The following is a 136,116-nucleotide window of genomic DNA, read 5'->3' on the forward strand; positions in this document are numbered from 1 at the left end:
AGGGATTTGATCAACCCTGGTTGGGTTGCCGAGGCAAGACTCGAACACCCCCTCACTAGGGCTGGGTTGTATATCAAATATTTACCCTATATTCGATTTGATGTGTAAACATTGTTAGCTTTGAAATGATTTCTACCTGGCCTATAAAGTTTTGTTAAGATAGTGCTAGTTTGCAAACAACAACAAAGAACTCAAACTGTGTGTTTCTCAAAACCGGCAGCATAACATGACTGTCACTTCAGTAGGAAGAGAAAGACAATTACATTTATTCATTATGGAGAACCCCATGTAGTACAATTGGCCTGTGATAAGTGTGACCAGAAATCAATGGCAATAATCCAATATGGTTGCCATTTTCTTTTCTATTACTTATTGCTATTGCCATTTTAGTATTTTGTTTATATTAATCTGATCTTGTTTTGTGAAAGGACTTTGACTAGCATCTTTGCATGAAATGTGGTAAACAAATAAAGTTATTTTTTTATGTGCAGGGTCGCAATATGATGTTATTGATATTAATAATGAGCATCTCGGGCACGCATGCATGCTCTGGCGAGGAGGGCTGTCCAGCATTACCATACGGTTCTACCACCAAGGACTTCTGCTACTCAACCCGAATTCCTAGCACAGTGCTCCAGGGCCTGCCCTTTGAAGGGGTGCCTACTGTCCTTGCCCTTAACTTATTGTGCTTCTTGGTGAGTCTCTCTTTCATTTATTTGTAGTGGTTGAGGACCACTACAAATGACCACCAACCTTCTTTTTGTCAGCTATACAACTTTGACTGAATTATGCTTGAAGGGAGGTGCTTCCAGGAATGTATTTATATGTTCTTTTAATATTGAACACCTTAAAAGAGGGTTATGTAATACTTGTTCATCAATTGTCAGGTTTGTCTCCTGAATGAAGGGATCTTAAAGCTTATTTGACAACCATTGTTTATTCTGTCTCTTCCAGGGAATACTGATAATATTTTCCATCTTGCGAAGATCAGCATGGGACTACGGGCGTCTTGCACTGGTAACTAATGCAGGAGACAGGTAAGCCTATATCTGTAAAAGCAAGGGCCAGGGCTTTCTGACTAAGCAGTTAAAGTGTCATGGAGAGCAGCCAAAATGCTACTTATTTTTTAGTGTAACGTCATGCAACCAGAACTCGGCTAGCACATTTGGCATACATAACAAGGCCTGTTAATATACAACAGATACCTTGCAATAATAATTCACTATCCATACTCTATAGTCTTTTATTTATCGCTGGCTGATGCATGTGATGCTTAATTACATTTAAATATATATTTATATTCAAAATGACAAATGGAGTGAAGTTCATATGTAAATGTATGTGTATATATATGCTTCAGATGTATTGCAAAACAGTGTCTATGCAAGAGATGGGAAAACATGTGTGGTGCTGACTGCCCTGGGAAAAAAAACATTACTTCTGAGGAAGTGGCTGTAGGAAAATGGACTAAGTGATGACTAAGTGTAAATAATGAAGTCTGGAGAAAATGGGAAAAGTCTGGAAGAAATGTGATAAGGAGGAGCCTCATTTTAATGCCCACAATAGGACCAGTGAGGAAATGGATTATAAGCAGTTGCTCGATTGAGACTCTTGGTACCAGCTGGGTTTACTTGTACTCTGCTTTTAGATTGCATTAAACCTACCTCATATTGAATATTTGTTTGCATTACCTCGTGGAATCATTAAACAGTGTGATATGGGACCGAGCTACATCTGACCCAGGGGAAGGTTTCTCTATCACAACTAGTCTTAGGTTGACTGTGGAGGAGGCCAGGAAGATACTTAATGCAAATGAGGCCTGGGTTATCAACATCCAAGTGGACAGAAACAACTTATGGTTTCTCTAAACTAAAATCCATATTGGCCAGGATGAGTTCACCTAAGCCAACTAGGATTGTTTTGTCTTTCTCTTTTTATCAGGGGAATGGATCAGCACGAAAGTCAGGTGGATCAACGAGAATAGTATGTTGTCTCTATTGTCTATTGTTATCTGTTCCTTCTCTCTTTTCCCCTTTTTGAAGTTACTCTAACTCATAACTTGTTCATTCTGCCTAGGCTGCTGTGGGTTTTCTCCTGTTTCTCATGCTCGATGGTGTAGTGTTTGTTTTGCTCCACCTCCAGGCGTTTAACAGTGCCAGGCTCCTTATTATTCTCCCTTTCCTTCTCTTCTTATCACTCTTGTATTTGTTATTAGTGTTCTTGTAAAGCACAGACGTCTTCTGTCTCAAATGAATCTTTTCTGTTTATTTCAGGATGAGCGTTTTCACATGTGTGTTGCATGTTACATAACATTTTCTATACTATAATTCCCAGTGTCCTAGGATGTAAGTTCTTCGTGACCTATTAAACATTATGCACCTGCTATGAATTTTCTTTTTCTGCATACAGCGTGGCCTCTCCCATGAAGTCAGAGCCATCTGAGCGGACTGAACGTCCCGCCTCAGTCTCCAGCACAGTGGACATTGACCAGATAGACAATGTAAGTCGACCATGAAATGGTGTCTTTTAATTTTTACAAATTTGATTATCTTCCATGTGAAAATTGGTCAAATGCTATCGGTACCCTGTTGTCTTCTGTTTTAGGGCTTCTGCTCATGGCTAAATGCTGTGTTCTGCATCAAGTGAGTCAGTTGTCCTACAATATTAGATTCGAATGAGAATTTGAGATGGTTAAAATTATCAAATGAAAGTATTCTGTGTGTGGGCATATGCTGATTGGTTGTTGATTTTGATTGATTTGTTGTCTCTTTAGCGATGCAGATTTCAAGGAGAAGTGTGGCGCGGATGCCGTTCATTACTTGTCTTTTCAGCGTCACGTCATTGGCCTGCTGGTTGTGGTGGGCATCCTCTCTGTGGGGATCATCTTACCTATTAACTTCTCGGGCGACCTACTTGGTGAGTGTATTGAAATTTACCAAACAAGTGTTTTGAAAATAATGATTTTGCCCCTTTTCTTCTCAATTTCATTCTTTCAGCTTTCTTATCAAACTAGCTGACAGTAAACTTTTTTCTTGGCTGCTGTTTTTGAGGCAATAAGGGCCCATGTATTAACTTTGCAATTGTATACATAATTTCAAATTTTCTGTACAAAAAGGTATTGAACATAATTGACAATCTGAGGTATTTAAATGTAGATTTTATTGTGCTTTGTTTCCTCCTGTGTCTTTTGATAAATGATCTCCTACACTTAGTGATAAGTAATAGAATGTACAGATACAGCTCCCATGAATTAAAATGTATTCTATAATTTTTGTTTGCTGTCTAACACAAGTCTGGTTTTATTCATGTGTCTGTCTTGTGTGTTGTGTTTTTCCTGGAGAAGACAATGCCTATAGTTTTGGGCGAACCACTATAGCAAACCTTACTGCTAAGTAAGTAACAATTATACCATCACTGTATTTCTTCCTTCATATTGAGTCTTCACTAACTGTCAGAATTCTCCTTTCTAGTAATTCTCTACTATGGCTCCACACCACCTTTGCATTCCTCTACCTGTTACTGACGGTGTACAGCATGAGACGACACACTTCCAAGATGCACTACAAGGAGGATGACCTGGTAAGGGGCATGGTTTCAGCAGATTTCATACACACCCTAAACTGAATTTGCATAATACTGTATGTCAGAATGTTGTTAATAATTATTGCCCTCGTTCATCTTCATGCAGGTTAAACGTACTGTATTTATCAATGGAATCTCCAAATATGCAGAAGAGTCAGACATAAAGCAACACTTTGAGTAAGTACTGATACAACTTTCTCTGTGATTTCCTCTACACTTGATACACCAAAATGCTACATATGGAGTTATGGCCTCATGGAAAGGGCCTATTTGTCTTAAGCTGTATGAGAACCATGGCTCTTCCTGTTAAAAGAAGCTGTCTTGACCCTTATGGCTGGGATCAAACAACGACAAGCCTATATCTGTAATTGTCCTTAACAGAAGCCAGATGAGCAGGGTTGGTGGGGTTTTGAATCGTGAGCCAAACTGTATTTCTCTCCCTCCCTGGTTTTCCTTTGTAGGCAGGCATATGAAAACTGCATTGTACTGGAAGCTCGTATCTGTTTCAATGTGGCCAAGCTGATGCACCTGAACTCTGAAAGGTAACTGTAACTGTTCATCAGTTCATTGCATTTCTATTCTCAAAATTGTTCCTTGAGTGTAACATAGTTTTGTATTTTGTACATGTAGGAAGAAGGCAGAGCGCAGCAAGAAATATTTCATTGACCTGCACAAGAAGGACAACATTGACACCATGATCAACCCAAAGCCATGTGGACGCATTTGCTGTTGTGTCATCAATGGCTTAGAACAGGTCAGACCTCATATTATAATCTAAATTCAATCTAAATTCAAGACAAAAATAATTTCCATGTTCTATGTAATAACACAAATCATCAAATCAACCTTGGCAAATTGCTAGATATGTTAGCTTCATGCAGAAAATGTTCTTACAAGTTGCGAAAAGTTGGTGTTTGTTTATATAGAAAGTGTTATTTATGAGCCTGTGGCAATTAGTATAAATGTATTTCAGTTCTGACTTACTTTTGATATTCCACACAGCAATCGGCAGTGAGCTATTACACGAAGGTGGCGGCGGAACTAAAGGCTGAATATAGGAAGGAGAGAGAGAAGGTTGACAACAAACGATTAGGAATGGCTTTTGTCACCTTCCAGAATGAGACCATGACTTCTATGTAAGTACAATATGAACATGTATGTTTCACAACCCATCAATTCAAATTTCCTTTTTTTCCCATTGAACACAGTATCAAATGACGTAACAATGAGTAATGCGGTTATACATTTTTGCAAATTGTTTTATAAACCTAGAAAATAAAATAATGATAATAAGTAATAGCACACATGAAGAGGAAACCCAGCCACCCCAACTCACCCCATCTTGGCTAAATCACATATACTGTATGCTCTCCCCTCTCACTCACTTTCTTCAACAGCAAAGAAAGAATAGTTACAATATCAGTTCATCAAAACTTACCACTCATGCAGAAGGGTTCTGTGTTTACCATTAAGCCCTGAAGAAATTGAAGCCCTGCAGGTCTTTTAAGGAATTGTCACAATAAAACAAGACATGCATGATTATGGTATTAGTTTATATTTGAAGAAGCCAAGAAAATGTACTTTTTTTTAAATGTTGTTATGCAATATTGTGTCATGCCAATGCTGTTGGTGCTGACACATTGTTAATGTCTGTCCTGTGCTGTGCTTGATGATTTGTTTCCTCCTAGTATCATGAAAGACTTTAATGCTTGCAAGTGTGAGGGCTATTCTTGTCGTCTGGGTCCTAAGAGTTCTAGTCTCAGTCCACACCTCCAAACACACAACTGGTCAGTCAGCTATGCTCCTGATCCACAAAATGTTTACTGGTAAGAACATGTTGGAGTCCAAACAATGGGTTATGGTGCTGAAGGTTTTGGTTATAAATTATTATGTTTTATTTTCATAAATGCATCAGGTAAAGAGAGCAGTTACATTAGCCTATAGCTTTTATCTTTACAGATGCACTGTGGGAACTCTACAGCTCAGTGTGAAGAAGTCTCAGTATCAGTTCACAAACCAGCTGTGTCCATGAGTCTCACCGCTGCATAACCTTTTTTCCACAGGGAGCATCTGTCAGTGGGAGGAGTCTCCTGGTGGCTCCGCTACTTCATCATCAACTGTGTTCTCTTCCTCCTCCTCTTCTTCCTCACCACCCCGGCCATCATCATCTCCACCATTGACAAGTTCAATGTTACCAAATCAGCGGAGAATCTTAATGTAAGTGCTGTTCAGACAGCTTTAAGGAGACAGTTGATGATCATTAACACACATCTGTCTCTCATCTCCTTTTCTTCTCCCACAGAATCCAATCTTCACTCAGTTCTTCCCCACCCTCCTGATGTGGTTTTTCTCTGTACTGCTTCCAGTCATTGTATACTTCTCTGCCTTTTTTGAATCACACTGGACACGGTATGTCGTACACTTTCTGCTGTTAGCAGTTGAATATGTTGTGTTGAGTCGTGTTCTCTCTCTCTTCCAGTTGAGTTTTCATGACTGTATTTCAGAGAGTTTGTCTTTTTATTTAAGAATTTATTTTTGTTGGTTCTACAGGTCAGTAGAAAGCAGGACTACAATGCATAAATGTTACACTTTCTTAATCTTCATGGTCTTGTTGCTGCCCTCCTTCGGACTCGCCAGGTATCGCATTTTCGTTCACAACTTGTAACTGTGCAGTGAAACTATAATATGTAGGCCTAAAACTTGTTGCTTTTGCCTTTCTTTGGTTGACATAATTGTGTTATATTGTTGCAGTTTGGATCTGTTTTTCCGCTGGCTTTTTGACAAAAGGTTCTTGGCTGATGCGATAGTGAGATTTGAGTAAGTTTCACAAAGATTGCTTTGTTAATCACAATGCCACAACTGAGCATAACTGTTGTTTGTTTTCTACTTCATGTATGCCGTATCTCCACTATAACTGAAAATACAGTCATATGACACCTTGGACAAGTAAAGAGAGCCAGGAGAATAGTTTTATTTATTTATTTTACATAATGATAAATATAATAATGATAATTAAGTGCACATGCAGATATATCTATATAAATTACAAGGCAGAAGGTGCTAAATGTTTTGTCAACCTCAAAAAGAAAAAATATTCTCTTGGAGTTATGAGATCTATAAATGTAAGTTATGTTGTGTAGCTTCTTTTTGGTAATCTAAACCAGTATAAATAAACAGAAAATAAGTAATTGTTTGGGAATATGTCAACTGGGTTCATGTTTAAAGTCTGGACTTCAATCTATGATATTTTTCTTGGTTCTTTAGGTGTGTGTTCCTTCCTGACAATGGGGCTTTCTTCGTGAATTATGTCATTAATTCTGCATTCATCGGTAGTGCCATGGAGCTGTTGAGGGTTCCTGAACTTTTCGTGTACACAATGCGCCTTTTTCTTGCTCGCTCTGCAGCCGATCGTAGGAACGTCAAAGCGGTTAGTCTGACTTCTCCTTGCTAAGAATAAATTATTTCTGAGCCTGTATGTATAAGTGTTTGACTCCTTAGCTCCTTACCTTAAAACGTGTATGACCTCAGAAGAATCTTGTGCTTATGAGCAGGCATTCAAAAAACATGTCATTTGAAACTTGTAGAATCACAACGTTAATGGATATCTATTGGCTTAACTTGTTCCACCCTAATGAGTGCAAGAAACCTCTTAAGCACTGTTTGTATTTACCAAATAAATTGTGTCTCCCTAGCACCAAGCCTTTGAGTTCCCATTTGGGGAAGGTTACGCCTGGATGATGTGTGTCTTCACTGTGGTCATGACCTACAGCATCACCTGCCCAGTCATTGTTCCTTTTGGTGAGTCCCATCATTTACATCATGCTAATCAACAAGCTCACGGGAATGAGTCCATTGACTGTCTTCTCCCCTGAGCAGGACTGACGTATATGCTGCTGAAACACGCAGCAGACAGGTGTAACATTTACTATGCCTACCTTCCAACAAAACTGGACAAGAAGATCCATTCTGGAGCTGTCAACCAGGTGGTGGCTGCTCCAATTCTCTGCATCTTCTGGCTGCTGTTCTTCTCAACTGTTCGCTCGGGTAAGAAGAGGGCTCTATCTACTGGCTTGTGTCCTATGACATTCCCAATATTGTTTAGCTTTGGCACCTTGGTCTTCAGTGTGGTAAAGTCCCAACATTTTCTTCTTTGCAGTTTTTTCAGCAGCAACGTCCGTGTTCGCTTTCGTAGTTCTGATCATCACAATCCTCATCTGCATCTCTCACGTCTGCTTTGGATATTTTAAATATCTGAGTGCTCACAATTACAAGGTAATACACTTGTCAGTCACTTTTTGCCCATTTTTCATGTTGTCTAATTTCATCATTCATCTGCTTCTGTCCCAGATCAACCCCCAGGATACGAATGTGGTGGAGAATGGGCAAGTTGTAGGTACCTCAGTAACCAACAAGTCAGTAGTGAGTATCTGAATGTGCTTATTTTATGACAGTCATAGAAAATATGTAACATGTATATGAAATGAATGTTTGCGAGGACTTCAGATCAATCTGGATATCTGATTCTTATGTGCTATTCTGCTCATTCTCCTTTCCAGCAGTATATTGCTCAGGTACTTCTCAACCAACAATCTGAGGAGGCAGTCAGTTCAGTCTGTGGCGAGGAAAATGGCCAGGGGTCCTTGCAGCATGCGGAAATACATAGCCTGAATGAGGACACTCAGGCTGGTGAGCACAGCCTCGATGTCAATGAAGTGCAGCCCTGATACTTCCTGGAAAAGAACTAACTTTAACTTAACTGAAGGCAGCAGTTCTACAAAAGCATCTCAACCTCCACTGAGGGACTTTACACTGGGACACATCAAATCCAAACATTCTGTGTAACTTCAGATGTACTCGAATGGAAATGAAAGGACGGCTACATCGACACATGGAACACAACACCTTTGGATGGACAGCCATGGAAGAGGGCTTGTTGTGGCAAATTGGTGCACTGCCCGGAGCAGAGCAAACAGTTTTAGGTTGTAGCCACATGGTTTTTTCACTGTAGTGAGACTTGGTTTATGTTTCAGATTCCCTCCTTTAGCCTAGAGAGACGATTCAGAGCTGTCTCCACGTGGAGCCTGGATGTTGCCATCCTGAAGCAAACATACTTTTTTGGGAGCATTTCGGTACAAACTTTCCTTGGCATACATAGCGAAAGCATTGAACTGGGGCCTTGATTGTGGAAGATGCCTTGACAAAATCAAAACATCCAAATCAGGCTTAAACTGTGTCATGGTTCTGGTAATCAATACTTTATTAAAGCTGGCCTGCAAAGACGAGCCTATAGGAACAAGATGGAACCTTTTCTTTATGTTTGTATGTGTGCATACAAGTGTGACCCGAAGTTCTTTTATCTACCTTTGTTGAACGCACTTATTGGAAGTCGCTTTGGATAAAAGCGTCTGCTAAATGACCGTAATGTAATGTAATGTAATGTAATGTAATGCATCACTGTACTGAGACATTCATGTTAAATGCACTGTGAATAAAGCTGGACCTAATCTGACTTCAAATACAGAGAGGAAACATGAAGCATGCAAATGAAACACAAAGCAGAATACAAAAATAATCGCCTTTTTCAGGAAACACAAAACACTGAACCATTTGTTGAATATATGATATTTACTAACAATTTTTATCAGGGGTAGAATGGCATGATCTGTTTAACTGAGGATGTAGGCAATTTTACCAGAGGTGGCCAGCATCATGAGGAGATGATTTAGGCAAAACATTTTGGAAAAAAAATGACTTAGGCAATTATTTTAAGAGGGTGACGATATTATTTTGTTACAAGTTATAGGAAAGTGTGTTGGATCTGAAATACCAACTCAAATCCTAAAACACTGTTTTTAAACCTGCGGCCACGTTTTATTTGTCCCAAAAATTTACAGTATTCCCAATTCTAATTCCAAGATGTTCAAAATTCAATTTCACCAGGTACAGTTCACATTCCAGTCCACCGGGGGGCGGTAATACACGCATTAGCTGTTTACTAACCACAATAATCACGAATAGGGAGAAGAAGAAACACGGAAGAAAACAAGGAAGTTTCCTTTAGTGCGTCCTGAATGTATCAGCTATAGATGTATGTTAAGTGTACTAACTGAATACATAATGTGTAATGAAGAACTCGGGTACACGACCGATTTGCGTTAGTTATGAAGTTTGCCGAGACTGAAAGTAATACGTTTGGACAGCGTCTCGTTAGCTTTAGCATACACAGAATGCCTGCCATCGTCATTCTCAACCATGATCTTTGATGATTGTTATCTATAAATATTCAGTATTGTCGCTTGATTAGTGAATTGATGGTATGGGAACAAGTGTATGTTTAAGTCGTTTTAGTCGTTGGGCCACCACAAAGCGCCAGAGGAGCTGAATGGTGCACTGATGGCGGGTATGTCTGCTATCAAAACAAACGCAGTAACGTTGTTTCGTCCCACTAGAAGAATCTTTATCAAGCTGCGCTGAAGCTGTTCTTGCAGCTCCAACTGTAAGCACTAGTGTAGCGACGTCCCCTTTTAGCAGCTACTTTTATCTTGCACGTAAACAGAGAGACAGAGGGTGACGTCAATTCAAGTCCCATGCCAGATTTGGAAGTAGGAATGTCACAATCCCATGGTGTTTCTCCGAACGCAGCTCATCCACTGACCAAAGATGAAGAGAGCCGGAGGCAATGAGGAAGAGACTCCCAAACAGAATGGAGTTGCTGGCCGAAGAAGAGGAGGAGGAGGAGGAGGAGGAGGAGAACCCTCAGACAGAGACGATTCCGTTCCGGCCGGCTTCATTAATGCTGACATGGACGATGACAACAATGACCCGGGCGTCAGGAGAGAGATCCGAAGCAGATACAGAGACCTCATCAACTCAGTACAACGTGAGTAAGGCAGACAAATCCACGTAAAACTGGTAGCTGATGCTGAACAGTGTGTGATGCATTTCCTCGTTGTGTTTTCCAGAGAATCGAGAAGAAATTTTGAGTCCCTCCAACAACAAACTTACAGAGGTTTTGGAAGAGGCCAATAAGCTGTTTAAAGATGGTATATTTCGAAAGGATCCCTCTCTTATTGTCTTGTAATGAATTGTTTCATATCTTTTATCACTCCGCCTTACATTTTGGTCTTCCTCCTTCTGATGATGTTGTGTTCCTTGGCAGTGCGTCAGGCGAGGGAAGCCGCCCTTGATGCCCAGCTCCTGGTTGTGGCCACAGACCTGGGTAAGGAGAAGGCCAGCCAGCTCTTCTCTGAGAACTCTTTCGACACCTTTGTATTTGCTGAACGTCTTGTGAGTATATTGTGTTTTAACTGTATTTTACTCCTCTATACACAAATGCTATTTATTATTTTGACTGCCAAGGGATTCATAAAAGTGCACAGAAGAGAGACAGCTTCATTCTTCCATCAGTGATCTTCTTGTGATGGCTTGCTTCTCTTAACAGTTGTCCTTCATGGGCCTGAACCGACTGGAAGGAGGGCAGGAAGTGCAGCAGAATGCAGGCGTAACTGGTGGCTACCTGCCTGAGGATGCCTGGGACAGATTAGCCAGTCGAGCAGAGAGCTGCTTCAAGACAGCTCCCACCTTCCACTACATGTGAGTGGGAAGTACCGGCTATAGGAGATGGAGTGGCTGTGTTTTGCTGAGGCGGTGGAGTTACTGCTGATTGTATATAGTGTGTGAGAGAGGGAGAGAGTAGCTCACAAATGCAAACTGAGGGTTTTCTACTTATTTTGCTGAAACAAAGAGAATCATTCTATTCATATTTTCATGAAAGAAGAGAATGATGTCTTGCTCCTAGATGTCATAGATGGTACCCTTCAGTACACACCGTGGCTTACACACAAACATATATACACACACTCACATGTACTCGTCACAAAAGCAAAGAATACATCAGTCAATGTATGGATTCACTGTAAGCCTGGTTGTTGCAATGCAGCTGGAGGATATGACAGTGAAAAAGTAAATGTATGCAACATACAGCGTTTAATCATTGTTCTTATTTTACAAATGTGGTAAGGGGGGTAAAAAAATTGGAACATGTGTCTTTTTACACATTATTGACAAGATAGTAATCAAATTCTCCAATCCAGTATTGTTGCACTTTCCTGGATTTATTTTCCATCCTACTATGTTTTCTCTCTGGGGTTGTGATTTCTGTCTCACTCTTTTTCTGTTCCTGCTCTCCTCAGGATGGGCTTGTTCCATGCAGAGCCTCCTCCTCCAAAGCAACGGATAGAGCGCCAAAGGAAGGCACCCAACAAGGAGGTCAAAAGGATCATGCCCACTCAGGTAGACAATCTTATACACACACACACACACACACTTCTCTGCATGCATGTAAATATGCCTTTGCAGCCAGGAATGACTATAATAAGCTATGTTGAGTTTGGGGCAAATTATTAGGAAACATATCTGACACCTATCTTGAACAGTATTTCAATGCTGTTTGATTTGATGTTGAACAAATTGTTACTGCTCTGCAAATGAATGTTGTCTTGACAGCTGAAGAAAATGGAGGAGTCCCATCAAGAGGCGACGGAGAAGGAGGTGGAGAGGATACTGGGATACCTCAAGGGCTACCGCGACGATGAACGTCAGTTTATATTAAACACGAATAATGTTGATATTTCAGCGATGATGTGCAGATTTCACAAACCTCCTGTCTGTTTCCATCACAGCAACATCACCAATATCCTATTATGAGTTTGTTATTGACCCCAGCTCCTTCTCTCGGACGGTAGAGAACATCTTCCACACATCTTTTCTGGTCAGGGTGAGTTAAAGTGGCTGTTACGTTGAACTGCCATCGCCTTCTAACCCAGCTGAAGCAGGGGTGGGGAACCTTTTCTTACATGTGACATGATATGAGCCTTTAGATCAGATGATATGAGCCTTTAGATCAGATGATATGAGCCTTTGGATCAATTGGGGGACCAAGGTTCCCCACCCCTGATCTAAGGTTCCCCACCCCAGATCTAAAGGCTCACATCATGTCACATGTAAGAAATGAAGGCACTGTCATTGGCTATCCACAGCAAAGATGCCTTTTTTCTGCTACTGCCTTTTCATGTGCAAACGTTGTGAGTTTGCTGTGTCTACCTGTTTCATTAAAGGTAAAAATGGTACAAAATGGCAACAACAACAAACTACAAGGCCCCTCATAGAGCGCATACATCCACCAAGGCCATCTAGTCCTCCCAATTATGTTGTTATCTTGCATGCATACAGATCTCAATGATGAAATTTAGCAGGTTATTGACGAAACCATGGAAAAAAGTGTGATTACAGTGCCACCATCAGGCCAACTGGTGCAACACTTTGATGGACACTTTGATTGGATCATGTCAAACCTAGTTTCATTTCAAATTCCACTTAATTATGTTGACCAAAGGTAAACAAGCAGACAGATAGACACGTCCTTGGACAGTCCAGTTCATGTATTGATTGAACCTGTCTGCCCCCTTAGAGGTAGGACATAGTCCACAGATTTAACACAGTGAACCAGCTTCATTCAAACGCCTTCTGTCTCCAATAGGGCAACTGTGTAGCATCGTGTGTGTAGTACAGAGCGTCTTTGTTAACCTGCTGCATGTCCATCATGTGTTTTGTCTCAGGATGGTTTGGCGCGAATGTATCTGGATGACGACAAGCTACCTTGTATCGGTGAGAAGATGCGTCATTCTATCATTCTTTTTTTTCCTATTTGTTTTTATTGAAGCAAACATTTTACATGACATTGCGCATACAATTGTAGGATATTTTGGAGATGTTTTTTTATACAGAAAGAGGGAAGAGAAGAGAGAGAAAGAAGGAAGGTTGTATTACTAATGCTATTGTTGTTAAACTTTATATGTAGACCCTCAAGTAGAATACAAGTAGATTGAAATTGCAATGATCTCATAGGGATACAGTGTTCACAGGATGATGTCAAACAGCAATGTAGGCTAGTACAAATCGCATCATAGGCTGTGGTAAAGAGAAGGAGAGCCAGGAAAACCCATCCCGACCCAGCATCCATACAACCTTGCATCCATGCAACCCCGTCCTGGCCTGCCTGGGATGTAAAATCTAAAAAAAAGGAAATGTTTGGTGTTCTGGTAATCAGTCACTGGTCTGGCCTAGCCTGTAAATCTGTGAAGTAGGAGAGAAACGGTTGCACACTTATCAGTGTGGCCCCTCATAGTGTACTTGATTTTCTCGAGTCTAAGAAAATACATTGTATCCTTCAGCCATTGCGAAAATAGAGGGAGGGGTGAGGGATTTCCAATGCAGAAGCAGGCGGCGTCTCGTGAACATGACCATTTCCTTTTCTGAGGTGTTAAAATAGCGCGAGTCAGATGGGGTGCCGAAGATGGCAATGTGTGGGGCGGGTTGAACTTGTAGTTCTGCATTTTTTGCGAGAAATGTAACTAATTGAACAGTATGATTGTGTGTTTTAGCGCCGGTGGGGGATGTGGACATGGAAACTGGAGGATCAAACAGTCGCAATCAGTGTGTCATCTCCATCAGCCCGAAAAGCTGGAGGGTGAGAAAGTCTGGGCTTGGAAGGGTTAGAATGAGAATAAGTATTGTGGAGATTAAATAAATATTTCAGTTACGACTTTAGCTGCCATCTAACACTTGAGAAATATTAGGCTCTACGCATACAGAAAGATTGTGTATAGAATATTTTCCATAAACTAATATTTCTTGTCACTGCTCATAATTATAGAATACTATAGAAATGCATATTCGCAAATCACTTTTATTCACAGTTCCAGTGTTTTAATTGTCTTTCTGTTCTTGGTCCCTCAGGAGCTCATAGAGGTCTTCGACATCAGACAGGCAATGATTCATCCTGCAGGCACACAACCTGTGTGATGCACCACAAAGCACACGGTTAACCATTCATGTGGTACACGCGTGTTACTGTTTTTACCGATTCAAATATTGCGTTGCGTTGAAATTTAAATGACTTTTTACTGTTTTCAGATGTTTGAGTAATAAATTTGAAAGAAATTGCAAGCTGATCGAAGTTTTCATTTAAACTCGCCAGTATGAAATTGATTTTCAACTCTTCTGCATGGCCAAAACAGGAAGATGAAATAATATTTGAGATAATAGATGCGGATATTATAAAATACTGCTGTTGTCAACTAATTCTACTGTTGACTTACTTATGAGCTCCAGATTTTGTTCCTAATCCAAACATTTGTTCATGAAATAGGTTGCAGCAGTAAAACTATGCTGACATTGACACTAAATCTGTACCTGCTATCTTCAGCATTTCTGGAGATTATTGAGTTTGACCCACAGTTGAATACACATAAAGGAAGCACTGGACTCCACAGCTGTACTACATGGCAGAATACTGTTTGTGCCTGATGCTAACTTTACCACAAGGTTGATTAAATTAAATTAGAGATTCGGATGGACAGATGAGAGCAATGGTTGCGATGCCCTACTTTTTAAAGTGCCGTGAGAATATTATCTATCTGAATTTAGCGTTATATTAATAAAGGTTGTGGTGCACAAACCTTCAAATAGACAGAAATACCACCATTTTGCCTACTGGATGATGGTGATGGATTGAGGATAAGTGGACATGTCTTCCAGATTTCCATTGCGTCGGCTCGAGTATGCACGGAGAGGAAACGAAGGATAAAAAATATCTCACTTTATTTGTTCAGTTTTTTGCTGTGATTTCTCCACCTGATCCATTCTGACTGAGTGAACTCTGCAGTGATCAGAATTGTTTGGATGAGCACTTGTATAATCGCAGTCATCGGCAGAAAAGCTCCCAGTCTCCGGCTCTTTTAAAGAGACAGGCACTCCTCTCAGCCTCTGCTTCCACTCCACCCCCCCTCCCACCTCCCCTGAGTGTTTTTTCCCTCCAAATCAGTGCTGCCACTGCTTCAGTCTGTACTGTGCAGCGTCAGCCGCTTGTTATGCTGCAAAGAGAAGCTCACCATTTTCACAATCATCAGTTTCGATTCATTATGCAATGTAGATTTTACATAACAATGGCTTGAAAATGTATGTCACAGGCACACCCAGGGCAGTGCGGAGTATTTATTAGCCACTCAGGCAGACACACACAGGCAAACGCACACTCACTGTGTAGCTCCAGCAAAGATCTGCCTGCCTTGGCAATGCTGTGTCTGCCTGGGAACGATGCAGTTCTGCAGAAAGGTGCTCTGCCAACCATGTAGTGCCAGAGTCACTTCACCAGAAGAGGACATGGAATACAAGATGGGGAGCTGCATCGGAATTTCACACAGACAGGTAATGACAGCATGCAGAATATGATGCTTGACAGCATTGATGAGGTACAGTACAAGAAAAAATGGAATTCATTGATTTTGCTGGTTGAGAGCAGAGATTGTACTGAGATCTGAGAGAGCATGAATGTGTATGGTACTCTAATGTTGGAGGAGGGGTGATGTCAGCAGGGAAAAGGAGCTGTTAGGATGAGGAGGGAGGAGCTGAAATAAAAGCAAGAGGGTGATGCTGGTTGTAGTGGAGAGAGAAAATGGAGATAGTGTGACAGATCCTGGATAGATTCAAGACGATGCATGACAGTGGATGTGCGGAAAGCTCCGCAAAATCAAGAAACAGGCATGTGAGGAGCATGCTGTGTTTTCAGGGACAGAGCTGATCAAATCAGTGGTATTTATAGACATGGAAATCAGCCCAGCCTGCCAGCCCCACAGATTGGGAACCCTGCTTGAAGTCAGTCTGTGATAAAGGCAGATAAATGACAAACACTAGGTTTCTAATCAAGTTGATGTCAGTAAATTCTGTTCACCATAACATGATGACATTATTGTAGTTAGCTTTATGTTGCAGGTTCTGTGTATGTACTGTTCGTGTGAATAGGATCAGTGTGTTTCCACGGTTACAAGAAGTAGGTTAAACTGGTTCACTTTATAAACCAACCTTTATTTAATTCTCAAAGGCCTCATTTACAGTATATCTGAGTTGCATGCACACAAACACAAACAACAAAATCAGTAATGGCAATAAAAGTACACATCAAAAATAAATGATTAGAAATAACAGCACATATACAAGTCAGATAGGCTTCCAGTTCAAGCTCTGCGCCCCCCCCCCCCCCCCCCCCCCCCTAGTGTGCAAGTGTGCCGGCAACGGGCCGCCCGGGAACGGCACGGACATCACGTTTTTGCTTTTAGATTATTTCCGGCCACCGGGACCACTGTCGAAAGCACCAGTGGGTCTGGTGCTCTGGTTATAGGGGGCGCGGCACGGACAACACAATTTTGCTTTTAGATTATTTCCGGCCACCGGGACCACTGTCGAAAGCACCAGTGGGTCTGGTGCTCTGGTTATAGGGGGCGCGGCACGGACAACACAATTTTGCTTTTAGATTATTTCCGGCCACCGGGACCACCGTCCGAAACAACCAGTGTGTTCAGGGGGGTTACAGGGGGCTCCTGACAAAGAAAAACGTGTGGTCAGCGATTTTCACTGGCATTGGCACCAGCAAGTGTTTCTATCGCGCCCGAAAAGTTGGGGGGGGGGGGGCGCGAAAAACTTATGATCTATAAAAGGGGGGCGCGAAAGAAAAAGTTTGAGAACCACTGCCCTATGACCATCCTCCACTCTGCATCTCAGTACTCTCCCTCATTATTCTGTCCCTCCCCTGACACAGTATACAGTATACAGTATATACTCGGTTATCGTGCGCCCTCTGCAGGTCAGGCCTAGACACGACATCTGCATGAGTGAAATATGCTCAGATTACTGTCAAATCAAGAAACAGACATATACCATAAATGAGATTACAGACAATTGTAGGTATGTTCATTTAAACGCAAAGTTATAAGCTAATTGTTACTTTTGGGTCAGCTACTGCGTGTTTGTTTACAGTGTTGCTTTAGTAGTCGTGTCCCATGCAGCTGAATGCTGGGCCTCCTGAACTCTGTCATAACAAGCTCCCCTGCTCTGAATACACACATGGCTTCCACAGCTCCAGTTTGGTCCCCTCCCTCCCCTCCCCTCCCCTCCCCTCAGCCCTTGCTGCACCTCTCCTTCTCCTGTCCTGTATCTACCTCACTACCTACAGCATATGACCCCTTTTAGCCCCCCCAACCCGATTCCCTCCCACTCTGCAAAAATAGCAACAGAGAGACAGGGGCTCCTTACAAGAGAGGACAGACACAAACATTGGCCTTGAGATTGGAGTGTTTGTGAGAAACTTTGTGAGAACATTTCTTGTTTGCAGTGGTGAGTAATTATTTTATTCCTACTATATTTGTGTGGTTTATCAGGTTTATAATTCCTTAAGGGAGATAAGCGTCTAACATTTTATTGAGTTATATGTTAATATTTGTTTATTTAGGAAGGAAGGTACCTCACCTTCACACTTCTAGCTGTGAGAGCCTCTTGTTTGTTTGGTAAGTCGTTTTTTTCTCATGGAAAAGGAGATCTGACCGATGATCTGTTCATCATAATTTCATAATAACCTCATATCTCAATAGGTTTCAATGCAAGGATATTAACTCAAATGCCCCTTTTCTATCCAGATAAATGTGATCAAAGCAGAATTGGTAAAGTTCTATACTTGTGCTGGTAGAGGGGTCAGACAAAGGGCAAGCGTCCTCCTACAGTGTTTACGTCTGAGCTAAGACACATGGTGCTCATTCAATCCGAAAGCTTAAGAGACTGCTCGGTGTTGTGTGACAGGCTTGTGATGAAGTGACAAGAGACCTGGCATCATTCTCATCACCCCGTTGCTTTCTGAGCTGTCAAAACACCCTGAAACAACCCGGCCAGTTGAAGTGCACATGCATCCACACCACAGAGGCTGAAATTACACCCCCTTCACACAAATAGCGTGCAGGCGGGTACAGGGGGAGCGCTGCCACACCACAGAATAGGACATTTTCACATGGCATCATTACGGATATTATCACTGTATCTTTGAAATTTGGATGAATGAGTCACACTCCTCAATCAGAATATGTGTGTATTTATTCAGAGATAAATAATGCACATGACAAATCATGCATAATGCTGGAATAATGGCTGACAGCTGAGGACAAAGCAGATCTCTATTTTTGAAGTCGTTCATATTCAGGTCAGTGCTTTCTGACTGAACACAGAAACATTGTACATGCTACAAGGACACACACACAAGTCTACTGTTCAGAATGATGCTAATTTATAATTGATAATGTGATAGAATAGAATTTATTGGGGAACAGCATGTGAAAACAAGCTTTTCTTGCTGTTGAGGATAATGGGCAAATTTAGGGAAACTGACCTCTATGACATCACAAGGGTTACTTCCTGTTTGTTCTACAATATGTGTTGATACTAGATTAAAACCTTGACCTAGACCCTGTTCATGACTTAATTAAACACACTCAACATCTTGGTAGGACTTTATTATTCAAACATACTGTTTTTAGCACCATTCAAATTAACCCTTGTGATGTCATCCTGTCAGTTTCCCTAACAAACGCCTGTACACCAATCTGTTGTTTACCACACAAGGCTTAAATCATCAGTCATATGCCAGTCTGCTGTTCAGTCACAAGCACAGCTAAGTGCTTAAAATCCAGTACATGTAGTTTGCAGTATGACAATCCTTTCCTGAGGCTGGTGGTTGGTCTTATCCCAGGAACCGATGCCAGTTGGTTGATGTCATGTAGATGAGAAGAAATCATATGACCGTGTCCTGCTGGTCAGGATATATTAATAGAACTATAAAGATGTGATAGATGCTGTGAGGGTTTTAAGCCTGTGTCAGAACCTGCAATTTAGTCTCAGGGAGGTCTTGCATAAGTTTCTTAATCTCAAAAGCAACAGCCAAACACAAAACATTCGCTCCACCTCGTACCAAAGACCTCTAATCCTGCGTAGTTGGAATCCGAATGACTACCGAGGGGCCGGAGCTCCTGTGTGCACTGGCCGTGGGATTTCTTCACTCTGATGGTACTTCTGTGCTGGTGTTTTTCAGCCAGCTGATGTGAGAAGGCTGCTGGTTTGGGCACCGTCGCCCCCGCAGCCACTAAGCCATGGGGAACGAGAACAGCACGGCCGAGGCTTTGGTAAGGGTGACTTTGCTGGCATTGGATGGCTGGCATCGCTACTTGCCACCTGCTCCCATGCTGCTCCATACTATCAACACTTCAGTGCAGAAAGGACTAACAAACTAACGCTTCCTTGCACGATAACTAACTGAAATCCTGACCTCAGTAATAATACAGTATAAAGGCATTGTATACATTTCCATGCTTAACAGAAATCGTGCTTTTGGGTACATTTTGAAGATATGGTTTTCTAAATATTTGTTTGTGGTTGCATGTTTCCAAATTTTTTTAATCAATGTTCCAGTTAATAATTTGAAAAGGTTAGTGCACTTTAGAGCGTTAAATTGTGTTCTTCTGAGGAAAAAAAAGAGAAAACAGGAGAAAACATTTCCACGGAAAACGAGCACAACTGTGGAATTCAGGATTATTTTAATAGGATTAACGTTAACATAGTTTTTGTCTCGTGATCTATAGAATCTGCAAACCTAGACGTCATTGCCTCTGGTTATGGAAAGACACCTTACATTGTTACATTTGATTCATAAAACAATTGTGATTGATTTTGAGTGGCTGTGCATGAGTCTGTTGTCACATACTCACATAGTGTGTGTAGCATTAATGCGGCAGATGTGTTAAACTCTTCCATTCCCTTTTACAGCCAGAAGAGGGCCCTGCAGAAAATGTTGTTGTTTTTCCACCTCAGGATTATGAGAATGATTCCTTGGAGGTACAAAATGTATGTGTGCGTGAGTGTGTGAGTGTTTATAATGTGTGTTTTGGGACTCGTTTTACAAAGTACTATGTACACCCACAGTACTTTATCCCTGCTTATTATCGATGCTGTGAGACTCAACATTACACCCAGTTGAGTTACAAAGTATCCCTAGTGAGCTGCACCATTTGATGCTATTCCAACATCCAAACGTTGTGTATCTCTGTAAGTCATATTAGAAAAGGATGTGCTGCTGGAGCTCATTTGTTTTTTCATAGCTTTTAGTGCTTTTTTCTATCTATTATCTGGTCTTATTGTATGTATTTATATTTTCTATTAGATAGGATCTATTCAAACTGGCCATGATGGAAAATTCCACATTCAAACACTGAAAGGATTTTCATGTGTGTTTCTAGAAGAATGTGTGTTTATATAGGATTGGAGAATTGAAGTATTGTGGGTGTAATGTTCTTGTGTGCTGGTGTGGATGACTAACATTAGCATCACTTTGCTTTGTGTACAATGACCAAAGATATTGATAAAGATGCCCACATGTAGCCAAAGCTTCTCCCTGTGTAACCTTATCCTCTCTCGGGGGGGGTGCAAGCCGACCCTTGGCCTAATTCCCAGCATTCACCTGCAGAGGCACTGTCAGTCAGTGCAACTGGCTGTGCACAGAAGGGAGAGAGGAGGAGGGAGGAGGGAGCAGAGGTGGAAAGGGAAGGATGAAAGAGAAGAGGAGGGGATAGAGTGGAAGGAGTTTATGGCAGAGGGGGTGGAGAATACTGAGCACTTCCCTGTAGCCAGCCCAGTCAAGTCACTCAGTGTTTAATGTGCATGCCGTGTCTCTGCCTTCACCTTGCCACACACACGCACCCACACACTACAGCTGCCTGAGGAGACTCATGGAAATTTAACAGGGGAGCGACAGCAACAGAGGAGAGGAGAGGACGGGACCTGATAGAGAGGGGTGGGAGGAGGAGGAGGAGGAGGAGGAGGAAGTTAGCTGAGTCAGAGTGTCAGCAGCATGTGTTGCAGCATGTCCGTGGCGTCGTCCGGGCACTTCAAAACACACAGAGCCCCGCAGAGGCCCAGTGCACGATCAGGAAGGTAGAGGGGAAACAGAGGAGCTGCGCTGCACTGTAGAGTAACCTTCAGCACAGGGGAGCACACTGCTGGGTGAGTGCTACTACACACAGATGAATGGCACGCTGAAAGGTGTGTAAGCAAAGGAGTGGAGGGCAAAGTTTTAAAGTTTGCTTAGCACATGGGATGGGCAGTGAAGTGTTGCAGTGACTGTTGGATCGAGATCAAGCTCATCTTTACTTTCTGTTGCTCCTGTGGGTCAATCAACAACACACATTGCTTCATCTATCAACAAGGGCTCTGCTTCCAACTCATGAACCTGCTCATGCTTTGTTGTCTTTTGACCTTGTTTGTGGTCACTTTGTATTTTCAGATTTCAGGTTGGGTTTCATGTTATGTTATTTCATGTGCTGGTTGTCTGACATGTAAAACAGCTGCAGCAGGCCCACTGTGACATTACCTGTTCTCGAGGACAAATGTGACAGGAAACAGGAAATTCAGACACGTGAACACACACAACCTTCTTAAATGATCAAACTGTATCCAGCTGTGCATGCATGACAGTTCAAAAGATTATGCAGAAAATGAAACAACTGGGGAATCGTCAACATGCTGAGTACCTGTCTTACTTGGAAGTGTGTCTCTTTCTGGGCTGAGACTCTTCCAGATGTTTTGTTCATCATGTGTCCTCATGTACAACCCTGGCTATTGAGAGAGAGAGATGTTGAGCATGACAGAAATCCTTTAAAAAGCCAAATTTGAGTTAATACAGGTTCCATAATCTGGAAAATAACATTCATACTGTACATGTGAAGAGGGAAATGAGAAACGTTTCACTGACATGATGGTTACACACAGAGGAGGCTCTTTGTGGTGGCAACACAGGTGAAGCCAGTGTGCCAACACACACAGCTTCACATAGTAACGCATCTTCACCAGCGACATGCAGTTAATTCACCACTACTACACTAGTTTGATATATTTCCTGAAGTGTAGAAGATTATAGAGTGTAATAACTGAGAGATTAATAGGTTTTTTAGAACTATAATAAATCAGAGCTACTTTAATTGTTTATTTGTAAGCTTCTCTAGGTGTGACAATGCCACTTTGTGTTCCACCTGCGTATTTAGCCACTATTTCATAGTATGATGATTTTGTTTGTGGATCTGATTGATCATAAATATGAAGCTAATATTATCATTATATATCTGCTTTTATCACAGATAATCACAGAAATATCATGCTTGATACACTGTATATGTAACACTAAATTGTCTTCATTCAAGTGTAATTTGTGTTACATTAACATGTTAGACCAAAATTTAAACCCTAACTGTGGTGTTGTTTAGTGATATCTTACAGACGGCTATTTCACTGTTTTTTAATGGAAACAGTTGCTTTCATGACTTCATGAAAGATGACACAAAGGCCCCACAAGTGCAGTAATGTAATGCAGTTATCTGTGGCTGTAAATCCAAAACGGTCAGCTAAAAGGGACTAAAAGTTCCTTAAGCATATATCTAAAATGTGTGATAAAGAAAGGCTTTAATCACTACTGTCTTTTTCTCCTGACACTCTCTTGTGGTTGTGTGTAGTCGTGCTCATTTGTACTCCTGCTTCTTAAATAATAAATGAACAGATTGAATTCTGAATCTCAGCTGGTCTTAACTGGACAGCATTATCAAAGCAACACAATAGCCTGCTGTGCTCACACTGCTCACTGGCGTGAACTCTCAGGATGTGCAGGTCACACATACAGGTCATGTTTACGTATTCTTACACCAGTGTCCAGCCTCAAGCAGGTTATATTTTTATCCATGCATGATGATTTGTTTTTCTTTGGCTGATTTGAACAAAACATGACCCAGATACAGAAAAAAACAGACTAATGGATATATGTTTGGACAGGGAACACATTCATGTAATTGCTTTGTTGTTCCACAGGCTGAAAGCAACATTGAGCGTTTGAAGCACAAGGACAACAAAGAGCTGCTGCCTGAACCATCCACCAGCCAGCAGAGTTTGCAGTCTCCAGTGCTCCCAGACATCGCAGTCCTCACTGGAGTGGAGGAGAGCAGAAGTTCAGAGCAAGATGACAAGGAGGAGCTTGAGTTTCCCCATGACCTCCTGCCCAATTTAGACTTCAGCAGTGAGCTCAACATCTGGGAGTCCTCTCTGGGGTAAGCCCATTAGACTGATCAGTCTCTGTCTCTCTCTCTGTCTTTCACACACACACACAAATGACTAATAGGTCGTAGTAATCACAGTTCTGCTGGTTATGTTGAGATAAAGTAGTGACGTAAGGTTACAGGAAGAACAGAAGTGATGTTTGGTGTGTGATTGCCATTACAGTTCTGCTGAAATGGGAATCAAATGACTCTGGTTGTTTACATTCCTTGTCTTCTTTGTGGGAAAACAGTGAAAATTCAACAGTGGAGAAAGTGAAACCCGTAAGAAACTTTTTTTTTTAAATGGGATTCGCAGGAAGTCACTCTAGGGTCCCAACATGAAAAATACAATATTTGTGAAAGCTGCATAGCAAATCATACGTCACAGTGTACATCTATACTGCTAAGGAAAGGAATGCCCTGAAAACGTTTAGAAAGGGTGTGTCTTTGATGCCGTTAAAGGTTAAGCCATTAGTGGTGATGTGTTCAGGTTTGTCCGGATTTAATACAACCACCTTGTGGGTGTGTTAGAAATATCCTGCTGACACTGAACCTTGAGCTGTTTCCATCTGTGACAGCTAACATGCAAATAAATCACTTCCCCATTGTTTGGAGAACTTGTGGATAGGACACACACACACACACACACACACACACACACACACACACACACACACACACACACACACACACACACACACTGAGCTGAGTGGGAAAATAAACTACAATAACAATGAAGAGGGAGAAGTATACAAATATAAAAGAACCATGAATATGATAAATATCTAAGAAACACTACTAACAACATACTGTAGTTACTAGACGTAGATGCTCATATTGATCAAGTTATTCTGATCCAGTTGACGAAGCCAATTACTTTTCTGTAAACACCACAACTCTTTATTATGATTTCTGTAGTTTTAATATCAGCACACTTAATTTCAATGTAATCTTGATCAAACCTGAGACTAGAGATACAAACCATGAATTGATTATTGCTTCATTTATACAATAGAATTTTTGCCAACCATAAAGAAGGATGAATTCATTTATATATGTGTTTGTGTGTGTATGCTGTGTACCGGCAGCATTCAGTCTAGCTCAGGTAAGCCGAAGTATGAGCATGAGTACCCCCTGCTGGCTGGCCTGCAGCATCACATGGAAATCAGTGGACCACCAATGGTTCTGAATACAAGGTACTGCATTCATAATGATGGCTGTGTGCGAGGCAATGTGCACTGTGAGGCTGTGATCATAAGAGTGGACAGCCTGATAAAAGAATAACGCTTAGGAGCATGGAGTGGACAAAACAATACTATGACAGAATGTTGTTCATTTTAAGTACTGTCTTGTTTGATATGTGTTGAGGTGTGTTTATATGCTTGGCTGCAGTCTGAGCTATGTTCTGCCTGGAATCATGTGTCGCTTTTGTCTGAGTGCTGAGGTTAATTGCACCCTTATTGAAGCACTTAAAGGTGTGACTCATTGCACTTAATGTGAACGTGTGCAATAAAGCATTACAAATCAGGGCCTTCAACAACAAATCAGGAAGGAATTTGTGCATCTTTTCTAGTAGTAAGTGTTTTTGGGGTAATGAATTTAAGAAATAAATACAGAAAATAGAATAGAAGACAAATCCCAAAAGATTAAGTACCTCCTTACCAAACAGATGCTCCTGTCAGGGCATACAGAGACCTTAAAAATGCAAAACTGCAAGACGCCCCTTGTCCTCCATTACGCCTCTGGCTAGTGTGGCAGGTAAGAGCTCGCTCCACAGCCACAAATTCTCCTGCCAGCTGCTGTTCAGTTAGCCTATTCTGCTGCTCGTCCCTGTAAAAAGGGGTGCAGAGTGAATCAGGTGTACTAGCCTGTGATGTGGGAGGGAAGATTGGCTCTGTTGTCAAGGAAACGACAGAGACAGAGAGTCTGAAACAACCGTTAGAATGGTTATGATCAAATCAGTAGCTGGACATGAAAAATGATTGCGGGCACAGGGCAGATGCAAGCTGATAAAATGATAAAATAAGAGTTCATCTTTCAGGTTTTATTCAATGTAATGATGTAATGATGGGTGGAACTACACTCACATTCAGGCTTGGCGATTCTGATTTGTGTTGTTGTTATTGCTGGCTAATAGGTTTGCAGTGACTCAGCTGTTGAATGGGACAAAGCTAGTCTAACACAACAATGCTACATCATTTACACTCCGATGTTATGGCAGTACACACCCTGAATACATATGGAAGCTAAGTGATTTGGTGCCTGATTCACAAGGTGCTATTTAAATGATCAAGCATTAATATGTGAGGTGTAAAAAAAATAATAATAATAAATAATAAGGAACTATTCCTTTTAATAAGGATAAGCACTTACTTGTTGTTGTTTTCTTTTCAAATATTTCATTTGTTTATTAGCAGCAAAACAGCAGAACTGATTTTGATGAAACTTGGTGAAAGGGTGGGGCATGAATCAAATGAATACCTATGAATACCAAGGCAGGGTGTTTTAGAAATATGTATAGGTTGGGTTTCCAGGAATAGGTTTCTTTGAAAGTAGTACACCAATTTCAATGAAAATATCAGGCATATACATCACATGATAAACTAATAGTAGTTCTGGACTTGATCTGGATTCCTTTTTTTTTTTAAGAATTAAAATTAAAATTGAGCTTTTTCAGCATTGATACTGTAAATGTAAAGTGCGATGATGTGTTGTAGGGATAGGGTAGGGTTGTTACTTGCGTTACCCAAAAGTGTACTATTCATGGTGATCGTAATGAAAAGTCTGGATTTCTACACCTGCTAGATCTGTTCTGTTCTGCTAGATAAAGCTTCTTACCACATGATCACGCTTGGCTAAACCTTAAAACTTAACCTCTTAAGAATTAAGCTTTATTAATGGGTATCATTGCCCAGCATAACAGGCATCGCTATTTCAGCTGTGGTACTTGCAGAGGGCAGTGATTGTCTAAGATCTAATATAAGAGATTGCTTAAATAAAACACATGTTTTGGTGTGAAGGAACAGACTTGCATGTTCATTAACTGCCATATGGAAACAGCTGGTAATCTATATAATGTAAGGAATGGAGCTCTCAGCACAGCTACACTCCTGAGTGCAGCTGTGTGTGTGCAGACTGGGGTGTGCTTATTGTGGAGTGCAGTGTGTAAGCATGGACGTGGGTCTGTGGCATCGTGGAATGAACAGCTGTGTGCCTGCCAGTACACACTCTAAAATCTGTCACACTGCCCTCGTCTCAGGCATCACGACGGTGACCCAGATCTCACAGATGTCCAGCCTGCGTCTCGGCCAACTGTCACGCCCTTGCCCTCAACCCCTCCCCCATCTTCTCTCATAGACCAGGAGCTCCAAGAAGCTTTCCAGGAATGTGAAGAGCAAATGGCCTCGCTGGGCATGCGTTGTCCCACTGAGCTCCCCGACACCAAGCCTGACACTGCAGAGAGGAAACCTGGAGAAGTGATGGTTAATAAGTCCAATGAGTCATCAGCACTGCCTCCAATCGTAGTCCAGCCAGGACATAGCAACTGGGGCCATGGAAACAAGAGTAAACATGGAAACTGTGAGGCAGCAAACACCCAGAAGGATACAGTTATGTTTAGTTTCAGGAATTACATACTGGGTATTCAGAATAGTCTTGAGGAGGATGAAAGCCTCCGTAAAACAACACCTCCGAGCAGGCATGAATGTTCAGAGATTAAGCTGGAAAAGGAGGAGGATGAGCAGAAGCAAATCAAATTAGAGGCAGCGACCAATGAAGATCCATTTAAAGAAACCCCAAATGATCCTGTGTTCCCTCAGCAGACGGAGAACATGAGAGAGGAGCATATTGATTCTAATGTGATCATCAAGGAAATTGGTACTTTAAAATGCAACGCAGGGATGGTAGAGAAAGCTCCACAGGAAGCACAAACAGAGATGGCAGACATAAAGGAAGAAAAAGAAAAGGAGCTTAATAAACTGAAACAATTGGATTTCAAACATACTGAAGCAGGGATACAGACACAAGAAGACTGTCACAATGAGGAAGGTCAGAAATCAAAAACAGGTTCAACAGGTATTCATTCAGCAAGTGACAAAGACCCAGGGAGGGAGAAAGAGGAAAAGAAGAAAAGCAGACAGAGGAAAAAGAAAAAGAAGGAGAAGAATGCAGGGATAAAAGCAGAGGCAAAAGCAGCGATACAACCTGAGAATGATACACAGGCTGTGTCACTGGCAAATGAAGGTGCGGGCAGTGAAGCGGATTTAAAGGCAAAAGCAGAAGCGGTTTCACCCGGCAACGCCCAGACTGTGATGTGTGGGGAACAGCTTGATAATGGCTTGGATTACGAGCAACAGCTGAGTCCCAAGGGAGAGCCCAGCACCGGTCCTCACAACAGGCTGGATCATCTTACCAACCTGGCCTGTTTACTTGCATCCAACCAGGCTCCATTACATGAGCTCCAACGGTCAGATAACCACAACGTCACAGACGTCACACGTGGTATGAATCACTGCTCGGATGAAAGCCTGCAGCGGATGCAGCCTGCAACTGGAGGAGTCATTACTGACCCGAATGTGATCATGACATATGTCCCAACCACAGTTATCAATCCAGTCAATATCGGCACCTGTGCATCTGCTGTGGCTGCAGAAGCACGCGATGCTGTGGTTAACTCAGAAGCACAGATACACACACTGGAGCACCAGTACCCAGCGAGTGTGGGAGAGCATTGCGTGGAGAGTGCCCTCAAACCGGATTTAATGGGAATAGCTGCGTTGCCACTGACAACACCCACGATGCCAGCAGTGATACAAGTGAGGGAATACAAGGGAGAGGGAGAAAGCGTGGGGGGTGATTCACTGGTGAGAGTAGCTACTTTAGCAGTCACAGAGAGCCAGAAATCAGTTGAAGACAAAGCTCTGGGAGGAATAGAAAAGTGCCTAAGCGACGCAGGAGGAGAGAGAGAGGGAGTCCTGGACAGCCTCCCTCAGCGCTCATTAATCTGTTCACTGGGAAAATGGTCTCCTCCGCTCCCAGCCAAAGACACACGGGCTGCATCTGAGAAAAGCCGCAGCAGCAAAATGCCTCATAACTCATTTGAGAGCGAAATGAGGGGACAGGGAGAGGCGGACGCTCGCAACGCAGACACAGAGACTCTCTCCCCAGCTGTGGAAAGAGAGGGAGAAAAGGAACCACTTCGTTTAGAGGCTTATATCAATACTTCTTCCGCCGAGCTACACACTTGTCCTGACTGCCAAAATCCCAGTGCTGTGTGTGGACCGGAGAGAGGAGGCGAGGGAGGCGGAGGCGAGGAGGTGGGAGAGAAAGGAGGGTTCGCTACAGAGAGCAGTTCACTCAGCCAGCCAGAAGGCTTTGCTACTGGGGTGTCATCAGGCGAGACTGAGACGTGTCCGCCCACCGATGCTGCCGAGTCACAGCTGAAGTCACAGGGTGGGATTGAGGCGATTGCTACCATCACTGAGAGCATCTGCACTGAGCAGGACCGTCTCCCTCAGCCTCGCCAGGAGAAGCATGGCGCAGCAATTTCACCTCTCCCCTCTCAACAAAGCTCCAGCGATACAATCGGAGGGTTAATGATCGATCTGAAGCAACATCTCATTTCTGAGGAAGAATCCATCACAGAGGCAGAGGACAGAAACTGCGGAGAAGTCTTCCTCTCATTCATACCACCTCAGCTTGTGACTTCTTTACAACAAAGCCAAGTGGAGGGTGCAGGCAACAATCAACAGGTCCAACCTGAAAGTAGCACTGCAGAAGCCAGGACAGCCACGAGTGCAGCGGAGTTCAAGACCCAGAGCAATAGTCACAGCCCTACAATGTCTGGAGTAAGAGTTTGTGCGTTTGAAAAAAGAGGTGGCAACAACAGAGTTCACTTTGAGGACTCTGTGAAACAAGAAAGCACCCCCTCTGTGGCTCTCAGGAACAGGTCAGTGTCACCTATGGACTGTGCCTCGTTGCCTCCATTGACGATTCATGAGAGTTTGTATCATCCTGTTGTGGAGGCGAGTTACATCCTCCCAGACTTCCTCAACTCCAAGAAGCCAGAAATCCTCGCAAAGCCGGCTCCGTCTAAGGATGAAGCAGCAAAGAGAGCAGCAGACTTCCTGAAGCCGCAGAAAGACGTCCAGTTGGAGAGAGGAGATATGGGGATGAAAGAGGCGAAGGAGACCGTAGCAGGAGGTCAGTCGGGTAATGCAAAGTCAGAGACGAACACTGCGGATGTGCAACCAGTGTCCGAGGAAACATCAAAGGAAAACACTGAACAACTGCCCCTGTGTACCAGAGAGAAGAATCACGCTGTTAACAAGGAATGCTTTGACATTTTACAAACAGTGACAAAATGTGAGGGAAGTGTCGTCTCTGACTATGATAAACAAACGAACAAAGAGGCACCAGCAACGGTGACAAAGCAGAAAGATGTGGAAAAGGAACAGGACGTCGTAACAGTGTGTTTGACAGATGAACAGGAGACAAAAAAGCCGTCGGAAGAGTCTGAAAGTTTAATCACGACTGATGAGCCTCAGGAGTCACATTTGATAAGCGATGTTAAGGTGGAGCCGGTGACTGTCGAGAAAAAAGAAGGTAACCAAAACTCTCTCTCCTCATCTTCCATGCTGCCAGCTGATAAGCTTTCCTGCGAGCGTTTAAGTGATGACTCCGTTCTAATGCGTGTTGAGCCGCTCTGTAGTGACGCTGTGAGCGGCACACCCTCTCTTCAGACAAAAGCCAGCGACTCCTCTGATGAACGTCCTCCCAGCCAGTTAGATCAATTGCCTGCTACTTGCCTAGTTAACACAGAGGTCCTGGGATGTGTCGAGCAATGTGAGGGTACATCATTCTCCACTGATCCATTACAGAATGAATCTGTGATTTTAGATGTAACAGCTTCTGACCAATCGATAGCTGTTAGCAAGCAATTTGTCAATAACTCTACAATCGTGATAAAGCCTCCTGGCCCAATGTTGAGTCACTTAGAGTTGATTAATGACTGTGACATCACTCTTCCTGCGCTTCCTACACAGTCAGATGGCCACAGTCCCCAGAGTGAAAGCACTGCATATTCTGAAAAGCTGGACGGTGACAAGAACAAGGAAATAACACAAACGTCTTCAACACAGGATCTGCAGCACAAAAATGTCTGTGTCAAAGAGAATGAAACTTTGCTGGAAGATAGACAACATTCTGGAGAGTTGATGACTGAACCAAATAATCTGGCACCTGTTCAAGATTCTCTATCCAACCTCAAAATCACATCCCAACAAGATGAAAATCTGCCTTCCCTGACTCAGCTTCCTCAAACGCAATTGTCAGAGAGTGACTCTGATAATGTGAATCCCCAATTCTGCATTGAACCACAATCTATTGGCATCGAAGCTGTTACTTGTGAAGCATCCATTAATGATGACCACATAAATGTCACCCCCCTGCTCAGCTCTGACCAGCCCCCCAGTAAGGCTTGCAATGAGATTAAACAAGACATCATAAAAGAAAAAGGCAAATCGGACGATTGGACTTCAAAACCTTTGAAAGAGGAAAAGAAACAAGTAGAACCAACAATGCAAGATCTGAAGGGAACACAGGAAATCAAGCAGCGGACAGGAAATGCAGGCACAAAGCAACAAGGGAGTAATAGATCAGGTAAAGAGGCTGTAAAGGAAACACGAGACCTGCAGCTACCACTTAAAGATAAAATGCAAAAGACTGAATCAGGAACAAGGGATATAAAGAACAAGACAAAAAGGAAAAGCGGTGTTAAATCTAAAAAGGGGAAGGAGAAGGTTGCCGTGTTGCATGCTGATGTACAGTCGAACAGTGACTCTCAGCCTGCCTTAGACCCGAGTTTGCACCAAACTCCAACAGTGACACTGGAACACTGCACTGACCTGGGCACAGCACCAGACTGGAGTGCAGCTGCCGGCCAATCACAGCCCACAGCAGTTCCAAACAGTTTCGCTCAGCAACAAGAGCAACAGCAACAGCGGCATCCAGTCGCAGAGGAATTATCAGGTGGTTGTCTCGAGTGGCAAGAGGGGGAAGAAAAGAGTTACAAAGAGATCAGTCAGACCAAAGAAGTGTTTGGAGGGGATGGCTCCACTGAGAGGTTGTGTCAGTCAGGAGGCAGGGAGGATATGACCGATGATACCAGCAGTGGCAATGAACGAGTGATGAGTGTGGAGAAAAGCAAGGAAGAAGAGAAGAAGGTTAATGTGCCATCTCATCTCGCCAGTGATGTAAATGAGACAGGAGCTGCTTTGAAAAATGGCACAGAGATAATCATAGCCTGCTGTCCTGTAGGTGAGAAAAAGGAGGCGATGGATGAGAATAACAGCAGTGTGTTGGGGGAGGGGAGGACAGATGCAGATTTAATGTCGGACGTGAAGTTCATAAGTAAGCCGGATGGTAAAGGTCGACAAATAAGTCTGTCAGCTGCTTGTCAAGACAAACATGGCAACCCAGAGGCCTCCGGGAACACGGATGCGTCAGTGGATTTCTCATTACACAAGCACGAGACTTTACCTTTGGGATCCACTGTGTCATCACCTTTCACAGGCACAGATAGTCACATCATCCATACAAATGTTAAATGTAGTGAAAACCAGGCAGAAGACAATCCTGCAGAAATATTCAAAGCTCCCAAAGACTCAGATGCTTTCAAAGAGGAATTCAGCTCACCCACGATGGCGAAAAGCACAAGTTCTGAAACTGAGAGGTGTGAAATTGAGGATACAGTGCTCAAGTCTCTTGAGCTGCAAATATCTAATAAAACCACAGCCACACAAAACAGCTCAGCAGTACAGAGAGCCATAAAAGGCCCTGATGTAGAGGTCACAAAGGAAGATAAAGCAGCCCATGATGGAAAGAAAGCTAGCAGCCAGGAAAAAGCACCAGACGAGATAAAGGCGATAAACAATGAGCCAAAGGAAAACAAGGGGCTCATAAATCCAACAACTGGGGGTGCTGAGGTCAGAGGATCAGGATCAATTCAAGTTTCAGACCTCCAAGGAGACGGAACGTCCCACAGCAGCACTGAGATAGCTGTGTGTCACACACAAAGCGATATCACTGATGACATTTTGACTCCTGATGTCCTCACGGTTCCACCCACTGATTTGTCCTCCTCGGAGCCTATGGCAGTAAACTCTCTCCATGCTGCTTCCCACTGTGACCCCCAAGAGGTGAAAGCAGCTGAAAGAGCCCCAGCCTGCATGTCAGACAGAACACAGAGCCAAAGTCCAGGAGAAACACAGCAAAAGAGTCACACAGATTGGATAAAAGCTCTTAGAGATGCTGCTTCAGTAGCTCAGACTGAACAGGAGAGCACAGTGGAGACCTCTGATACATTTACATCTTCAAGGTAATGATAAGAGCATGTGTGAACAGCTGTTTTCATTTTCAGTTTTATTTTTTTTTAATAAAATGAAGGCTTTAAGAGCTGAATATTACATGGATTCACATTCAAGCCCTCATGGGGAGAGAAGCATGTTAATGGCAAATTATTCCCATGTCTCTACATGTGTTGTACCCCATGTGTTACACAAAGTAGCATGTTAGCGTGCTGTCACATATCATCTGTTCAAGTATGTCACAGTGAGGAAGGCACATGGTGGCTATTTGTCATTGCAATATTACATTACATATACATTTCAACAAGTGAGAGTGTCATCAGCCACAGCAAATACAGCCTGTGAATTATGAATTAGAGGTTTAAAATCTGTTGTTATATTCATATTTTGATGGTTTTAAATGTGCCTGTTAAGTCTCTTTGCTGGGTGTTTAGTATTCATAGCTTTTTGCAGTTTTTCCTTTCATTCTAGCAGTAACTTGCTGTGCAGGAGTTGTGTGATAATGAATATGCATGAGGTAAGCACAGAGCTGGACTTTGTAGTGGCTCAAACTGGGGTCAGATGACTTGGCCTGTTGAAGTCTAATGGGAGTAATGCAGCCCATTATGTCCAAAGGATGACATCAGCCGTGACATCGTCTCTGCTCTTCAGAGCAAGAATGAGTCTTTTTCTCTCAACATGCTGCTCATCACAGTGCAACAACAGTAACAAGACACACATGCATTAAGTATTTCTGCACACGCACTCTAACCCACTCCCCTGTACACAAACAAACACACCCATGTGTCACTCATTCCTTGTGTATGTTCTGTAACTAAACAACAAACACCCAACCCCCTCTCTCTCTTGTATTGTTTTCCCAGACCCCTCCCATCTCTGGAGTCTCCTCAACAAGAGTTTGTTACTCCAACTGAGGAGGTAGCTGCTCCGCTCAGCCACCTGGAAAACCCTCCATTGGAGCCGGCAGCCGAGAACAAAACAGAGATCTCAGCTGGAGACCTTGCGGATAAGCCAGTGGATCTTCCAGAAGACACAAAGAAGACAGTAGAGCTCCCAGAAACGACCAAGGATGAGCAGGAACCCCCAAAACCAAAAGAGGAATCGCATGAGCTTTTAGAACTAAAAAAGAAGGCAGATGCACCTCCAGAACCAACCAAAAATGAGCTTTCACAACCAACAGAAGCAACAGTAGAGAACCAAAACCAAGAACCAGAGAAGAGCAGTAAGCAGCCAGAGGGGCCAGTGGAAACACCCATCAGGAGCCCACCAGACGAGCCACTCAGGGAGCCAGAGGAGGAAACTCCAGTGAAGGATACAGTCCAGGATCCTCCTGCGGAGCAAGAGGACAGCTGGTGAGTGTCTATGTAAACATACGGTGTGAGACTAAAGTGTGGTCAGAGTGTTAGGATAGTGAACTTAGTTAATTCTATGTTGGGTCATTTTTATTTTGAACATTTAAACTAATTATTCCATGATCCAAACAAGCCAAACCTTTACTCATATATGTAATTGTAAGAAATTGGCCTTTTGTAGTTCCTGTAGTTTGTAGTTAAATAAATACTTTGTGCTCTGTTGACTTTTAGGAGTGAAAGGTAAACTAGAAAAGCATTTGCAATTTTTAGAGAAGTATTATCTTAGCCAACACAGATGAAATATGCCTGCATAATACATAACCGACTGACATCTTATGTTTATAGCCATTCAGTATTAGGAATAACTGGTTTTGTTATAAGATGAAGAGGAAAGGTGAATTTTGTGGTCGCCTGTTTTTCACAACAGGTGGCACAGTGGCTTAGTAGTTGCTCTCATGTACAACGTCCTGTTTTCAAATCCAGCTGGGGTCTTTTTGTGGATATATTAAATTAGATATTTTGAATTTTGTGCTCGTGGAAATTGGATTTTTGCATTTTGACTGGTTATGTGAAAATGCAGAAAATGCAATATTATGTTTTTGTTGACTGAATGTATTAAAACAGTTGTTTTTCATTTTCATTTTTGTTTCATAGTTGGAAATTAAATGAATGATAGGTACAAGGACCGTCTGTGTGTGTCAGTGCTGTGACAGAGAGGTTTGGCTATGGAGAGTGGATTCATGTCTATACACTGACTGATAAGATGAACATTGACCCAACAGAGGAAGTGTTTTGTTATCTTGTTTGCAATGGGATAAATCTTACAGGCCTGTGTGTTTGACAGCTCAACACATACGCCTGCCTGTCACACATTTCAAGTGGATTTCCATACATTCTGAGTCTCCTTGGTGGCTTTGTTTGGCCTTCAGACACCTTGAGGGGGTCTGGAAGTTGTTGATGCCTGTGATGGTTTCATAGCGTCTGACTGGACGAATGGAAGGAGCCTCTAGATTTTTCGCGGTTGATGTCATGGCAGTGAACCCTTTATGTTTAAAACGTCTGACTAGGTTAGATACACACAGTAAACCAGGGTGCTGCTCAGTTTCACCTCTCTTCTATTTCCATAAGGTCTTTCACTATTAATTTTAGTAAAGCTTAAACAGCTCTCCCTAGACGTGTTTCCAGAATAATTACAGTTAATTACAGATGAATGTGTGATATAATTCTTTAGTCAATGATCATTTGTTTTACTCTTAATTGTAGCTTGTCTGATCTTCCTCAATCATCTATCTTTGTCACTGTGTCCTGCTGTCTGCTGCATGTCTGTGAGCCATCACACATGCCGGAGTAGCACTTGCTGCCCGTCACTCACACTTGTCCCATCAGTGCAGTTGGTAGACATAAAGGCTGGCAGAGCAAGAGAGGAGGAGTGACACAGCTATTTCTACTATAGCTTTTATTAATACATAGTGTTACACTGAGAGAGAGAGAGAGAGAGAGAGAGAGAGAGAGAGAGATGTGATTTCGGGGGTGTGTGAGTGTATTAGTGTTCATGTGTGTGCTTTTACCCCGCCCCAGGAGGCTGTCCTAGCTGTCAGTCCTGCTCAGTCTGAGCGGCTCTATGAACCGAAGCCTGTAGCAGGAGGAATTTGGGCAGGCACTCAGCACCACTGAAGTCATTCGCACAGGCCAGACAGAGTGGAACAAAAGCCAGAGTTCAGAGAAACACTTCAGCATGTGTTGCCGTTTGAGTGTGTATGAGAGCGCGAGTCGGAGTCACACACAGACAGAGGAGAGGAGGTCTGGAGTTTGGAGCGTAACAGAAGTCATTTCCATCACTTGAGTTCTGACACTGTGTGATGGATTCCTTCATGGCTGAGGTCTGGGTGAGTTGATTTGAAGTAGCTGACTTTTGTTTATTTAGTCTGTGTGTGTGTGTTTGTGTTTATGTCCAGGTGCATGCAGCAGATGGCCCGTAGGTAACTCCTGCTAATTACATTCTGCCTCTGCTGACCTCACTAGATGGACAGATGGCAACAGCACATGGGAAGGCAAAGTCGGAAAGCAGAGAGCAGAGTTGTGAAATGTAATGTTGTGTTGTGAAAGGTGGTGCAGGTTGGAGCATGTTGTGCTCCTCTGCTGCTGCGTGCTCACTGCCACATGATGTAGACGCGTCTGACTGACAGCTGGCAAGAAACTCTGCCCATCATAGCAAAAGTACTGCTTACCTGCCAGCTGTGAGTTTTTGTAACCCTTTTTGAATAACCGACCTTTTGAAATTGGCTACAAAATTCGGCACGAGCTCATACAGAGATCATTTTAATGAATAATTCTTTCTTTTTTGAAGCCACAAAACTCCCATTCCTCTGTTGGATATGTCTCATGCATGTTTTCAGAGTAACAGGGAAGTGGGGTGTGATGTATCCCACATTGTACTGTACTGTAAATAGACTAGTTGCCATAGCAATAGTAATTTCCTGTACATTTGCAGGCACAAATGATGTGGATAATCTTATATCTGTCATTGATTTAAATACACTAAATTACCATGAAATAATGGTTTAATCTTCTGTGGACAGAAATGAATGGGATTGATTAGGGTGGCTGTTAAAGTAATATATACAATGTGTTCTTCAATGTGTGTGTGTGTGTGTGAGGATATTATGAGGTAGCTGCTGGCTGCAGGACAGAAATTGCCTGCACATTGTTTAAAAAACACTTTTCTCAGTACATTCAGCTGGTTTTATTTGCCGCTGTGTTTATCATTAAACACCCGGTCTCAACTTGATATCTTAGCCGTCCAGCTGCTTCCAGAAGATTAGAGGGTGTGTGTTCGTGTGTGTAAGCAGTTTTCATACTGTACATACGACAACTTAATCTGCTGTTCACTCATCAAAGTTAAAGGTTAGAGACTCAGGTTTGGCTTGTTATTAGGAAATCATTAGTTTGGATCCCTGGACTGGCTATGGAAAGTCTTTACTGGAAAATGAGGTGGAATGTTCTTCTCTGAAGGATTACTTCTGAGGTGCACTCGAGTAAGTGCTGCACCCACAACTGCTCCATGCCCAACAATAAAACACTGTGCATTGGACATCACCCAGGTGTGAATGCTAACAGTAAAACTATGTGGATGTGAAGAAGTGTGTGGCTGAAAAGTAACATATGTGCTCAGTCTACCTTCCCAGAAACGTTCTAACTCTGTTCATTCATCCTCAGTCATGGTGCAGTCATGGTGCTAAAGCCTTGACGACACATACATATCATAACTACAAGCAGTGCCATGTTGGGAAGCTCCAGTTGTTAACCCTGGTGGGCCAGCTGATAGTATCTGTACATGAAAACAAAGAAGCAGTAAATACTATGCATGCTTCCAGTATTTAGTGTCATCTTGTCCTCTCTGTCTTCTCTTTATTTGCGGATTAATTCTTCATTCCGCTCTGCAACTTTTTTGTCCATCTTTGGATGCAGCCTTGTCCATTGCCAGTCTCATGACAGTTTGCCCAGACTATGTTGTGACTTTGTTGTTTCTATTTCTAGAGGGCATGTGCCAAGTTGGCCACATGCGGACATATGCAAGGCTTTGGCCTGTTGGGCTTTGTTACTGACTGAGGGTTTGTAATGGGAGGAATGGGGTCATATAAAAATGTATCTATGAAAACATAGGACCATTTCTCTGTATGAAACCAACCAGCATCAATTTGAAATGTTTTCTTTTAGGAATACACTTTAGCCCCATTAGTGCCGTGGAATGATATGAAGCAGAGCTATGCAAGATGTAAACTTTAACTTGCTACACCCTTAAAATAAGCATACACCCTCATTAAATGTTATTAGGTTCTGACTTTAGCAGAGAGTGAGAGAGGGTGAATAACAGAGCTCAGTTTTCATTCTGAAAAGAGCTGGAAGGGACATGTGGTAAGTGCAGCTCATCAGACCGTAGAGCTGATGCTTGAATATGTGAACTGCAGATGATGGAGGTATTGTGAAGCTCTTTGCCACACTAGGGGATTCCTGGCATATTTTTAGAGCTGAACAGGAGAGGAGGCATGTCCCAAGTGGGTAACAGCTGCATGGGTAGCCATTGCATTGCCTGTCGGATTAGGGAATCTTGCACGACTGATAAGATGGGTCTGGACTGGATTCAAATCCATTCCACCAGGTGGCCAGTGATGACAGAGCCAGACACCCTCTGACAGGCTGTTTCTCCACAAAGGGCAAGTTGACCAAACCAGGAAAACACAAGTGGAGCAGCCAATACCGGAATTGTATTTATAAATTTGATATGAATCGTGGGGTAGTCTACTGAAAGTACAGCAGAGAGTGCTGCAATGACATTTTCTTTCTAATTTGCTAAGAACAAAATAGAATGTGTTCCCCGCATCAATGCGCTTGGTGGTCTTGTTTCAGTCTGTTGATGTTTTGTGTTCCCCTCCCCTGCAGGCCTTCTCTTACTGAACAGGCACAGAGAGGTGACCCTGCTCCTGACTCCCCCCTTCCTCCCTCTGGTCACTTCCTGCCCTCCATCCCTCCTCACCTCGTCGACACTGCAGAGTTCCCCACTCCTCCTCCTACACCCCCAGAGAGACAAACTCCTGAAGCTCAGCCGACCCCACCTGCTTCCCCTCCTCCTCCTGCTTCTCCTCCTCCTCCAGCCCCTGACTCCCCATCTCCACCTTCCGATCAGCAGGACGGGGACCTTTGCCCTGCCAAGGCACCCTGCCACCTTGCAAGGTATGAGCATAAACGCTTACCAGTATTCACTTCACTCTGCAACCACTTAAGCCCTGGGTAAAATACTGCTTTCACACCGTCTGTGCATTCGTTGTTGAGCAGAGCTGAATATGCAATTCACAATACATCATTTTTTCAGGGAACCCATAATAATAACTGGGACTGAGGGTTAAACAGGAACAAACAAAGCCAAAAACCAACAGCAACATTTGCTTCATCACCTCACACTCAATAGACACCTCAAATCTATCGGCACAAGAAGTTGCTATTCGTTATTTTGTGCTCTTATGTCAATTCTTTCTTTTTTGACATTTGTTCATGGAGCCATCATCCTGAGTAGCTCTATTTAAAGTTGCTCTGCTTTGTTAAGTTTTTGCTCTGAACATGTGGGCTGTGGATATGGAATGAAATTATATCCAATTTTATCCAAACTTCACAGGCAGCAGTCGTCGTTGCTATATTGCTATTTGTACTTCTGCAACTTTATAGCCGAGTTCAAGCCAATGCAATGCTACCACAGAACCTCACAATGTTATATATAAGATACAAAATATTGGAACGTATTGGACATATTAATACCCAAATGTAGCCTAATATCCACCTGTGACAGCCTTATGAACAACTCTACATAACGTTGTATGGAGTGACGTCCATGTCACGATCTCATGCCCACAGGGAAGGACCTCCCCTGTTTAAAACAGTAAACATCCCCCTTCCCTCGCCTTCCATTGGTACAGTGCTACAGCGCCACCCGGTGGACAGTCTGCTCTTTATTTACCTGGAAATCTGCTTCACTTTATGTGTTTTTAGCCAGACCGACCTAAAAACTATTTGAAAAGCTACTGGCTCTGCTTGCGCTTAAATATCTTTTACCTTTTATCTACATTTTAAATTTTAGTTTTCTTGAAGCTATTTATTTAAATCAAATCAGACACTGACGTCTTTGAAGTCTTGTCATTTGTGTTTTGCAGTTTCTTCCCATTTCTCTGCTCAGATCTGCACATTTGTCTGTACTGACACTCGCCTTAAGCCTGCTGGAGTAAAGTAGACGTGTCGCTGTCCTCTGATCTGGTCCATTTCACATCACAGCCTTTACCCTTGCATGATTGAATTCTGTTTACTTAAGAGATGTTGATGTAAAGGGTGTCGTCTGTATCTGTTTAGTGATGAATGAAGAGACAGGCTGGCTTCTTGGAATGTCTTTGGAGCTCTTCTCTGTTTATTCTTGACATAAATGAATTGAAAGAAAAGTCCTACAAGTAAATACATAAATCACCAATTTGACAAAAAGGTAATTAGAATTAATATGTATGAATTTGGTTTAACAGAACTGCCATTGCGTGTACATCAAATAAATCTGAGAAATACACTAATACATGCTCCTATAGAGAGAGAGGAACTGTAGGAAATCTAGTTATTGTGGTTTTTTAACGCATTTAAAATGAAGGAATTATGTAACAACATATACAAATACATTACATCACACACATTATTGCACTAAACATTCTGCCGTGTTGTCCCACTCATACAATTACAGTACCTACTACCACATCAACTCATAGGAAATAGGATTTACTGATGTATGAACTTGTGGTTGTGGAAACTCAAACATATACTGTATAATTGTGTGTTTCTAGATTACAACTAATGTTTATATGTGGTTCTTTTTTTATATTTAACCATTAAGTACAGCACATACCCACCACACATGTTGACCACCATATTAAAGTAGTTGTACCATTATCACACAGAAAGCCACTGTTTCTCCTTAGAATGAAATTATATTCATTCATAACGCTGACACTGATTACATTTCAATGCGCCTTACTATTTTTCTACCACTTAAAAGACTCAACACTCCTCTGAAGGCCTCCTTTGACGATACACTCAATTTAACTCAAAATGACTCAGCCATGTCGGTTTCGCAGCAGTGTTATTTCCGACCAGCAGGTGGTGTATTTTCTCTGAGTGAAGCATTTATGATATTCAGCCTGTGCACTCTGCTGACAGAATGATGCAGTCAGCTGGTACAGACATCAAACTTACGGGAATACAGCAGCTTGCCTGTAAATCACCATAAACCATTGAAAGACAGCTGTAATATTTCATTTTTAAAAAGTATTTGGGGTTGCCTGCTTTGCTTAGTGATTACAAGTGTTGTGAGATGATGAAGTTGCTGTTGCTGTATAATTTATAATGGTAGAGTACATTGATGATGGAGCCTAGTGGAGGATCTGCAGAGAGTTGAATCCTCCCTTTTATATGCAGTTATACTTGGAATATAAAATGTCATATATAACCAAAAAACACTGCAAATTGTAGTCTTAAAACAACTTTTCCTCTTGAGCCCGTTTTCACAGGTAGATAGACGTCGGTTTCAGCGATTGAGCAACAACTCTATACGGGCTAGAGATTGGTTAAAAATTGGTTTCGGCATTCATTCGTTTGCATACCTCCCTCAAGGCCAGTCAAGCACATTTTTATTTTAAAGAAATAATTGTGTACTTGTTTCCCATTTAGATTAGTGTATTACTTTTGAAATTAATGTCAAGAAATCATGAAAATACTTTTCATGGCCTTCATGATTCACTAGAGGTTTGTGATAAACCTTTAACAATTGAGTTGGTGAGTCTGGCAGTGACCCTTCCATATGTCAGACACAATATGACTCTGCTGCTGTAATAAGGAGTGCCTCAGGCCTCCTGTTTTGCTTTTTTTGAGGCTTCCTATTCTAATGCTGTTGCTGTTGTCATTTATTTCATGCATCTCTCTGAATCTCTGATGTACGACTTGTGCAGAGCGATAAAGTGTGGAACCCTCAGATGGAATGTGATGTAGAGCGATGGTTTATACGAGCACTGCAGCTTTTCCTCAGCCAATAAAAAGCAAAGCTATGTGCTTGTTCCATGCATGTTCAGCAACTGTTTACTTTGTGGAATTAAACCAGTGTGAATGAGAGAAGCAGCAATATGCATGCTGTCATAGATGTCTACAGGCAGTCTACTTGTTAAGCTGCTTAATTCCAATGCGGTAACACAAACACGCATTTGCATATTACATGCTCATAATGTATTGAGGCCTTACTGCCCTACTTACATAACATAGTTAGTTTCCACATTTTCGCATTTATCTCACTGAAAATATTTCATCCAATGACAGTAACAGACTTTCACTGCAGATTATTCTTATTTTTGGATTCATGATTTTTAGACACTGTTTCTGATCTGCTTCACACTCACAGTTCCTCTCTCTTGCTCATTTATTATTCCCCTTACAAAAAGCTATTGTTTTTGCAGAATATGATCCATTTGGCTCATTACAACTGCTCCATGTTGTCTGGCTTGTTGTCTCAGATCTTTGGGTCCAAATGGTCTCATGTTACTTGACTAGATGCCAACACCAATGTTGGCATTTGTAAGTTATAGTACAACAGATTATTTTGTGGAGTATCAGAATATTTTTTGGGAAGAAAGGCACTACAATGCGCATTCAGTTATGGGATAATTTGTGAGATTATGTTGTACATGCATAAGGGAAAAAGAAAAAAGGGAACGAAAGCAATGAAGAGCGCAAGGATGTGTGATGTACATGTGAATTAAGGGAGAGGGACGACAAACAGAGCGACAGCAACTGCCAGTAACTCTCAAATTACATCATTGTTGCTGGTATGATGATCTCATAGGTGCAGTTTTTACAGGATGCTATCATTCCACCTTACAAGCAGTTGCAAAACGCATTATGGGCTGTGGCAAGAGAAAAAGGGGGGAACAGGGGGAAAATAAAAAGGGGGAGAAATCCCACCCAAACACTCAACCCAACAGCCACACAACCCCACATTCACACACACCCATCCTGGACCACTTGTAATAAAGAAACACATAAACAAGAGATCTATTATTCAGTGTTCATGTATACAACAACAGTTTCAACAGCCGAGCTTCTACAACTGTCCCCTCCTCAAAGTCCCACAATTCTTGCTGAACTTTAACCTGAAATACTATAACCGTTTTCTTCACCATAAACCCATTTCACAGGCACACAGAGGATATGTTATTACACATTTTTACTGCCATGTTCTAAAGTAGAATAAGATTTGTGTTCTCCTTACCGCTAAAACTTCAGAACACGGCTCTGTAACCATAAATTTAGTCGGAAGTATAGACCGTGTGCCCTTCTGCCGGCTAGTTAGTGGACTGTGGTGACCCAGTTCTGTTGTTGCATAGCTATTAATCTTTCAGAAAAATCTGCCACAGCCATCTCTTCCAGTGCACGGGTTTGTTGAATTTTTTATTTCTTCGTGTGTGTATGAAACTAAAGTGGGTATAGGTCAGACTCCTCAAATAGCATCACAGAGAGCTTGTTTATGTTGCTATGTTTCTTTATTCTATACAGCAGAAGGAAAGTCCTATGTTTTGCTTTGCAGTATTGTTTCAAGTGTACATGCTTTGCTTTCCTGGTTACGTGTTTGATCTATATTGGATTCTGCATGGGAGCATAGCAATCAATAGTTTTGCTCCAGTGGGGGTCAATGTTATGAGGCAACATTTGTACTTGTCTCTGAGGGCTATGTAACATTGACTAACTGACCCAACAAGGGCCAGGATCCTGTCAGGATTCTCCAGCTAATGGACATTGTGTTTACATACAAACATTTTTTCTTTTCTAATGTGGTGTCAGGTTGAACAGGAACAGCGTTTGTGTTCCATCTTGGGCTTTGGAACCCAATTCATTCGACTTTTATTCCACCAGTGAGACCTGTGACACCCAAAACCTGCACGTCTGTGTGAGTTAAAGTGCCCCTGGCTGAAGTTGCTATTGTAGTGAGTCCTCGTTCCCTCACTTTCCCATGAGTGTTCAATGGATTAATGCTCCTCATGTTTCAGACGCTTCTCTTTCCCATCGCCCCTAGACAATCAATTTGAATTTGTAGAACCTGTTTCTACTCTCGTTTCTTTCCTGCAGGACTGGCACCAACTCTGTGACACACAAATGTCTAAAAAAGAAAAATCGGTCAACATTAGTACATCGAATATGATTAATGCTCTTCAAGTCTTTAATGTAATTTAAGGTTTGATGTGAGTGCTGGTAAATTGGATCACCACGCCGCTCTGCTGCACAGGGACTCAACATAGAAGCAGTATTCATTTTAAAATGAGTGGGAGAGAGAGGCTCGTATGTCACGAAGCATTTGTCCTGTTCTGTCCGGCTTTAGATGATTCATGCAGAATAAAGCCTAGGAATAAAGCTAAAAATGGAAAAAGCTATTCTTATTTTATAGGATGTTGAAAATATTAAATTATGTATTTCTATTGGTTTGTCCGAGTGTAGGATGGGGCTTTGGAAAAGAAGAATATAATCGGTCAGAATTGAATTACATACACACACAAACACACACACACACACACACGCAGTAGTTTCTCAGGGTCTATTGTTTACCTCTTGCATCATTCTGGTTGGCCACGCTGGCTGCTGGAATCTTCCATTGTGTGATATAGACCTACAAAATGACATGATCACTGTGTGTGTGAGGGAGATCCCGGCAGGAGAAATACAAAGTAGAGGAGAAAGGAGTGAAAGAGAAAACCCTTTCAGCCTTATTGTTTTGAGCTCTGCTATTGTCTGGCTGGCTTGCCTATCAGTGGTAGTGGACTAGAAAAGGCTGCTTGTCTTTTTAAAGGCGCAGGAGGCTTGTGTCAGGGGAGAGAGTAGAGGAGAGATGGGGGAGGAGGCAGCAAGCAGCAACACAGCTCAGCGATCTCAGCAACCAAACAGAGAGGAGGCAACTCAAAGACACATGCAAGACAACAAGGGGGCAGGATTATTGTTTCATCACATTTCTTCTGGTTTCCGGATTATTTTTCCACATTTTGCTCTCCAAGATTGATTCCTTTTTTGCATCATTCATCTCTGTGGCTACCAGATGAGAAAGAGGAATATTCACAGTTGTTGTTACGCGTAGAGGTGGAGAGGATCGGGGATGCTGTGCGTAAAGTGAGGAGCCCTAAATCATCCACAGCTTTGCTCCTGATGCGAGCAGGACTCTGCAGTGCAGCCCAGTCAGCTCGCTTCCTTTCATACAGGCAGCCCTGCCGCAAGGGTTGAAGCCAACAGAGTTCGCTTGATCAGGTGGATGTGGAGGCTGGTTGGCGGAGTAGGTGAAGGCCAGGGGGTGGGAAGGGGGGCAGAGCTCGCTGAGGATGGGAGCCAACGAGTCCATGGAGCAAGGACAGTCCCCCTGTCCCTCTCAAGAGCACATGTAAGTTGTACTTTATGTATTTGCTTGGTTCAGTGCTGTGAATGAAATAGTTGAAGATGGGACGACAAACAGAGCTAGATAGATGAAGCAGCGGGTAAAGCTTGGAAATTGAGACAAACCGAGGACGCCATCACTGTTGTTGTTTGCTTTTGTGATGTAAATAAGGATGAGGGGTTCAGTGCACGTGTGCAGGCACATGCACAGAGAAATATATCTGCATCAGGGAGCTTAGAGTACAGTATGTGCAGATCAAACATAATAGCGCTTCGGGGGATCCAGTGGGAATCAGAATTAGGCAACGGGTACAGTAGGAGCCACTCGGAGGCTGGTGGGGTGATGTTTGACTGAGGGAAGGAGGACATGAGTGACGCACTGGGAGCAGGAGCTGGTGACGGTGTTGAAATAGAACGAGAATAGAAGTCAAGAATATTAGTGAATGAGAGAGAGAGAGAGAGATGGTCACTTTTATGTCTTTTATTTAATGAGGACCCAAACAGAATGGATGGGATCATGGAAATAGTTTGTATGTGTATGTATTGGGTGTGTAAGAATGAATGATTTATAGCACAACAACAATTTTTTCATCTCATTACTCTCGTCAATTCAAACACTTAAGAACTGAAGGCTCTTAAATCATAACGGTTTGGTTGGTAGCGCCATTATCCTGTAGGTGTGCAGAACATGTGGCCACAACTCAAACCCGTAGCTTTTACTGTGTTGACTGTTTTATTTGTGTAACACTCTAAAGAATCCCTCTGTTAGTCGACACTATGCAATGAACAGTAAGGCTTTGAACAGGAAGTATTCAGTGTTGCCAAGGATGTTATGTTTTGATGCACATCTTCTGGTTCTGTTTGTGAGCAGAATTACTCAAAAAGTTCAGAACTGGTTTTGATCCTTTTTTGGTCAATTTTGAAAAAGACTAATCAACACAAATCAGGCATATTGTCCTATTTGGATTTATTTTTAGAAGTTACTGTTTCTGCTTATCCTTTAAAGCAATTTTAACACATTATTAGTGTATTTCTCTCTCCTCAGGGCAGCACAGCTTTTAGCAGTATCTGGTTTTGAGGTTTTGTCCTTTCTGTTCTGTCCTGTTCCGTCCTCTCTGCACCGAATCCTCAATCTCCCCTATGTGTTCCTGCAGTTACCCTAGTTTCCCCCACCATTACAAAAGACACGTATGTAAAGCCTATGCTTCTGCCGTTGCCCTTGCGCCCACTAGACGGCAGAGGACACATTTCCCACAGAATCAGCATTATTTGAAGAGGGCAGATTTCTGTAATGGGAGAATGGCAACATCCACCATCAGGCTGCACTGTCCGTCTTCTCCCTCTGTCCTCCTTGAGGTCATATAGAAGGAGAATAAATCCAATGCTTGATCTCATCATTACAGATTTTGTAACCCCCCCCAACCTCCAGACATCACCCGAGCCTATAGTTTTTTAATGTGCCATCTGCTAGCAGCCACGGCGTCTCACATTAGGTTAGTGGAGGTCTTAATGACAGAGATTATCTTAGTCTGACACACTTCTGGCTCAGTGGCGTCTTTGTTTTGAGTGTTGATATCTGGGGTGAATTGATTTTTCCTACAAAGGGGTTATATCCTCCACAGGAGAGCCGTTGCTGTAGAGTGAGCCAGCATATAGAATCTGCACTTCTGTTGCTTTGTTTTGTCTCGGCAGTAAAAAGTCTAAAAAGATTCTCTGTAGGTTTCAATGTTTCGATGTTGAAGAACCAGATAGCTGAGCCGCTTTCCATCTTCTCTCTCTGCCACATGATTGATCTATTTCTTATCTGTATCTGTACCCTGTCAAGTCAAGATACGTTGTGTTGTTTCTAAATGTATACAGAGGCCATATGATACTGTTCGTTAATGCAGCATTGTGGTTAAAAGCACAGGAGCGCCCCCTGTTGGCATTATCACTTCTTATTTATATTTCAGACACATATTGTAACATTATATTACAACAAAATTCTTTTCAGAATTCATAATTTATGACCCATTGAGAGGCATTTACTTCTTTACATCTTCTTAACAGTTTAATGATTTGCCACTGATGTGTTAATCTGCAAATGCATAATGAATTTATTATGTTGCACAAAATGCCATTCCCAATTTATATGTAAACAGCTGTGAACTGTTTTCCTTTTCCCCCTGACGTTGGCATTGTAGCTTCTAATATTGTCCCTTTGCACCAGCCAAGAGTGCAAACAGCAGACGAAAACATGGATTTTCAGGGAAAGCGGTAACACACAAATCTTGTCGGTGATGTGCTGGCGAATGATGCAGGGCAACAACAGTGAGAATGCGGTGGAGAGAGGGAAATAAAGGTAGTGAGGAATGGGATGGGAAGGGGAATCCGATAGTTGTGTCCAGACAGAGAGGGTTTTTTGGGGGTTTTGACAGATGAGAGAAGATGGTGGGAGTCTGCAGCAGCTATTCCAATGACTCACTCATCACATAGCTGTCTGGAGCGCAGCAGCCGTCCGCCTGCCTCCATAAATCTCTTCCTTCTTCTGTATTCAGCACCCTCATCTCCCTAACCCACAACACAATTAATAAATGTCTTTTTTCTGTGCAGTCATCTTGAAATGTCTTCGGGAGGCCGTGTATATTTGGGAAATAACTGGTGGTGTTGGGATTATATGTCAATGTTGCCCGGTGTTCTCCCCCTTTTTCTCCCAGGATTGGGGATGTCTGTTCCTCGGTAGAAGACGTGATGTTTAGATGAGATGAGATAGATTGGCTGGAAGCAGAAACGTGTCTGGCTCTGTTTCTCTGTAGCGTTTCTTTCTGCCTCCAACGGCGGAGTGTTTGTCTGCAGGCTGTCATCCCAGTCTGCGAGAGGCTGCTATTAAACGCTGCGCTCTTTGTTTCTATTCGCCCCCCATCCCCTGACTGCTCACCCACGCTAAGCTATTCCCGTTTCTTTGTCTGGTTTGCTGCTAGGTAAGCACAAGAGCGTCTGATGATGTCACCGCCGAATGTATCCATTGTTTAGACGTTTCTAATACATTTACTATTACTGCACCCCTTTCAACGCACTGATGGAGCCTCACCGTATGAGGATCAAAATGAAAATAGAGGATATGAGCTTTTTAGACAGATCACACTCTTTCAGACCTGATTAATGCTGCCGAAAGATCATTTTTGAATAAAGAATTTGCAATGCACCTCTATTCGTCTCAGCCATGCGTGTGCTGGCTTGGACCGTGTGCATCCAGCCATTCTGTTTTTTTCCCTTGTGGAACATATGGTGGGAACATCCTCCAGTTACCATAGCAACACAGTGTTTGCAGACATATGACAAAGATCCCCTGCAAGTACATCAACTGAGCTTGGATGAGAGGCAATTAACTTTAAATTTCCATTCATTTTCATAACAGCAGCTTCTTAATGAGAGCTCCAGATATTTTGTTCTTTCTCTAGTGAGAGGTTCAATTTCCTCGTGCATACTGTAATTTTGTACAATGTAGTCTTATTTTGTATTGTATGTGGGTTCTGTTTTGGGAGCTGTCTGTGTCTGACCATCTGACGCTGTGATCCTTGTTCTCCGTGACCGATCCAGATGGATCTCCAGGCAGCCCAGTCTTATCATGCTGGGACACACTGAGCCCTCACAGGGATTACAGGTCTGTGCTGTCTGATCTTGCATCACAGCACCAGAACGCTGTAGAGATGTTTTTTTTTTATAAGCATTCCGACTAGTCAGCACCAACACAGTAAATATATGAAAACAAATGCATCTTTGTTTTTACCCAGATGGGGTTTTAGTTAAGCCATCTTCGCCTTTTGTGCAACCTCAGGTTTTCTTGAGGCATTGTCACTGACACACTAATTCCATTTTATGGAGCATGTTGCTTCTCCTGCAGTATTGCTGGTGAGGAAGAGCTACCATCTCTGCAGTAACATAACCCTAGGGGAAGAGCACATATTGACAATGGCCGTCAGAGACATTTATTACTGACCTCTCCTAGAGGCACTTATATCTCAGCTCTAAAATTTTGGTGCATCGACTTATTGACCATTCTGCTGGCTAACTGTTGTGCCCCCCACCCGCATGCCTCTTTCATGGTAGCAGCTGTTAGCTGATCCATGTCTTCATTTGTCTGTGACAAAGGACCCCCACAGGATGGTAGATGGCTTTGGCGTCCACCATCATGGCACAACATGTCGGGATAAATCCCTATAGAGTAGATGGATCAATATAGATTCTGCGGTCCTTGTTTCTCATCCCTCTTCAATCTATGCCCGTCTGAATTTGTACTATGTATAAGTGTGGGTTGACCGTAATGGCAGTCTGTAGCATTAATGCAATTAGCAGCAACAGCAAGGTGAGCACGCTGCTCTAAGCGCTATACATTTCTATATTCTGTCCAATGGTGTGCAGGAGGAAAGCAATCATCTCCAAACAGTAATCCCCAATTTGTTGTGATACATTTTCATTATGTCTAGATGCGCTCGGTCTTCTGTTTCAACGTGTCCTCTGTGATGATGTCGTTTTCATAATTCAGGCAGAGCAAAGAAATATTAGCGAAAGAGAGAAAATGTGAAGAGAATAGACACATTTTATATCCCAGCATGTTAGGGTGGTGGGCTGTACGCTGCCTTATCTCGTGGGAATACAGCAAATTGGTCAGGAGGATGGGGAGGGGGCAAGGTTGAGAGAGAGAAAAAGGGAGGGAGAAAGAGGGGGAGCGTGCCAGACGATAGTGCTCAGGCAGTGGGCTTCTGCAGTCGGTGTCACTGGATTGGGAGGAATCATCTGCTACTGGGGAGGAGAGAAGACTGATATGGCTGTGGAAGACAAAGAGTAGCAGTGTGGAGGGGCTGAGCTTGTAGATGAGAAATAAAGAAATCAGGCATAAGGGAAAATTAGAAGGAAAAGTGAGAAGGCAAAAGAAAGGGGGGTAAGAGATTTGGTAGAGGAGGAGGTGTGTGTCTACCTGTGTGGCTGACGGTAGCGTTGTTGTGCGGAGAGGTGTCGCCATGGCAGTGAGTGCGTGGCAGGCTCTGTCTCCACTGCAGTGGGCTCGCTGGGGCTGGGACACGCTGCTGGGAGGGGCAGGGGACGAAGACGATCCAGGTTTAGATCCCGCTGTGGGGCTTCTACGCCGTCTCTCCTGGGGCTCACGCCATGACAGCATGATCAAAGCTGCTGGGGATCCGGTCAGACAGAGGTGAGGCGGCATGAGAGGCTGAGCCACATACCGTCAGATAGATCCATCCAGGGTGTGTGACGTGCTTCGGTAGATGCTGTATGTATTCGTAGGTGTGGGATGCTGGGGATGGTCGATGGATGTTGTTTTTGAATGACAACATGTTAATGCAATTGGCGTTTTAAAGCTTTTGTTCTGCAGGGTTGAATTGCATCTCCCTTTGTTTCATCAGCATTTCCCTCATTCCATATTTGAATATTTTTGTGCCCATCTGCTTATCTGTGGTATCTTTAGGCGGTCTCTCTCGTGTGTGTATTTGGTGTGTATGAAGATGGGGTGATTCTGTGTGTCAGGCGTGCTGTCATCTGTCACCTACTGCACATTCAGCAAGTCATAACATTCTGCCTGAAATGCATAAATGGAAACCAGTCAGGCATCACTGTTCTTCATATGATCAGGTGTTTATGTTAGACTGACAAGCAGAATGAATGTGCATAAGAAATATGATTCGTATCTGTTCATATGATCGATGAGAGAAAGGTGTCCTTTGCGATATACTGTGTCTGGAGGTGTGACGCCATTATCATTGATTCTGCTCCTGACACGGACTCATCCGTCTGTTAGACACTGTAGATGTGTTGACTTCATGTGTCCTTTTCTTTCCCTCTAGGAGCTCAGACTCTGATGGTGCATTTGAGACCCCTGAATCTACAACTCCAGTAAAGGCTGTTTCTCCGATAGAGCCTCCAAATACGCAACTCGCGACCGCCGACAAAGGTACGATAGAGAATCATTCCATTGTGTCGTCAACTCTCTTGAACTTGGATGTGAGGCAGAATTTAAGAAAGAAATAGTTTAGGTTAGTTTGTTGCACCATCTGGTGGACATGTAACAGATCTCTTTGCTTGCGTACCTGTATATATCACTATATACTGTATATATATATATACAGTATGAAGTTGTATCTGGGATACACTGAACAATCTGCTTAGTTTCTATGTATAATTGCGGTATTTTTCATCTATTTTTGTCCAACTGGGAGTGTCACTTAATTATTTTTCACACATTCATCTATATAATTGGATATGTCAAAAGTCACCTGCAGCATTGCTCTCATCTGTAACACACCTTGTTCACACCTACATCTCACACACACGCCTCCTAAATTATGATGTCATATTAATTTGAAGCTTTATTTAGCTTTCTCTTTGCTGTTTAAGAGCTGCAGGATTGGCCCTCTTTAAATGACCTTCTATACCTCTTCATCTTTTGCAGTAGAAGACTTCGCAGCCAGTGATCCTGTGTCTGACTCGTCTCCTGTCCATCCACCCAGACGTTCTCTGTCCATTGTTTTTGATGAGAACAAGCCCATTGCGGCCAGTGGTACATACAACATTGAAGTTGCGCCTCCAGAGTCACCAAGTCGTACTCTGACCCGTTCCCTGAGCCTGCAGGGAGGAGAACTAGACAACTGTGGTCCACCGGAGGAATCTACAACCACAGGCTTCCGTCCGCATGCTGAATCTTTCAGCGTAGGCACAGAGAGTGCCCCAGGTACACTTCACAGGCCCAAGAAATTGCGAACTGGGTCTTTAAAGAAGAAGCCTCTTCTCAGACAGAACTCAAACCCTGAGAGCCCAAGACCAGCCTCTTCCAGCAGCACTCCAGAGGTTAAGAAGCGGGCAAGTCCCCGAACTGCCAGCCCCCTTCTGGCTCAGGAGGAAGCAGAAGGAGCCTCTGCAACCCCAAGCCCTGGAGGAACACTCCGAAAGACCAGAAAGGGTCGCGTGGAGACTCCTCCTCCTCTCCCTGAGGAGACCAATCATTTCAGCCCAGAGGAGAGTCTCTCATTACCTGCCTTACCCTTGTGCCAGGAGGAGACCCCTGTACCTGGTAGTTCAGCAGCTATAGACGATTTGCCCATTCCTCCACTTGGATCCTACAAATGGGATCCAGAAAATATTGACAATATTGACCCTTTCAATACAGGAGGAAGTAAAATTGCCAACTCCCCTGTTTTGGGTCGTAAAGATCCTGTGTGCGCCCTTGTTGCTTCTTCCCCAGAGAATCCCCCAATCTCTGCTGCGGAACCACGTGACCAAGCTCCTCCAGCGCCCCTTAAAGAGCCAGTTACCAACCCAGAGGAGCAGCCCATCATCGCCAAGCGTCAGTCTGTAAGGCTGGAGTTTGACTACTCCGAGGAGAACAGTGAGGCGTCACCCCGGGCCTCTACCCCGCCCAAGAAACTGGGCAAGAAGCCGGGTGCCAAGATGCCTCTGAGGAAACCAAAGCTGAAGAAGGCCCAACCAGCGCAGACAGAGCAGCTGGACAATGAACCTCCAGCAACCCAAAACGGCAATGATGACGCCATTCCTGTTTCCAAAGGATCTTACAACTTTGAACCTGACAAGTGGGATGATCCGAATTTCAATCCTTTTAATTCTAAGAAAGGCATTTGCGGCTCCCCCAAACTATCCAAGCCTTCCTATACTTTTGACGCTGACGATGAGGCCATAGACCCTTTTAAATCCTCCATTAAGATGGCTAACTCTCCTCCTAAAGCCTCTGGCTCCTTTGAAGTCAATGACTATGATGGTGAGAATGACAACGACAATATTGGTGAACTGGAGGACCAAAATCTGAACAAACCCGCCAAGAAGAAAAAAACTCCCATCAAATCGTAAGTTCATCATAGTGGCATTGTGTCGTTCATGTCTTCGTCACTGTTGGTGAGGTCTCTTTGTTGTAGTTCAGTGTGTGTTTTCATGGTCTGTTATGCCAGTGTCCTTTGTCTGTCTCTCTGTCACCTGTGTCTGTGTATTCCTATATGTCACAGGAAGTCCAGGGGTGTGTCCTCTCTATGTTGTCTGTTGTAAGTACAGGGTCAGGGACAGGGACAGCCACCCTTCTTTACCCTTAATTCAGTGGAGCTCCTCCTAAACCAGCATGTTTCCCTACTGTGGTTGGTTACTTCCACCTCCCATTAACAGAAACATCACAATCCCTTGCAACCAGCACCAAACAATCCCAAACATCTGCTTCAACCCTTTAACTGAAGGACGTGTTTTGAAATTCCCATATCATTGTCACAGTTATGGTCCGTGTATGTGCCTGTATAAAATGTGTAAGGAAAATTATCTTAGGCGAAATAATGTTCTTATACAAGTGTGTGTCTCTTTGATGTAGGAAATAATTTAGTTACTTAGTAGTATTTTCTTCCTTAGTCGACTGTACATCTTTTATCATGTGAGGTGTGTGACTGGCCTGCCACAAGTGTGATGTAGCAGGCACTCCCCCTTGTGGTCATTGTTCAGTACTGTGATAATTACAGCAAAACTAAAGCTTTATAAATAAGAAAAATAAACTTTTGTACATTTTAAAGTAATAGAAATTAATACTTTTATTGCCCCATTGTATATCAAAATAATCTATTGGGGGATAACAGAGATGGGACAGAGAAGTAAATAGAATCAATCAGCATAAAAAGTAAGTGAGAAGAGGTTTTGTGGTTCAAACAAGTGCGTCTGTGCTCTCATCAGTGTCCTCCTAACTTACTAACCCCATGGCCAAATACACTCCCTGTTGAGGATCATCAATATTAAGATATTTAAAACACATTCAATTCTTCATGACTGACATATATTTACCACTCAACCTGACAAGACGGTTACTAAACTGACTCACCCCACTTCAAATATATCATATTCAGTTCATTTCAGTCATAACTATTACAGACTACAGTAAGTAGTACACTTGCACATACAGTAATTTTGTCCTATGCAAAATATTGTGTCATTTTATGCAAAAGCGTTGAAGCTATTTCTAGCTTTTGTGACTATACACAACAATATTAAATACATGTTATTGAATGATGTTGGATATTGGATATTTGTTGTACGTTGAGTTATTTTGGGTCTTGATCATGTGCATCATTTCTCTCAGTAACACTTTCAGAGTGAAGAGGTCACCAAAGAAGTCACCAATAGCTGAACAATCACAGGTGCGTTTTCATTCTTCCTTCAGATCTCTTTTTCTCACTATTATTATTCTGTCGACTGCAATTCTATCTTTTCCATCTATCTCTATCATTGCCACCTCCCTGCAGGATCCCGTGCCTGCAGATGACACCCTCCACAACCAGGATGACCACGCCACAGACGAGGAGAAGCTGGCCTCCTCCACCGTTCATAAGTGGGCTGGCCTGCATGACGTGGATTCCACTGAAGCGCATGACTTCCCTCAACCATGCGACCTCACAGCCTTCGTCAATGAGAACAGTCTGCCTCCCCAGACTTCAGGTGAAACTGACGCTGTCTGACACTCTTCATCTCTTTCCAGTTAAATGTTGACATAGCTTAAAGCAGACCACAAACAGGTCTTACTCAAAGGAAAATATCTACAATACTATACTACATTGATTTGTGTCTCCGGCAGTGAAACAAAGCCTAACAGCCCAATCCTCCATTACTCTCTGACCCCCAGAAGAGCCACCTTGTCCCTGATCGGTTTGGTTCTCTCTGGATTGTTCTCTCTGTATCTCATGCTTTGTCTCCTCTTTTACTCACAGTGCCGGACTTTGAAATTGAATACATGGAGAAGATTGGCTCGTCTTCACCTGTGAGTTTTTTATGTTTTTCTTGGGCGTTTGTTTTAACACAGCATGCTTTTTGGATTATTCCTTCTTTCTGTATTCATAACTCTTTCTTATGTTATATTTTTTGAATTATTCTTGTCTCGTAGCCATTGTCTGTGAAGAAACCATCTCTGTACCTGAAGCTGGACTCTGTATCTGACACCTTAACCAAGAACACATGTACTAATGGTTCAGAGCCAAGTTCCCCCTGCACAGGGTACAACACACACACACGCTCTGCTGCACACTGCACAATGATGTGTTATGAGTTAGTACTTTGCAATTTTTTTCTAACATATGTTATCTTTAGGAGAAGACTTTATCTTCTTGACTTTTGGTGGTTGCTCTAGTTTGCTAAGTTTAAACCAAACATGATTTGTGAGCAAAACATTTGCGGTTCAGCTGCTCCAGTACAATGTTTCATTAGCACCTTCATTTGTCATAAGGCTACAGTATGTGTCATCCATTTCTCCTTGCGCTCTCTCTCTCTCTGTCTCTCTCTCTCTCTCTCTCTCTCTCTCTCTCTCTCTCTCTTTCTCTTTCTCTTGTCTCTGTCTCTCTCCCCTTGCTCGCTTTCTCTCCCTCATTCCCTGTAGGAGTTTTGAGGAGATGGAGGCCCAAATATCTGCAGGCATGAAGACACCGGTGCTGAGCACAAGGCCTGGACCCGAGGGCTCTGCTGGAGACAAAGGCAGGAAGAGAGAAAGTGAGGCACTCAGCCGAACACAGAGTTCAGAGAGGGACGAGCAGGTGAGTCAAACCGCTCTCTGACCTGAAGACATAAAGATTGTCTTCTCTCACATTATGTGATTATCATTATCATATGGTGTGAACAAAGTCACTGTCACTATGTTTGTCTTTACTTTGATCATTGTTTAATAGGAATCTGGCAGTGTTGATTGTGTAATGCCACCAGGTGGAGATGTGGTGCTGTGATGTGGACTCACACTGTAGCTCTGACACTCAATATAAACATCATCAGTCATGGATACTCATTAAATCCTTGTCACCGATAACAACCAGCCATCCAATCTGAGTCACTCTGAGTTCCCTGCTTGAACTCAGTGACTCTGCTCCCTTTGCTGCCACGGAGACGCTCAGCGCTTGCTTTGCCATTCTGACCCCTGCCCTCCTCCCTGCCCTCTGCTTACTCCCCCTGGTGCCCCAATAGCCCCATAGCCTGGGCCTTGTGGAGGCCCCTTCTCCAGCCCTGGCCATGCCCTTGTTAGACAGGCTGGCTGAGTGTGAGGATCTCCTGCAGTACCTGGAGCCTGACCTGGCTGAGACCAATCCCACCGCATTCGCCCAAAAACTACAGGTGTGTTGACAGACCACACATGCCCCGTCTGAATTTGCCCTAATGAGTAGGCGAGTGAACCTTATCCGCTGTGCCTCTGCTGGTATTTGTGGCCCTGATTTGTGAGTGTGTGTGTGTTGTGTGTGTGTGTGTGAGAATGGTACTTTATTTATTTCCACCTCTGTGATAACATTATTCTATCAGACTTTGAGTTTCCTGATTTGTTTCCTCCATTTTCCGAGTGGAAGTTTTTGTTTACCGGCAGTGTGAACTAGTTGATGGTGTGTGTGTGCGTGTCTGTGTGATGAGGCCTGTAGAGACCGAGTGTGTGCTCAACATGTTTTCCCTTTGCTCTCTCAACCTTGGGCCGCTACCCCTCACCCCCACCCCCCACCCCCCACCCCTCTGTGCCCACACCTCCTCCCCCCCATGTGTGCGGCCCAGGAGGAGCTGGTGCTTGCTGCCTTGAGGATAGAGGCTCTCCAGGTAGCCAAAAACATCTCTCAGTGCCCCTCCCTCTCCACTGTAAACCCCCAGGTACTGCGCTGACTCAGCCTGCACCTGCAGTATGTGCGTGAGTGTGTGTGTGTGTGACAGTGTGTGTGTGTGTGTGTGTGTGTTTGCGCTGAGGCTGCATCTTGGGTGTATGGTAACACGTGTGTGCATGAGTGTGCCTCAGCCTGCCTCCCTTTGCCCCAAACCCTTCATTTCTGAGTGAGACTACAACACCATGGCCTTACCAACATGGTGGCTGCACCACCGCATCCACAGTCCCACCACCTCTTCAGCCCCTACATGCAACATCTTTAACATGGCTTAATGGCCCTGGCCGAGCCTCCTCAGGAACAGAGTGCTGTGTCTTCTCAGTCCCTTAGCCTTTTTTTTATGCATGTTGGGCAACATGCATGGAGGAGAGGCTTACAGTAATGTGACTGGGATTGCCTGAGAGTAGACTTAAGGACGCCGTTAAGACTCTGGATGCTGCTGTCACCACCCTGAGTCCCAGTCACATTGTTGTTTATGTTTTTTCATTTGGTCCCTTAACCAAACTAACAGCACTAACTAACAGCTAAATCAGGGCAGGTGGTACGAATATGAAATAATTAAACATGTTCAGTTGCAACATGGTCATTTCTCAGTTGAGTTGATCTAAGCAAAAGAACACGTGCCAAGATTTCAGAGTAGATGTGAGAGTGCTTTGTTTGATGATTCAATCTAAACAATGGAGCGGAGCAGGCGGTTTCCTGTTTGTCATTAGTTCGACGTCTCATACTTTCGTTTTACGCACTCTACAGTTTTGTTGCAAGAAACCCAGACCTCGCCAATGGTATATTAACGGTTCCCCTCTTATTAAAGTAAGGGTCACATAGTAGCCCTGTACCCAGACCCAGGTCCCATCTAGCTATAGCTCCTGTAGACCCCAGAAGTTCTCCCAGCTCTTTTTCTCTCAGGAAACAGACTCGCTATATGAGCTCCCACACTTCCATAGCTCCTTCTGACCTTATTACTGTAGATGCACCTGGTCCCTTACAATCGTCTATAGCCCAGGAGGATAACTAGTTTCACACACTGCTATAGTATCTCGAAATATATGTCTGACATAGTTTGTCTCCCATGGGTTCACCTAATCTCTTCACTGTGCCCATTTTCTGTTCCTGTCTCACTTTTTACTCGGTGGAATTCTCTGTGGAGAATGTTTGTGTGATCTTTGCCTATACCTGCAAACCATTGTAAAGCTTTCACAATACGCTTTCTACGACCTGATGCATCTATTGCCGGTGTCTCAGTATCCTGTCATCATATCATTTAATCAATGATACAGATGTAAATCCCTATCAGAGCAGAGTTCAGGGGACTGAAATCTGCACTACAAAATTGATAGTTTTCATTTTGATGTATTAAGGAGTTCTTGCTGGTGGTATTTGTTCCTAACTGACAGTGGTCACTTGTTGGGAGTACATGTGCTGCAGAATTTGTATATTTGTATTTCTCACCATTTCATCCAAAACTACTTAAAATGCTATATCTGGTGATTTTGACGTTTACTTGATTGGAACAGAAGTTAGCAGTGTGTGTGTGTGTGTGTGATGGGTTTCTGTAAACACTGTTATTTTAGACACAGTATTCCACAACAGGTAAGCCTATATCATGTTCTTTAACGCAACACTAACCTGTTTCCCACGCTACCAATCCACCATCCTATTATTTCGTCCTCCCCGACTGTATGTGATGCAGTTCCCGCTGTATCAAACCCCTCGTCCCCTCTGCCTTGCCTTGGCCTGACAACATTACAGCTACTGAATTGAGCAGGTGATAATAGCTGCTCGGCTGCAGGCGGCATCAGCCAATCACTTTCCCAGTACTGTTGCCAATGAAGACTGTTTCATCCAATCATGTTGCAGCTGCCAAAGTCTTCAGGAACATCAGCAGTCTGCCTCATTTACGCATTTATTTTGTCGTGTGGAATATTTTTGAATTCTTTGACTGGAGTCTTGGTGAGAATGTGCGTGTGGCCCCACAGGGTGTGTTACACCCCTTTGTGGATCAGTCCATGTAACTGGTATGTCTTCTTTCCTCTCACCCAAAGCAGCAGAGAGAGGCGTCATCTCCAGTAGACAGCGCTGTGTCCAAGAACTCTTTCTACACCAGGACCGCGGCCGGGTTCATCGAAGGGGAGAGTCCCCACCTTCCTCGAGAGCTGGACCACTCGTTGGGAATTGCACGAGAGGAGGTAAACAAAATAGCTCTGGTGTTTATTCGAGGACACGCACACATGGTATAAACCCTCTGTTTAATTCAGCATTTCACACTTTACCTCATCACACTGTCGCACTCCTCAGATTGTGACAAAAGAGAAGGAGGTGCTGGAGTGGCAGAGGAAGTACGAAAACAGCCGACAGGAAGTGGTGGAGATGAGGTAAGAGGTTATAAGATGATGTAATGTAATACACCCATTCACACAACATGATTTTTAAGAGCCTTCATCAAATGATCCACCATGATTTCCCTGAAAGAGGCGTTACTTTAGTATTTCCTTATTTACATGTCAGTGAACCTACTCATGAAACACACACACACACACACACACACACACACACACACACACACACACACACATATTGTCGGCTCTCACACCAAATATAGCAGCATAACACGTGGCAGCAGCTCATTTACGTGCCGGCTTTCAACGGCTTTCACCTGCCACTTGGTGTTGTTATGGCAATGTGCTGATTAAAATCAGAGAACTTTCTGAAGTGTTTGTTGTCAAAAACAGAGGAATAGATGAAATTGAGACTTGTTTCTTCTTTAAGTTGATACATATGCTTCAGCGTTTAAAATATTGCACATTACACTCAACAAGTATTAGGGGCGTGAAGCTGTTGAGCACGAACTTCCTGAGATCAGCTCATAACTGGGATTAGGATCCCAGTAAAGTCCAACAAACAGCCACTGGTTGAGGTTCACAGAGAGGAGCATGTGTAGAGCTGAAACCTGCCAGTAGGTGCTGTGTGTTGAGTCCAGCTGGCCACACACACACTTCAGTTGGTGTGGATAATACAGATCTGACTTCCTTATACCTTAGCTCAAGATAAGGAGGGGCTGAGAGGATAAGACGGAGGCACGGCTAATCAATCCTCTTACCTCCCAAAACAGGTTGACCAATTGATTGTAGTTTTTTACTCTCCACAAATGGATCAATAACAAAACCATATGGCAACTGAACTGGCACATTACAGATTGCATGATGTAATAATCCTCTAATTTCCTTCCTTTTGTTGGTCATCAAATTTTGACTTTGATGAAAACCAGCACTTTATAAGCTCAACATAATATAATGCATAATAATATCTCCTCCAAAATCTATAAAACAATTAGTTTGGGGGTTAAGTTGACCACATTTCAACCAAAGTGTTGATTTATTAGACATCGTACTCCAAGCAGACTCCACTGGATTAAAGTGTAATGTTGTACATGTTACATATGTGAAATTGATTTTTGCACATCACATCATGTTGTGCATTTCATTTATTAATTTTCTATCATTTCTTATCAATAGGAGAATTGTTGCTGAGTATGAGAAGACCATTGCACAGATGATAGGTAAGTTCAATGTTAAACACAGCTTTAGAGTTGCCTGATGAATCTATTTGGCAGCTGTAAAGAAGAATAAATATAAATTAATCAATAAAACATGTTCAAGGGCTTTTTGTGTCCTTGCTCATGGCTACTGTGATTTCAGGGAACAAGGTGTTTACAAACCCTCTGACACAAGCTAACTTTGCTATTTAATTTGCTTGCTTTGCTGTTTGATTGATATGAATGGAACTCTAACACAGTGGGAGGCAGATCTGCTCACTTTTTCTCTGGAATTCATAATTCCAATCCATTCTGTTTGCATTATTCTTGCTCTCACTCACGTCTATTTGCACCTCTACACTTTCCTGAAAGCTTTGATTTTGCTACTCTCAGATTCCATCCCTTGCTTTCATTGAAGCACAGTCACAAAGGGAACAATCTATCTCGGCTTGTGTGTGACACATGGCTCTCGCACATCTTGCCCCCCTAGCTTGACCTAACACAGTCCCTTCTTTTCTGTTCTGCTCCCATCCTTGCCCCTTACTATTTGATAACCCTGTCAGGCATGCCAGGTGAGTAACGTGGACTCGTCCTTCACTTGTTTGTGTCAGCTCGCATTTGTTCATCCCTCCATCAGAGTGGCGTTGCCCTGTGACATTTGTTTTGTCGTTTTTGGTGTTTTTTCGAGACATTTTCTTGCCGAGACAAAACGATGGAAACCTTTAGCATTTTCTCTTTATCTGACACATTTATGTAATCATTCAGATCCTCCACAAATTGAATGAAAAGCCAATTGTTACACATTTTAAATAATTCAGGCAAAATTAATGAGGTAAGCTGGTTGGTCATAGAAAAGAAAGGGAACGTTTATAGATCAATCTAACTGTCCCATTGTTAAATATTTGTCTTGTTTGCATGTTTCATTAGGTTTACCAGTAACTCCCACATAGTAGAGAAACATATTAAAACCTCTATTAAATCATCTACTAATCCACAATTCCATTTTGACATGATGTCATGCACATAAATGGGAATGTGTATTGTGTTGGTGTGTGCATACTTACTATTTGGTCTTTATTACGTAGTCTGATGTTCTCATCTACAATGTGTGTATGTGTGTGTACCCATCAGAGGATGAGCAGAAAGAGAAGTCTCTCTCCCACCACACTATCCAGCAGCTTATAACGGAAAAGGATCAGGCTCTGTCAGATCTCAACTCAGTGGAAAAGTCTCTTGCTGACCTCTTCAGACGTTACGAGAAGATGAAAGATGTGTTGGAGGGCTTCCGCAAGGTGACTGAAACACACACACACAGAAGCAATTGATTCACATCTATTGAGAACTTCTTTTCACAGTTTAGTTCCAAAAGCCTAATGGAGAGTTATGATGATGATTCTCACTCAGAATGAAGAGGTTCTAAAGAAGTGCGCTCAGGAATATCTGTCCAGGGTCCGTAAGGAAGAACAGCGCTATCAAGCCCTAAAGATTCACGCAGAGGAGAAATTAGACAAGTGAGTAAATGCACACGCCCATTATCTCACATTCATGCACTCCATCATTGTTATTATCCCCAATGACCAAAAGCCACTATACACTGATTGCACAATAACACGGTTCCCAGGTGTGTTGTACGGTATAGTTTGTTGTAATTGGAATTGGGCATTTATAAAGATTACTCCTGCAACCGTTAAGCAAAATTGAGGTCATGCTTTCCATAAGTCTCTACAGGTTATGAGCCAAATATGCTGACTATCTCTTCATATTATAATCGCTTCCAGGGCCAATACCGAAATCGCTCAGGTGCGTGTAAAGTCCAGGCAGGAGCAGGCTGCCTACCAGGCCAGTCTGAGGAAGGAGCAGATGAAGGTGGACTCACTGGAGCGCACATTGGAACAAAAGGTTAGTCCACATCCTCAGTGAGTCCTGAGACGTAAACACTTCACAAAATAAAGTTTAAAGAGACTACAGTAGGAAACTTTCTTTAAATTTATTCGTGTTCAATTATTCTACAGAACAAAGAGATTGAGGAGTTGACAAAGATCTGTGACGAGCTGATCGCCAAGATGGGGAAGAGTTAGCGCCAAAACCACATCCAGGCCCAATCCCACAGAGGGGGGGCAGGGGTGGGATGCTTTTGGAAAACTACTTGAAAAATGGAGAGTATCAGAAATATTTTACCACTCTCCCAACGACTGATGGACATGTAAAGGCCTATGTGGTCACAGAGTTATATTTCCTACTGAATTTGTGTATACAAGAACCGCAGGAGCAGATTTCTCTTAATCACTCTGTACATTTTGATGTGTCAGTGTATTGTACTGTATGGGGGGTCTGGTATAAAGTTTTAGAAATTGTACCTACCATATCACAAATGAATCTGTGTGTGTGTGTGTGTGTGTGTTAGGTTGTGTGTTGCTGCGTGTTGGATGATGAGAGAGAATGAGAGCGTTGTTTGTGGGTTTAATTATCTAATATGATGTTGCCATGACAGCCACTGATGGAGAAGACTGTTTACCCACTCCTGTTGTTGTCTCTCCTTAATACAAGAGAGAGAAGTAAGAGTCCTAGAATAACTCATAACGTGTTGATGCGTCACTAAGAGAATATGAACTATCACAATAGCTTACTGCATGTAAGAGAGATACACCTTAATGTTTGTATATAGTAAATACCCATCATGAAAAATATTGATCTGCATTTTTGATAGTTATTCTGTCATTTCCAACCTGCTTCCATTATGTAACATTGTAGATATTTGTCATACATGCTTTCTTTGATGAAATTGTGGGACTTTTATTTTGATATAAAGCAAACTAATTGTGACTGTATTCAGTTGTGACCAGGAGTCATTTAATTTTGGATGGATATGTTATAGTCCTGCTATGGTTGTTGTGTCACATTGAGGAACGACTTCTCTGCACAGCTACTGTATGGCATCTGCTTACAAAGTGCAATAAAAAAGATGGCAATACAGCATCTCTGTTTACTCAAGTTCCTTCAGTAGATGTTGCACAATGTTGTCTCATCTCAGGCGGAGTTTTGAGTTCTTTTCTGCACTTGTATTTTGCTTTATTTCCTGTAAAAGTGCAACTTAGGACTTCTGACACATGAAGAGATTTGACTATCTGACTGTATACTGAAGTGTGGTTAGGGGCTGGTAACAAACATGGCCGCCATAGGAGCATCTAATTCATCTTCAGCATCTTTTGAAAGGAGATCAATTTTCTCTTTCTCAAGCGTGACCGATATTAACACATGCAGCACATGAAGACTTTATGTGGTTGCATGAATGGACAAATCTCCACCAGGCTCTTGTAAGTAAGTATAAACTTGTTTTCCATGTAGTTCCTTTTCTTGTCTTGGTAACTATTAAATTAAGGCAATACAGTTATGTGGCAAGTAATGATCCTGTGCCACTACATCATTTTGACAAGATAAAATGGGAGTATGGAGACAATATAGCGAGCATCTAATAGCAATCACAACACCTATGGAGTGTGTGTTTATCCACACACTTTGAATCTCTTGCTCCTGCGTAGTAGAGTATCTTCTGATGCTTAAGCTGCAGACTCTAGTGGAGGCGCTGTAATCTCCTGTTAAGTGCAGGCATGGATATTAGCTCATCTGGTAGTTCACAGTTTGAGGGTCTTAAAGAGCAACAACCTGCTTTTTTATTGTGTGACCGGGACAACCAGGGACCACCAGCACCATGAGAGCTGTCTGGTACTGCCCGCTCCTCCTCTTAGCTACAGTCTTCCTCTTCCCAACAGACAGTAAGGAATGGATTTTATTCTTTTATACAGTATATGAGCATATGGACGATTCATTCTTTACCTTTTCGCTTTTATGCTTATGTTACACTGTTATATTATCATGTTATGGTTGAATTTCACAGAGAAACCACTTTGAATTGAATTAGCAAAAGAATGGCGCTTGTTACTTTTTTCTCAATAAGAATATAATTAATTTATGGATTTTAAGGCAGGAGTTTGCTGTGTGAAGTGAATGACAAACTAAATAATAATAATATTAGACGAATCATTAACTGTTGTGGCTTTCATACTAAAGACATATTGAATACAGCCCTATAGTCATCATGATCTTTCAGAATATGCATGCATGTCTCATCGATGTAATCAGGTCTTTTGATTATGGATATTTTTTCAAATAAATTTCTAGAGTCAGTCAGTCTGTCAACCCTCTTTCTAAATAGCATGCAATCCCAGCAGCTAATCTTTTAATAGGCCTGGAGGATAATTCTTACCGCACGTGTGTAGATCGACAGCACTATGCAGTTGGATTGGGGTCACTTAGACGCACTAGGACACATTCATATGCCATGTCAGGGAAACAATGAGAGAAAAATAAAAGACCCAACCAAAATCCAAGAAAGAGTTTTGGTTCGATTTCAGCTTTGAAGAAATCTGTTTTTGTATGGTAATGTGCTACAGATGATAACTTGTTCCAGATGCTTAAATGTCTCTATTTCCTTTCTCTTTAATGTTAATTTGTCATGACACTTTGACTCTATCAACATTAATGACTGATGGGCAAAGCATCCTAGGTTAAATCGGGTTGTTTTTGCTCGTAGACATACTGTGCTGCATAGAATGGTTGATGCTTCAGTTCAAAAGTTTCTGTTTGATCCTGTTTCTGAAAAGCCATTTCAGAATTTTGTAAAGAATGAAAGAAGTGTGGAAGATGCTTCAAAAGGCAGTAAAATCTAGAATAACTGCTCTCTTACGGTTTGACTCAGACTTAAAACTAAATTATGCCATAACATAACAGTGGTGGTGATGACCTCAATGTTTACCTCAGTATCATAAGTTTCTGGCATTTTGTCAAAAATGAGTGAAGCACATAAAGTTGGTCAATGAAGGATGCTGTTTGTTGAACATTACAGCTTGAACAGTGTAGCAGGTTTGTTTCCTCTGGTGATCCAGTGAGGTGGGGAGCTCCCAAAGTGACATCATCATGCCTTTTTAAGAGGGAAGTTTCCCCTATATGGATATTTTGGGGCATAACTTAATGTAAATAAGCCTTGTCAAGCACTTGGCACAAGGTATGGGATTCGTTGACCAATGTTAAATACCAATTTTTTACGTGTACCTGCCGTTCTTACAAACAGATGTAGAACCTCGTCTTAGAATTTCAACTACAAATGCTAAAAGCATTGTTACATTATGTAGTTTGCTCTTGTCGTTGATAACAAAACCATAAAGGAAACGATTACATGAGTTCTGCCAGCCTTATTTCCTGGTGGTGCTGTAAGTCGTGATGTCCTCCTCACGCACACTGGGGCCTTCCTGACAAACATCCAGGCAGATTAGACTTGAGTTCCTGCTCTTCACTCTGTAAAAGAAGATTCAGTGGTCGTGCCAACACAATCTGTGCGTGCATTTGTGGGAGCTTTGGGAGCTTTAGGCACGAGAATTCGCTGCGGAAAATGTGCAACTGACATGAAGAGGATTTCACAAGGAATCTCTGGTCAGCCTTTGCTGATCCAGTCAATGGACAGGAGAGACTAATAAAGAGATAATGTATGTTTGAGTAATGTATTTGAAGCTACTTTTGAACATTATCTACACTTTGAATCACATTATTTAAAGGAATGTGCTGTTCACAGTAAGAGTAGCACTGTTTTTCGGTCTCAACATACAAACTCATCTTGATGGTTGACACATCTAATGAGGCTTGATTTATCATAGCTGCAGCTGGTTATTTGGTGTGGGATTGTTTTATTTACACATTCAACTGAAATTCTTGAAAGATTTTTTTTGAATTTTGAAAAGACTTTGAAATAAGATTGGTCTCAGACTTAGTGCTGGCTTATGGTTGATAAGACAGTTTGGAAGAGGCTGAAGGGAATCTGGCATGCATATGTGCTTTGCTACTTGATGAGTGTTAGGAACAGGTATGTTCAGGTCAGGTAACCAGGTGGACAGATGGAGAAAAACAGGCGCTGGGATAAAATAGGGGTTTATAACAAATGCAAAAAGGCTGAGATGACTAATGAGGAGCAGAATCAGATGTCACAATGACAAACTCTGCTGTAGTATCATTTATTTTCTCCCTTCCTCAGGTGAGGCGCTGCAATGCTATGCCTGTATGGGCTCCAATAACGACGACTGCAACCGGCAAGGCTATAAAACGTGTCCCAGCCACTCTGACGCCTGTGCTACAGTCGTAGGCCATGACAGTGAGTGTTAACATTCTTCTATTGTTTTTCCAACTTGGAGAGCGCCTTGTAACCGGGAATAAACATTCACCTAAAATCCTGGATGTATGATGCAATATAAGATAATAGTGAAGCATAGAGGGGGGTGTCACAGTGGAGGACAGGAAGTTGTATGGGAACAACGGCAAACCTCTCAGTCAACAGCCATCTAACTTGAGCTGTTAGGGAGTGAACAGTTTTACTATTCTACCTCATCAATATTCTTAAATAGTATTTTGTGTTGATGCCACAAAGACAAAACCCACTGCATAGAATTATGTGTATGTGCACACGTGTAAGAAGCACAATATGATACTTGAAAATATCTGCAACAGTGAACACGACCTTATATACACCGTCGCCCGTTAAGTTGGCATACAAAATTATTCCAACTTTATGGGCAATAGTGTATTTGTGACTTTGTGGAACTTCTGGAACAAATCATGTGTTTGTACTGACCGTCCACAAGAAGTAAAATAAAACATACAGAGGGCATTATAAGGTCCTATCACAATTACATCATCTTTTCTGTCCTTTCAATTTACTGCCAGAATTATAAATAAAATATAAAATAATCTAATCTAATCTAATCTAATCTTCTAAGCAACAACCTACACGTTAGCTACAAGTTGTATCTTTGTTAATGTGCAACTGAGCATCATTTTTTACCTGGCACATCCCGATCAACATCTGGATTTGGGCCAATCTGTTGATATTCCATTACAAAGACTTGAGATTTGTGTCCAATGTAATGAAAAATTACCTAAAATAAAGAGATAAACAAAACTAATTCCAATGAAAAATAACCTCCCTGGCAGAGATAAAGAATGGAACAAATTGTCTTCTTTACAGAAGCAGCAAAGTCACACACACATTAAATTGGTGCATTGATATGTGCGAGACTATGACAGATACCAGTGTAACCGCTCTGTTTGGCTTTGTCTCTCAGGTGGCGTGATGAAGTCGTGCTCCTACAAGTCTTTCTGCAGCCAGGCCAACAGCCAGGGCTATAGATCTCCAGGGGTCAGAGTTCACTGCTGTTACAGCAACAACTGCAACTTGAAGGGCTCTGCCTGTCTCTTGTCAAGACTCAGCTATCCGTGGCTGCTTCTTCCACTGTTCCTCCACTGGTTTTTGAAGTAGAGCTCTGCACTGCTCTGCCATCCAGTATTCATCAGTTACACAATTGCCAAGGACTATGACCACACTTCTGCTCTTTTGCCTCAGAAATAACCGTCCTTACTACAAGCAATTGCATGCACTGCCCTTTGACTTTGCCCTTTGAGTTACTGTATCAAGGCGGTCAAGTAATTACATACAATACAATAATGTGGGCATTTGTGTGTGACGACATGGATAATTGGGTCCATGCTGGACTGTTACCAGCACTCAAGCAGATGTGTCTTTCAGTGGATATCACTAAGCCAATAATGTATGAAATAATAAGCAGATGTAAGATATTATTTGCTGTCCCCATTAGAGATGAAAGGGCAAGAGTTCATGAGTTCCAGACTTTGTCCTGCTTTGTTTCATGCACAGCCAGATATTCATGCAAGTACAGGATAATAGGTTTGAGACAAAGAGAGCTACCTCTTATGATCACCAGCCATCTGCTGCACCCACCGTCCTAATACTGAGCTGCTCCTATAGTTCAGAGGACCAGACATCCTAATCATTACGGAGCACATAATCCCAGTTTAAGTACTCCAAACATCTCCAAATTGTAGATTAAATGACAGAAGTGGAAATGAACTAAGTGCATTTGCTCAAGTACTGTAGCAAATTTTTAAACGTGTGTATTTTGTTTCGTTTTATCCTTATTTACATACAGAAAAACACATTGAGAAGCAGGAAGTCCTCTTTTATAAATGTACAGAGTTCATAATCAAAGATGTGGAATAATAATTAATAAATAGAAGACAAGAAAAGAAGAGATGAGTAATGTGGTGGAAAAGGATCCGGTGTCAATAAAACTAATAGTCACTAACAGCCATGAGATATTAATGAGTTGGAAAGAGTTTGATGATTGATAATTTGATTTGATTGATGATTGATGTATTTTACAGCAGGACACAAAGGTACAAAGACATAATCAAGTCCTGAGCATTGAGGGATGGTCATGTTATTGACTGTGGCTCCAGAAGTAGTGCCGGCACATCCACTGATTCCATAAATGGCAGGGAAGTGTGTGTGTGTGTGTGTGTGTGTGTGTGTGTGTGTCATGTTACCTCAGGAGTCACTTGCAGTAAATCGTGGCCCCAAATTCTAATCGAATGGCCACAAGTTAATCATTTGAGGCCACAACTTTAACCCACCTATTATTTATCTTGTGGCTATAACTCTTTTTAATAACACAATGATGTCCCCTGCTCTCTTTCCTGTTGTTGGTGCTGAAAAACTGTAGATTTTTGTAACTGTGGCAACCTGTTACTAAAGCCAGTCACTCAGTACCCACATCCCACTGTGAGAAAAGAACTCCAATAAACCGCGGCCTACTTCATCCGTCTTCTACTTACTTACTTATTGTTATTTACAAAGCAGAGGTGCTGGTGGAAGTTGGAGTTGGTGGAAATTCAATATACAATATTTATAATGGAACAGAGACATAACCACAGACAGAATAAGGTGATACTGTTCATGATGTTCTCATTAATCCAGATTAATGATGCACATTTTTCTATCTATCCATCTTCACCATTATTTCTTTAAGCAAACCCGCTTTACAGCATTTGTTTTGCACAGTATATTAACATGACAAAATACTTTTTCATCTATAATATTCCTTTCGGGACCTCCAATTTTGTATGTCGTACTAAGGAGACAATAGTACTTAAAGGAGGGCAGAAGTATGTAGCATGTGATCAGGCACACATGCACACATACCGTACCAAGTCAGATGATAGTGCACCGCATTGATTTAGAAGAGTTCCTTTTATAGAACAGATAATTTAAATGATGTTAGAATACTGTTTTGCTTGAGTGTTCAAGATTAAATCAATCCCAGTGTGTTGTATTTCCTGTAGCAGCCACAGTGAGGCAGTCTAGTCATACTTTTGACTTTTGCTCGTGCAGCCAACTCTATACAGACGATAAGATTCACATGGACTGAACCTGCCTCAGGGATCCTACTGAGAGAGGCTGGAGTCAGTACTCATAACAACTTTTGGATTGATTATTGCTGTCGTCTTTTAAATTGTTAAATCCCTCTCACGCCCTCTTTTTCTTCCTCTGCCCCCTCCCCCTCCCCTCTCCTTTGACAGGCAGGTGTGACAGTGTGAATGGACTGCCCTGGAGGGGGATAGACACTGACCCCAAACCGTGAGTCTCCAGGCCCGTTCAATCTGTCCTGCGTGCTCACGTCCACAGACGGTCAAGTTAGTGGCCCCACATCACAGCAGCCCTCATTAGCTTCATGTGAGAGAGTTCTTTCACCATAATTAGAATCGGAAGGGTGGGTTTGCCAAAAGTTGCAGGGCTGACGGGTCAAGGTGCCGTTGAGGTGCGGGTGGGGTGTCGGTCATGATGCGCCGGGCTTGCCATGCGCTGTGTTGTGTGTGAAATGTCACTTGTTCTTTTCTCCCACAGACATATTGTGGGACAGAGTTTATAATTTGATGGAGGATTTGAAAGTGCAATCATGGCCAAAGCCCCTGCGGAATTGAAGCGTCTCTGGACAATAACTCCAGTCACTGCATTCTCCTGGTTTACAGCATCTGAGTTAAATCTGAAGGTTATCACCATAGCAACTTTGCTGTTTAAATTGGAGTATGTTTAATCCCAATCCTCTGGCATCTGAAGACATTATCACGTCGCTCATCAAAGGAATAAGCCGGCTGCCCTTTACAGCAGAATGTGTGGATGTAACAGGCTGATGAAAACTCTTGTGTACTGTGCTTTCCATCATAAATCTCTGATAAAACCAGTCAAAGTCACACGCAATGACATATCTCTGTTTATTGTTCTTTTCTCACAAAAGAAGGTATATTCATTTTTGCGTGGGTTTTGATCTCTCAGTCTCAAAATATCTTATTGATATCTTATATTAGATATTATTGATATTGCAAATTCATATTTTTTGCACTGGAATTGTTGTTATTATTATTCATCTGTTTGAGCCAACATTGCATTGTTATCATAATATTCACGTCAGATATACTGTGTGTTGAGTGCATGAGCTCTTGATAAGAAAAATTGTATTATAGAAAATTCCCATTTATGACCCTGTATGTGGTTTTCACTTGTTTTTTTGATGAGTTCAACCTGTCACAGGACATTTTCCATAGCTTGAACCAAGGCTGGAATCGACATTTTCTGTGTCTTACTCTGGGAGCAGCAGTTCTCTGTGCTTCGTTTGAAAAGATGTTGCAGCTCTATAGCAGGTGTGTCTTTCCCTCTCTCTCCTTCTCTCTGCCCCTCTGTGTGTGCGAGAGAGAGGGAGAAAGAGAAATGGGGAAATGAGAGAGAGAGAGAGAAAGAGAGAGAGAGAGAGAGACTCAATCGAACACAAGTTGAAGGACAGAAAAGGACAGAAGACATGTTTCTGTGTATGTGTGTGTGTGTGTGTGTGTGTGTGTGTGTGTTTGGGGGAAGCATATGTAATTTGTGTTTTCCTTCATGTTCTCCACAGAAAATAGGCCATGGAGTTCCACATTCAAAAATGATGAAAAAGTCAGTATTTTTTACCTGAACACCACATGAGGGGTGAGAGATGAATCAAATTGGAATATGACAATATAATTACAAAAGCCAATGAAACTCAAGTAACAGTCACAAAAATCAAGCAGCACCATATGAGTTTTCTTAGTCGGTAATAATCAGTCTTTGTGTTCTGTGGAGATGATGATGTCACACATTTAGCTCCGCCCACACCGCACATGAACTCATGAACTCATGAACCAGGATTCCAGGCTCTACTGTAGGACAGCTCCCCCTGCGGTGATACAACGTCATTTGTCTGGAAACGCAGAGCTGTGGTTTGAATCCCACAAAGTAACAAAACAATAAAAAGACTAAATGCGTCGCAGCGATCAAACTTTAAATCACCGGTCCGCTTTCATCCAAAACGACAGCCGACATCAATGATTTGGAGCAATGAGTGCAGTAACAAACAAACACATCCAGGTTAAAAGAACACACACTGTTCAGCATCAAATACCATTGTGAGTCGGGAACAAAAGGGCTTGGGGGGGGAATGAGAGCGTGCGAGATGATGGCTGTGTTTACAAGTGCCCCGGTCCTGACTGGTCGGCCTGGGTTCAGCCAGCGGTCACCGGTTCTGGGGTCTCTGGGTCTCTGGTCTTTTTTTTTGAAAAAGATCTGTGAAGCAGAATTAAAGTGATCTACCTCCGGACTCCAGACCATCAGGGCTTTGAAACTGGGAAGAGGAGAGATACAGAGAGGGAGGGGAGGTGAGGGGAGGAGGGGGAGCACTAAAGAGGGAGCCAGGGGAAAGAGGAGAAGGAGAATTATGTGTAATGAGTGTGTTCCCCTGCCTGAGCTACTTTGAAATGTAACTAAATGGCCCACCTTCTGTGCGGCCAGACTCTGGCTCAAGGGCAGCTAGGAACCCACTGACAGGAGCTGAAACTGACAGGAAACACAGGCCACAGACTGCAGAATATGCTCAGCGTGTCTGAGCATGGATTACACTTGATCTCATAAACATCTTCAAGAAATGTACTGCCGAGCGATTAGCATGGAAGTAACGTTCTTGAGATGAAAGAACACTAAGCCATTCGGTTCAACTAAATCCCTCCTATGTGGATTAGTTCCAATGAAACACTTTATCTGCTTTTACCTGAGGTTCCTTCTGTAATTAACAGCTTGCATTAAGCTAATGAACAACTGAGTTTACTTGCTGAGCGAGTGATTATTATGTCTAACATATTAGTGCAGGACCTGGAATGTTCCATGGAGTGCAGATGACTTTATGTGCGTGGAACATAATGATTAGAAACTCAGCCCCTGCTGTAGCTGAGGCTAAAATAGCTCCAACTAAAGCATGCCTCTGAAACTAATCACTAGCTGTGTTTCCACTCCAAGTCCTATGCAAAACATAAGGCAAATCTATGGAGAATAACTCAATTTAAATGTGAATCGGCAGTGGTTCCATTAAATGATGCTATGTGAAAAGGATCAATAAGAATAAAAACATTCATAATAATGAATGATAATACATTTTAATAAATGTTCCTTTTGCGCTCTTGCTGTCCATCTAGCATGTCTGTAACATCTTCATCCAGTTAATGTGCTAAAACATTAAAGGAATAATACAATGTCCTGCAAAGCATAGTTAGTAGTTAGTTATCAATCGCAATAACAAGTAAAAACAATTTATGCCTTCTGGAAACACAAAACATTTCACACTTTAAAATGTTCCTGTGTAAACAACATGTGACGAAGCTGTTCTACCCTTGAATACATTCCAAGTACACACGCTTTGTGCCAACATACAGCAGCTACAACTCGCACCATATGTTCTGTAACACACACACACACACACACACACACACACACACACACACACACACACACACACACACACACACACACACACACACTACACACACACATCCCCTCTCTTGAGCTGTTTGCAACATTTCTGTATGAGCCAAAGCTGAGGTGCAAACTGTCTATTTTCGTTTTCCCCTATGGAATAAACAAACACAGCAGGAATATACAGAGAGAGCACCTGTGACTACTTTGTTACCTTATTACAACATTTCTTCTAATTCCATCTGTGCAAGACAAACAAGATCTGAACCTCTGTGTTTGGACTTTGTTAGCAATTAAGTGTGATGAGTGACTTCATACAAATTTTAGAATAATTACTTTTTTAAAGGTGATTCTATTTATTTCTAATCTATTTTTTTCTTCATCAATCAAACAGTGTTATGCATTAAACTAGTATTTTGTCGACACATCCACTACGTCTGATACTAGTGGGGGGAATGCTGGTACACTTTTGTGGTTGTTGCCAGTCTATGGTCTGTTGTCATTCAGTGTGCACACAGCAGTGGTGCAGCATGTGAGAGCTTTGTTCCACGTTGTTCCAGCATTGCAAATGGTTCAATATAAACCTCTAAAAGACAGAAAATGACTTCATGTATATCACGTTTACTTTAATAGTGAATAAATGATGTCATGTGGTAAATATTTTTTGTGATTGTGATTTTTTCATAAATTCAAATCTGACATTCCCGCCAAGATGTCACAGGTCGTCTGAGGAAGTGTTGTTAGGGCTCCTCCTGCCCTATAGGTGGCAGCATGTATAGTCTTTACCAGTCTGTAGACCACAAACTATACTACTGAGGAAAGAGTTAAGTTTTTAAGGTGAACAAACATTAAAAGATAATGGAAGAAAATGATGATGGCTTTTTGCATTTTGAATTATTGGAATTGTTGTTCATAAACTCTGCTCTTATTACCCTTCATTACCTTATTTTCTTCTTAGTTTTTGAAATTCATAGACAATAACAAAAACACAACTCAAGATTCTGTCCCCTCGGAGCCAAAAGTTTCAATTACATTTTTTATTGGTTTGCTTTTTAATGTCGCACAGTGCTTTGAAAACTTGTTGTCATCTTCGCTCTACCATTTTGTCAGATTTTTATGCTTGACCCTGGCAGGTTTTACATTCTAAACTAATTGGCTTGTTCCCACCTTGAAAACGGCGAGGATCAAATCTAAGCAGCAGCTATGCAAAGGAAAGGCTCTATAGTCGAGGTCGACGGCTGACTGGTGGGGCTGGCTGAGTTGAGCGACTGTAGAGACGAGAGAGGATAACAAAAGAGAAAGAGAGGAAAGCAGACCTTGGAGCCAAAACCAAATCACATCAGTTACCGCTGCGCCCTGGGGTGAGGGCAGGCTCAGTCAGCCGTACCATACAACTGGGATAATTAGTTTTGGAAAGGAATATCAACTGATATAATTGAGCATTCTCCACTAATGAAGATCCTCTGTGTTGTCACTGTTGAGGCGCTAATTGACGGGAGAGGAATGGGTGGCGGGCAACCGGGTGAGGGGGTGGGGGTGGGGGTGCACAGGATGTGATAGTGAAAGTGCTGCCCACGCTGGCAAACAAAACCTTTTCAGACGTGTTGACCTCTAGAAACAGGTTTTAGTTAGTCATCAATGACTCTGTGTCTGCTTTCATACACACATTATATGACATGGGTTGGGTATATAAGCTCAGGGGAGGCCACATGATGGGGGTGGAAGGAGTTTAAGGGGAGTTTAGGGGTTGCACAGGTCGTGTCGGGAGTTTCGATTGAGGGAAGTGGAGGGTCCAGAATTTACGGAGGGGGTGTGTGTGTGAGGAGGGGTCGTGGTGAAATCAGTTGAGGGGATAATAGGAAAGCAAATTGGTTTTGACAAGTCTGGGGAGCTGGAAGTAATGCAGTCTTTTTAAAGAGGAGATGAGGGAATATCCAGCAAAAGCATGAGATAATCAGTGGTACCATTCAGGAGCGGGGTGAGGGGAAGGACCTGCGCCAGAACACGAGGCCTGCTGGTGACCCCTTGGAGACTGCAGAACAGGGTCATGTCTCACCAATAGGGGGCGGCAGGATGAAAGCGAAGTTGTCTGTTTAATTAAGGTGACAGCTGTGTCACTCTTTCAACGCTTTGTTGTGTTATATTGAAAATGTATAGGAACAGATTAGAATTATTGCATGACTGGGAGAGCAATTATTATTAAACACTCAAGGTGTTAATCTGTAATTAATCATCTAAATCAAGCGATGGAATACAGCGATTGTATCATGGCTGCAGCTGTTCCACCCACTACTCCCCTGATCTTCCACTGAAGTGGAACTGACAGATATTGTAAAAATTGTAAAACATTTGCTCACAAAAGAGTGATTGGGTTGTCAATTGGGTTTTCAATGTTCTTCAAATAGTTTTACACAGCCTTTAACTCGTCCAGAAATGCAGTCAATCTGTCTAAAAAAAACTTTTCTTCCACACCTCAGTATTATCAAAACCCTGGCTACGGCCTTGATTTTTATGTTTGAACTTTCAGTCATCCTTGCTCATTGTGCAAGTCATCATTTGTATTTATGTCAGACATCGAGCCAGACAGAGCGATGAAAGGCAAAAGTACAGACAGACAGTACAGATTCACTATCTGCTCTCATTTGCTTGGAGAATCAGGCTCCGTCCCAAACAGCAGGCTGCCTGCCAGATTAGCTGCACTGGCAGCCGGCAGACAGACGGCTCACAGCAGCCAGCAAGGAGGCAGACTGACACACAGCGACCAGCATAAGGTGTTTGAACACAGACAGAGGATTAACAGAGTCCTGGGTGTGGAGGTGATGGTAAATAAAATATCAAACAGGCCTGAACCGCAGCCAGCAGGTCCAAACTGACAAATGTTTTCACACTCACTTCAAATGAATGTCTGCACGTATTGGAATCATGGTTCAACTTTATGCTATCCAACGTCCTGGATCTGATATAATATGGAGAACAGGAGTGAATGCAGTCGGGCTTTTACATTGTCAAGGATTTCAACAGTGGAATAGGAATGGTGGAGCTGGTGACATATTCTTGGGATGATCTTTTGTAGAGCTGAAATTGAAAATTCCCGTGGGTGTCAAGGTGGACAGAGCTGGATGTAAACGGACGAGATAAAGTCGTATTCACGGCGTACCTGATGACACCTGCATGGCTTGATCGGTCCTCCTCAGATAGCATCGCGTCTATACAGCAGAAGAAAGACACACTCGGGTCTGAAGGGAGAAAAAAGCGTCAACCTCGCAACCTCTTCGTGATTCATTCACAGCACAATTTGCTGTGACATCAACCTTGACAATAAATAAATGAATAAAAAAAACAAACACTTTCCAATGAACACTCCATGTCAATGAAGTACAAAAATCACACTTAGTATAGTGACGATGAATTTAGATTAATCTGTTGGGTTTCATAAAGATTCATTTTGAATAAACTCATAAAGGAGCATGTAATGTGAATTTGTCTGAAATTATAAGCAACACTTGAATTTGAGATGACAAATGTAAATGTTTGTTTAATCTGAACAGATCAGCAGATTATTGAGGCCTACAGCATCGGGGAAGTTTGACAGGAAAAAAACTTTTGAGGTCCCAAAAGGAAATAGTAATTTAGATGTGAAATAGTGTTACATTTCTGCCGTTCATTGCCCAAACCCCATCTATCTACTACGCCAGGCAGGTAAGGAAAAAACTGACAATTCAGTGAAATGATTTGACCCAGGTCAACATCACAGGCTGCCGTGAACAGCTCAATATATTATCACTTGGTTGCAGCCAAGCTTATTATTTTCCCTGAAAAGGCACCACCTGACCATGCCTGACGCTATTTATTGCCAGTCAATTCTGTACGTTTCTTCTCTGTGGAATTATATTCATGTTTCTGTTGTATTCACACCCGAAAACCAATAAGCCGCTGCGATAACGTGACTGAAAGGAGGCAAACAGAAGAAGAAGCCTGCTCCTCAGTTCCATTGCAGTAGCCTCCTCCATGTTTTCCATGTGGCTTCATATCCGTTCACATTAGTGCAGCAAAGTAGCTGCAAGAATCAGCACGCGGTCAACTGTGGCACGGGGGGGTGGGGGGGCGGAAAGAAGAAAAATATTTAAGGCCTTGCTCCCTCTGTCAGCTTTCACCTCTTTTCCCTCCTTTTTCTTGTTTTCACAGCCCTTAATCCTGGCGGCTCCAACGCGGAGCGGTCACAGGTTTTGACAGCAGACTGTAATGACCTAAGCTGTTCTCTGTGGGGAGTGAGGAGGGGAGTTGGTGTGTGCGCCTGAGGAGGAGGAGGAGGAAGGTTTAATGAGAGGTTACTCCGCATCTCTTTTCAGGTTTAATGCAGCAAGTGTACACACAACATGTTTGGAACTGCGCTGGCAGTGGGGAAATACTCTTAATCAAAGAATAGCACTTAATAATATAGAGTGTACACAACTCACTACTCACTATATAGGGACTTATGTATTGGAGAAGTACCTGCAGTATAAATATCTATTTTAGATTTTATTTCAGGTCCTTGCTGTCAGTCTCTTTGTTTTCAGTTTGTGTAATATGAGGTGGTGGGTAGCTCTTGGTTAATGATCATTCATTGTTTTTATGTCGCATTTTGGGATTGTTTGAGGCCAAAAGTATATTAATCCTTTACTGTATTAGTAATTTTTTGGACTAGAAGCACCGTGACCTTGCCTTATTCTCTGTGACAAACAACATATTTCCAGTGAATAATCCACTTCTCTCATGCCCTTGGCCAGTGTATTGCATCAGTTTGACCCAAAACGTTCATGTTTACTGTCATGCAGCAGGTTTTCTGTCGTCTCAAAGAAAAAAGAAAGAAACATTTCCATTCATGTTGGCTGATTAGATTTCCTCTCTGTCTCTGCTTGATTGATATATTACAGCTCACTGTTCATGAACTTGTGACTCTTTCAATTTTATACTTGTACATAATGCAATGTATTTTCATGACCTCAGTATGTTCATTCAACTTCAACCTGAATAGAGGAGAATGAGCCAGAATCACTGTAAACACCTGTGATGTTGTCCGTCTGTGTTTTGTACTCCTTATGCAGCTTTTCAGTCAAGGAATCTGCTGCATCCAACAACCATCATGAGACACGAGTTTATGATATTAATTGTGATTTGTTTCACCCCTTTACTGCACAAAATGAAGTTTGAGAAGGAAAGTTTTTAAAAGTTGGCATATGAAAATTACAATGAGTGTATAATGTAATGCTTTATTTCAGTTTAAACGGTTCAGCACTATATTACAGGTTAAGGCTGCGATCAGGTATAGGAGGATCTAATTTTCTCCTTCACAGATGAAATAAGCGGGTGGGAAAGTCTCATGTAACGCTAACAGCTCAATGTTTCAAGGAGCACTTTGTTCTGTTTCTGTGCTTCTGTTGCCATGCAACTGTTGTAATCCTATGTAAAAAAAAAACCCCTAAGAAATGACAATATAAGAAAGAAATATCTTTGCACACACCAACACACCAGGTACACATTTGATTATTGGTGTGTTGGTGTGTGAATATAGAACATTATTACTCACTGTTAAGCAATCCATCCATTTCCCCCCAATTATCCGTGTCACAGTGTGCTAAGCAAGGGAGCCCAGATGTCCCTGTCCCGAAGCTTCTTTCTCCAGCTTCTCTGGGGAGATTCAAACACGTTCCCAGGGCGGTTGGGATTTGTAATCCCTCCAGCATACTTTGGGCCTGGGCCTGCCTGGTGGTCTCCTCCGAGATAGGCTACCAGATACACCAATAGACATGGATCAGCAAGGAAATAGGAATAGGTTCTACCCTGGGTGATACTCATCCATCAACCAAATGATGTTACAATCAGTTCATAACTTTAAAACTCAGCCAACTCCAAATACACTAAGTAAATGAATAAACCAACCAAACCAACAGACACATTCAATTCAACACATCCTTGGCAAAAGTAATAACCAAGTCACAGCCTAAAGCAGCAATTTGTAATAATGCAGTGCTGAACAACACCAAGAGTTTGTATTTGATACATTTGTACATATACATTGAATACGTTTAAAGAAAATGTGTCAATATGTTTTACTTATGTACATTTCATCCATTAATTTAGCACAAGATTTTGCAAATGTGTTCCACTTCATATCAGTTACACGTTGCTACACACCCTGCAGTCTCAGCTGAAGGTTCACACGGTCGTCTAAACCCTCTTTGGTTAAGCTTTAAAAAAACATTGTTGTCCAGCTAAAACAAAAGGGATGAAGACATGTACATAGTTACGTGGTCAAATGTAACAAATGCCCAGCAACCTTATTATGCTTGATGCATATGTTACTGTTAAATACCCTTAATTAGCCTATAGTCCTCTATGCAAATATTTCAGTGTTGAATCTCACTTTTGAAGGATTAATTGGCTTTAATGCAATTGTTTTATGACCCCCAGCTACTAAAAAGCTATAAATGTGCATACACTAAAATGTGTGATATTAAGGAATGCTGACGGGATGGAACTTCAGTCGCAAACTGATGCATTTTGAAATTCTTTTAACACAGAATATAATAAAATGTGAGCTTCATCTCATTAGTTTCTATCCCTCTCCAGGATGGGTGAACGTCCCATCTCCTTATTATTAAGACCCCAGCCGACACGCCTATGCAAACTATAACACTGAATAGACCTGCATTTCAGATTACAAAGACTTGATCCCCCGGGAAAGGAAAAAAACCAAGTCCCAATATGAGATAGTGAACTGCAGACTTAACCCTGTCCCGCTCCATATACCAATCAAGTAGATAAATAAAGGTTTAATTAAGAAATGCTCCTCACTGGGGTTATTGGGGTTGGGGGTTGGTGATGACTGAGTGGGGGAAGGGAAATGTGTGAGGCACTTTGGAAAAGAGAGGGAATACTTGAGCTTCACCTATGGAATAAAGCACAAAAAAGGGATATTGATGAATTATCCATCTTCTAAAAGTCCACAGGCTATTAAATCCCAAACGGCATTAATAATGAAAAAATAATTTAAAGGAAATTTAAATGGAAATAAAAACATACAGAAAAAGCATCACAGCCTGGTCATTAAGTAAATAAAATAAAATAATCAATTCAATTATTTTTTTTTACGATTGATTATTCTTCCCTAAGTGCCGAATGCATCTTGCAGGTGCGGCATCAAGATAACTTGCTGTGGAAAATCATAATAATAGAATAATAGAGTAATTCTCTTCATGAACAAAATTACATTTAGCTTTATCAGGGTGAGTCAGGAATGGTAATGTGCGTGTTTGTGGTGTCCTCTCACACCAGACACGTCAGACAAACACAATCCAATCTGTTATAAGCTTGATATTATAATTTGAATGTTTTCATATGCCTCAGTCAATCAATCATTCACATTTAATGAAAAAAATTTGAAAAGCTGCAGAATTGATTTCTTTATAATTGGTAAAAACACGAGACAAACCAAGAAAATGCTTAAAATGGCAGAGGCAGAAGATGATTCTTCATCATTTCCATATTGTTCATCATTTTCATACATTCAGTATATGGGAAAGTGAAATAATAACAACAATTGATTGCGGATGTGAGATACGTAAGCGATGATGTGTTGTCAGCGGATGATTATGGTGGAAAATAAAGGTTGAAGTGTGATGTGACGCACAGTTGGAAAGATGCAGTTCAGTTCTGATGATTTAACTAGCTGGGAAAAAAACGAGGTGTTTTTCAATGATTACACTCGTCTAACTTGTCATGAAAGAATCCAGGTCAGAACTCTGTATGCAAAAGTCTTTATTTCCAAGGTGAGAATAACTTAAATTTCCCTCATCACACGTCTGAGCATCCTTGCCGATTTCCACTTTGATAGTTATCACAAAACACACCTTGAGTGAACTCAGAATTGACATATAGTGAAAGTCAGCCTGTTCAGTCATGCTTGCAAATGAACTCACACCTCTCTTACTGTCAGCCTCTTTATCATTGCCTCATACACACATACATGTACCACCACGTTCAGTCAGTTGCTCAAACCGAGCATTGTGTGGTCAGATGCCACTGATGTGTGTCACACAATTTATGGACCTGCTTGCTTCTAAGTGGCCTTTTAAGATGTTCTGCTGAGCCATTAGTAGCTCTTCAACATAAAAAGTCACCATTTAGCTGAAACGCTGAGTTGTGCCTGTGCCCTTAAAGGCTGAGGGTAGTTGCAAGACTCAAAGTAGGTCAGTTCTTTATGAAGCGTGTGTTTAGGCAGAGATACAGTGTATGCTTAAGTATGCCTGAGTGTGCAAGAGTGTAACAAAAACAGTGGGAGTTGGAAGAAGCGAACAAATGGACGTGCCGGCCTTTGCCTGAGGTAGCTATGGTCCTCCATGTGTTGCAGGCCCGTCTCCTGGCTTTTCCGTCCCTGCATCATATCCACCCGGGGGCCCCTGGAGTCCGAGTGACCCACCTCCATCCTCCATCCTCCGTCCCTCCATCTCCGTCCACAGCCACGCTACGTGTAGCACGCTGCTGCCCCGGGCCACGGCTGACTTTCTCTGCAGTTTGCCATGATGTAGCGCTCTGTGCAGACAAGCCCACTATTCTCTTCCTCTCCTCCGTCCCCTCAGAGAGAGGGAGAGCTAAGGTTGACCGATTTAACAGCTGCTGGGTAATGCACTTAGAAAGTCATTTGTTAAAATCTAATTGATCGCTCCATTTCCACCTCTACACTCTGAATGTTCTATTCGCTGCATGAGCGTGTCTGAACAACAACAGATGCTGTCTGTCCTATGGAAGCAGACCAAAGGGCACAGAGTGGCAGCTCACGATGATACATGATATACATTGTAGTCCTGTTTAACATCTTACAAATATAATTAGTTTTTATGACTTTAATAATACAGATGCTGTGGTACAGCTTACACCACCTTGAGTTATCTTGTACTCTTTATGAAGAACAATGACAGTGATACCAAGTGCAGCTGAGGTTTGCTGTTGTATCCCACAATAATCTGTTTCTCATACTCCATCTTATTTTGTCATACAGCATCTTACTGTTCACTGACATTGAAACAACACTCCTCTCAGGGGAAGGAGCGTCCTTGCTCACCCTTTTCAGAGACCTTTCCTCTCCGTCTCATTTTCACCTCCAGGACCAGGAGGCGTCACCAGGAGATATAAACAGCGAGCAGGCAGCTGAGTTCTTGCTCCCTATATGTCATGTACCAGCAGCTACATCTGCCCCCTGGCACTCTGGACCCCAAGGAGCCAGCGGGGTGCAAAAACCAGCTAACCAAAGCGTGGCTGGCCATGTGACAACAAGATCAGGGCAACGCCTGTGGTCTGTGCACCAGAGAGCCACTTAAACTGCAATCATTTCACATCAAAGCAATCAGCCACCAGCCCAGGGCGCAATTCTCACCTGCTGAGCTGCGAGACTGCAAGCACGTCTGCGGACATTCACGACCCCGCCCTCCCCGCTCTCTCACCTCGCTCCAGCCTGTCACTGAGACCTCAGATCACGAACGCCACCGTACTCTTACCTACATATCAGCGGCGCTTTGTGCATGTTGAGTGCCTGCCAACCAAACGTGCTCAACGAGAGGCTGCTGTTCCCTGTACATTACTGGCAGAGAGCAAGTAGCTAATTATAAAACCACTCTGGGTGCCAAGTTGTTCCTCAGCATAGCTGCTGTGCTGCTCCATGCAGAGAGGGGAAAATGAGCCTGTCAGCCCTGTCCCAAGTTGCTATGATGAGTGCAAATGAGGTAAGGCCCTGGAAGCCTCTCGGGGAGCTCCACAAGGGGAGGTGGCGCTAGAGGGTGTGTAAATACACACACACATAGCACACAGTGCACATAGACTGATGGCACTGATTTCTGAGCTGTCACCCAAAGTGGGTCAATATGTGACAAACAAGAGGGACCTTCAGATCCCTGTGCCAGCCAGCGTGGTGTGATGGACCAACAGGTCTGTGGCACGCTGGGGCTCGGCTCATACACTCCAAAACCCACAGAACACACACACACAAGTATTTTTAGGCTGTGATGAATTATTATATATAAAGCATGTGTGATATCAACATCCTTGCTGTATTACTGTGTTGTGCCTCTGGTGTTAAAAAGATTACAGTCCTTTGCTTGTGAGAGCACAGCTGTGTTATGAGCAATCAGGTGCTGTCTCCCATCAAAGCTGGGAACGCGCAGGAAGCAGTGACGCTGTCCCAAACACAAACGGGTGACAGGAAACAGTAACACCCCCTGATGATGAGGGGAGTTGTTGGACCGCAGCCTTCCCTGTCTTTAACTAATGTCACTGCCTGGATGCCAGCAATGATCAAAACTCCACACATGCAGGCTTTGATTCCTCGCTGCTTTCATTTATCCTCTTTCTCTACCTTCCTTTTTCCTGTGTCTCTTCATCTGTATTCCTACACATCCTCCCTACGGCGAGGTATTATTAGCAGACCAGAATTTTTTATTTCATTTGGGTGATTGACAGCCAAGGTGATACTTTCCTCCATTTGCATATCCTGTCATTTACACTCTATACCTGCCACTAATGGTGGTGATTCCCAGACTGCCTTTCCTGAATTAGTATCCTCCAGTCTCTGAGTCAGGGCTGCTAATCAGGGGCTGTGGTGAGAGAAGGACGGCTTCAAATTACATCTTTCACAGTCAACAGGAGGTGCACATGAAAGTGCGACGTCCTGCCGTTTTCCTCCGAGCTGAGGAAGTTTGCAGATCGACAGTGACAGCACCCCGCGTATCTCCCAGGCATCCACTACAACCTCTCCAATTAAAAGCCTCCTGTGATTTCCTCTATTAATAATAGATGTCTCTGAGCTCGGCGTAGCTGTGATTGGAACACGTCTGTGACGGTGCATTTGTGTGAACTGTGTATTTGTTTGGGTTTGTGCCTGCAATTGTGTGCATGCCTTCCTCCATGAGAACGTTCCTGTACTGTGCCATTTCATGCACATGTATTGTGGTGTTTAGTTTCATGTGGTCTCCACCTCCTGTCTGTGGTGATGGTTACCTCATAATCACGACTAAAAAGCCATAATGCTCCCCTTTGGAAACTGAAGATGCCACATTGGATTTCAGCAGGAAATCTGAAGAGGTGCCTCTCTCTTCACTGCTGAGGTAGATGCCGGGAAGCCAGAGACAGTTTTCCTGGAAAAATGTGTGGCTGCGAACACTGTCTGTCCCTTTGACTTCTCCACAAACATTGATCAGGTTCCTCAACACCTGGAGAGCTGCAGCCCTTTATTAAAGGCACCACTGCATTGTTATTACTATGATTACAGAGAATGGGACATCATAAGTCCCTCAGAATTTAAAAAAAGAAGGCATCTGACTGGAGGAGGAGGCATAGTGATAGCTGCAGCAGAGTTCACCTCATCACAATAGCTATAATTGAATAGATACTGCAGTATGAGTGGAGGACAAGCTTCTTTGAAGGTAATTTTCCAAAATGAAGTGGATGGAAAGTCCTCCATAAATAAGTCTGGTAAATGTTTTCACAGAGGACAATGGGGCCGTGTGGAGAGGGCATGACTCCACTATGACTCCTCATCTGGCTGCAATGATTCTCATTTAATAGTCCATCGCTGTGCTGTATTATAGCTGCTTAGGCTGATGCAAATGCTGTCTGATGGCTGCTAAACCTACTGTTTTACACCACACCACATCACAGTACAGTATATTCTGTGTGACAAAGCCCTAAATGTCTTCCAAGGCAGCACTTACTGCTCCTCTCTATTCTGCAGATTCAACTGATTTTGCTCATGTCTCCCCGCCTTGATCAATATGCATGACTTAAGGTGTCAGTTATCAACACACGAGTGGTTTTTCAGGAAACATTATCCATATGTGGTTCCTGATTTGTACCTGAATAATATCCTTTTAACAGCGGGGACATTTTACTCCGAGCTCAATATGGAAAAGATGTTGATGATTCATGGCCATCGCATGTTAGGACATGGGGAGCGCTGTGACAAACAGGAGGTGATAAATGGTGAGGGTACAACCTTGGAGGAGGTCTCCTTTTCTCTTTCTCTGCCTCGCAGGTTTCCTTCCTGACCTTTCCTCTCCTCTCTTTTCACAACTCCCCCTTTTATTCTGTCTCAATAGCATGTCACCTTTCTCTGTAATGGCTGCCTGAATAAGAATGTTCTGTCCTAACAGTCCTTGTTGCTCGTTGGTCATCTTCCCTCTCCAATTTTCACACACTTAATATTGATTCTTTTGAAAAGTATTTTTTTTTTAGTATTATCCTTTTAACCATTCAACATTAGTTTGATGGATCATAAACAGAGGTGTCTGTTATAAAATAAAGTTCTGTATTGCCAGAAATATGCCAGAATATAATCATTATAATTCTGGAGAAATGGCAGATAAGTGTTTTGTTAGTTATGTTTATTGCCAATCATTGCATAAGATCTAGATTGTACTGCTGTTCTTAAATAAAGTGATTTTTTTTTCAAGAATTAAACTGATATTGGCAATAGAACAGCAGCATGCACTGTAACACATCTGTTTTATGGCATCATATTCCTTGATGCCACTCTTCAAAATCTCTTTGTCACTGATAAAAATATCCTGCTGCTGCTGTCAACAGCACTGTTTACTAATTGAGCCCCATTAAAGCTATTAGCTGATAAAGTGAACTTGGAATTGCTCTAGTTTTGCTGTGGTATTGTGATGCGAACACACACACACACACACACACACACACACACACACACACACACACACACACACACACACACACACACACACAAAACAAATTTTATTTGTGTGTGTGTGTCTCTTTCTCTCTCTCTCTCTGTGTGTACAGTTTTTTTTGTGTGTGTTTGTGTGTGTGTGTGCTTGTTTGTGTGTGTGGTGAGCAGTTGAGCATTAGCAGTCAGGCAGCTGCATTGTATTCTGCAGTTGCATTCTTTACTGCACTAGCAACACCAGCAGCACTTAATTGTCAGTAAGAGAGGATGCTGATGTGCCTGGACCAGTGGATCCATTTTGTCCTTCCTGTCCCAAAGTGGACGAATCCAGATGATGCAACATCACCGCAAGATATTGTCTCTCCATCCATCATCCATCCATCCAACCATGGCTGTCACTTTTTTTTTTTTTCGATGAGTAAAACTCGTTACCATGGAATCACAATTTTTCCATCCACCACCTACTATATATATGAACTTCATAAGCTTGTGGCCTTTGTCAGAAAATTCATGGAGATATTACTATTTTTACAGAAGGTTACAGCTTGCCATCATAAAATATCTCCTGGACTTTAAATACTGAGGCTAACTTCACTTTTATGGGTAAAAAAAAACCTTCTATTATTTGCAGCATGCAGTTATTACAACAGATTTTGCATTACAAATGACTACATTTGATGTGATGTTCTTCTGCATCACACACACTGAACCTACTTGCTGAATTTGAAAAAAAAAAAAGCTGAATTTATTGTGTTACAGATCATCACAAAACATATACATATATATTATTCTGTATATGAACCCATAGGAATAACCATTGGTAAAGAAAGTCTTTGTTTGCTTGTTGTATATTTCAGTTTATAACAGTTTACAGTTGTGTCATTTATGGTAGAACAAATATTTGATTCTCACAAGGCGTTCAAAACCAGATTCTCTTTTCCTGAATGAATGAAAAATGACTGTTAATTAAGAGGCTTTATTTTTATTCATAATATTCATTCTTATCAACACAACATCTGCCACTCATTAGCACTGTGTGGCACTAACAGCTCTTCACATGTTCTCCATGGTGTGGCTGTATTAAGACCGTGTTGTTGTTTTCCATGTAAAGTACATCAGAAACACAGGTAGCATTAGTTGCAATATAAGCAATAATAACAGCTTAAGATATTACTGCAGATTATCACCGTTTAGGGAAAAACCACACAGGGATTCAGAGACGCTCATTCATTACCTGTGGAGTGACTTTAATCATTTTAATGGCCGTATTGGGCGTGCTTCTAAAACTGCAGGAATCGGAAGAAAAGCCTGTGGCGACTCTGCTATGACAGCTTGTATTATAAGAGAAGCGACCGCTCTTGTGGCCCTTGTTAGATGAAGAATGGTCCCCTCCACACAGAGCCCTTTGCCATTTTTTTGTCTGCAGGAGAGTAGTATGATGTGACCTTTAATGGCTGGCAGGCCAGAGCGGAGCATAGGACTTATAAGAAATGGCAGATCTGCAGCTGACCTTTAAAACCCCTCATATTGCATGAAGAGCCTTTGATCACTTGGATTATCCACTGCTGTCTGGGACCTCACTGGATCATGGTGACCAGGCAGCCGCCCCCAAGCTGCTAAAAGTAAATGTTGTGAACTGCCTCAGTAATGTCATAAAGAATACAGACGAAGAAGAACGTGACCCAACAGCTACATGGACACTGATGCAGTTTAAACTTAGAATCTTATTACAATGACAAACAATGTCACAGCAATAATTTATCCTTGTTCCATCTCTGAAATGCAAATTTTAATTTCTTTACATTAAAGCTTGTTAGTAAATCTGCCTGGGAGCTTATATTTTCATCGGTATTTGTGTGTAAGGACTTGGGTCAAGGACAACAGTTTTGATGTTAAAGGTGCTGTACTACTTTCCTCCTTACATTATCTCATGTGATCTATAGGAAAGACACATTTCTGCTTTTGCATAACTAAGCCTCGGTCAATGCAGAGTTACACGTCCACATGGTGTCCAATGATTCTACAAAACATGGTGGATGGAACAGAGTCCTGTTGACACTAAAGCAGAAAAATAATATGTCCTAAAAAACAAGATATGTAAAAAAGTATGGCAGCTTGGGTCAAAATATGTGAGAAGTGATCATCTCATATACACAAGAACTTGGCTTCCAGCTGAGGGTAACACAATTGTACTGATCATTATAGCAGCACACATTGCTATGCATCCACTACAGATTAGGCTCTGATCCAACTAGCAGAATGTAGCTTTTGTATTGCCAGATGAATACTTGTTCAGAAAATCCTGAAAACACAACACCTTAAAACAACACTCGGGGACCGTAGTTATTAGTTATTTTAAAAATTGATGAGGATCATCCACAGATCAATGAGGAAACATGAGCTTTGGTCCCAACAGCAGCTGGCATTATCTAGATAAAGTATATGAGATGCAGAGATTACACTCTAATGTCTGCCAGGTGCAAGAAGTAGGCTACAGAGCCAGCAGAAGATGATGTCTGCGATAGCGCTTTGCAAGGAATTTGCCCCTTAAATATTTTACACATCTAAATTTAAGGTAGTTTTAGGGAAACTTCTTGCTTCATATCGGTAAAAAAACAAATGCAGAGCTCTTTGTTCTCTTGAGAAGTTGCCAGTGTCTCTCAGGTCTTATGACGCAGTTTGCTCTGTGACAGCAGACAGATGATACAGTCTGGCACTCGATCTCAAGCAGCTGAGAGACTGACAACGATAATCACTTCAAAGAAAAAGTTGTGTGAAACCTGTCAGAGGTGGGGAGAAGATAATAGGATATTATCTAAAAGCAAAGTGAAAGGTCATTTCAAGTGACGTCCGTGCTCGTCACTCACCTTTGATATTACCCATTCCATTAACAGGAATATCTGCCTCGTCTCCTGTAATTAGAGAAAATATGTCAGCCATGTCAGCAGGCTGGAGGTGAAATCTATATCAGAAGCACTTTTGTGAGACAAACGTGAGACAAAGTTCTACTGTCCCTTCTGACATAAATGCTTATTAGTAGTGCCAATGTCCCTTAGTTCTGCATTGTGGGTGAATGTCATTTCTTACCTGTATGTAGGCCTTTTCAAAAAATGGAAATGAATATTCAGGATGGAAAAGTTAGTTTGTGATTCTCAACTGTGCAAAATTGAGAGTAATGGGTTATTACTGATGAGAGTCAATCTTCAATAGCATCAGAAAATATTGATGACTCAGTTAACATTACACCATGTGAATATATATGTGTGATTTTGAAGGTGATCATATATGAATGTGAGGATAATTAAGAGAATCCCAGGAGATTTGACGTTTCCTCTTGGACCAGGTGTTCCATCTTCTGTCACGTCTCACCCAACTCTGCCAAAGCACCAAACAGAGCAGCTCTGAATCAAAGTCAGTCAGGTGTTCATAAGTATAGCCTTAAGGGACAGGAGCGAGCTCGGGGAGGCCCCTTTGATTCAGCTCCTTCACTCTCAACATGACTTGTCCTAAATATCAAAATCACCATCGTCCCATATGGATGAGGTAATTGACTCGGTGACTTAAAGGCAACCTGGCCACCTCCTTTCACAACATTTGTGTCAAAGATAAAAGGTAAAAGATTGTTCAGTGAATCTGATCACAGCCCTCTACCCTCACTCTGTACAAATGCAGCGACCTGTCAACAATTCTAGATTATTGTAATGTGAAAATCTACCCATCTGCCATAATTACCATGTTACAGAGGGCTGTCTGAAATTACACAAGGAATAATGGATTCGTCAAACGACTCCAGCTCTGTGCGCGTGTGTCTGTGCGTGTGTGTGTGTGTGTGTGCGTGTTCATAAGTATAGTGCAGAATATAAATACTGTACATGTGCAAATTATGCATGGAGGTGATTTGGACCATATAGAAACAGAATGTAGTCAGGTTGAGAATGATGTACACATTTACCATCTTGATTCCTTGGAGACACAGCCAGACATTGTTGATGATGTGCATTTCGTCACACCATGTTGCATTTGTGAGCAGCGCGGTGATCCAAACTTGAACCTAAATGGAATGCAAAGATCTAGTATACTGTTTATTGGTCCAGATGTGGATAGATTTAAAAAACAAACAATTCATGTCAAGTAAAGCACATAAATCACCTTATTTGTTGTTGTTTCTGCACTAAATTATTTAGACATTAGTTGACCACATTATAAGGATACAGGATATATTTTGTGTGGCCTTGTTTGGCCTTGGCAGAGAAATGAGTGTCCTTCCAGTTAGCGATGCCTTTGGCAGGATGGCCTCTGAAATCCAATTAACGCTGTCCAGCATATTGACCAAGATGGACAGATGGACAGACAAAAGCTGGACCATTGGTTGATTCATAATCCTCAGTTTTATTGTTAACGGACAATAAGAATTATCCAATGTGTTGTGCTACAAGATAAACACAGAAAATGTATTTTAGAGTGATTTTAAGCAAAGCAAACAGCCTGTTAATAACTATGCATTTTAGAAGGCTTCCTTCTGCGTTTAGGTTCTGATAAAAATCTATTCTTTTTCACTTTACCAATGTGTGTGATGAGAAAGCCCCTGTCCATCATCCCACGCAAATAATTTATGCGCTCCCTGTTTAATTGTAGGTCTGGGAAATACCCAGTACTCACTGCAACTGGCATATTCTGATCTGGACAGAAATTACAGCCATTCAACAGCAATGAATTTCAATCACCTTTCTTGTCAGCTGTCGGAATTGGCTCTGCGTCAAAACTGTCATTAGGTTCAATGAAACATTCTGCAAAATGGGGCTGTTGACATCCTTTATGTGAACTTGATTAATCAATCATTCAATACAAGGTGAAAGAAAACAGCAGGGCAGACACAAAAGCGACCATGTTTTGTGCAGACATCAACCATATGTGGATGTGTCAGTCGGCGTGTGTACATGTATAAATGAATGAATGCGTATTTGCCAACTTACAGATGCAGCTAATTATGCAGCTCAATTAAAAAGCAATTGCAGCACATGTTGTGTTGTACCGCACAGGTAAGATGCCCAGGATCTGTACAATGTTTTCTGCATTTTAAATGACAGCGACCATATTTGTATTTGATGGGACATGACAAATTATATCACGTACAGTTTAATACAATCTTGATAAAAAATAAAGAAGAATGTCATAAAATGCTGACACCGGTGCTTCTGTTCCAACGTAAAAACAATTGTGTCACATTTCACAGACAGATTCATCTCGCTGAGGAAATTCAAAAATTATGAAGTTTGGAATGTTTCCCAGATCATCAGTGTGAAAGCCTGAGCTGTGGACTCACCGCTTCCATCAAATAACAATGTGAAGTATTTAAATAAGGATAAAAAGTTGGACAAATTATTTGATGCTACCTAAGGTTTGTTCTTAAATAAGTAATATAATATCCTGCATCATATACAAACATAAAACAAATATAAGCATCAGTTATGACAAAAAGGTTTGTTTATTGATATTTTTAAGGATCTTAGTCAAACTAACTATAATTCTGGAGATAGATGCTCATCTGCAGCGATGATTCAGACCTCATCTCATTCTCACTCCATCCATCCATCCGTTCATTCTCTACACCTGCGTATCCTTGCGGGGTGATGGGGCCGTGGAGCCTTTATTAGGGTCCTATGAAGCGTACAGGAGGAGGAGGGGGGAGCTCGTGGCACGTAGCACGTAGCATATGCTTGTCTCAAAGGTGTGATTCCAGGAACGCACTGACGCAGGTGCAAGCATGCAGCACCCCCCACCCCACCCCTAAACAGGAATACACTCTCAATTCAAAACCATGAAATGTTTGTTGTTTGTTTGATTGCTCTTTTGATGTGACACACAATGAAACCCCAAGGCATTACTGACTAATTCAAGAATGCTTTTGATTTTCATCCAAACTCTCCCAACTACTGTATAATTCTGCATTTCAAACTCACTTGCATTTTTATGGCTGGATTCAGATTCATGTGACCGTACTTTGTCAGCGGCCACACAGACAAGTGTTCATGTAACGTCAGGATGAGTTGGACCTAGATTCTAAGATACATGTTAGACTCTGCTAAGGTTTAAAGTTTCACATTCTGTTTATCTCTGCTGGCCAGCAGCATTGACAGTAAACATTAAAGGGTAATATTACCTCCACACCTGTAGGGGCACAAAGTTTCCTTTTATTAGTCTATCTATACCAGTTATTCAGTCAGTGAGAGTGTGTTTTGGTGCCTTTCTGTTTTTTACAGTTATAGGTTGCTGGTACCAATATATTGTTTATAAGTCAGTGTTCAGCAGCATCTGTGTCTTCATCCTTGAAGATGATTGACAGAGAAGATCAGTGAACAGTCAACATTACAGTCTGCAAATTACGAGTGTGCAAGTTGAATCCTGTGCAAGTTGCCCACACTCCTGTTCCTAATGCCTTCATTTATATGTAAAGTTATACTCCTTGTTTCGTGTTTTTACTTGTGTGGCCTGCATTTGAGTCTTCACCCTTTGCTCTTAAATTCGTGACACTGATGTTCAACAAGCATAATGGCAGAGTATTCCAGTCTTCACTTAGTATGTACTTCAAAAATACCAAGATGCAACACCATGGTGTAAAATGCACAGGATGTATGTTGACTAATCTGTAAATCACTTCACACTTCCTTAATTATCCCCTCTACCTACACACACATTAGCAACCTCTGGCTATTTTTACAGACATTTTTTGCTGTTCTATTGAAAGGTAAATGTAGGAAATAGTTAAATGAGGATGGCAGTCTTGCTAAGAGTGAAAAAATAGTAGAACAAAGTAATGTATAAATCATTGGATTTCACTGTCAGTGAATGATGAACTGTAGAACAATGAGAGTATCTGATGAAGCTGTGCTGCATTCACATGTGGCTAAATGTGGGGAATAGCATCATTACTGGTTTCCACTGGTTCAAGCTCCCCGACTGGGTAAATATGGACAGTTTCTTCATTTAAAAGCTGCCTCATGAACATCAAAGCATGTACTTTACAAAATGGGGTTAAGCATCATGTACTAATATTCTCCAGACAGATATAATTCCATGATAAAGGCTTGTTTTAGTAGCAGTATGGAAGTTTGGGAGCCCGAGATCCAATCTATTATTAAATACGCCCTCTTCCTTTATTAAGAGTGATTAATCTTAAAGACGGGCTTGAAATCGCTGCCATTTTGTCATTTACACCTGGGAGAAGTACAGTCCAGTGGCTTCTTAGCTGCATATGCTGACCCACCGACGTGTGTGATTCAGCCCAAGACGACAGAATAAAGCTACCTTTAAGCTCTCAATAAAAGTGTCTCCTTGCTCACAGATCTGTCTGGAAATACTGACATTTAGTACACAGGGGGCAGCAAAGCCAGGAGGAAATCTCTGCCTGGACTCTTAATGACACCGGCTGGATCAATCCCCTGAGGAGCGCTATGTTTTTCTCCCCCACTCGCTTGTTGTCTTGCTTCTAGTGTTGCTTCATTTGCTCTGATTCCTTGTTTATCTGAACCAAAAATGTGTTTTAACTGAAGCTCTCCTGCTGACCCACGATGTCCTCTTTGCTGTTTGCGGTTCCCTGCAATTACATTGGTTCTGTCTCCAGACGAATCGAATGGGCCAGCTTGTCTCTCTGACTGTGTGCCGTGCTGGCCAATCGATGGGCATCACAGTTAATACCCTCTCTTGTTTTTGTCGAGTTGTAGAATGTTTGCTGCTGATAGACACGCCCACCGGCTGCCTTCCTGTCCTCCAGCTGACGGCTCAGCTTCGCCTGGGGACAGATTGTCGATCCCGGCTTGTTCAAAGTGATCAGAGTCACCGTCCGCAAGATCAATAGGCATTCTGCTCCACCCTCTACCTCCTGCTTGCTGTGTTGTTGCAAATGTTATCAAAGTTTTCCTGTACATCTTAATGGAAAAAACATCAGTTGGATCAATACATCTAATAATCAATAGGCTCAGGGGAGAAGGCCGGTAAACAGTCTGGTGAAGGAACATGCCATAGGGACTCAAGTGTCAGATTCTGTGCCTGGTAAAGCTTTAAAATGGCACTGCGGCAGATAGCTAATAGGAAAGAGTTTTTCTTGTTTAAATAATTGAACAGTATTTTCAGAATAGATAAATTCACACAGTTTATATGACACAGGGAGGCGGGGGTCAAACTCCAAATCTCTCTTTGTTGAAAAGGTGCAAAGATGGACTGCCCAGGTGAATGCAAATATTAGATCTATGCATATTTACATTGAAATTCAAAGGCAGACGTTTTGCTTTTGGTTGAACCTGGGCAGCTGCATTTAGAAATTCGGATTTAATGTTCAATATTATTTCAAAGGTTGTAATTATTTTCAAAGGAAAAACTCCGGAGTTGTCCGCCTACATTCGAGCCTTGCAGGGCCATTGTTATATGACCCAACCACACACACACACACGCAGAGTCATTTGTGTTGCGCCGTGGCCGCTGTGATGCAGACAAAGTCGTGGCTCAGAATGATGAACATGGAAACAGTCAGAGGTTGCGTAACCTCTCATCCCTCCTCCTGGCCCAGCAGCAGAGCCCCAGTCAGGCAGTAGCCCCATAAATTTCTGCTGCACTTAATCTCATTGTGTCTGATGCCTGAATGTCTGTGGAGGTTCAGAGAGCTGATCGCATTAAGTGCTATGTAACCTACTGCAAGGAGTATTTCAGTTTGATAATTGAAAATGGATACGGTAATTACTGCAGCAGTCACACCTTAGCCAGTCCATATGTTTCTCAATGGGAATCACAGAATTATCGCAGTGCTGCATTTGCTGTTTGGTTAAATTTCACATAAAATAATTGGAAATTTACTTTGAAAATGTTGAAAATTTTAATGACAAATATGGTGAAATAAATGTGTGTGTTTGTGCATGTGAAGGAAATTTTACATGTTTTTTTTTTGTTTTTTTTACTGGAAAGATAGGGCACCTGTAGCAAACAACATATTATCTCTCTTCTTTCTCTCTCTTCTTCTGACTGCACTGCTACCACCATTGTTGAAACATACAGGTTAACCATTAAGGTTGACCTTTCCAATCTAACTACCTTTAATAAAACACAAATAAAGAGGCCTATTAGTAACCAAGCGGTTGCCGATCAATAGGTGCACACGCTTAGGCCTGGTGAAATGCTCCAAGCCATTCAGCAGTCATCAAAGGAAGCAAATGACAGCTCAGCGGAGAAAAGCCAAGGTATTATTACTGTAAGGAAAGAAAGGATTGTCTTTCAGAACATCCGCAAAAACACTTCAAGCATCGTAGAATATGGCATCATGCACTCTACAGGGACTCTCTGTGATCAAGAAAAGATCTACCATTTTACTGTATGTCAATTCTAATGCTTGAAATCCATGAACAAAACAGTAAAGCCTCATAAATTGCCTGCTGTGTGCGTGTGTGTGATGTAAACCAGAGCCGTAATGCTGGATAAATGTGATGCAGAATGAGAATCTAGTAATGTTGTTGGTATCGCTGCTGGAACTTGGCTGTGTAAATATAGCATAGCCAATGTGGAGACATAGCAGAACATTAGCGTGAACACGTTTGAAAACTTCCCAGAAAATTGTTGTAGTCGTTGTTGTCGTCGTTCGTGGTTGTGCGAATTCTTTGTGCATTTGGCAGCACAGATATTTGTCTTTAAAGGACTGAACCAGACTATATGTAAATGCAAACACATTCACATATATATATATATAAGCATTACATGATACTACAGAAATAGATACAAGATTATAGGTACTAGAAATCTGTGATCAGGCAAGGTCTGTCCATGTAAATGTACCAAATGCAATTATGGAACAGTTTCCATAACAACATTTCTGCCAGTATTCCTTATTACATGCACACTATAATCACAAGACTACATTTTTGGTCTGTACTGCTATTAAGGAAAAATGCTGGTAAGACTACTGAAGCAAAATATGCAACTGACTTAAAGTATGAGACACACTCTGCTAGGTAAGGACAAGAAGGCATAGCTGTCTTATAACTTTTACATGCTTGAGTAAACTGATTCACTGCAAAAATGTCTGCCTATTCCAATCTTATTATGGTGTTTAAATCTGAGTGAAAGAATGGATTATTTTCCATTCTTTCTTTTGTATATAATCAAATCAAATGTTTTAAAGTCTAATCACCATGGCTGCAGCCTGAAAGACAAACATCAACCTGCCCTCCATCACACACAGGGTAATGTAATATATCTCAATTCACTCATTTATTCCTAAATTATACCTTGTGATTTAGGGTGTTTAAAATTGATTGACATATTCAGGGTTCATATCAATTCACACTGATTCATTCTTGTGAGAAATTCCTTGTTTTTAATCAAGTCTGTTATAAGAGTTGTGATTTGTGAGTTAATTTGGCATTGATTTAATTTAATCAAGCACGAGTCTTGTGCTCTCGCCAATTATCCCACATCCTTTGTATTTGCTTGCTTCGCCCTGTGTACTGCAGAGAGCAGCAAAGTGATTAGAGGCACTGTTATGTAAAGTGCAGGATTTAAGAAGTTTTAAAATTCTGAGAGGGTTGACAACATAAGACCTATGTGTCCTTATTAGAGTGATGCAAGGGCTGCTAATGCATGAGATTAAAAGAGCTGCTGGAGCTGGCAAACACTTAGGGATTTGGGGGCATGAAAGGAACTTATTTTACTTTGCTAAAGAACATTATACTGCTGCAAAGGTGCACATCTGTCTCCACCACAGGGTTTAATTTTACCTTTAAACAGCTTCTCTCACAGTTGAAAAGGAGAAATAACAAGCTGTATTGCTTCATGTAAGTGCATCTTACCTTGGATCTCTTCTCTGCACTACAAACATTACTTGAGCTCAAAAGCAGCTTAGAGATATTAAATCACCATGTGTCCTGGCAGATTTGCATCTCCACATGTGTACACAAATACACACAATTAAATCTCTAGTGTTTGGGAACAACACAGAACTCTAAATCAGAGTAATTACTGTCATCAATGCCAATTTACTCTACATGACAATGGAAAAGTCAGTATCATCAAGAACGCTGGTCACAGTATTGAACTTAGGTATCATACTTTTCCTAATGCATCGTCTTATTCTCGTCTCGTCCACAATGAAGCATTAATTTCTCTGACGTGTGTGTCAGTTGTTGTGTATTGGTGCTTGTGTGTGTGTGGTCAGTCCCCCTCCCTTAGTGGCATTCTCAGTGTCAGTGCTGTAGTCATTCTGGCTACGGGCATCCTGTCGCTGCGGTGGATTTACTGGCAACATGCCCCCCCTCCCCCTCTCCCTCCCCAGCCAGCTCTTTAATTACCCTGGCCTATTGATCCTCCCAGGGACGTGGCACTCTGGAACAGAAGCTGGACCTGCACCAGTTAATGACTGATTATTCTTCTGTGGGCTCTTGGGAGCAGACAGCAGCAGTGGGACAGAAGCAGCACGAGAGAACCAGGCAGCTCACCTGACTCCACAGCTGACTCAAAAATAGCATCTCAGCTTCTGCTCCGCCTGCACCGGGGTTTGCCAAAGCGGACAGTGCAGTGAGATCCAGAAAGTTTAGACAATCCTAACTTTCATGCGACTGTCCCAGAATGGGAGACTCACATCTGGTATCCCACAGAGGCTAGAAAGGCAAGAAAGTCACCAAACTTACCAAGTAACTCTGAATCTAGTGACTGTATTGTATTGAACTCCACATCTAGTAACTAGATTCAGAGTTAAGGTAAGTTTGGTGACTCTCTAAGGAAATGATAGTAACTAGATTCTAGTTACTATCATTTCCTTATTTAGCTTAATAATTAATTTTGATGGATTTTGACAAAACTTGCCAGAGTTTTGGAGCCCACGTTAGAACCTATTCAATTATGGTTACAATATGGATTCAGATGCAAGGCAACGCAATTCAGGAATTATGATTTGTTGTCATTATAAGATAAAACATTTTCTGATATCACAGATATGTCATACACTAATCTCAATGTTGCTGTTGTTCCCTTTGTCTTCTTTTAGTGGGGCTTGATGCATTTTATCACATAGCAAGAAGGTTACAGGTTCAGAGCTTTGTGTCAGTCTGCTCCACTGCTCCATTGTATGCAGAGTGTCCCTGCAGAAGTGGTAACAAGTCAGATTTGTTGGAGATGGATGACAACATCAAATTTTGTCTCACCTTTACACTTATAAGCCTAAACTGCTGCACTGTGGTACATGTTTCATTTCTTCCGTAACCTCCATCCTACAGGGAAACACAAGTGCTACAGCGCGACATAAAAGCTAATGATGACAGACCAGGATGTGAGAAGGAGGAGGGCGTATTGAGAGGTGCAGATGTAAATGTTAAGAGTCCTGTGTGGGGGCGGAGGGAGTTAAGCTATTGTTTTGTTTCTTTCCAGATACCTCAGCATCTCACCCTGTGTTCACACCCCAACACCTTCTCTTTCTCCTCAACATAAAGTGGAAAACAATGCTCAAAATTCAGATGGACCGGCTCTTAAATTAGAAAGAGACCAAATTATCTAGTGGTTCTTTGTACAGAAATGAGACTTGGAAAATAAGACAATGGAGCTTCAACTGCCTCTATTGCAGATGGGATCAGTGCACTGGAGTGACTGAATGACATCTGACTGACAGACTGGGTGTTTAAGTCTTTCAGGTCATCAGGTTCATCAGGTTGCCCGTTGATCTCGAGGTTAGAGCACATACGGACTCCTCCTTTCAAACCGATTGGCAATCAATAGCCTTCTATCCACCTCAGCTGCATGTCTTTGTCAGATGAAATCAAAGCACATGTTCATTCTGAGAGGCGACAGTGCTGCCATTTGCAGGGGACATTAGTTGGGAAACAGGAAGACGGTCTCCTGAGCTTTGGACACCAAGACACCCAGATCAAAAGCTCCCAGGTGACAATGCGCAAAACTGTGCTCAGACAGAAAATAATACAGAAATATGAGAGATGTTGCTATGACATTATAAGAAGATGAAATGAGAACCAAGAAATATAATTTCAATGGAACCAAGAAATCGCTGCAGTGTTTTTATTCCTTTGAGGCTGAATTGTCGGCTCTGGATGTTGTTTTTCCATCTCAATGCTGCTGAAGTAAACAATGATTGACTGTAAATGCTAAAGATAATCGACCTGGATGTGCCTCCACACACATTGTTGTGCACAGCCATTGTGCTGCTGGAAAAGTAAAGGCAAGATCAACTTTTTTGTCTCGATCTGCCCTGTGTTTTTTGCCAGAGCCCTCACTGTCACACCCCTGCTGAGCCAACACACAAAGAGGTCTCATTAAAATGAATGAGGATGAGAATCCCTTCTGTGTGTGTCTGTTAACAGGCTACATGTGTCTGGTTGTAACAGGTGATAACACTAAAAAAATGTGCGACAAGTAATAAGAAACGTGTAAAATATCTTCAATCAAACAAGCAAATACATCAACCTCTAAAACAACAACTCTACAATGGGACTGTTATAGAAAAAAATCCCAGTTTTGCTGCTAATTATGGCTCCACATGGTTCACGTGCGACTCGTAAATACGATATTTCCAGCACAGCGAGGCAGGATTATTGCTGACTAGGTACAATGTTGCCCTCATTTCGTTGCACCTTTGCTAGTGTGTAGGAAGTGACGCTAAAGCAGACAGAGGGGCCTGGTCACAAACAAAATGGAGCACATTTTTCAAACATATGCCTGTGAGTAATGTCGCCACACGTCACATCTGTCCCTGCCACTCATCACAGTAGGCCACATTACTGAGACACCAAGGCCTGACAGAGAAGATGGAGCATCCTGCATTTAAATCGTGTATTGAGAGAAAACTTGTACGTTCAGTTTATAGAATTAACAAGTTTTGGTAATTACTCAGCTCCACTGCTTTATTCATGTAATTTAATAAGGCTTGTGAGTGCTTCGGAATAGCAATGTGAATAATGAGATAAGCCAAACATTCAACAGTCGTTTCTGTGCTGCTAATTGTTGATTACACTATATATATACTGCTGTGTTGGTTTGTTTGCTTCCCTGTCTGTGAATTACTAATTATTGTCTGCTATTTCTCATCATCATTAGTCACAAACAACAATAGTGATGAAATAATTGGCTGTCTAATCTTTATTTCTCTCTCAATCTTCTCTCCTTCATCCCTCTCTATTTCATTCACTCTCCTTCCTTTGCCTCTGCACGTATGAAATATTCATCAAAACAATTTGTTGACTATCAGTTCAGCCAACTAATTTAGATGTTTTACTTACAACCCCCTTGATGTGGTAGCTGCTTCATTAACTGGCAAAGCAATGTGAATGAAACAGACAGTGAATCTAACAAACTTCTGATCGACCTTTCGTGACGCGGCAGGCACGGTAAGTGGCTCATAAAATCTATTTGCAGTCACTGAAAATATGTCATGCCACTTCTAGCAAACAAACAATTGAATGATGAGTAAACAAAGACAATAACTTCATAATCCACTTTATATGGATGTGTGGATGCACACTCAGTTGGGGTATTAAAATAATCACATGGCGCCATTTCCTGAAGTGCCCTGGCCGAGGAGGTCATTTGTCACATCGAAGTTGGACGGAGCTCTGAGGGGAAATACTGCAAAGTCACCAAAAGGTCAAGAGGTCTAGGTTCCCATATACAAGACACAAAAATGATTAATCAGATGTCTTATCAAATTTATTAATCTGTATTAATCTGTTTATCCTACCCTGTCCTATGTAAAAGGGACATATTATGCAAATTAAAAGTTAGAGAGCAAGTCTTTTGTTTCACAGTCATAGTGGACCAATTGGACCGTACAGCTTTTGCCCTCAGTGTAATCCACAGCTACCACTGTAGAGGATTGGTGGGGGTTTTTTACACACTAAAAGTATATGTTCAAAAGGGACCCTTCAACGAAAAGGACAACACAGAGTTCCATAAACAATCACATTTGAGCATATCAACTCTCATTTTGAGTATTTCTTTTATTTGTAGAATGCAAACTCCTATTCAGATTGATGAAAACTTTTCTTTCTCCAAAAACAAATATTAAGGTCTTTATTTAGTGTTTTCAGTGGTGCCTACAGCACTTATCACAAATAGTCTGTGTCTGTACCATACTGAACTGAACTTTTCCAGATTCTCCTCTGAGGACTCTCCAGAGTTCATTTAGCTTTTTCTGATGGATCCCATAGTGGCTGGATTGATTGCAAATGAAAACTGTGAAGTCCAACACGATATCCAGTAGTTGACAGGAAGTAGCATGGACCACTAAGGGAGCAACTGTTGCAGTGTGACCAAGGCCATAGCCAGGTATAAGGTCACCTCGGTCCTGACCTTATTTCAGAGTGGATCCGAGGTGCAGCTCCTACAAGCACATTCAGCAAACATTTGGATTTTTGAACAATCCTCCCTCCATCTCTTCTCATGATCTGCCCATATCAACAACAAATCCTCAGAGGAAATATCAGAGTGATTCGGAGGGGGACTCGGCAAATGAAATCCCCCAATTCCAAGATATTCATTCATGGTGAAGAAAACACTCCCGGGAGGGCACTTTTGCAATTCATATGGAGAGGAAAATGGCAGTTGATCTTTCCAAATGTTGACATACCCCTCAGGCTATTTTTCACTTTACCAGTCACCCCCTTTTCCAAATTAGCTTTGGGGACTCAGATCTCAGGTGGTGGGATGTGTCTGGCCACAGGAGGATCCAGCCATGGAAAGGTCATACAGGTTTTGATGATAAGTTGTTTGTAAAAAAAAAACATGACTAGCTGATGATCATAACTTATGTGTGTCTATATCTGTCTTATTTTCCGTTATTTCAGTCTGTTTCCTTTAAAGTCACATGTGAGCTGGGTTTGTTTGTCAGAGATCTTACAGGAGAGTTCTTGTTTTGAGAAGCTTCATGTAATCTTTTACTGAGTTGTGTACTGTTGTGGCCAGTGTGTTTGTTCTCTGCCACCTGTGACATTTTTCATTACAAATAAATAAAAAGAATCTTGTTGTGTGAATTTGGCACAAGTACTGTTGGTTCTACAAAGTTCAGTTTCTTTCCTTTGCTCAACTTTCTTCACCAGCTACACACAAACTTAGTCTATCTGTTGTTCGGGGCAGGACAGGTAATACAGTTTAAATGGAAAGCTGCAGTCTACCACTGGAAACAATAAGAGACTCAAGACACTATTAGTAGATATACTACAGTACAAAGTAAAAAAGTGCTCCAAAACACATAAGACATAATACTGTACATTTGTCACTACAAGCAAACTTTTAATTTGATTCAGTGTTCAATGAATTGATTCAATGTGTGCACACAAGACTGGATGCACTGCAGATGCATACAATGCTTGGCAGTGTACTTATCTATTTCTAGTTACTAAAACTATTGAGTGCCTTTAATGTGCATCAAGGCTTAATTATAGGTCTGAGTTTGCGGAGTGTACTTCTATGCATCTGCCTCCTGCTCCATCCACAGTGATCCATAGAGCGTGGTGGGGGCAGCGATAGAGACGGCCCTTGTGGATGGATGGCTTTTTAATGATGTTGTGTGTCTGCAGTCTGAGGACAGATGTGCCGCTTGTCATTTGGTACAGACGACCTTACTGGGACTAACTGGACTGGTCTGGACCACAATGTCTCCCTTTGCGCTGATGGATGCAACCTTAAAGAAGTACTTTGTGAAGTGCAAACAAAGTACAAAATAAAGGAGGATTCTTTATATTTAGTGCTGTGCTTAGTCCCTGTCCGTCTGATTGACTAATCTGTGTCCGTGCTGCACTCACAAAGGCATCATAGTAGTTGTAATCTTAAATCACATTAAATTTTCTAAGTCTCTTAAATTCAGTTTCAGCCTTTGTGCACCTTCCATTACGCCAGCAATGATGTCGCCCCTCTACCACACACACACAGTAGATTTTTGTAATCATAGGATTTACCTGAAAAATAAAAATATATCCACAATTAGTAGGTTTAGTTGTAAAGATGATGCTACATTGACAAAGTATAGGGCTTTTCAAATCAATATTTTCTTTGTGAATCCATTCTTTTGTAAAAACCAAATAAAATATCCAGGAATGACAGCATATTTCATGTCGTTGTGCACCAGATTGCTCTATCCTGAGATAATTTTTACTGGCATCTAATAGAAAGTGAAAGAACTGATAGTGATAACGTAATTTGTACATGTAAACTTTGCACATCACTAATATTACTTGGACAAAAGTATTGTGGCAAGCGTGGCATTTGAAATAATCACAGCAACTCAAGAGATTAATTGAACCACACACACCTGCCGTCTCAGCACAGAGGGTCACTTACGGCCTTCACAACACAATTTATAGTCACAGCATATGAATACAATGCATTCTAACTGAACGTGACATATTTATGTCCATTTAAAGTCTCATAGGGGGAAAACTCTCTAGTGCAGCTCAGGCATAAATGTCAGATTGTGCAATAACACTCCATATAAATGTTCATGTTAAATAAAAAGTATCACTTTTTCTGTTCTTTACAGTAAATGTGCTTGATATTTCTCTATACTTCTAAAGCACCTCATCTGTCATGCATGCAAAAGAGAAAGCGAGAAAGGAGGTGAGGAAGAAGATCAAAGCTGGACACGATTATATGTGGATGGCCAGAGGGACGAATGAAAGATTTACATTTTTTGATGTCAAGGACGTCATTTTTTCCCTCTTTTTACACAGAATCCTCTTCAAAAACTAAAGCTACAAAAACCTTTACACAGTCGTTTTCACTTGCTGCATACTGCTCCCCAAGACCAGTAAACTGGAATTTAATGGGTAAAATCAGACGAGCATCCCTTCATGTGTGGCAGTGAAGTATTTTATGTACTACAATATAGTATGTGATATGATTTGAGATATGTAGGATGTGAGAAGACAAAAATACCCCATTAACATTACAAAAATCATTTTGTTGTATCTGAGTCACAATAACAAAGGCAAGCAAGCTATAAAGTTGAATGCTACCAAGCAGTAAAAAGAAGAAGATTTGAATAATCTGTTGGTGAATCATTGACAACGGAAAAATTACTGGTGACCACAGTCCGGAAGCTCCTGCCAAAATATGCAAAACATGGAAAACTGTGTCAGTTGAGAGGAAACAGACAGACAAGCCAGGTAGACGATTACCAAGATACAGCCTTAACAGCCCAAATATGCAGCCTGAAATAGTCCCACAGCATAAAATCGGCATTGCTGCAACACCGTCTCTACAAAACCAGTACATTCTCCACACCCTCACACCATTGGTATTTATAGCAAAGCTGCCATTAGGAAATGATCTAATGAGTCATCGTTCATCATCTAGCAGAACAAGATCACTTTCAATGAAACCAAACGATGTTTTCAACTCACAATGTCTGCTGCTGATTGTTAAACATGCCAGTAGAGCTGTAATATCCGGGCAGCCATCTACTGGGGATCATTGGGTCTGGTGATTACGCTGCATGATTGCATAACAGCCTGTGAATATGAGGCTATTTTACAGAACCAGGTGCGCCCTGCGGTGCAAATACTGTTCCCACGTGATATTTCCATATACCAAGATAATAATGCCACGATACACACTGCTAAATAAATGGTTTCATGACCATCAGGACGGCGTCACACATCTTTTAATTTAAAAGATCTAAACATTATTAGACCTTTGGGAATTTTTAAAGAGCAGGGTGAGAAGTCGATTTCCACTTCCTTTATCCTTCAAAAGACTGCAAGCTGTCCTTCTTGAGGAATGGTTTAATATCCCTCTGTACGCATGTCTGGATGCACTGTGACATAACTTCAAGGAAAATTCAAGCTGCTCTGAAGGCAAAGGTTTGCACTTAAATGTCACATATGGTTAAGAGTTGAGCTCATTCATTCTCCTCCCTCCTGCACGTCATACACGTTACAAGCTTTGGTTTGTTAGTGAGCGATGGCAGCTTGTTCTACAAACTGTGTTGCTGTGCTTCCACAGTCTGCATCTGCCCTCCAGAGTCTAAATATGAGCAGGTACCTGTCTGCTATAGGTGCGTGATTTATGATAGGGAAGTCTTGTTTGTGTTCTCCATGCAGCACAGGTGTGCTTTGTTTGTATCTCTCTATACATTCTTGAACTTGTCATTTGAAGTTGTTACTCATACTCGTATTTTTTCTTTCTTTGTAGCTCTGGAAGAATGGGAAGGGTAATTAGGAGCCGGGAGTCTTGGTTTCATACATATTTTACTCACTCAAACCACCAGCGAGTGATTATACAGATTTAAAATTGAGAAAGTATAAATCGTCACATCTGTCCAAAGATGAGCAATATGTCTGAGATACAGTGACAGCTCAAATCTTCTACTGTTTTCATTTGAAGTGAATTGTGTTTAAAAAGCAATCCAAGCAAAGAGGAGTGCAGACTGCAGCCTGTCAATCACTCCCAGCCAGTTATCTGAGGCAGGAGTGAGGAGGAGGAGGAGGAGGAGGGGGAGCAGTTGGACTCCCTCTGTCAGTTTGAATGTAAAGACACCATGATGATTATATCTATTTTTCTGGAAGCTACAACTTTTGACAATCATTTTGATTTTGATGGATGTAACTTCCAACCATGTTCTGGTTAAGTTTGATAGATCTGAACATGCATTTCTGTTAATGATAATGGGTGATTGTCTGCCCTGGTTACACAGATGTAAAGTGCTTTCATGAAATTCTGGAGACTTCTTTGCTTCCAGCATGATAGTAATTATGCTAAACAGTAAAGCCTTCCAGCCACTAGAGGCTGCTCTGAAATATGGTTCCGGTTCTCTGAGGTTCTCGGTTGCTGTAGATTATGAGCGGCATGGGCTTCACCATGGCAACGCTGACTCTCACTAGGAAATTTTGTTGTCAAGACAAAGTGTTGCTGACTGCAGTCCTGGCTTTAGCAGCAGCATTGCTATTCCTGCTCCATTCTGAGTATTTCCTCAATGCCTCCCATGGAGACACCCAGCACCACACTGATCCCACAGTCTAATGCTGCTACCTCATTGGCTGCAGGAAGCCTGAGGTGAGTTTGCCAAGGTCCAAGGTAAGGCAGTGTGGGTGCGGCATGGTTCTTTTTGGGAGGGTGGAGATGGTGGGTGTGGGTGTGGGGCATAGGGAAAGCATCTTCATTGAGCACTCCACAGGAAAAAGAGATGCCAGCTCTGACTTGGACTACAATTGCTTGCTCAATGTAATTGTAAAGCAGTGACGCACAGTCCCTTGATCTGTATGTACAACGCTGTTGACGTCACTGAGTGATTCATTCATAATTGATGTAAACAAAAATTACAATTACATTACATTACGATCATTTGGCAGACGCTTTTATCCAAAGCGACTTACATTACATTATATTACCACCCTTCGCAGAGGGGGGAGCAATTGAGGCTTCGGTGCCTTGCTCAGGGGCACCTCGGCAGGGACTCGAACCGGCAACCCTCCGGTTCTTAAGCGGAAGCTCTACCCACTCGACTACAATGTTTCAGGAGGAGAAGCACACACGCACACAACACAATTCATCATTGACTGTTTTGCATGAGCACGTTTGCTCAATCAAAGCCATCGTTTCCAGTTGTGCCTACGCACTGGGGATTTTGACTGACAAATTCTTTAATGTGTCTGTTGTGTGTGAGCGTGAAGGGTGAAGCCATCATTGGGAGTATCAATCCGGTTTTCCAAGGGACAGCAGGGCAGTGGGAGGGAGTGGCACAAAGAAAGATGTATGTACTTCATATTTGTCCGCCTACAGACCCAGCAGCAGTCGTGACAATGAGCCATGACGTGACTCACAGGAAAGCCACCCGTCATGTTCACTCCACTCCGGCAGGTACAAAATGTAAAACTGAAGTCTGTGATTCAAATACATTGAAATTAAATGATTTGGTTAATACTTAAGACTAACATTTGCTTGTTTAGTTCATGAGTTTTGCTTTTGTCTATAGAATGAGTGAAAATAATTGTTGCTGGGTCCTAATTTATCATTCCTAGGCAGTGCAATTTTGTTTTTGTGCATTTGCATACAAATATTACCTTGTTCTGCCTGAGAACATTTTCGGTAATGAAAGTGTAATGTTACCTAATTCCTGAAATGATTGTATGACCTGATGTATGGCACAGACTTAATTTGGATGTCAAACTGGGGCAGTAGCAGATAAATATGCCAGTGGGGCTAAAGAGACACATTACATACAGCACATGTAACTTTGGTACAACATGGACGCTGATGCTTTTCCAGGATGATATTACAAAATGAAATCTTATTCTCTCCCTCTTGCTTTCCTTTCTACACACACACACATACAGAGACACCCACACACCCACACTACCGCACACTTACCCTCACTTTCCTCTGAGTCACTTTGGTTCAGGACTTTGTTGTTCCATTGACTGAACAGGACCATCAATAGCTTTCAAATACAGCTACCTGTCTGAAGAGGAGCCATGAAGCATGAACAGAAGCACCTCAAAAGATTTCCTGCTAATACTCTGCTTCCCAGGTACCCAAGGCACCCTGCTATTATTTCCAGCCTTCTGCCTTTGGCGATTTCTCTCTGTTCTGAGGTGAAAGGGCTTTGTCGCCACGCGAACACAGAGCCAACCAAGACACCTCGTTATGTCAAGGTAGGAATGTTTCCGCGGTACTCAGCTCAAGGTCACCCGGACAACAATATAAAATGAGACCTCCTGGGACTGAACCCTCGCTGACACCTCCGCTCATGAGTCCCATTTTGCCACCAGTGCTCTTTCACTTCTGTGTTCTGCTCCCCCTCCCCACATGCACACAGGAGAACAGGGTTGACTGGATGGATTTTTCAGTGTACTCCGGTGGGATGTGGCTGAGCAGAGGAGTTGGCCCCTGCAGGGGGGAAGTAAAAAGGGTGACAGTGGCTGAGGTGGGCAGAGTAGTCTGAAGCTTGAAGGAGAGTGGAGCAGCTTGGCAGTAGTGGCTGCATGGGTCTCCTAGGTTTGGTCTAATGGCCCCACTTGGCCCAACCTACTGCTGCTGGTCAGATGGCCTGCTCCAATATGAGAGGAAAAGGCCAGGGGCACGCTTTCACATTCACTTCAGCCTGTCTTTGTCAAAGACTCTCAATGACTTTCCAAGAATGGGCAAATGGGAATTCAACAGAGGGGGGAGTAGAATGTGCAATAGAGGGAAAAGGGTGAAATAAAAGCCAGTCTTGAGTGTGGAGGTGCAAAGGCAGCATATGTTGTTTCAGTGCTCTCATTACAGACCCCTTTCTCTCCCCAATGCCCTCAAAAGGGCCCTTCAATTTACAACAAGCTCCAAAATAACAAAGAGGGCTGCTTTTGTGCCGGTGGCAAAAGGGAACATTTACTTTCAACAGCAGCATCAGTGACCGGGGTGGGCCGCAGCCAAGGATGCAGGATGAAACAAAAGGAGATAAGCAGCCGGTGTTCTTAGGCAATCCTGTGAAACAGAATGGCTGATTTCGTGTGTCAAACTGTGATTTTTAACTGCACGCTTGAGACGTCTGATGTCTTGCAATGCATTTGCCTGGCAGGGGCTGTTTATCTCAGTGTGGCAGACCAGAGCTCAAGATGGACAAGCGACATCACCCTAGTGATAACCGATGCTTGGCTGCCCCCCTGCCCCTCTGCCTCAGGACCAGTGTTCCCCATCAGTCCCCACCCCTGGAGAGGAAGGCTGATAATTGTTGGAATTCCCAGCAGGCATTGGTGGCGGTTTAATCTAGTCTGGTTGTAATCCTCGTACCCTATCTGGTACATATAGGCCCTCAGCACACCTGCAGCCCCCTGAAGCTTACACATAGAACACTGGAGAGGGAAGCTTTCAGGTAAAATGGGAGTCAAATGCAGACGCACACATTATTTATGTGTGTTTTAGCGAGTTAAAAAGAGTGAAAGAGAGAAACATATGGGCATAAATTCAGTCACAGCAGAATCTATATTTGCGAAATAAATGCTGAAAATGAGCATTCATGGTTTTGCCTGAGGACACGGTGGATAGGGTGTGACCTGTGTTAACACCATATTCTAGCCGGCTTGTAACCATGGCGCCTCAGGCACTGCCCCGAGGGCTGGATAAATGTTAGCTTTTGTGAGCTCGGTAGATAAAATTATCTTGGGTATCACCGGATAATGAACGATTTGTTAGAATAGGCGCCATTTGTCCTCCTCTGTGCCAAATATTTTGCATTTTTGTGTTAGGGCAGCGCAGTGTGTGAATAAATTGCCTGATGGCATGGAAATCACCCGGGCTTCACTTGGATACACATGCACACACATTCGCCTCAATCAGCATGTCTGTTTCCTTGTGCAGTCAAATTCAGTTAGTGATAACAAGCGCAAAGGCAACACATCTCCACCCCTCCTTAGACATATCCCACAGCAGCACCAGATATTCCATTTAAATGGCCGGGTTCTCACAAGCCTTGATTTGTTGTTTGTTACAACCTGTTTTCCTGTTGACCTTCAAATCTCCTGTGGAGCCTCGGCACTATCATTGTCTCAGTGTGGGCAGCATTAGTTGGACTCTTTCCTGGATTCTGCTTTTCTAATGAGGGATATCAGCACTTTGGCACAGTTTACTGGCAGCATGCATAGAAATGGATGGGGATAGGATACAGCTCAAAAGAAGTGTCCCACATGCTTGGGAAACGGTACCCACAAGGATTGGGATACATTACCAAATTTAAAAATATGCCCATTATTTTCATTGTTATATTTAATCCAAAAGCACCTATGGGATTGTGGTTATTTCTAGATAATAAGGGCCACATTGTTTGCAGTGAGGGCTTTTTAGTGTCATGGTATGTGGTAGCTCTCATTTTCCCTTCTTGTTTCACTAGATTCAGTATATCCACAAATACACTGCAATGGGTTTGGACATCATCACACAGCAAATGGAGGTGACTTTAAATGGGAATCCGCTCTTGTTGAGCAGTTCTCCTTCACAGAAAAGATACACAGGAAAATACACGCAGGAGAGATGTTTTCAGGGGTCCATAAACTCATTATCTTGTCACGTATCATAAAAAAGACAGCAGAGGCCGTCATCAAGGGGCCCCTCAGAGTGTGTGTCCGCACTCCCCTGGCTCTTCCTCAGCCACACTCAGCAGGCGGCCCCCTCACTGTGCATAACGAGAGAGGGCGGCAGCCGCACACCTTGGTGAGCAGTATTGATTGTCTCCCCAGCACCTTCTCCTAAGAGGTCTCATTCTGTCTGTCACACTCCCACACTCCTACACACACACACACACACACACACACACACACACACACACACACAAACAAACCCACATGTACACATAGGCACACACTAAAGACACACTACAACAACATCTGCCACCCTGGAGGGCTCTGCTGTTTGACATGTCGCTCGCCGTGCACTCAATTAAAGTGTGGATGTGTGGCATTAATGCCTTAAACCATTAACAACACAAGATTCTGTCAGTGGAGGATGCCTCTGCAAAGCCACACACTCTTTGTCCTGCATGACTTTGTGACTTCCTCCCATGACTCTCCGGTGCCCAATCTTGGACAACACTGAGCTAGGAGGCTGTAAAACACTGTGGCTTTACTGGGGCTCTACCATTGTGAGTGAACGCAGAATATCCCTGTTAAATAGGGACGAATGGAGATGATGGAAAGTTTACCATCCGTTTGCTTTCACGCTCATGGGTCATGGTTCTGTGCATCTCTATTGACCACGACGGACTCGCTGAGATTTTTTAAAAACTCTCATTTCACCATTGAATGTCCTTATAACTTCCAGTCAGCATCAGCTTAACCTCTCCAATCACGATTTGACGCCATTTGTGGACCTGTAATCTCATGCTGAATATGTATGAATCACACACTTCTCTCCTTGCCTCATGTGCTAATACCCTGCTATCTGATTTGCATTTTTGTGCAGCATAATGACTAAATGATGCAAAGAGAAAAAATTAACGCCTTTCTGAATGAAGGCAGAACATAAACATGTGCATGCAGATCCAAACACGTGCGGGTGAAACGTGTTAATTGACCAACCTGCCAGGCAATTATTGGCGGTTGACCTCATAACCAAAATGTGCTTCTGATTATTATGCTTCAGAGGTCCTGTTGTCAAGAAAGCCATGTTTTAAACTGTTTAGACAGCATGTTCCACTTTCCTCTGGGGTCTGATCTCAATCAAGAGAAAATGTAATTTAAGCAGTAAACTAATGAAAAATGATTATTAGGTTTTTTTTTCTTTTTACTGATTTCAGAAGGAGTGAAAGCATAGCTTGTCTGTATCCAAACCATCTGCCCACAAGGTTACAGACCCCTCCAGGACTCAAAGAGATCAAATACAGATTTTTATGCAGAACATTTCCCCAACTCTGGAACGCATTATGGAGTTTTTCACAAGTCTGTGTAAATGTCTAAACAACGGTGTGATAAAAGGGAATGAGATACGACCCAATCAAGAAGTGAAACTGATGGCTCTGTCTTTAAACTTTTAGAGGTAATTTATTCTCTGTGTACAGTGTCCTGGGGTGGCAGCTCCTCAGCACGAACACAAATGTCAGCGGCCAGGAAGGCAGGTGTTGAGCTTTGCGAGATGGAGATAGCTGAGGCAGAGTCGGGGGGCTGAGGTTATAGTGTGTTTGTCCAGGAGATTACTATCCACACATACACACACCCTGGGGATAAACACAGTCCTGACAGCGTTCTAATAATGTTTCACTTTTATCAGGACGCACAAACTGTGCACTTTGTGTCCATTTGCTTTCCAAAGCACAAGTCATACCACAAACGAAGACAAACATCAAGTGGTGCAGTAAATTGGAAATTCTTTTTTTCCTCCTATCTAAATCCTTTGAATTCTCCAGGTCCCCAAAGTAATTAGAGTCTCAGGCGAGAGGGGCTCATAGGGGTGCCTAGAGTCCCCCTGCTCAAATAGAGGGAATGCCCTATGCTTGGCCATAAGAAAATGATGTCCCAGCCCTTCTACATCAATTACCCCCTCACAACGCAAATTTACATCAGCTGCTTCTCTCTGTAGCAGGAATCTGCAGTCCTGCGCCTGCCTTTAGGCTTCAAATCAACAAAATGCACAGTTGTGTATTTTAAAATCAACCCTACTTTGCAGATCGTTAGAGTTTCGGAGGCAATCACACTCTTGTGCTCGCGATAACACTCGTCGTGACTCCCTGCAATTATCCCACAGCAGAATGGGGCTGTAAAATAGTGGAACCTAGGCTGCCCACAGGGTGAAGGTTATCTGTTATGCAGTGGGATGGTGTTTCACAGGACCTCAGTGGCCTGTCCTCACCTGGCCGCAGGCACAGTGTCAAAGTCCCTGTCAAAGAAAGATGAAGTCCAGGCCATCTGTCAGGCTTGGGTTAATAACACTAAAAGTAAGGGTCAGGACTTCTATTACAGGCTACTGCCTTATCAAACTCTGACCAGTCATCTGTCAATCACCTGACTAACCTGCTATCCATCTGACCAAGTCTTCAATTAAGAATGACATGTGTGTACAAAGGGATACTATATCTGAAAACTGCAGCTGGCCATTTTTCACTTTTTGACAGTCACACAGTTTCAGTGGTGCAGAGCGGCGCTGACAGATGAAACAGACGAGTGTCTTCCAGTCTGAAGCTTTTAGCTCTTTGTACAAAATGACAAAACAAAAATAAGACAAACAATAAAATGTCATTAAAAAATCAGTTTGGCCTTTTTTGACGCGCCCTATTTTTCCTTCATTTACACTTCTTCACAGAGGTCCCAACCACTTCACCCTCCTCTTCAATCCTTGATTTTCCGTAGATCCTCCAATTATGAAGTCATTGTTCTCTCCTTTTGGTCTCTTACACCCTCATCCCTCTTGTTATCCCTGTCTGCTTTTCTTTTCATACAACAAGGCTTAATGTACATTCAAGTGGACCACAAGTATATTTGCCTTTTTTCACCTCTTTTATTCCTCCTCCAATCTCTACCCACCTCTCACTCCCTTATAACCTCTTTGTTCTTGTGTTCAATTCTTTCCTGGCCTCCTCCTTCTTTTCCTATTTTTTTCTGTCAATGGACTGATTTCTTTTTATCCAGGAGTGCAGCAGATTAACAGATATTGTATCATGGCCAAGACAGGCAAAGCCCCTCTCTGTCCCTGACATCTAATTAATGGTAATCCTTTAATCTGCAGCTTGTAGTGCAGACCCCTTGGTCGCTGTCCCATTTGCAGTAACAGAAGCGAGCCTGAAGAGGGGACAGAGATAGAGCGGGAAGACGGTGGGTTTGCACACTCAGCAAGTCGAACAGCAAGGCTGTTTTGGACAAAGACACACAGAACACAAAGTCTTCTTTATTTCTGGGATTACACATATTTCATCTGTATATCTCAGTGAATGTCCAAACCAGCTGCTGCAGTGTGACAAACATTTTTCACCAAACACTGCACCGTTAGCACAAAGATCTTCCAACCTGTGCCTAAAAACACATAAACACACACCTATGTACACACTCATGCACACATACAAACATGCACACACGCACACACACACACACAAGCACATGCTGAGCTTAATCTCTAGCACTGGCAGTGCCATGATGACATCTGTATTTACGGCATCGGCCTGCTATGTAGACATAGCTGTAATTAACAACAAGGGGGTGGGAGGCAAATCCTCCCATCTTAATTAACTTAATTAATAGATATAAATAATCACCTCCAGCCTGTCTTCATTTGTTAAGCAATAAAATCTGGTATTAAAACCTCATCTTAGTTCTGTCATAAACAATATGCTGCGTGTCTCTGATGGTGACACCACAGATGGTGTTTGGATGTCATCTAACAAATTTGTGGCGAGTAGAGTTTGAACGCTGAGAGTCTTTGAGAGGCGACGCTGCAGCTCCCCGCAGCCGAGTCCATATGGTAAATGTATATGCAACCAGACTGCAATGAGTAATCTACTGCAGAAAGTACACTCCTGCTTAAATAATTATATAATGCTCATTTATTCTGAATTATTCAGTTGCTGAACCAACAGGATGAGTCCAGACAGAATGGAGTTTTGGGCTTTTGCTGTTCGCTCATTACCAGACAGGTTTAATTAATCAATTAACACCATGAGTTAATGATCAGTAAAACAGCCTGTCGTATTTATGCCCGCTCCTAGCCCGGCATGTTTTACTGGCAGAACCACAAAGGTGATGGAGCATATCCAAGGGCAAACACAGAGAGGACAGTGGCTTCTTCCCCACACACACACACACACACACGCAGCATACAGACAGCAGCAGGTACACACACACACACACACACACACACAAACACACAACAGAGAGGTTTGAGATAGCTGCAGCCGACAGTGTCTGTAATTAATGCGTTAAGCACAGCGTCCCGCTGTAGTGGGTGTCCGTGTCTTAATCACTCTCTCAGCGTGTTTCATTAGCTCCTGATGCTCGCTGATGAATGGACCTGCCCCTGTGTCCCGGCAGCTCGGGTGGTCCTGTCACCCAACAGGCGACGCCTCTGAGGTGCCGATCGATCCAAACCCTTACCCGACTCCCCTGCAGAGAGCCACGCCACGAGTTGGCAGGTGTGTCTGTCAGGTTGTTAAAGAAATGATGCTCTTGAGCACAGCCTGACTCTGAATTCATTAACCTACATTTGAAGGATAATTCAGGCTCTGGTCGCTGGCCATATGCGCTCTGATTGCTGGATTCATTCCCTCCTTTGGGATTTAGAGGAAGACGATGGACGGTTTAATAACATACGCAGATGGCCTCTGGTGTTTCTTCCTTCTTCCTTTTAGTCTCACACATCCCTCATCTGGGAATGCTGACCTCATGTTGCACTCTTAAATTGCTGAGTTACTTTATCAATAATACAAAAGCAGCACAAATAAGATACTTGGGAAATTATGCTTCCAATAATGTGATTCCTCCGCAGCTAATCCTCATTATTCTATCACGTAATGGGAGTAAAATTTCATCGCTAAGCTGCTTGACACGCATAATATGCACTGATAACAGTTTGGTGGGGTGAGACATGTTATCACGTTTCATGGGTGGGATCCATGTACAATATTGCCTCTCCTGTCTCCGCTTGATTGTAAACACAACACCTGAGGCCTGGAAGAGGCTGATTCAGCTGAAACACTTAGGGGCCGGAGGGCAAAACTCTGAGATCTGATACGCTGCCGCTCCTCAGCCCTGAATGACTTACGGAATTCTAAAATCTGAAAAAGGAGCAAGAGGCGACGATCCTATCTGTTGCCGTTGCGTTCACATTTGACTACATTATCTGAATAAATGCAGCGTCAGGGTATGTTGTGGGTTATTACCCGCCGGTTCTAAATGCTGTTGTAAGGGATTGCTGCTGATGCTGGCGGTGCAGTGTCTGGGCTCGGCACATGAGCAGCACAGTTTTGCCAACTATCTCTCTCTCTATCTCTCTCTCTCTCTCGCTCTGTCTTGCCACTTTCCCAGTGCAAACAGAGGGGAAAGAGCCAGGTCAGACTACAGGAGGCTGTGTGTTCCATTCTTTTTTTAGTGTCAGCCTGTTACAAAAACACAAACACGCTGTAAAGTAGCACACAGCTGCTGCCGACACGTATGCAACAGACACGAGTGACATGTCCTCTCGATGCAAGGAGGGGAGACAGATGGGTGAAAATCCATAGACAGCACGTTCAGTACAGTTCAGCTCAATCAATCATCAGTTCATCGTCATTTTGAGCGACTCGGATGCTGATTTTGTCACTGCGGTTAGTACTGAAAGGAAATAGACGGTATCATTCCATCTAAGAGGTGCATTGCACATGATATGATACAAATAAAACTCTTTATCATTAAGTGAATGGACTGTGATGTAGTGGTGTGTCAGATTTCATAGGGTGAACAAAACTCATACTGATAAAGTGTCTGACAGATCTTGTCTAAATGTTAGAGTTTTTGTGTGTTCCTCTCACCTTTATTGGACAACGTTTTACAAGGAGTTAGTAAATTTGATGGTGCATGAGTTTTTATGTACTTTATCTATACTCTGCAGCTCTATAATCCAGATAGTCAATAGAGAGTAAAGAAGAATATTGGATTTTTCTTTTACATTTTTCAGCTGGAGAGTAATACATTTGCTAGTGTTGCAGTGTGCCCAAGAACTTAATCAATGGAGCATTTAATAATTAACTACGGAAGGTGGAAAGGATTCCATTTTGTCTTTCACCCAGTAGATGTGATGGAGTGAAATAAGTGATAACCGCTAAACAATAAGCTTGTTTATGGGGCAGAGCGGTGCTGCACCTCAGCGCAGAAAGAGGACCCTCGTATAAAAGTAGGATGAACAAATCAACCTCTCTAACACCATCCCCACCCCCCCCCCCCATGCATTTGATGTTCTCCCCCTGCCCTCTAAGCCCCATTGCTTCTTCTTCTTCTTCTTCTTCTTCATCTTCTTCTTCTTCTTCTCCTTTGCTTCCCCCTGTTTTTTCCTCTTCCGTTCCTTTCCGCTTCCCCTCCCTTTGCTCTCTCTGCCTCTTGGAGTCTTACCAATTCCCCATGTTGTTTCACAGTAGACTGTGAAGAAAAGACTAAAAATATATGTGTTTGGTCCTGGCTGTCCCAAATGGCAACTTTATAGAGAACAAAGGAGATAGCAGTGCAGCTCAAATAACTCTGGAGGAGAGGGAGAGAGAGAGAGAAGATGCTGCTCTGGGGGCTCTGTTGCCCCACTGAAGAACATTATTACTGGATTATTGATTTACAGCACAGAATGGATGGAACATAAGTAGGGTTAAGCTCATTAATCCCTCTCTCCCGCCTCTTTATGCGAATGGACTTGTTATCAGTGATTATTCTAATGGATTGTTATGATCGAAGACTTTCCATGTGTGGGCTGCCACACAGATCGAAGGGACGGCGTCAAGTACAGAGAGGACACACGGCCGTGGGGTGGAAGAGCGGAAACTCTGGGAGTGGAACTGGTGACATTCTGGTGACATTTGGTGCGTCAGTGGCATTTCACACGACATACATGCAGGTAGCACAGGCCGCATGTGTATCAACAAGAGAAGAGAGCACACACCCTCTGAAATATTCAGGCTGCCAACCCACCCGGTACACACTCATTAGCATATCTGAAATGACTTTTTATGTAATGTGTACTATGTGTATAACAAAATAATCTTCATTACCCATTGTTTTGATATTACTTTCCCCTTGTGAAGCCCGGGGAGCACTTTAATTTACAGTAATGTAGACTGTCTCGACCTCAATCCAGTCTTTGTCTCTGGCTCGATCGCTCTCTCTCTCTCTCTCTCTCTCTCTCTCTCTCTCTCTCTCTCTCTTGCTCTCTCTCTCTCTCGCACTCTCTCTCTCTCTCTCTCGCTCTCCTCTCATGGTTCCCTGTACATCCATCAGGGAGTGCTCCAATGGAGCGCGGCGGGCCTGACGATTGTCCTCATAAATTGTGTGTGTGTCGGGGTGCAGAGGGGCTAAGTGAGCAGTAAATAACAAAGGGTCCTACCGCCATCCGCTCGCCGTTGCCACGTTTCCGGCCACGCAAGATTACCCAGGATGCCCCTGGAGGGGTGTCTTCTTCCTCCGTGTGATGAATGGACAAGAGGAGGGAGAAACACGCCTCCGCCACCCGATGTCTGACAGAGGAAAGGTGAGGTCCAGGAACCCTGCCGATTTAAATTGATGAGTGTCTTTATTTCTCTGTAAAAAAAAGAAGCTGTTTGTCTCCCTCCTTCTGTAATAACAGATCGCTCGCCAGATATCTTTAACTGCGCCCATTCTTCATTGTCACTCCCTTTTCTCTCTCTCCCGCTCTCTCTCTCTTGCTCTCCTGCCCTTTTCGATCTCTTTCTCTTGCCTATTCTGTGTCTGGCTATTAACTGTGCGGTTGGACACTTATTTGTCCTCTGTGTTCTGCTACTTTTCCTCATCCCCTCACCATTTTCCTCTCCAGCTCTGTGTGAGCTTCATCTTGACTTTCCCCAATACAATGGTAGAATGAACAGCAATCATACATGAGTGTGTCACTTTTCCTTTTCACCCTTCATCCTGAGAGTGAAAAACTTCTTTTCACACGCTGTACACCTTTGATTGATGCAACTCTTGTGCTATTGTTCCGTTTTTGTCTATATAGACCTCATCCATTATCTTGACATTCAATTTTATCTTATGAAATTACAGCTTCCTCTTGTACATCCCTAAGTGTTAGCTGAGTCACTCTGGCTTGATTCTCACATTTTTCCTTGCTGTGCATTTTCCTGTGTACTTCTATACTCTCTGTATCTTTCATCTGGATTCCACAATATCACTCCATCCATTTATCTTGGTCACCCACCACTCGCCTTCCTCTCACATTCACAAAGTGCGCTGAGATTTACATGTAGTAAACTACATCGCTTTTGTTCATTTTCCATCCCCTTTTTAATACAGACTGACAGGTTTATTGTACATTTTTGTAATTTCCACACAGCTGCTCTAAATAGTTGAGTGACATGTGGAAAGAAAGTTAATGTTATATTTCATTTTGAGATAGTTGGATGTCTTGGTGCTGTTTAACTGGAGGAGCTTTCTCTCCAAACACTGACAACCACAGAAAAGGAAAATAAATAAAGGTTCAAAATGGAGTGTTCCGCCTGTTTGCTGAGATATCTCTTAAAATAGCTGCTCGGTCTTAGTTAATGGCAAAGCTGTTAAATCGCCTTCTCGCTTCCTGGGAAGGGAACATTTCGTCAAACGGCACGTCGGAAACATTAAACTGTCAAATTTTTGGTATTCAATTTGACACGATGTTCTCAAAAAGAGACAAAGCAGCAGTTAGGGCATGCGGCCAACTGAAGCGGCATCATTTCATCCCTCTCCCACACCTACTTCGCCATATGATACTGGAGGAAATCAAAATGATGAGAAATACGTCCGACTTCTGCCCCATTGAACGGGGATAAAATATCTATAGATTTCTATATACACTCTGCATATCGCATATGGATCAATATAGTATTTAATAGTTTGACGTGTAACCTTTTTAAGAATATCGATCCGTGCAGTGTTCTGTATGAGGGCTCAATCTGGAGCGTATCGACTGTGGTGTTGTTGTGATATGGGAGCGAGGCCTCGGGCTCCGGGCAGACGCTCTCAACGCCACGGTTATTGACCCTCTTGACCTTCTGCCTACAAAGACAATGTAGGTATGTCTGTGTGGCCCCAATGTGATAACACTGCAGAACACAAACCTGTATGCCCATAAATGTACACTGTAAAAGTAAAAGTGTGAAATTAGCCCTTAGATAAGGTACAAATTCGTAGCAAAATAGTAAAAAAAAAATAAACTAATAGAAGAAAAACTAAAAAACAGTACAACTTTGTAAATTACTGAACAAAACAAAACATTAAATTAAACAGTATTTATTAGTAATATTGATAGATTACAGTATTTTTCACAATTAAACACAGAAAAACACAAAACAAGGTTCAACAGTTAAATACAATAGATTTATTCATTTTATAAAAACTAAAATGGTATGTATTAAATACTATTTTCAATATTTGAATGGACAGTAAGTTGAAATTGTATAGAGAAGTATAATTCATCAACTTTGTTTGATGGTAATTTTACAGTAAGACACTGTTGTTAATATATTCTAGCGTCCGGAGAAGGTAGTCAGAGAAATCTCCCAGCAGGTCTTGCAGCAACACACTTTTCAGCACTTGTAATGTTTATCCTTAATATGTTTCATGTTCCTATCATTGTAATTGAGCTCCCTGGTGTTACTGTTTGTTGCTTTCCTTTCTTTCTTTCTTTTATAGCTCAACTTGTCCCTGTTTGACTCGAGTACATGAAGGAAAACAGCATCTGAACGTCACACTTTCAGCTCGCCTCAGCATGGAGACTCACTCTCAGTCCTCACACTCACACAGTTCTAACAACTAGACATAAGTGCCAATCAACTTAAACGATGCTCCACCAGCCGCTATGATATTTACTGCATCAAAAACTGTAAATTAGTTTATTTCTGGCAACCACAGCAGCCAATATATTACCATAACTTTCACAGGAGATTTTACAGTGATATGAGGAATGTTTAGAATGCTTTTACCTCTAAACACTTGAATCAGAGTGTTCCCATGGGTCTGTGTATCCAGCCTCAATACATCTAAAGTAACTGCAGATATTCTCTCCTTGTGAGTCTGTGGGAAGGAAACCCCTCATGCATATAGGCTCTTCATCCCTGGAAAAAGATAACATTTCATTTGGGGCGAAGTTATTAAACTACTTAAACACTATACTTTTTTTATTGAATAGAATAGAATTTGTGCGGGGAAAAGTGCCTGTACTCAACAAAGTGAGGTATCACAGGAAAGTGCCTTTGGGTATTTGACTATTATTACCATAACTCAGGTTGGTGTATTGGCATTTAAATAAAAACATTTGAAGGAGACATGTTACGCAGTTTTCTGTATTCTTATTTCCATTCATAGATGTATCTTTTCCTCCACTTCTTCTCTCCCTTCTTGCAGCACCACCGTGCACACTTGAAACCAGGCAGTTTGAGGTGATGTCTCTTTAAAGCCCCCTTATATCCCACCCTGCTCTGATTGGCCAAACTTGCCCTGTTGTGCAGCTCGGTCCAATGAATAGTCTTACTGGACGCAAACCTCAATGTTCAACACATATTCGCTACAATATTACTCTATAAAAATGATAAAATAGAATGATAACAAAATACTAAAGATGGTCCCCAAAGTGAGATTTTTAATGGACTGTTTTAATGTAAAAAGTAAAGTACATCAATGTTGAAATTCTTCTTTTGTGCGTTATTCTGTAACACATTTGGAGCATTGCATCATATGTACCAACTCTAACCAGCTCTGTCCCCGCCACATGTGTTTTCAGTGATAAAACCATTAATAGGTCCATGGGACTGAAGAGGCATATTTTCTATTTTTATTTTACCAGCATGCCATATTTAAACTGTACAGCTGTGAAACCACATAACAATTACTTTTAAGAGACGACCAGCTGGACAAGGTGGGATGGGTGAGTAATATCCTTTCAACTCTCTTATCCCCTCTCCTCCCATATCTCTCTCTCTCTCTCTCTCTCTCTCTCTCTCTCCCTCCTTCTCTCTCTCTCTCTCTCCCTCAGACAGCCTTCATTTTCTCCCTCTCGCCTCTCGCTGCTGTAGCGGACGTCAGTGCAGAGGTAAGCAACCTCCCTTGGCTAGAGGCGACCACCCCCCCCCCCCCGGACCCTATTAACGGCATATACACTCCCGGCACCCAAAACTCCCTCCCTAAATGAACTCCTCTCTCCCCCCTCAGCCGCCCTTGTTGCCGGTGCCCACCACTGGGTGAATTAGATTGCAGGATTTTTTAATACAATTCTTAATGGTTTATAAATTGCACATAATGATTCCTCCTTTCCTCTCTCTTGCAGTGCTTTTTATGGCCCCTCAGCTTTCCAAAGGAGTGGGAGGGATTTAATATATGGCGGAGGAGGCAGATTGAGGAGGTGAAACTAGACCTGGTCGGCATTCTCCCTGCCCTTAACGCTTCCCTTGGCTACAGAGAAGGGAGCCTTTGAAATAATGCTGGACACTGATGCTCTCTGACTGTAGCATATAACAGCTGGGACGTGACAATATTGTGCGACGAAATGCTCACCAGAGAAGCTCAAGTAATCAGGAGATGTGTATGTGGCGGAAGGCAGGGAGTGTGGCGAGAAGGGCGATTTGTGGTGGAGGACACACCTTTGGGAGAGCCAGATATAAAGTATGCGCATCCCAATCAGGTGCAGGACAGAACCAAAATAAGAAAGGGGAGTTGTGCAGGTAAAATCTCACCCCTGTGTATGAGCTGCACCTTAGTATTCCACCGTGGAACCCTTAATATAACCATCAAATGCCAGTAAAGTCTCTCTCTCTCCCGCTCTTTCCCTCTCCTTATTTGTTTCTGCTTTTGCATTTGAATATTTTTCTATTGTAGCATGTAAAAGGTCACAGTAAATGTTCTACACTTTTATCCAAAATGCTTTGCAATGACCTCACATTCACCCATTCATACACCGATGGCAGCAGCATTACCACGAAAGGCGCCAACCTGTACATCAAGGGCAGTAAGGGGTTCGGTATCTTGCTCAACAACACTTCAACAGGCTCTGAAGGAGATGCCTGGAATCAAACCAGGAACCTTCCAATCCCTCAACGACCTCTCTACCATCCTGAGCTATGCTGCCTGGTGTCCCAGGCTGCAGAATGAAGACAAACGCTCCTGAGCTTGATTAGATTCAGTCAGAAAGCAAAACAATATACAACAATGTCAAATTCGACACACCAGTGATCACAGAACCCATCAGTCGCTTCACGGCTCATCAAACACCACATAAATACACTGCATGTACGCTGTCACCACGCCGCAGGTAGCAATGCATTCAACATTATTGAAATGTTTATTAGTTTTATTAAACTCAACTTGCTCCATCTAATTGTTAAATTCACCCCAACGCTCATTTCTTCCCACAATAAACACTCAAACTGTCTAGAGACGGTAATTAGAGCAGTGTGGGAGGTTTTCAATTCCTTATGCAGCACGATATGAGCAGCAGCCAGCACATACACAGCGCCTTGCTTGATGGTTCATTGGCACTAAGTGAAATTCCAATTAGCTGACCTGGGTGTCTGCAGAGAGTGTTTGTCTGAGGTGTGAATGTAATTATGTTTTCCATCTTGTGCTTTTGGAGAGAGACCATCAACAACACCAGCAGCGTTCTGCAGTGTGTCCAAAGGTGTTTTTTTTCCAAAGCTTTTCTCTTCTCTACAGGAAACATAAAACAGGACCTATTGTACCCACACAAACGTCCTCTGTGTGTGAGCTTCCGATGCTCCACTGGACACGGGAAGTGAAAGCGCCAAATCATTTGCATTGTGTGCAGTGGAGCCTCACGTCAGCAAAACCCAGCAAGTCACCCGTGGTCGTTGCCACAGCGAGATGCAGCATTGATAACAATGACTTCTGTCCTCGTAAGAGTTGGTAAAGGTGAAAATGTACCTGCTACCCTTCTTTTCCAACTGAGAAGCAGCATTGTGAAGATGCATCGCCCCACGCTGGGCTAAAGAACGGTCCGAATTATTTACTTTACTCTGCCGAAGAGACGCTCCTGTTCTAGTTTCTGCAGCTTCCTATGAATCTTCAGCGATTTCCTCTGCCACCTGCAGACCTTTGCTGAGATCAGAGGCCCAAGAGGCAAGAATTGTTGATATAAATATATACATCTGTGTTCAAGAATACCCTGTTGGTGGCTGATTATGAATGTGAGTCGGAATTTACTGGCACAGCGCAATACATAAACTCCCAGAAATCCAATGCAAGGAGGAATAGGTGAGAGAAAACAAGAAGGATAAAGTAATGGCAATATAGTGTGTGGTTCCCTAAGGTCAAACAGAGTATGGAAAGGTTAAGGAAAACAGGAATGAGGTAAACACACACACACACACACACAGTCACACACACGCACACAGAGAGATAAGGAGTGGTGGAGGAAAATGCTGATCCACGGATCCCTGTCTGGGAAGCAAAAACAGAACATTGATTCTGCAAGATGCACAAATGAAAAATCTATGGGGGTAAGGAGCTCTTGGGCCCTGCGGCAGAGAGAGGGCACAGGCGGTCAGGCTCGCGTATTGCAACCCACACCAAGCTTGGAACTCTCACGGGGGGGCAGCGCACCGCGTTGGATCAGATAGACGGGAGCCAAAGCCAACTTTACCAGCAGATCAACAACACAAAAGAAATGAGAGAGAAATGAAACCTGTATGACCAAACGTTAATGTCAAATACGGTGAGATGAAACGACAAACATTCTGCCTTTTGCTTTTCTATCTTGATCTCAATAAGCCCAAACCTGGATTGTGTTTGTCCATTTCAAAAATGCAAGACATCACGTTCTCCCCCTCTGCTTGTGAACCGGAGATAAAGGGGCCCAGACTTCTTGTATATTATCTGTGGTTCCATTTGAACTCCCTCTGTCAAACTACAGAGGACGGAGGATGGGATTTAGTTTGGGGGAGGGAGCTCCTTTTTTTTATCATTACCACCCTCTGTCTGTACATGTGTGCACCACAGAGGCATTAATCTGTACCTCTGATATGCTAATCCCACCCCCCTACCCCTTTTTTTGATGGCCGCCACACCTAAATGCAGAGAGGGAAGGCAAGAGGAAGTCATTAAAGTACGCCCTGCAGGTGCCCGACTGGTCCAGGGCCGGATGAGATGGGACGGCAGCACTTTGGGTTTGTATGCACTGGGGGCAGAGAGGGGGTCTCTGGAGACAGACAGATCCCTTTTAGTCACTGGGTCTGCTCTGGTTTCCCTTGAGGTAGTCCTGGTTCCCAGCAGGACAGGATAACAATCAGACATGGAGGGAGTGGAGCGGGAAAAATACTGTGGTACCAGTGGTGTGTGTGTGTGTGGTGTGTGTGTGTGTATGCATGCATGCGGATTTGGGAGATTAAAGGTGACAGTCGTCGCTTTGCTAAGACCTGCTCACCTGCCACAACCAGTCAGTAACCAAAGTTGCTCAGTGGAGCGTAGTGCACCTGTCATCAGCGAGTGTGTGTGTCGAGGCATCTGCATGCAGTCATATTTTGAGAGAGACAGAGACGTGAAGCGTCCCACAGTAATTTGATGCACGTGTGAAATCCAGCATTATCATTTCACTCGATTCTATTTTGTGACACCTCAAACCTACAGATTAACATACTTTTGAAAAACATGTTTTGCATATTTGTGTGCAAAGACATTGACATTTATATTCACATTTATGTGGGAGAAAGAACAATTGGTGATTTTTTTTGCAGCATTCTGTCATTCTGTCTTCAAACCCGCAAAGTAGCATAATTCAAAATATATGAATAAGTATGCATTCAGTGTTTCTGTGGAAAATGTGAGATGTAAAAGAGGAAATAGAGACAAACAGATAGCATTTTCTGCCTGAAGCAACTTAACTGATGATATACTGTATGTCTCCTATCAAAAGCTATGACCTGTTAAATAGTTTGAATATAACCTCTTCATTTGTCACAGGCAATAATCACATTGTTGCCCCGCTTTAACGGCAAAACCATAATATGAAATTATATTGATGACTGCTTGTGCATGTGTGTGTGCATGTGTGTGTGTGTGTGCATGTGTGTGTGCATGTGTGGGAGGCTGGATTTCTGTTCGACAAGGATCTCTGCACATCAATTATAAAAGGTGGACGTTGTGACACTTGGTTCAAAAAAGTTGCGATGTGTTGTAAAGTGACAGATGAAACACTGTATCTTATATTTAGACGCCTCTCATGTGCTTTCATTGTTTCTTTTGTAACAAAGCCACTGTTTCTGACAATCAAAGAACACTCGGAGGTTCAAAATCGCAGTTACAAAGACAAAGGGGGGAAACGTTGCAATGAAAGCAATGTAATACATCCTAATGAGCTAACAGGAGATGAACACTGCATTTATATGCCCAGTGCATTCACACCCGTACCTCATAACTGCATTCATTGTAAATAAATATGAGCAATCAGCTAAGAACGGCAATAAAAGGCCCATAAAGAGTTGCAAACAGTGAGATGGGATGAAATTGCATTTCACAAAGAGACCGGCAGAAAAAGAGGGAGGAGGTAGATAAAAATACAAAAGGGCGACTATCATTTTCTTTGACCTCTGGATCTGAAGGTCAGGGGAAAAAACATAACTGTTGTCGTATTTAGACCATTTGAACGCAATCACAGTGGCACAGCTGTGACAACAGACAGCGGCAGTGTCTCCAGAAAGTGGGAGAAAGGAGTCAGAGAGGTTAAAAAGAAGTGTTGTATCCTCAGCTCCCTCAGCCCTCCGGCATAGGGTCACCTCAGAGACTGGAGACTGAATTACCCAGCAGCCCCGGCCGCTCGCAGGATCAGACGGACAAGGGGAGAGGACGAGAGGAGTTAATGAAGGGAGGAGACAGTTCAGGTCCCCCGAGGACCTCTAGGCACCGGCCAGGCAAACTCCCACTGCCAAATGTGCTCTGATTGGCTAATTATCAACATGGATTTAGCCCACAGTCAAATTGCTGATTGATTGGAGTGTGTTAAATCTGTCTTTGGTCTCTCTTGCTCCTTCTCTCGCTCTCTCTCTGGAAACATCCGGTGGTTGGAGTCCCACTATGGGGACTCGCAGCGCCGCAGCAGCAGTACGGTGGCAGCAGGTGAACAGTCCTGCGCCGTGTTGACACACAGCCTCAATTGTGATGATTTTGTCTCTCAGTGGACGTGTAATTAATTTTTCTAACTGCTCCAAAGAAATTATCTGTATCTGCAGATGACAACTAATTACACCCTAATACCTGACAGAACATTTTTCAAATGAGAACTAGGGAAGAAAGGCCATGGACTTACTCATATTGGGTCAACATAATTCCAGTAATAGATGTTATTTGCCGTTACCATAGAGGCTGGGGTGTGATTAAATAAGTGCTGCTATGTCGGCTTATATTCATTCATCAGCGATTAAGTAGCTCCTGGTCCAGCAGGAATCTCATGCCAGGTTCATTAGACTTTACATTAAAAGCTAAAGGGAATTAATGCTGTGTGGCTTATTACCATTAACATTAGTCACGACTGTTAATATCGCTGTTCTTTGGCTCTAAAGTCTCATTTTCTTGCCACAGATCCACACAGGCATTCTGGGAACTCGTTTGATACGGAGGCTGAATCGTCCCACAGCTCACACGCAGGTCTTTACTTTGTCAGAGACGATGAGATAATTTAAGAGATTTTAGGCAGCATTCTGTCCTCTAGATTGTTGTTAGCAAATTCATTTTTTTTAAAGATTATTATTATCATATTCTCCCCTGATGTGAGTCCTGGTCAGAAGTTGCTTTAGGACCTCAGATTATTTTAGATTACCAATAAAAATTTCACAAAAATTCAAATTTGTAATATTTCAAATTTTAATTTTAACAGTTCAGGTGGAAGTTTAGGACCACGAAGGACACAAATCTGAAGCCAAAAAAGGGCCAAGCTGACTGAAACATAAATGATCATATACATGGAAACAAGCAGAAGAAATTACCCATCTCTCTGAATTCATCAACTTTCTTCTTCCCATTTCTCAGTGTAGAAAAGTGCACCATCTTTGTTTACTCTAAAGTCACAGTTTATCCAGCTTTGACTGCTAAGATTTTGCCAGATTTTCAGTTTGTGTGCGACTGAGTGTGTGTCTAAGTGTGCAAACACACACTTAGACACATACTCAGTCGCACACTAGAGGACCACAGACTGTGCCATTATCCGTGGGGGTCTTTCATATTTTCAACATTTGTTATGATATGAAGAATATTATAATGTTTTGAATGTTTCAATAGAAGCTGAATACATCAAAGTCAACAGTCAAGTGTACCATTAAATGGAATGTGGTGTAGACAGTGCCTGTGTGTTCTTAATCATTCCTGTGTGGGGGATATATTATATACATAATATATATAATATTATGTATATTAAATCTTTCCTTTAGTTTCCGCTTCAACAGTATTTGTTTTGTTTGATTAAGTCAAAGAGAGTCGACATGATGATGTCAGAGGTGAGACCAGGTCCTTGTTGGAGTCTCATGTCTTAGCAATCAAATCACAAGTCAAGACCTGAATCTGAAACAAGCCACATTACCTAAATTTGAGTTTAAAATCCTAATATAATGCACTCCCCATCAAATGTAATACCAGAGGAATCATTTTAAAGTCTTTGTACAAATAATGGATGATTTTATGATTTGCATTTCTTACTCTCCAGTGAAACAACGATGTCAAAGTCAATTTGACGATGAAGTTTGTGACTCGAATCCAAGTTGAGTCTAGTCCAGAACAACAGATGAATCGGGAGTAAAAACATGGTGAGCACATGCTGCTAATAAAATAATGCAAGAAGGTGCAACTCCCTGTTTTCAACATGTCCAAATCCATTTTCTGCTCTGGCCAAAGCGTAGGAGGGGATTGTTCCATACTGCTACATACTGATGTGTTTATGCTCTGCTTGGTCTTAACCCCAGCGGAAATCCCCAAACCTACAAAAGAAAAAAATGTCTTTCATTAGTGAGAGGATTTATCTACACGATTACAGTACGTGCAACTGTTCATGGTGTCTCCCTGTATTTAGCTGCAGAGCATCCTGGGACAGGACATCTATTGCAGCCCCAGAGAGCCCCGGGGGAGGCTTGGGGATTAGAGCTGGCCTATCTCTTTGGAGCTGGGAATTAATTAAGTAATTATGGAAGGCAGGCAGCTGGATGAAATATGCATGAGCCCTGATTGGGACGTTTGTGATAGTGTAATCTAATTTCAAGCACCAGACCATTCCTGTCAGGCAGGTAGAGTCAACCGTATGGCCACACACACACACACACACACACACACACACATACGTACATACATACAAACAATGTAGCTTTCAGGGTATATAGAACACACCAAAGATCACTGTTGGCCAAAAGAGATTTTGAGTTTCTCATTATGTTAATTAAAATGGGATAATCAAAGTGGATTAATCACCATGGTAATGAGGATTGAACAGCAGATTATGTCTTATTACCCAATCCATATAATTGTATTTGTAGAGGGATGAGATTAATATTGTAGCATCCAATTAATGATGACGTGATTGATGAATACGTGGAACTTTGGGATACTTTTGGAATTTGAAAAGTGGCAACAGTGTAATGGATTTGCATGGTCATTGTCCCCTGCTTCCCATGCAAACTGATTGATATGGCTGATTAATGCTGATTTGAATGTAATTTAATAGTAAAAAATAGTATTGCAATATTTTCAGCAAGTACAAAAAGTTCCCCTCACCCGGTTCAAGACGAAATATTGGCCATGACCATGTACAAAATACAGATATAACCGCTTCAGAGAATATTTTGATGAATAAATAATGTGGTCCAGACAAAAGACAGCTGTAGAAACATTACATAACGCTATTGTGAGAGATTGTCTTTGTCATTCTTGGTACTTTAAATTCTGATGCGGTTTTCTGTTTCTCTGCTGCTGTCCCTGTGTGTGTGTGTGTGTGTGTGTGTATTGATGGAGCTGAAGGTCTGCTTGCAGCAAAGAGCTCTCCCAGCTCTCCTGAACAATACTTCCTGGAGAAGACTCAAACAGGAGTCGATACCAAACAAGAGAACATTAGCCACAAGATACACCACAAGAAAGACTGTCACATTCTCAATACACACACTCACACACACACACACACACACAGCAGCCATCTAACACAGTTCTTCAGCCAGCAAGCGCATACAGCATGTAAGCACACGCACATACACGCATACACACAGCAAGTCTCCCATTTCTTCTCAATCACCTTTAAGTCTATCGATCCAGGTGCATCCTCCTTCCTTTCATTTATTTAGCTTTTTTCATGTATTGATTAGTACATTGTTGTATTGGCAAAGGCGCGTCGCATGGTGCATGAATATCAGGTTCTACGTTTGTGCATTTGTGTCCTTTTGCATCCATCCAGTATTGTGCATGTAGTGCAACAATGCTTCCTTTAATATGCTTCAATTAAAAGAAGAGGCTGATATTCAATAAAGCTGCAAGTGTGACGGCCTTAAAAAAGGGAAATGAGCGAATCCCTGTAGCTTTTTGTGTTTCACTGTATGCTCTAGTTCACTGGAGCGCTGCAGTGGGAACCTCCAGTATTTAAACTGGTCCCCAGTGCTTGAACCCTGCCCAGAAAGCAGAACATAAAGCAGACAGATGAGACGATAGACAGGGAGGAGAGGAGAGATGAAAGGCTGCGGCGCTCCCTCCGAAGGGAACAAGGGAGCCCGAGAGCACACTTACTCACAGCTCTGGGTGGAGGATTGTTCCTTTGCCCGTTCTCGTCGCAGAGGGAGCGGCTGACGATTTTTACAAAATTTGATCATTTTTGTGAATATTACATCCAAACTGGGTCACTGAAATTGTTTTTTGGTGTATTGAACCATTTCGAGGATATTTAAAGTTCAATTACCTGTAGTCTGTAGAATGAACGCTTACTGATCCACAGAACACAATCTATGGAAGACGGGGGAGCAAATGTCAGATGTTTAAAGTTCACATGCTTTCACATTCTGAGACAATTTTCTACAGGAATCGTAAAGCCATCATGGAACAAAACAATTTGCACTACCTACAATAGAGGTCAGAGATCTCTGAGAAATGGAGGCTATCGTCTAGCTAACAGCCACCACCAACGCTGTGCAGGATCTGGATGTAATCATGCAGGAGATGAGAGGAGCAGGTGTGTACGTGGCATCGGATGTCCACCTCTCTAACGCCTGTCTGTTTCCTATAAGATGGTGTGATTCCTGCTCATTAATTCCATCTCGGATTACCACCCACCTTACCAGAGTGGCCGTCTCTTATTTGCTCTCAGTCTGTCACCCACACCGCCGCTATGGAGTCGCGTTTGCAGAAAAGACATTTTAGTGAGATAATATATCACAGCCCATGTTCCTACAATTTCTGCTCCTCTTTGTTATTCTTGCCATGTGACATGAAAAGCAGCTCATATTTCATGCCTCCGTTCTGATATTTAGTCAATAGACTTCTGCATGCCCTTATTTTTCTTCATCTTCTTTTTACGATGGATTGCTTTTTTGTCCCGTAGTCATTTACATCACCTAAAAAACAGCTCTAGAGCAGAGTGATGCTTCAGTCTAATCGCTGGTGAAACAGGCTTTGCATGCGTGACTGAAAGCGCTCTGCTTCCATGATTTTTCCCCCTGTAGCTGTTTGACACACAGAACTTATCACCACAACAATATTCCAGGAGCTCCGACCTCCTGGAGCCTCGACCTCAGCTGACTGCTTTGTGTGCGTTTGACTAAAGATTTGCATCCGTTCTAAATGAAAAGAGCACCTTTGCTGCGAAACCGCAAAGGTCAAAGAAAAGGACTTGACTCCTGTACAGACAAACTCATCATTGGCCTTCTAGCCTCCAGTTACACTAACAACCCGCCGATGTATTGATTATCCCCGTTTACATTTGTCCAATGCAATTTGTTCAAAGGCCACTGTGCTCAAAGTGCACTATCATTAAGCAGGGCTTCTATTCCAAGCAATGGAATCTATACTTCATTTAAACTAATAACAGGCGTGACTTGTATTATCATTATCGAGTGTTCTTCATATTCATTTGAAAAGAGGCCATGCACCATAAGAGCTCTACTAGTGCCTCATTTATATTCCTTTCCTCCACATCTCCCCACACCTGCTCTCTCTCCTCCTCCTCCTCCTCTCCCCACCCTGGCCCCTGCTGTTGGCTCCCACCTTCAGAAATGAGGTGATATTGGTGTGATGGGAGACCATGTCCAAGCAAACAGAGCACGCCCACACCTGAGCTTTTTATAGGCTAATAAGATGACCGCTGGCTGGCTGCACTGCGGGGTCAGCGCCTGTGTTATCCTGCCTCTGTCTAGAGATATCCAACCTATTATTATCAGGTTGATTGGCTGTCTCGTCAGACACATTAATAATAGTCTCCATTCAATTTATGCGGAGAATGTGGAAAAAAAAAAACTCGCTCAGCTCTATAGCCATGTTTCTGTTATACCCCAGGAAAGGTAAAGTGTAATATCAAATCGTTTTCACTCAGCTATTGTACTGTAATACATCCTGCTGGGCTGTGTTGTATTTTGGGATAGCAGGGAGTCTAGTCCAGGTTACAAATGTTGTATTTTATGAGAACGGTCAATGCAAGGCCCTCCAATCAATATGCATGATGGATGACCGAGAATTCACTACTTAACAGTGACATATGGAAAACCAAATCTCTGTTCCACTCCATTTAGTTTGAGTGTCTAAACATGTCCAATCATGATGTCTTTAAACCTGAGAATGACTTGAAGTCTGCCGTGTTCATTCACAAACGTTCGCCATCAATACATCTACTGTATTCCCCCTCGACATCACACAAATACTTACATCTGCAGCTATATTATCATCCAATAATGAATAGGTGCAATCTAACAGTGATAATGACACAGCTTGTGAGGACGGCGGGTGGCGGTTGTAGGCAAAACATGTTATGAACCTGAACCACAGTGAGAAGAGGAAAAAGAAGAAGGAGAAGATTGTCCTAAATTGATCTATTGGTCTGCCTCTGAAATCTTGTAAATGATGTAAGCCTTCGTCTCTGAACGTGTCAAAAGAGGTTACGAATGACGGTGTCAACACCATTACAACGTGTGAAGATGCCAGTGTTTTACCTGTTGAAAGTATTATTTCCTAGCACGTCAAGGTGTTAAGATGGCTGTGAGATCTCACATATGGTTTGAACTAAACTTGTTTTTTGCTTCATCAACATCTGAGTTCTTGTATTGTAAAGGGACTTGGTCTGAGTTATTTATGCAGCATGAATCCAGTATGAATGTAGAGGCAAATGCCCCATTGTTTCATTCCAAAGTAACAAAACTTGTTACAGTTAATGCCGTATCAAATCAGACCGTCAAACATGAAAATAATTACACCTCCACAGATGAGGCCGTTGGTGTGCATCATGGAGGCTACACTAACAGGAATCTGCCTTGCACCATCATGTTAATCTCGCACAAACGCGTGGATATAGTAAGTTGTTTTAGGGCAGCGTTGTGCTCAGTCTACTCTCTTCGGCGCGCAGAAGTGCAGTGGCTGCAACTCTGGAGTATTAGTTCCAACCAGAGCTGTCAGCGTTTCCCACCAGATCAGGGCTGTGATTAATAAAACGGGCCTCTCGGTTCCCTCCAGCTCATTCTCACCTTCTCCCTTTACACTGCCTCTGTCGCACATGCTTGTCTCATATCGTCTCTGCGCTTCTCTCAACTTCTCTCCTTATTCTCGCTCTCTCCTTCTGGAAGTCATTGTTGTTCTTTTTGAGGTTGTATACAAAGAAGAAAGAAATCTGTCTTCTTCTTCTCCTCCTTCTCTCTCTCTCTCTCTCTCTCTCTCTCTCTCTCTGGAGCTCTGGGTAAATGATGCATGATAGACTCACAGCCGCTGAGCGATCATTAGCGAGGTGGCGCAGGTGAACAGGAGCGATGGATGATGAAGAGAGGGAGGGATGGAGGGAGTAACAGAGGACAGCAAAAGTCGTGTTTCCGCCCCGAGGCGTTTCCCTACATCGTCACAAAACCACAAGTTGTTTGTGTAAAACGCTAGTCGCTGGCATTTCTTATGCCGGTGGTCATTAATCTAGACACATAAAAAACACACTTGCGCCAAGACACACACAAGCACAGACAGAAATGAAGCCATAATGTTGCTCTCACAGATGAAACACTGACTTCCAGTGTCCTAAAGCCCTGCGCTCCCATAAAAACACTGTCTGGACTCCGAGTAGCATTTCGAATGTGCTGAGCAGCCAATATTATGAAGTGTACATAATGTTTCCCCAATGACATATCATCACTCAACAATGCCCTGACGCCCCTCATCATAAACAAAATTTGGGTTTATAGTTCATATCAGGACTAATAAACTGAGACATTACCTGACAAAGGCCCACAATGATTTTAAAACCCCCGTAAGTGAAGCTTGCTGGAGGAAAGATTGACTGTGCAGGATTTCTTTTTAAGCTCCTTTAATCTTTAATCAACTTTTCTTGGATATCGTACGTAAGAAACATGATTTTGAACAGCTGATAAATGGATTTTTATCTTCGTAGCGGCGGGTGAATGCTCCTCCGACAGATGTAATGTTTAATTAGTGTTCACACCCACTCGTCAGTGCAGCTGAGTCTTGCCTCCGCCCCGCAACACTTCCCTCTTCCACGCTTCCTTCCATCTCTCTCTATTTTGAAGAACACAGACAGGATAAACACATTTTATTTCCTTTGTGTGACTCAATAAGGCAGCGAAGATGTGTTGAAAGAAACACAAAGATCTCATCCACACCTGGTTAGAGCCAAATCTGAGAGCGACGTACCAAATAAAAAATCCAAGCTTTTCTAAACGCTTTTGAATGCAGAATCAATAATTTGCTCATATTAATGTTGACAAATGAAGATATGATCAAGTCTGAGCTTCTCCCTCTGCACTCACATATATTCTGCACAAACGGTCATCGTGCCGGCTCCTCAGGAATGTTTACTGTTGATGCCTCGGTACGGCTGAGAGGAGATCTAAGTCTGATCACGGCCATTAGAGAAGAAGATGAGCGCTAAGCTTCCTATCTTTCCTGAATATCAACAAACACAATTTGGACTCACAAGGTAAATCCAACACAGCAAGCATATCACTATGCTGAATTCTCCGCTTAGGTAGCTAGATAGGCTTTTATGGAATTATATGAGGATTAGAGGCTACAGGGCTGCATCAACTCTTACTTCCCACAAGCTTAGATCAACTTTGTCCAAAAGTTTTCAATGTATCTGTTGATGTTTCCAACTTGTAATTCCTTCTTCTCGTGAGACTCTGACTGCTGGGATCGAGGCGAAAATGTCGACTCGTCAGATTCACTCATACATGAATTGAACAGATACGATTGCATTTTTTGCTGCGCATACATGACAAAGGATTGTGATTAAAATGCTTATATGAAGTTTGAATAAGATCTACAGTATTTATTGCCTTTAATTGTATGGTAGCGTGCATGTAAACGTGCCGACTTGCCTTCATCCCAGTCCTGTGACATCTCAGCTCATCTGCATAAACCCACACGGGGCCTCACATGACCCAGTGTGACGGGAGTGTGGGGGGCCGTGGCAGCGAGGGCGAGAGGTCACATCAATGGAGAGAACATCTTGTTTCCTTGGGGGGTCATGTGAGGAAGGAGCACACATTAACTTTGTTCAGCCGTCCCCTCTGTAAAGAAACACCAAGCACTTTAGCTGAATCGTATGAGAACCTATTAATAATAGATCTTTGGAATCAGAATTTATATTAGAGAAATAATTGATGCTTGGATGATTTTCATTAAGGTCATATCTTGCATTACATTTTTCTTTCCCTCCCTTTCTTGACAGCTTCTTCTGTAATGTTAAAGGAAAATGCTCTTTGCCAAATTCCTGTTGGTTCATTGATTATTTGTTTTTCTATTTAATTTGATTGCGTTTTTTTGAATTCACTTTACTTATTGGCATAGTTTTGTTTCATTCAAGGAGTTTTGATCATATTTTTAGATGTGATCATGAAAGCATTAAAGTCAAAAGCCTGTAATGTGTCACAGGGCAGCCTGGTGATGTCGCCCGCCAGCAATAACTAAACTGACCTTTGTGTAAATTAACTATTTTGATTTTGCTTGTCAAGGTGCTATTTCCATAGTTAGATGTGTTAGGAGCAGCTTCCTGACAGATTCTTTCATTTTCCACATTGTTCTGTCACCTTTAATTTTATTAACTTTCCCCCCCTGAAGCAGAGGGAGAACCGAGTTTCTAGGGCAACAATCAGTGTAATTGTCCTAAGTCTGACACATGCAATCTGCTAAAAGCCCGGAAGCCCAAAAGCCCAGGTGTACCCAGGGATTTACAACGGTGGAGGACAGGTGAAGTCGATGCACACTGACAGGGACACACACACACACGCTCTAGAAAGCCAACATACACACATATTTAGCAGACACACAAAGTGAAACGTGCTTGTGACACCATACAGACTAAATGTTACTAAACTTTACCTCTTTAGACTTGTAAAGAGAGATGAACACAAGCAGGTGCTGCTCTGGAATCTCTCCCCGAACATCCACAATCAACCAACGAGCAAAAATCTAATTGCGACAATCACTCATGTGTTCTCAGTCACATAAACCAATACAGACCGGCTGCTTTATTTGTGTTATTCACTGCTACTGTAATCTATTTAACAGGTTCTCCTCTGGCCTGCAAGAAATAATTAGTGTAGTGGATAGGTCAACTTAATCATTCCTGGAAATAATATTCAATTATCTCCACGGCAACTTCTAGAGCATGTCTCCTATTTTTAGCCCCCCCCTGCTTTACACAGATAGCCGGTTTGATCGTTTTTATGTCAAGCCTGCAACACAAAGCAAAGAGGAGTCAGTAGTGCTAAACAGTCCTCTGCAGATAGTCTATTATACCTTCATAATAGCTCCTCCTCATTGTCTTTCCCTCTGTATAAATTCCATCTCACTCCATTATGGCTCTCGTCTCCCCTAGCTACCCTTACTCATTTTCCATTGGTTGCCCTTGACTTACATCTTCAATTAGTCTTTGCACTGGGCAGAACCGAATCATAACTTATGGCGTGTGC

At 42.4% G+C, this 136,116-nt stretch overlaps 4 protein-coding genes across 9 annotated transcripts; all 4 read left to right on the top strand.

Annotated features, from left to right (window-relative positions):
• The first annotated feature begins 500 nt into the window (after positions 1 to 500).
• LOC143012628 (mechanosensitive cation channel TMEM63B-like) lies at positions 501 to 8,306 on the top strand. The gene is made up of 23 exons (XM_076165857.1): positions 501 to 695; positions 955 to 1,037; positions 1,942 to 1,983; positions 2,410 to 2,500; positions 2,605 to 2,642; positions 2,774 to 2,916; positions 3,341 to 3,392; positions 3,471 to 3,579; positions 3,689 to 3,759; positions 4,044 to 4,124; positions 4,213 to 4,336; positions 4,585 to 4,718; positions 5,271 to 5,408; positions 5,646 to 5,799; positions 5,885 to 5,991; positions 6,133 to 6,219; positions 6,334 to 6,399; positions 6,847 to 7,009; positions 7,275 to 7,380; positions 7,459 to 7,626; positions 7,739 to 7,854; positions 7,930 to 8,001; positions 8,139 to 8,306. The coding sequence occupies exons 1-23, from the start codon at positions 501 to 503 to the stop codon at positions 8,304 to 8,306; spliced, it is 2,508 nt and encodes an 835-aa protein (XP_076021972.1).
• Positions 8,307 to 9,582: 1,276 nt separating this feature from the next.
• On the top strand, positions 9,583 to 14,586 carry nsmce4a (NSE4A component of SMC5/6 complex). Of its 2 annotated transcripts, none has more exons than XM_076166691.1 (11): positions 9,583 to 9,670; positions 10,225 to 10,462; positions 10,545 to 10,625; positions 10,742 to 10,869; positions 11,024 to 11,175; positions 11,775 to 11,874; positions 12,088 to 12,178; positions 12,264 to 12,358; positions 13,200 to 13,248; positions 14,025 to 14,110; positions 14,380 to 14,585. In XM_076166691.1, the coding sequence occupies exons 2-11, from the start codon at positions 10,243 to 10,245 to the stop codon at positions 14,443 to 14,445; spliced, it is 1,068 nt and encodes a 355-aa protein (XP_076022806.1). In that variant the 5' UTR covers positions 9,583 to 9,670; positions 10,225 to 10,242; the 3' UTR covers positions 14,446 to 14,585. The 2 variants fall into 2 exon arrangements, with proteins under 2 accessions (XP_076022806.1, XP_076022816.1); XM_076166701.1 differs by lacking the exon at positions 9,583 to 9,670 and adding an exon at positions 9,696 to 9,982 and having other exon boundaries at positions 14,380 to 14,586.
• Positions 14,587 to 30,957: 16,371 nt separating this feature from the next.
• Positions 30,958 to 63,435, top strand: tacc2 (transforming, acidic coiled-coil containing protein 2). 5 transcript variants are annotated; one of them, XM_076164976.1, is made up of 18 exons: positions 30,958 to 32,964; positions 33,817 to 34,305; positions 38,746 to 39,036; positions 51,126 to 51,232; positions 51,731 to 53,135; positions 54,398 to 54,455; positions 54,561 to 54,753; positions 55,023 to 55,072; positions 55,196 to 55,305; positions 55,685 to 55,838; positions 56,260 to 56,406; positions 58,973 to 59,116; positions 59,226 to 59,302; positions 60,443 to 60,486; positions 61,594 to 61,754; positions 61,867 to 61,973; positions 62,241 to 62,361; positions 62,475 to 63,435. In XM_076164976.1, exons 1-18 carry the CDS (start codon positions 31,166 to 31,168, stop codon positions 62,538 to 62,540), a joined length of 5,523 nt encoding a protein of 1,840 aa, XP_076021091.1. In that variant the 5' UTR covers positions 30,958 to 31,165; the 3' UTR covers positions 62,541 to 63,435. The 5 variants fall into 5 exon arrangements, with proteins under 5 accessions (XP_076021091.1, XP_076021099.1, XP_076021106.1 ...); XM_076164984.1 differs by having other exon boundaries at positions 58,976 to 59,116; XM_076164991.1 differs by lacking the exon at positions 56,260 to 56,406.
• A 2,943-nt stretch (positions 63,436 to 66,378) lies between these two features.
• On the top strand, positions 66,379 to 67,822 carry ly6pge (lymphocyte antigen 6 family member pge). The gene is made up of 3 exons (XM_076165870.1): positions 66,379 to 66,391; positions 66,545 to 66,661; positions 67,629 to 67,822. The coding sequence occupies exons 1-3, from the start codon at positions 66,379 to 66,381 to the stop codon at positions 67,820 to 67,822; spliced, it is 324 nt and encodes a 107-aa protein (XP_076021985.1).
• The last annotated feature ends 68,294 nt before the right edge of the window (positions 67,823 to 136,116 follow it).

This window comes from Genypterus blacodes, unplaced genomic scaffold (assembly GCF_046128005.1).
Source record: "Genypterus blacodes isolate CSIRO-AG114 ecotype Tasmania unplaced genomic scaffold, CSIRO-AGI_Gbla_v1 ptg000012l_1, whole genome shotgun sequence".
Taxonomy (NCBI): domain Eukaryota; kingdom Metazoa; phylum Chordata; class Actinopteri; order Ophidiiformes; family Ophidiidae; genus Genypterus; species Genypterus blacodes.

Coding starts and splice junctions, on each gene's coding strand:
- LOC143012628 (XM_076165857.1), top strand. CDS start 501: ATGATGTTATTGATATTAATAATGAGCATCTCGGGCACGCATGCATGC. Junction 1,038..1,941: donor GTAACTAATGCAGGAGACAG/GTAAGCCTATAT, acceptor TCTTTTTATCAG/GGGAATGGATCAGCACGAAA. Junction 7,855..7,929: donor TGAGTGCTCACAATTACAAG/GTAATACACTTG, acceptor CTTCTGTCCCAG/ATCAACCCCCAGGATACGAA.
- nsmce4a (XM_076166691.1), top strand. CDS start 10,243: ATGAAGAGAGCCGGAGGCAATGAGGAAGAGACTCCCAAACAGAATGGA. Junction 10,463..10,544: donor CCTCATCAACTCAGTACAAC/GTGAGTAAGGCA, acceptor TGTGTTTTCCAG/AGAATCGAGAAGAAATTTTG. Junction 10,626..10,741: donor CAATAAGCTGTTTAAAGATG/GTATATTTCGAA, acceptor GTTCCTTGGCAG/TGCGTCAGGCGAGGGAAGCC.
- tacc2 (XM_076164976.1), top strand. CDS start 31,166: ATGCAAGATCTGAAGGGAACACAGGAAATCAAGCAGCGGACAGGAAAT. Junction 34,306..38,745: donor GCGGAGCAAGAGGACAGCTG/GTGAGTGTCTAT, acceptor CCTCCCCTGCAG/GCCTTCTCTTACTGAACAGG. Junction 61,755..61,866: donor TGTTGGAGGGCTTCCGCAAG/GTGACTGAAACA, acceptor ATTCTCACTCAG/AATGAAGAGGTTCTAAAGAA.
- ly6pge (XM_076165870.1), top strand. Junction 66,662..67,628: donor TACAGTCGTAGGCCATGACA/GTGAGTGTTAAC, acceptor TTTGTCTCTCAG/GTGGCGTGATGAAGTCGTGC.